We start from the raw sequence: 142920 nt of genomic DNA on the forward strand, positions 1-142920 counted from the left end.
ACCAAAAATAGACGTTCTTGAACTCGATCTTGCCGTACCATTTCAGCTGGAGACAGATCCTCTGAATCTGCTCTATAGTTGGGGACGTAACTCCCTTATTGTAGAAAAGCTCCTTGAGGATTCTTATCTGATCTGTAGTGGGATTCCACCTGTTCCGCCCCCGCAGCATGTTAGCGCTACTCCCGGCTGCTTTTTTGCTTCCTCCATCCTCGGTTGGTTGCTGGGTTTGTGGTTCCATTGGTGATGGATTGAGAGAATGCGAGAATTGAAGAGTGACGATGATGAGTAATTGCTGTTAGAAATATTCGAGTTGATGATATGATTTTGGGATTGGAAATTTGGGTTTATAATGTGGAGGAAGATATAGGCATGCAAATATCCACCCTTGGATGGACGGTCAAAGAGAAGAGTCAAACTAAGTGTCAGTAAAGCGTGATTAAAGTTGCCTTAAATCTCGGAAAAGAATGGATTATTGGCGCGTGGGGAAACCGAACGGTTTTCGAGGAGGTAACTGTTTTTTTCACGAGATTATTTTTCACGACTGTTGTTTTTCAACGAGTGATTAGTGCCTTAAATCTCGGAAAAGAAGGAATTATTGGCGCTAAGAGTTTTGAGTTGGGAGCCAGCAAGTGGATCCAAAAGATACATATTTTCTCAAAACCCTCGCCGCGAGGCTCTTTTTGATGCGGAGCATATTTTAAAAGTTCATATTATTTTCAATATACAACTATGGGGGCCTATATTTGGGGCCTTGCGAGACACAATTATTGGCTTCTCACGGATATTTGGATATCAGGATAAGAAAATATTATTGTATTCATAAAGTGGCTTTGCGGCCAAAAGCAGTACATTCATTACAAAGCCAAAAGTGGCTAGAATACAAAACAGTAATCTTCGGATTATCTTCTGAATCTTTTCTCAAGTGGAAGCAGCTATGGAATCCAACGTCGGGTTGAGCCGCGCCATTATCTCAAGGAGGGGCAGACTTCAGGGAAGCAAAAAGAGGAGTAACGGAGCCCCTGCGCCCCTTTTACATGGAAGCGGTAGAGGAATACAACATAGGCTTGGCCAACACCATTATTCATGAGAAGGGGAGACTCCAGTGAAAGAAAATGGAGCCTCCAAGCCCCCTCAATTGGAAGCAGCTATGGAATCCAACGCCGGGTTGAGCCGCGCCATTATCTCCTGGAGGGGCAGAGAGTGAAGGAACCAAATATCAGCTTGAGTCTCTGCACCCCCTCTAGCCTTGGTAACCACCATTAGCTGGACGTGAAGTACAGGAACAGCCATTCTGTAGCTTGAACCCATTCCTTCAAAGAGTCCATCCCTTCTCATCCCTCCAAGATTCTATCAAGAAGAGAAAGGGGGAGAAGGAGGTGAGAACCAAAGCCCCTTCCATCTGGAGGGCACAACACGGGCCAGGTCCAGAAGGAAGGAAACAGAGGAGGAAAGATGAACCTCAGAGTGGCCGTCCTCCCTCTCCCCGTTTCGCTCCGCGTATGGGATTTTCTCAAAAAATGATCTTACATGACCAGAGATCCCACACTTGGAGCCCCCTCGTGTTTCTAAACCAATCTGAAGCCTGGCATTTTTGTTGCAGAACTCCAGAAGGACGAAACAAGGGGTTGCCTAAGATTACGCCATGAGGCCTAACCCAGGCTTAAGATTACGCCATAAAGCCTAAAATTTAGAGGCTAAAGGTCATTTCATGAGGGGAAGATTTGTGAAGAAGGAGAAAAAGAAGCAAGGATTGAAAGGCCATTTCTCGAATATTTCAGAAAAGTTGTTGTGAGTATTCCCTTCCTGAAATACAACTATTTATAGGGACTTCAGGCAAATCCCCACCCTTGGATGAAGCTCTATTTCAAAACCGATGTCAGTAAATCGAGATTAGTGATTCCAAATCTCGGAAAAAAAAAGGACTAGCAGCATGTGAGGAGCGGTTTTTGAGGAGTTAGCTATTATTAGAGGATTAATAGCATGTGGGGAAACCGAACGGTTTTCGAGGAGGTAACTGTTCTATTCACGAGATTATTTTTTCACGACTGTTGTTTTTCAAACGAGTGATTAATGCCTTAAATCTCGGAAAAGAAGGGATTAACAGTATGTGAGGAGACCGAACGGTTTTCGAGGGGGCCTACAGAGATTGGCCCGCAAAGCTCAATTTCAAGCAAAGTTCCTCCACGCGGAGGTCCGCCACAATGGCACCAGCTTCGGCCTGAGTGGCCCATTCTCTGGCACGGGCCAGGTTGCGGCCCATTTCTACAGAAGCAGCCAAAGATTTATCAAGTTGGGCTTCTTCTGCAGCAATCGCATTCTCAACAGAGAGCCAGCGAACAAGGCAGATACTTGCTACTATACACATGGCGAAGCTACCACCAAGGAAGAGAAGGATCCTCATTCGCGATCAAAAGCAGTCTCCTTCGCATGGGGAGCACGCTAAAGTTCTGATCTCCTACAACCTGCCCAAGTTTCGCCAGATCCATGGGGGGCAATAAAGTTGGCAAAGGAAGCGTCAGTTCATGACAAAGGCAATTCAGTAGTGGCATTCAAGCTTTATGGCCTATTTAGAGGCCTATATGGAAACAGTCAAGCCAATACAAGTGGCTTTGGAACAACGACTTTGAAGCAACAACATTATAAGAGTAGTGTTGATTCAAGACCCCTTCAATCAAGACGAAGACCTTTGACTTCGAGGTCTGGGGGGCAATGTTTGGACCCAAAATGAGCATTTTGGCCTGACAAGGCACGTCTTGTAGAAATTGAGCCAATGTCAGTGGCTCAAGCTATATATTGTCGAGAAGTTCGAAATATATATTTAGAGGCTAAATAAAGCCTACTATGGAAGCATGGAAGCATGGAAACATGAAAAGTCAACTTTAGCACATTTTCCTACTTCGGCTAGGAGAAACCGAGCTAAACAAGGAAGGAGGGGCGGCAGACTGACCAAATAAACTTGAAATGAGCTGAAACTCTGCATATCCATTCTAGACAGCCCAAGGATCATTTCTTATGAAGAGTGCCAGAACAATTTTTGAGTGGAAGGCCTTCAAACAATCAGTCCAAATTTCTACAGAAGCAAAACTGGAAAACTGGACCTGTAAGAGGTCCAGCAGCATTTCCAGCCCAACCGCATGGAATAAAGCTCTGAAAATTTGTCAGGATGATCTACACTCATAGTGGAACATTTTTTATGAAGAAGTCGAAGGCTCAATCTGAAGTCTTGTTGGAGAAATAATTGAAGGAATAAAGGGGCAGAAACTGACCTAAAACCAGCTCAATATTCACATGTTCATGTTTCCTACCCACATGAAGAAAGCTAGATGCTTTTCTTTTTTTCCTTGGATATATTTTTCTACTACAATCTCTTTAATAGATCATCATCACTTCCATGTTTCTACACCTTCATGCTTTGCTTTCATTTCATCATTTCTCTATCTTTTCCATATTTTACAAATCACTTTCATACTCCACTTTCATTATTTTTCTTCCACTCATCATTTCACTCTTCTTTTTCTTCCCTATATAAACACCTTCTCTTCTCATTCTAACATACACATTCACATTCAACAACAACATCTCTAAGATGATCTAAGTTCTCTCTAGAGCAACCTCTCTAAGAGCAACTCCTCTCCTTCTCTTTCTCTTACCGGTGATCACACTCCTAGTCCTAGTCTTCTCAGAAGCCGACTTTCAGTGCCACCAAACCCTCTGTCAACGTACTTCGGTCCTAGTCTCCTCGGGAGCCGACGGTAGTGCCGCGACCACAACGGTTACAGAACCAGTCAAGCAAGGGTAACGCCCTAGCAACCCAGCCAAGCTAAAGTCACGCTTTAGCAAGATCTCAATACTTCCCGGTGATTTCGCTCTGCTCAATCTGCAATATTGAGTATCGACTTGTGAACAAGAAGAAACTTCAGCAAAGTCCTCACCACGAGGCACAAAGAATCCCACGACGAGGTTGGTGCTCTCCTCGTCTACAATCACTTGAAAGAAGTCAGGTCAAGGGACACCCCCGACGACCGCACCCTAACGGTGCTGGCACGCCCGCGCAAGAAAAGAGACTGTTGACCAGCTGCAGCAAAATTGGAGCCAAACACCTTTCTTGGAATGTAAAGAATTTCCCAATAATTGTTCTAATTCTCCAGTTTAACTATGAACCATTTTTGTCCTTCTAAGCATCACATTGTTGAACTTGAGAGTGTTGAAAACAATTCTCTTCTTATGTCAGATTCCACATAAACAAACTCTTAAAGAAACCTTCAGAAGGGATGACAATCACTGATACATCTTCATGAGTCCAAATATAAAAATATGGCACCTATACACCATTATAATTTCTCACCCAAGGGATGGCCTGCCAACAAAACATTTCCTTAGTCGCCATCCTAAAAGATTAGTATCGCCGTCCTAAAAGGTTAGTATCATTCATTATTCAGTGTGCGATTGGTACACTAGCTGATCGCCTGTCACCAGTGATGCAATTCCATGCTTCCCAAAATATGTTCCTCCACAAAAAAATTTTATTTGCAAAAGAAAAATTGCATGAGTTTATATAAATATGTACTTGCACCACTGATTATGCGACAGTTACATAATTGAAAAGAATCAACATTACGATAGGTTATTATTTTATTACGATGAACTCCTGTAACGTCCCGAACCTAAATTTATCGATTTACTAGTCTTTCGATCGATAAACGACATTCACATTTACTTTTGATTCCGTTTCGATCTTTTAGGGGCCCTAAAAGTTGAATTTTTGTTCGGGTCAAAATTTGAGAAAACTTTCTTCATGAAAGTCATAGGGGACGTTAAACCAAGCGTGTGCATATGTGATACATAAAAATCGGAGTTCGTATGCGAAAGTTATAAGCGATAAGGTAAAGTTACTGTTTATGGAAATTTCCTATATATATGGAAAGTTACTGTGGCAACTTCCATTTTCAGAAACTACCCCAGGTGACTTTCTCTCTCCTCTCCCTTCTCTCTCCCCGACTCGGCCACTGTTGCTGGCCGTTTCTTCTCCATACGGCGACGGATCTGGACGTCGTCGGTGGCTATGGAACCCTCTCTTCCTCCTTTCCACATCTATGGTTCTTTGGTGGCGCAATTTGGGCCGTAGGAGGTGCAGCAAGGCGGTGATCGCGGTGGCCATTTCGGGTCTCCGGTGATTTCTCATTTTTCGACCATTTTCAGTCGTCCCACCACCCATAACACGGAGTCCTTGTCTTCGTGGTTCGACCCATGCCCGTGGGTAACCTCAATTTTGCAGGATTACAGCGAATCGACGACGAGAAGCATACCGCAGATTTGAGGTAAACTCGGGTACTTAGACTTGTAATTGAGCTTTGTCACAGTTACAAAAGATGCATAGAATATCGAGATGATGCTACTGGTGAATTTTAGTGGCCATCGGAGGTGGTGGCTGGAAGCGCGTGGGGCCCACGCGCCGCCACTGTTGGTGGCAAGTGGAGGCGCGTAGGAAAGTTTTTGGTTTTCCGTTTTGGTTAGATAATTCAATTGTGAGTTAAAGAATATGTAGATATGATTTTTGGTGGAAATAGGAGAGGTTTGATATTGATTTTGAATTTCTGAAGTTCGATAGTTTGGTTATTGATTTACGAGAATCTGGCCATCAGATTTCTCTCGGTTCTGCCCTAGAACCTTTAAATTAAGGAATTGGTGTTAATGGTGAAGTTTTGGTTAAATCGGAGAAGAAATGGAAATGTTAAATTATGAGGATATGATGTGGGAATCGTATTTAATTTCCGGATTGTTATTCACGAATTATAATTGTGGACAGGACGACGTACCGACCTACTGCTCGACGAAGGAAACCGTTTGGTGGTTGCCTAAACAGTACTGTGAGTGGACATTTATTTTAAATTAACTGTGCATGCAGTATATTATTATTTTCCAATTGAAATTTAATTTATGATTTGAATTATTGAGTTTTATGATTTATTGATGTACCGAATTTTATGAGCTTTGATTTATAGAAATTTTGATGATTTACGAGGTTGATTAAGTTGAGATTGAGTTTCACTTTCCGAAAGCTTTTATTTAATTATTGAGTTACTTGAATTTCGAGCTATTATGATCTCTTTCGGAAAGTTGGTGAATTGGTGAGATCTTATGATGATTTCTGTTGAGCTTTGACTTATCGAGTATTTGTATGATTTCGATGATTTACTAATGATGATATTTGAGTATGGATTTATCACGAGCTATATTATGATTTAATGGTTTCGGATTATTTGAGGAGGTAAATAAGTCAGCGCATGCATGCATTACCTGGTCAGCAGTCCCCTCCAGGTAATAGTCTGGTCAGCAGTCCCCTCCAGACAATATTCTGGTCGGCAGTCCCCTCCAGAATATTCTGGTTGGCAGTTCCCTCCGAAGCGTCATCTGGTCAGCAGCCCCCTCCAGATGGCATGAGGTAGTTAGTCGGCAGTCCCCTCTAACCATCATCTCCTTGTCCGGTCGGCAGTCCCCTCCGATGCGTCACTGGTCGACAGTCCCCTCCAGGTGGCATGAGATGACTAGTCGGAAGTCCCCTCCAGTCATCGCGTATTTGAGATATGATCTTGAGATATGAATAATTTAACGAGATTTTTGAAATATCATTATATATTTAAAAGATCTCGAGATGTTCGACATTACGTGATTGAGATTTCAGTAAAGATGATGATCAAGAGTATCGTCAAGTTTTTTACTGCATGCGAGATTTTAGAGAATAACTTGGGAAAGCATTAAGTTTCACTTGTTCATTCGAAATTACTTATTTTTCGTCCACTCACTCTAATGGTTTTTAAATGTTTTTCCCCTGGGCCCTTCGGTTTCAAATGCCCAGTTTGCAAGGCAGATTAGCTTGAGGTCGAGCGTACATGGGGTTGATGCATAGCTGTCATAGCTTCCGCATTATAAAAAGTATCGATCCTTTATCTTGTATTCTATCCTCTTGTACACCCTGTGCATTAGATTGCTCTGATAACCTAGGAGATTAATATTCTTAAGTTCATAATTGTTTTGTGAAATGGGAGATGTTGTGATTTAGAGAGCAGGGTGGCTCCAGAAGAATAAAGTTGGATTGTTTGGAAGTGTATTGTCTTTCCACAGGTTTTTGGGTAGTCCGTTTTAGAGGAGGTTCCGCCAAATTTTTGGTAGAATTTCTTCTAAGATGGATCTCGCAGGGCCACTTTGAATTTTAGGGTGAAATCCGAGGCGAGTTCTGTCAACTCCAATCTCTTTCCATATTTGATCAAGGCATAAAGATGACAGACAAGTTTCAGAGCAACTCAAGAACTTGCATCCAGACCGTTTGGATGTTATCATGACAAGAAGAAATAGTTATGGCTAAAATTTTAACTATTTTCGTCGTCGTTTAAGTATCGATCTACATGGTCAACCCTAAAGAATAACTACACATAAAACTAATGTGCATAACCAGTCATTCCAAAATTTTTCTTTTTCGAGCTGTCAGCTCTCACAACCTCGTGGATATGTACTATATCAACTAATGTAAAAATTTTCGGAAGTTTATCTCCTCATGTTTTGGCTTTGGGGAATGAAGGGTTGACTCTTTATTCGATGTCAAAATGACGGCGGACTGGGTCATTTTTTTTATACAGTATTTGTTAATAAGCTATAAATACATGGGTAATCATAAATTTATCGATTTCTACGTTTGAGTATATGGATCGCACAAAATCCTTATATGCCTACTAATGTGGTTTAACTTATTTATTAGTTATATGAAAAAATATACCTTCGATAACCAACAAGGCGGAGGAAATAGAATTTATCAAATTCGACCGTTGGATGTTATCATGACGAGGAGAAATAGTTATGGTCAAAATTTCAACTATTTTCCTATAAATAGTTATGGTCATTTGGATCTTGATCTACGTGGCCAACCAGAAACCCTAAGTACACATAAAAAAATAATCATTCATTCAAAACTTATTTTTTCGATCTGTCAACTCTCACACTCTCGTGGGTATGAGCTATATCAACTAATATAAAAATTTAAGGAAGTTTATCTCCTCGTGATTCAGCTACCCTTAGGAAAGTATAAGCGTATAAAGGGTTGACCGCTTTGTTCGATGTCAAAATGACGGCGGATCGGGTTAATTTTTATACATAGCTACTCTATAAATACATAGCTAATCTCAAATTTATCGATTTTCAGTCTACATTATATGGATTGCACAAAATCCTCACATGCCTACAAATGTGGTATAACTTGTTTGTTAGTTATATTGAAAAGTATACATTCTATAACCAACAAGGTGGAGGAAATAGAATTCATCAAATTTGACCGTTGGATGTTATCACCATAAGAACAAATAATGATGGTCAAAATTTCAACTATTTTTGTCGTCGTTTGAGTCTCGATCTAAATGGTTAACCATAAACTCAAAATACACATAAAACTAATATATGCATAACCACACATATACAACTTATTTTTTCAATTTGTCAGCTCTCACACCCTCGTGGGTATGAGCCATATAAACTAATATAAAAATTTTAAAAAATTTATCTCCTCGTCATTTAGCTCCCCATAGGGATGTATAGGCCTATAGAGGGTTGACCGCTTTGTTCGATATCGAAATGATGGCGGATCGGGTTAATTTTTCTACACAATACCTACTAATATGTTGTAAATACATGGCTAGTCTCAAATTTATCAATTTTCAATTTAGATTACATGGATCCCACAAAATTCTTACATGCTTACTAATGTGGTATAACTTTGTTTATTAGTAATATGGAAACTTAACCAACAAGATGGAGGAAATAGAATTTATCAAACTTGACCAATGGATGTTATCACGACAAGAAGAAATAGCTATGGTCAAATTTCAACTATTTTCATTGTTGTTTGGATCTCGATCTACGTGGTCAACTATAAACCCTAAATACGCATAAAACTAATATGCGTGTAACCACTCATACACAACTTATTTTTTTGATATGTTTGCTCTCACACCCTCGTGGGTATGAGCTACATAAGCTAATGTAAAAATTTCAGAAAAATTTATCTCCTTGTCATTTAGCTCTCCTTAGGGATGTATAGGTATGTATATGGTTGACCGCTTTGTTCAGTGTCGAAATGACAGCGAATTAATCAAGTTAATTTTTTTACATAGTACCTAATAATACGCTATAAGTACATGAGAAGTCTCAAATTTATAGATTTCTAAGTTCGATTATATGAATCCCACAAAATCCTCATATGCCAATTAAGTTATCTAATGAGAAATAAAAAATTTTGAGTTTCAGAGCGGGAGATTTAAATTTTAATCCCTTATTTTATTTCAATTTTGCCGCTAAGCTTCGGTAGAAAGACTTGGAGCAGTACCTTATTTTTCATTTCTTCAAATTTTAACTTTCTTTCTGTCTTCTTCTTCCCGATGTAGACCTAGACGACCCCCCAATTGCAGACAATCTTAGTTTGGAAACATCATCCCCGTAATCCTACTCGGTTACCACATCTACTGCACCCTCCCATCTCTCAATCACATACTAGAGGCGAGACACTCCTTAGCCTCATGCCACCATCGATTCATTCACACACCAGAAACCTCTTTCCGTGCCCGATTCGATCCAAGTAAAAGTTGAAGGATTTCAGTTTGCTATCCGACTATCAGATTTTGTTGAATTCCAATGCAAGTACTATCAGGTAGGATTATAGGTTTGTGCTGGAAATTTTTTAACTGCTCATCATTCTTAGTCCGGATGGCATCAATGTTTAGTTTTACTGTTTAGATTTGTTCTGTTTGCTTTTGTTACTCTATAATTTGTTTTCATCTAAAAGTTCCAGTATGTATGAAAATGGTTTCTGGAATTGAGTCAACAGGCTACAACTCTATTTATTGCTTATATGCTTCCAGTTGCTTCAACCATCCGTTGAGGGTTTTTCTACTTGAGAATAAAACAAATTAACCTTCTTTGTTTTCTTAGAGCTTGCATTCATTAGGCTCACAATAAACGGGGTTTGTTTATTGAGTTTCTTTTGTTGCTGATTCACGAAGGTTTCTATTGAGGGTTATATGCCAGCTTGATTGGATATATAGCCCATTGACCTGGATTGCCTTTAGTTAATTATATATTGTTGCACATTACTACTGCTCATAAATAGGATTCTCGATAACATCCGCAGATTTGGTAATCATAATTAAGTCTTGATTCGTGTATCTTTTGTCAATTGAAGAGCTTGTTGTATGTTTCCAATAGTGCTATAAACTTTGCTACTTGAGGATGTGCTTGGTTCCTCCAGTTGTTACTGACTTCCCTAAGTCAATAAGGAATATGGGTTCCTGCTCTTTCTAGCAGGAGTATGTTGTACTTTGATCCAAGAGAGCTCTCAAAAGTCAGTGGGAATGGGACAAAGCGAGAAGCATTCATTTAATTTGGTGAACTTAGAAAAGACACTGTCAAGAATTGTCCCGAAACATTCTTTATTTATTTCAAGTTATGGGAGTAGGCGTATTATTTTCTTTAAATTTCTGGTGAGCATCTTCATGGTCAGGTTTTAATTTTAGTTGTTAAGCTATTGTCATTTAATCCATTTGCTCAGAAGCTTTAGGGAATTGTTCATGATTTTATATATTATGCTTATATTTCTTCTCAATATACCGCTTGGTAAGTTATAGAACAACTCTGTACTAAAGTTTCGTATGTTACAGAATTCAAACACTTTTTTGGCTCTGTTCTTATGCAATGAAATAGTACTTTTTGTTAGTCTATGCATTTCTCTTTATTCTCTATAGCACTTACACTTTTGCTCGAAACCTCTCTGTAGCTCTTCCAACCACTGTGGAAAAGATTTGCTCGAGAGGATTGAAGAAATTATAACAGAGATGGGATATAGTGTCTAGAAGAAAAATGGAAGGTTAAGTATTGTTTGTAACATGCTAGCTTCCCTTCACACAGAACCCAGAAATAGCTGTTTTTGAATGATATATACAAGTTGGTGTAAATTATGTTGTTTTCGCTGCAATATTAGATTTGCATGTGTCCCGATTGTTTTTTATGTTTTGATTTCAATGATTTCATTTTAAACAAAAGTCTGGATTTTTGGTTTCTTGCCTTTGTGATTTGGTAGAATTAATTTGATGCGTTGAATGTTGGAATTACCTGGTTATATGTCTCTCAAAATATTGAAGCTCATTATTACTCTGTTAAAAGCTTATAAATTCTGTTCAATTTGTGTGATCAAGTTTGGATAATATGAGTGGTGAGGAAGTACCCCTCTGCTTATGCATTGGATATACTTGAGCAGTTTACATAATTTCAGTTACATAAGCTTCCCCTTTTTCTTGGCAGTAATCTGGTTGGTATTAGTCATTAGTCATTACATTTAGAATTGGTGAATATAATATATTTTAACCAAGTAACAGAATAAAGTTGACACCTAGAATCTGTATCTTTTTATATACAGCTTACACAAATTCAATGTTTAAGCATGCAGCTTAGACAAGCTTTATGTTTAAGCATAGATTCAATGTTTAAGCACAAAAGTTCGTCCTCCTTTTCCCTCTGCCAATCTTGCCAGATTGATACAGACGCTGATGTGCATTTTACTGGCAGCTGAACCAAAGAAAAATTGGTGTGCTTTACTGTATTAGAGAGGGGTTTAAGCACTGATATGAACTTGATTACTGTGACAGAGGCCAGGATGCCTATTATCCATTTTTCTCTCTAGGTCCTTATCAGGTTGAGTCTGCATAAAGCTAATGATGGTTTAGAAGATGATAAGGAAACAGGATACTATCATGTTAACACCTTCATGATGATAAAGTGTCATTCATAGAATAAACAATTTAGATACCTTAGTGACAAGTTGCCACCTTGATTCAAACAAAATTTGCAGTCCAAGAGTTACCATTATTGATGCAAAAACAACAATTCCCTGCAATGCATTTGAGAGTTGATATATGCAGATACTAAAAACCGAACAATCAAAGAGGAAATTGTTGCGAGCACTAATGACTCAATGCTAAAAAATGTTACTACACTGATGTGTCCTTAAGTTTGTTTATGCCTACCATGTTCTGCATCCAAGGCTTGCCAATTGGGTAGCTATACTGGTTTGGTTTTCTCATTGCATAAGCTGTAAACCAAAGGATGAAGGATACAGATGTGATTTGCATCTAATGTATCTCATAAGAGTTCATTTACCAGTGAGGCATGTTATTGGCTCGCATTAGTTGTTGTTGCTTTTTTTTTTTTTTTTTTTTTTCAAATTGTGGTCCATATTTAACCATTCTTTCAATTTGACAGGCAATTGGTTCTTTCCCAAAGCAGTAGCCAAAGAAGAGGAAAATCAGACACTTTAAGGTAGTCTTTTGGTTTGTTTAAATAATTTTGGGCAGATCTCCATAAAAATGTTTGGTGGAGTTATATAGTTTTATAATTGTCCTGCATTTAGTAAGTGTCATCCAGTACTTAATATTTGGTTCCTTTAAGTAGCAGATTGAATTCTCTGCCTATTTATTAAAACAAAATAGAGCATGGTACTCTCCCACATTTATACTGTTCTGATGAAAAATATGAAATATGAAATCTGGCATATTAATCACTGGTGTTAGGTTGTTCCTGCTAATTTCTTTTAAGCTGTTATTAAATCAGTGCTATTCAAGCTTGCCCTTATTGTGTCTGTAGAAATTCAATGAAACTTAGTTTTTAAAATGTGTAGATGTACAACCTGTTCTTATTCTGAAAGTTTTCCATTCGTTTGCAGGAAACTTTAGAAGCTGAGATTAAGATGCTCAGGAAGAAGCTGACCTTTAAAGCAACTCCAATGCCTAACGCTGATCCTCTTTCTAATATCTCTAGGTAGTTGTTCAAGTCTGTAGCACCTGTTGAGTTTAAGGGTCTGTAGATTCTGCAGATTGCTGAGAGAAGCAGGGAGTGCTGTCACACTAACATTAGCAGAGAGGTCAAGGTACCTAAGATGGGTCAACTTGCCTAAGCTCATCAATTCTTAGGTTATGCAGATCTAACACACGCAAGCACCTCAAGTTTGAAATGATTGTATTGTGACGATACTTGATCCTAAAGTGGTAATGCTGATTTCAATTTCACATTGGTTAACTTTTTGTCAAATCAATTTTATGGACCATTTGATTGTTCTTTTTCTTCAAGCAGTGAACAACATTTCCCAAGAATAGAACCATTGTATGCATATACCCTTAGCTCTGTGCCATACATTAGTTTTCTGCATGCCTTTTGTTAGCATTATGGCCAGTCTCTTGATCTTGACAAGTTACTGCTATCAGATTCCCTTTTAGCCTCAAAGGTAGCCACCCAGAAAATTGTGGGTATCCTGGGTTTCTTGTATCCTGCAATGAAAAGTGGGAAACCATTCTTGAGCTGCCAATCCCAGTTAAATTCCCAATCAAAACCATAGACTACAAGAATCAGAAAATCCAGATATATGACCCAGAAAATTGCTTGTTGGTGAAGCTATTGAAAGTCCACTACATGTCAATCTCTCCCTTCCAGTACTCAGAAAACTAATTGACTGATATTACCTTATTCAATTGTTCTTCAGCTACTGAAACGGAATCGACGTACAATATAGATCCAGTCCCGTGCTTCAGTGGCCCTGCTACCTAATTTATTCATCTTATTCCGGGTATTCCATTGGGAACTTTCCCCTTGTGTCTTGTACAAAGATGTATAATAGTTCATCAGTTCCATACAGGTGGCATGATCCTCAAAATCTATATTTGAAATGGGGGGAACCATAGGACTACTATGGGAAGCATACGGCAACAAATGTGGATTGAAGAACAATGGCACCAAAAGTACCGAAATTGAATGTCTTCAATTCTTCATTGGAAAGGAGGTAAAAGAGTAACATATATTTTGCTATATTTGTTATACATTTCAGTCACACTGTACGTTCACATCCTGTTTATTAATGTATTGATGAAATGAGAGATGCAAATGTTAGCATATGCATATGACAGTTCATGCCATTGGCATATTTGCACAAGAAAATGGGATACAAACTTAAACAATTGGTATACGAAGGGATATCAAGATCAGTTAGTTGCATTTTACTTTTGTGAAAGCTATCACCTACAGTTCTTGGCTCCTTAGGATATGATAGCATTTATGTGTCATGTCTTAGTAATAGCTCATAAGTCTCATACATAATTGAGTTGACAAACATGGTAATTTGATTGTGCTATTATCTTCTACAGGTTCACAGAAAAAGTTAGTCGCAACAGGTGAGTTGTTTGACGTTTGATTAGCTTATTCCTCTGTTTCATGTCGATACTAGTGGCAATATTTACTGACTGCATAAATTTGCAGGTGCATCCCTGGGTTCATTTGTTCTCGTACTACTTGTCGCTGCAGTTTATCGTGTCTACAGTTCTGACAGGAAAGAAAAAGAGAATCAATTAAAGCTTGAAGTATTTTTAGAGGATTACAGAGCACTCAAACCAAGCAGATATTCTTATGCAGATATTAAGAGGATTACAAATCAATTCAAGGAAAAATTAGGACAAGGAGCCTATGGGACTGTTTTTAAGGGAAAACTTTCTGCTGAATGTTTTGTTGCGGTGAAAGTCCTCAATAATACCAAGGGGAATGGGGAAGAGTTTGTAAATGAAGTAGGAACAATGGGACATATCCACCATGTCAATGTGGTTCGATTGTTTGGATTCTGCGCGGATAGATTTAGACGAGCTCTTGTTTATGACTTCTTACCTAATGGTTCACTACAAGATTTCTTATCATCAGCAGACAATAATAATTCTTTCCTGGGTTGGGGTAAGTTGCAAGTTATTTCTCTTGGAATAGCAAAAGGAATTGAATATCTGCACCAAGGATGCAATCAACGGATCCTACATTTTGATATCAAACCCCATAATGTTTTGCTAGACCATAACTTCAACACAAAGATTTCTGATTTTGGTTTGGCCAAGTTATGTTCCAAGGATCAAAGTATAGTGTCAATGACTACTGCCAGGGGAACGATGGGGTACATTGCACCGGAAGTGTTCTCCAGGAACTTCGGAAATGTGTCCTATAAGTCAGATGTCTATAGCTATGGAATGGTACTGCTTGAGATTGTAGGAAGGAGAAAGAACATTGGTTCAACCACAGAGAACACCAATGAAGTTTACTACCCAGAATGGATCTATAATCTTTTAGAAGAAAAAGATGACCTACCTATCAATGTTGGGAAAGAAAGAGATGCTAAAATTTCAAAGAGACTTGCGATTGTAGGTCTCTGGTGCATTCAATGGCACCCTGCAGATCGTCCTTCTATGCAAGGGGTGATTCAGATGTTGGAAGAAGGAGAAAACTTAACCATGCCTCCAAATCCTTTTGCCTCTCAGGGTCCAGCAGGTATTTGTTACACCTTCAAGAAATGTAAATCTCCAACTAGAAGTAATTCCCGAGTCAGAATAGTAATATCTATGTTTGGAGACTATATACATACATATGTATGTTAAGTAGTCAATTGAGTTACCTGTGCATGAGTCCCATAGAAATGTATTCAGGTAGTTCTAAAATTTCACACCCATGGATCAAGTATTGCTAAACAATTTGATTTTCCTATTTAAAAGTCAATTCCCATCATCTAGTTTCCCTATGATATTTCAGGGTAACACGTCTTCATAAGAATCAGACACCTATCCAAATCACAAAGTTTTACGATCCAGAATTCTAATCATGTATTGTTCGACAGAAAACCAGTCACCGTCCACATCAGTTACACTGACTCTATTTACCCCCTCCCGTAAGTCTGGCAAATAGGTCATTAAAACTCCAGAAGGATCTTGTTGTAGCGCTATGCTGTACTCTCTAGCAACCAGACATCATTCATTCTTTTTTTTTTATTTTTTTTTTTAAACTTGCATCAGCCTCCAATTGCATCAGCCTTTTGTTAAACTTGCATCAGTATGTATTACTAGGGAATTGGAGGTTTGTACTGAATGCAGACCATGCATCATGAAGGCAAAAGAAAAAAACTTTCACACATAAGTTCAGCAAAGTGGAGTTGATTGAGATCACTTTCCAGTTTACTAATTTAATCAAATGTGAATTATTGATGCCTGAATCAAATGTGAATTTAATCACTTTCGGAAGGTAGTGCAAAATAATTGATGCCTGTTTTGTGGCTGTCATCCATTGAATTGTCGAAAACAATAATTGAGGGAAGACTTGGTTTGAGGGAAGACTTGGTTGACTAGACTTCATTCACTCGTTATATTCGAGTCTGGGTTGAGTTCCTACATACATTACCCAAGTTCAGATCCAGACATCCCGAGTTGCAAGTTGCATGAATCATTGCACTCGGAGAAGATAAGATCGAAAAAGATAGTTGGAAGTCATAACACGCTAAAAGACTTGAAGAAGTATTTGAACGAAATTTCCATGGCATAAATTAGTGAAGTTCAACATAAGTGTTGTGGTGACTGGCAGATGGAATGAAGTAAATTATAAAGGAAATTTGCATTGTGAATTTGACGTTTTGTTTTATCCATCCATCCTCCTAATCTTCTAAACGCGTCTCTTATGCGTTTCATGATTCTTCCAAATCGATCGTGGAAAAACTGCAACCACGGTCCCCAGCTCGATCTGTCACTGACCAAGACTTGATCGATGAGGGCATCAAGTATGGACCAATTAAATGTGAATAGTCAAACAAAACCAGAAAGAGAATGAAAGTTTCTGGGTCCGGCAACGACTAGGAAAGAGTCACCCACCTGAAGAAATTATGGAAACTTCAAACTGCAGCTAGCCCCAACCCCAACCCCGCTCCCCAGCTAGCCTCTAGTCCCAGCAACGAGACTTGGAGAAAAATATCCATGCTGTTATGTGATCGATGTTTCTGCACATGACTTTTTTGTACCCGAGAATTTAATTATGAAAAGTGATGACTCCTTTTTAATTACCCACATGTGATGCGACTTTTCATCAAAGATATACCAAACAAAGGATTATTATTTCTTAACTTGGAACAGCAAACAAGCATGTTTGCATCATAGATCAACATTGAAGCCCAGAGTCAGTCGGTCAGATCCCAATACTAACACCTTCATCTCAGTGGCGAACCTGTGTTAAAGGTTTTTTTTGTTGGGGTGGGGGGGGCACTAACAATTTTGAATAACTTCCTTAATTATCAATTATCAATCTATACTATATTTGAACTTCCTCTATATTTTTCTCAAAAAAAAAAAAAAACTCCCTCTTTATTTAATTTTTTTTTTTTTAATGTCAGTCCATTAATATAAAATATATATATATTGTGTGTATATATATATGTAACAACATATCATGACACACTTTTTACGGGTTACGTCAAATTTGCTAATTTTCCTGCTATCGTCAATTTGAGGCAATTTTTGTGTGATTTCGTCATAATTTCTCATCAAGCTCTATTCACATGCTAGATACGCCAATGCATTGTGGTATCTTTTTAATTCTAATAAGTTATTTGGACATGTTTCTAATTATTTTATCATGTTGTTTATGAAAATATATACCTTCACGTGATAGGTATATGAGTTGTGTTTATCATAAATTTTGATGAAATTACTGAAAAATTAGTGACAAATTGACGATAGGGGGTGAATCAACAGAAATTGAAAATATTATGGTATAATTTACCGAAATAAAAAAGTTAAGGGGTAAATACATATAAATTGCAACCTCAACTAGCCTCTAGCCCCTTATCGATCTGTCATTTTGTTTGGACCCAAAATGAGCATTTTGGCCTGACAAGGCACGTCTTGGAGAAATTGAGCCAATGTCAGTGGCTCAAGCTATATATTGTCGACAAGTTCGAAATATATATTTAGAGGCTAAATAAAGCCTACTATGGAAGCATGAAAAGTCAACTATAACACATTTTCCTACTTCGGCTAGGAGAAACCGAGCTAAACAGAAGGAGCGGCCGCCTGACCAAATGAACTCTAAATGAGCTGAAACTCTGCAGATCCATTCTAGACATCCCAAGGATCATTTCTTATGAAGAGTGCCAGAGCTAGTTTTGAGTGGAAGGCCTTCAAACAATCAATCCAATTTTCTGCAGAAGCAAAACTGGAAAACTGGACCTGTAAGAGGTCCAGCAGCATTTCCGGCCCAACCACATGGAAATAAATTCTGAAATTTTACCACAATAATCTATATTCATGGTGGATCATTTCATATGAAGAAATCGAAGGTTGAATCTGAGTTCTTAGTGGAGATAAAAATTGAAGGATAAGGGAGCAGAAAATGACTTAAACCTAACAAATTCCATTAAGTGTTTAAGTATTCAAACCTAACATTCCATTAATGTTTAAGTGCTAAAACCTAACCCATTATGAGTTGTTTAAGGCCAAATAGTGTTGCTTGGTAGCCTATATATAGAGGCTACAACAAGTATCAACAGAGAACAACACAATTCAACAAACATCCTACGAGCCAAATTTTTCCCAAGTTTTCGATGCGAAGTATCTTTGTTCCTTTCCTACAAGCTCTCACAAGAGGGGTTTTCATGCTATAACATTTGACACATCAGAGCTTGGAGAAAAGCATAGATGGCCACCCCCGTGACCTTCTGGAGGTTAGCCAAACGTGTCGCTGCTAGCTCCTTGCTTTGTTGTTAATTTCCTGTCAGTTTTCAGTTTTTTACCTTTATTTTCATTTAAAAAAAAAAGAAGTTGAATTTGGTAAGGGGTTGTGAATCATAACGGAATAGGTGAAGTCTCTTTTGTTAATATTGGCCTAAACTCCTTATTGGTGCCTAGTTCAGGTCCCTTAAGGTTAAGGGCGGCTTTTATTAACACTTGTTGAACTGTCTTCACACTTATGACCTTTCTCATCTTAGTAAGTATAGCCTATGTGAAATGGTGTCTAGAAATGGGACAACGTTCATGACAGGTTCTTGAATCCAGAAGTGCGTGCAAATGGGTCTAAATCACTATGTGGGAGTAGCTCATGCCAAAATGGATTCTGCCTCTCTTGTTCGCCCTCCCCCACCTGGCCATTTCAGTAAGGTTGCCCAAAGGATTTGAAAGAAAATTTGTGTCCAGGCGACTATACTTGGGCCGCATGTCTAAACCTTGATTCACATTGTCTTATTGAATTCAGCTACGTACTTATCAAAAAAATAATAATAATAATATAAAAAAAAAAATTAGTGCGATCCAAAAATTACTGAGGAGTCAAACCACTGAGGGATTAATTTATTAGCCAGTCTCTTCGCATAAGCCTTCGTGGGAAATTCTAGTGTTCCTACACTCGCCAAGCCCATTCATGAAGGCCTGTTTTTGAGGCCCATAATCGTTTCTTCGCTACGCCTAGCAACACTAGGGGGGCAACACTACACTATACTAAGCCGAGTCAGCGGCTCCAGAAATTTTTTTCCAGCTTTGCCCTCGCAGGAAAGGCTGAGCTCAAGAGAAGTGTGAGAGCCACCACCGTGACCGCCACCTCCATCGGAAGTAGTCTTCATGTTGCCAAAAATGTCTTCACCGTGCAACAGAGGAAGGGTTTCAATCTCCATGTTCATGGATCCATAACCACCATAGTTCCCCATTTGCCCGTTAAAAGCAATCACACCAGCTGAAGAAGCAGATGCAGAAGATCCGAAGTTAATATACTTATCCTCAGGTTTCCAATTGGTACCATTACCAACAAACCCTGATCTTTGCATGGGCACATGAACATCCGAAATGGATCTCTTCCTCTGCTTCTCCCGAGCCTTGTAGTTCGCAAACCAGTAAAAGAAGTTCTTGCCCTCGATCTTTCCATACCGTTTCAGCTGGAGACAGATCCTCTGAACTTGCTCTGCATTTGGGGACCTAACTCCCTTGTTGTAGTAAAGCTCCTTGAGGATTCTTATCTGATATGTAGTGGGAGTCCACCTGGTACTGCTCCGCCTACAAAACATGTTAGCACTACTCCCGGCTGCTTTGTTGCTTCCTCCATCCTCGGTTGGTTGCTGGGTTTGTGGTTCCATTGGTGATGGGTTGAGAGAATGAGAGAATTGAAGAGCGGTGATGATGAATAATTAAGAAGGGATTATTGGCGCGTGGGGGAACCGAACGGTTTTCGAGGAAGTAATTGTTCTATTCACGAGATTATTTTTCCACGACCGTTGTTTTTTTTCAACGAGTGATTAATGCCCTAAATCTCGGAAAAGAATGGATTATTGGCGCGTGGGGGAACCGAACGGTTTTCGAGGAGGTAACTGTTCCATTTTCAATATTATCTTCTCACGGCGGAGTTTTCAACAGCTAGTTAATGCGAAGTTAAAGACTCATTAAGAAGATAAAACCAAGAGTTTTAAGTTGGGGCCAGCAAGTGGATCCAAAAGATACATATGTCCTCAAAAACCTCGCCGCGAGTCTCTTTTTGACGCAGAGCATATTTTAAAAGTTTATATTATTTTCAATATACAACTATGGGGGCCTATATTCGGGGCCTTGCGAGACACAATTATTGGTTTCTCACGGATATTTGAATATCAGGATAAGAAAACATTATTGTATTCAAAAAGTGGCTTTGCGGCCAAAAGCAGTACATTCATTACAAAGCCAAAGGTAGCTAAAATAGAAAACATGAATCTTCGGATATCTTTTGAATCTTTCCTCAAGTGGAAGCAGCTATGGAATCCAACGTCGGGTTGAGCCGAGCCATTATCCCTAGGAGGGGTAGACTTCAGGGAAGGAAAAAGAAGAGGAACGGAGCCCTCGCGCCCCCTTTACAGGGAAGCTGCTAAGAAACCCAACGTCGGCTTGAGCCGCGCCATTATCTCAAGGAGGGGCAGAGAGTGAAGGAATCGAATATCGGCTTGAGTCTCTGCACCCCCTTTAACCTTGGTAACCACCATTAGTTGGACGTGAAGTATGGGAACAACCGTTCTGTAGCTTGAACCCATTCCTTCAAAGAGTCCATCCCTTCTCATCCCTCCAAGATTCTATCAAGAAGAGAGAGGGGGAGAAGGAGGTGAGAACCAAAGCCCCTTCCATCTAGAGAGCACAACACGGGCCGGGTCCAGAAGGAAGGAAACAGAGGAGGGAAGACAAACCACAAGTGGCCTTCCTCCCTTTCCCCGTTTAGCTCCACGTATGGGATTTTCTCAAAAAATGATCTCGCATGATCGTAGATCCTACAATCACAGCCCCCTCGCATTTCTAAACCAATCTGAAGCCTGGCATTTTCCATCCAGATTTCCAGAAGGCCGAAACAAGGGGTTGCCTAAGATTACGCCATAAGGCCTAACCCAGGCTTAAGATTACGCCATAAAGCCTAAAATTTAGAGGCTAAAGGTCATTTCATGAGGGGAAGATTTGTGAAGAAGGAGAAAGAGAAGCAAGGACTGAAAGGCCATTTCTTGAATATTTTCAGAAGATTTGTTGTGAGTATTCCCTGCCTAAAATACAACTATTTATAGGGACTTCAGGCAAATCCCCACCCTTGATCGATGGTTAAAAAGTCAAACCGATGTCAGTAAATTGAGATTAGTACTTCCAAATCTCGAGAAAAAAGGGATTAGTAGCATGTGAGGAGACCGAACGGTTTTCGAGGAGGCCTACAGAGATTGGCCCGTGAAGCTCAATTTCAAGCAAAATTCCTCCACGCGGACCTTCGCCGCAATGGCACTAGCTTCGGCCTGAGTGGCCCGTTCTTTGACACGGGCCAGGTTGCAGCCCATTTCTTCAGAAGCAGCCAAAGGTTCATCAAGTTGGGCTTCTTCTGCAGCAATCACATTCTCAACAAAGAGCCAGCGAACAAGGCAGATACTTGCTGCTATACACATGGCAAAGCTACCACCAAGGAAGAGAAGGATCCTCATTCACGATCAAAAGTAGTCTCCTTCACATGGGGGGCACGCTAAAGTTTTGATCTCCTACAACCTGCCCAAGTTTCGTCAATTCACTGCATACCAGACATCAGATACATCGGGGGTAATGGCCTATTTAGAGGCCTATATGGAATCAGTCAAGTAATTTCAATCAGGCCAATAAAAGTGGCTTTGGAGCAACGATGTTATAAGAGCAGTGCTGATTCAAGACCTCTTCAGTCAAGAGAAAGACCTTTGACTTCGAGGTCTGGGGGACAATGTTTGGACCCAAAATGAGCATTTTGGCCTGACAAGGCACGTCTTGGAGAAATTGAGCCAATGTCAGTGGCTCAAGCTATATATTGTCGACAAGTTCGAAATATATATTTAGAGGCTAAATAAAGCCTACTATGGAAGCATGAAAAGTCAACTATAGCACATTTTCCTACTTCGGCTAGGAGAAACCGAGCTAAACAGAAGGAGCGGCCGCCTGACCAAATGAACTCTAAATGAGCTAAAACTCTGCAGATCCATTCTAGACATCCCAAGGATCATTTATTATGAAGAGTGCCAGAGCTAGTTTTGAGTGGAAGGCCTTCAAACAATCAATCCAATCTTCTGCAGAAGCAAAACTGGAAAACTGGACCTGTAAGAGGTCCAGCAGCATTTCCGGCCCAACCACATGGAGATAAATTCTGAAATTTTACCACAATAATCTAAATTTATGGTGGATCATTTCATATGAATAAATCGAAGGTTGAATCTGAGTTCTTAGTGGAGATACAAATTGAAAGATAAGGGAGCAGAAAATGACTTAAACCTAACAAATTCCATTAAGTGTTTAAGTATTCAAACCTAACATTCCATTAATGTTTAAGTGCTAAAACCTAACCCATTATGAGTTGTTTAAGGCCAAATAGTGTTGCTTGGTAGTCTATATATAGAGGCTACAACAAGTATCAACAGAGAACAACACAATTCAACAAACATCTCTAAGATGATCTAAGTTCTCTCTAGAGCAACCTCTCTAAGAGCAACTCCTCTCCTTCTCTTTCTCTTACCGGTGATCACACTCCTAGTCCTAGTCTTCTCAGAAGCCGACTTTCAGTGCCACCAAACCCTCTGTCAACGTACTTCGGTCCTAGTCTCCTCGGGAGCCGATTGTAGTACCACGACCACAACGGTTACGGAACCAGCCAAGCAAGGGTAACGCCCTCGCAAACCAGCCAAGCTAAAGTCACGCTTTAGCAAGTTCTCTCTACTTCCCAGTGGTTCTCGCTCTGCTCGATCTACAACATCGAGTATTGATTGTGATTTTCAAGAAGCTCAGCAAAAGTCCTCACCACGAGGCATAAAGAATCCCACGACGAGGTTGGTGCTCTCCTCGTCTACAATCGCTTGAAAGAAGTCAGGTCAAGGGACACCCATGACGACCGCACCCGAACGGTGCTGGCACGCCCGCGCAGAAAAGAGACTGTTGACCAGTTGTAGCAAAATTGGAGCCAAACACATTTACCAGGACTTGATGAGTCATAATATCATATAGTCCATCAATTCGTCCCACGTAATATCCAATTAAGAAGCTGGAACTCCACGTACCAAATGATAAAATCTTTCGATCGCACCTCAAAGAACTAAATTACTTAGGGATAGTTTTTGCAGTCCAGGATGTGAAATTGTGAATGGAGAGTGTGTAGCTGCCTTGGCTCATCACCTCCCCTATGCACGGTCAGCGTTACAAAATGAAGTGGAGTCCCTCCGCGCAGGTTTGTTGGTGGTTGTACATCAAGCTTGTGATGAGATTGAAATTGAATCAGATTGAGCTACTCTAGTTAAAGCCTTTTGAGAGGGATGTAGATAACTTATCTAATTAGGTCGGATTTTTGAAGATTGTAAAAATGTATGCACGTTGCTTTATCATGGAAACGGATTCTATGCACCGACAGTGTAGTTGCACTGACGCTTATTTTAATACCAAAAGCAATCTCAGCCATTCATATGTGGGGTCAGTCATTTATGAAATCCACACCATCCATGTATATTAACTTTCCTTAACAGTCAACGTTTACTTCAAACAGATTGAATAAAAAAAAGAATAAACAAATCAACAAGTTAAATTTGTTTGAGTAAACCCAGAGTAGTTATGAAAGAAGGCACAGACCATCAACGGCGGCAAGACCCATTTCGCCTGTCTACTTCGCCGACGTCGCTTCTTCAAGGCCGTCGTCTCAAACCCACGCCGGCATCGTCAAACTAGCTCTTTTCTTTTTCGCTTTGAGTTTGTACCAGTTTCTTTTTCTCTTATTGAATATGGACGGAAGAACTTTCGATCTATTGTATGGTCCTCGATGCCTCTGGTTCATCTGTACAGATTTTTGATCGGTAATTTGTATTATTCAAGCAATGTATATGAGCACATGATTTCTTCCATCCAGGGGCGGATCCATTCATAGACTAGCCCGTCCGAGATTTTGAAGCCCAAAAAAAAAATTAGATATATGTTTTTTTTTTTTTTTTTTAATAGGGGTCCGTTTGTCCAGAGTCCAGACAAAGCCCAGTCTCGCTGCAGAAGTGCAAAACCTCGGTCTCATCGAGTCATCGAGACATCGCCACCGACGCAGCGACGCTACGAGCCTACGACGCTACTCAGTCACAGAGTCACTCACTCACTCTCTCCCGCGAGTCCGCGACGGACATCGCTACTCAGTCACTCTCTGTCTCTCTCCTGCGACGGACTCTCACTCATTGAGACTAGGTGACGGACTCCCACCCAGTCACTCTCTCCGGCTACGGACTCTCACTCATCAAGACTAGGCGAGTAGGCGACGGACTCTCTCGGTCTTCCTCGACGGACTCTCTCGGTCTTCCTCGACGGACTCTCTCGACGGATCTACGGCCTATTCAAAGTTTCACCACTAGACTTCGTCAGTTCGTCGTCTCCAACTCTCCATCTCCGACTACACCAGGTACTCTTTCAAGAGATGAGAGAAGAAGGTTGGGATGACTTGGTAAGAAATGTAGAATCTTTTTGTGAAAAGCATGATATTGATATGCCTGATATGAATGCTCGTTATAAGGATGGTACAGGTCGTGGTTGCCAACAAAGAGGTTTCATTACAGTTGAGCATCATTACCATATAGATGTCTTCAATGCTTTAGTTGATTTTCAGTTGAGTGAGTTGAATAGAAGATTCTCAGACCAAACATCTGAACTTCTTATACTTAGTTCAACCTTGGATCCTCGTGATAACTTCAGGAATTTTAAAACTGAAGATGCATGCAATCTTGCAAAGAAGTTTTATCCTGAAGATTTTGTTGATAATGAAATGTTTGCTCTAGAATTAGAGTGTGCATATTATGAGAAAGATATGCGTAGTGATCCAAAGTTCCAGAATTTGGAATCCATTTCTGATTTGTGCAGAATGTTGGTTCAAACAAGGAAGTCAGAATTTTTCCCTATGCTTTATAGATTGATTTGTCTAGTTTTGACTATTCCTGTTTCTACGGCGACCACTGAAAGAGCATTTTCAGCTATGAACATCATTAAGAATAAACTTAGAAACAAGATGGAAGATGAGTTTCTTGGTGATTGTATGGTCCTTCACATTGATAAGGAATATGCTGAATCTATTGACAATGAATCGGTGATAAAAGACTTTGAAGCTTCTGGAACTCGTAGAGTTAGAGTTAGATTTAGTTAGTTTAGGCTCTTGTATTGCATTGCACGTTTATTTGTTGTTGATTTTGTTTTTTAGTTTTGTATAGATATACATTTGAGGGGTAAGGCTCACTACGTCCCCCCCCTGACTAGGTGTACCTTTTTTTTAAAATTAATAGGATTAAATACTTGTTACTCCTCGTACTTTTCCCTGAAAAACAGTTTAGTCCCTCGCCTTTTAAATTAAACTGGATAGTCCTTATTCTTTGCAAATCTCATACAACAGGTCCAAAATAATCTGAAATGACTATTATGCCCCTCATGTCCTATTTTTATTATTATTTTAATTTTTTTCTCTATTTTTTTAATTTTTCTCCCCATTTTTTTTATATTTTCTCTCTCCCTCCTTCTCTCTCTCCCCTGACCTCTCGCTCCCTCTCTTTTCTTCCCTCTGCAACCACCGGAGAACACCTGCAACCTGATGGCCACCTCCCCATGATTCAACCCCTCCATCCCTAGCTCCAACGCCTTCATGGCCTCGCCGCGCAACTTGTCGTCGGTTTCTCTGACCCAGCCGAGCTCCTCCTCGACGACTTCGATGCCGGAGAGATCGTACTCGTTGTAGAGCGCCAAGATGGATCCGCCACCCCGACAACACCGCCACCCCGAACGCTAAGACCCAGGAAGCTATGTTGGCTTCGGAGCCCAGAAAAGCTCAAGAACATTATAAGTAGAGCGCTGATAGGAGGTTTGGGATTTGGGATTTCAGAAGATTGAATGAGGATTGAGGTTTGGGATTTGGGATTTCAGAAGATTGAATGAGGAGCGAGGTTTGGGATTTGCTGATTTCGTATTTGACATGAACTAGTTGGATGGTTTTCTGGGTTTTCGTCTTTTCGAATTGGGGAAGAAGTGAAGATAGAAGGTTTATGGTTTGCTGGGATTTCAGATGAATGAGATGATTGAATGAGGGTTTGCGGGGATTGGCCGATTTGGTATTTTAGATTAAATGAGGGTTCTCAATTTTTTTGGATTATTGAATGGGGGAAGAACGAAGAAGGGAAGAAGTCGAAGAACAGAAGAACTGAAGAAGAACAAGATGGAGAGGCTAGGGTTTCGATTTTGGGTTTGGTGAGGTTGAAGCAGGCGTTCAAGGAGTGGGAGTGGGAGCGGGTGGCGTCGTGGCCGACGATGAGAGGGACGACGAAGAACTGGTGGGGGGAGTTGGTGAGCTTGATTTTGCAGAAGCAGGGAGAGGAGGTTTTGAGTTTTTCAAATTTGGGGATTTGATGAGAGAGAGAGAGAGAGAGATCGCTGGCCACGAGGCTCGGGCCAGGGGAGGGCGATGGTGACGGTGGCGGGTCGATGGTGAGGAGGCCGTAGGTGGAGGAGGTGAGGGAGATAATGTGGGATCAGCCACTGCTAGCGCTGCTGGTGCTGAAGAGAGAGGGAGCGAGAGGTCAGGGGAGAGAGAGAAGGAGGGAGAGAGAAAATATAAAAATAAAAAAAAAGGAGAAAAATTTAAAAAAATAGAGAAAAAACTTAAAATAATAATAAAAATAGGAAATGAGGGGCATAATAGTCATTTTGGATTATTTTGGACCTGTTGTGTGAGATTTGCAAAGAATAAGGACTATCCAGTTTAATTTAAAAGGCGAGGGACTAAACTGTTTTTCAGGGAAAAGTACGAGGAGTAACAAGTATTTAATCCAAATTAATAAAATTCTCTCGCACCGTCGAGATTCTCCATAATATATATATATATATATATATATATATATATATATATAATTTTTTGTTTAAGAAATCCAGCCCGTCCAAGGTTCCAATCCTGGATCTGCCACTGCTTCCATCCATATAGGATTCATATTTGATCAGTATGGTTCATAACTCGATGCCTCTGATTCATTGAAATCTGATTATTCATTTGATGTAGCAAGAAGATTGAAAACCCAGGTTCTGGAAAAGGTCGAAGAAGATTCAACAAAATCTCAGATTCTGTTTTAATAGCTCGTTAAATAAAATTTAAAGAAAATAATGACCACTTGCAAATGCTGGAGCAGTGGCTAAGACAGAAGGTAATGAAGTAGGGAGCGTTGGTTCGAGTCTCCATTTTTTTTTTAATTATTTTACTTTATTTTTCTTTTGGTCTAATTTATAATAAGCTGCATTAGACAAAAATAAAATGTTCAAATAAAAAAGAACAAAAAAATGGAAAAAATTATACTTTACAAATAATTTTTTAAATTAAGTTTTTGAGTATGGAAAAAATTATACTTTACATTGACTTGGTAACCATTTTTTAAATTTAATACTTGAGTGTTTCTTTTTCTGAGAAACGAAGCGTCACATCCAACGGCCGGTTTCTCCAATTTCATTTATCACTACGGGTTTGCCCTTTAAGGAATCTAATATATAAATATAAGGTTATAAAGTTAATCATGGTTGACCAAGCGGATCGAAATCAAAACGAAGACGAAATAAACTAAATTTTTTACAACAACCATAAAACATTCCAATATTCTCGTGCAATGGTTCGTTTAGCCAAATTCATTTTTCACCACGTTGTGAATTTTGAAAGGTTAACATCACTTTAGATGCAATATACAAATATGTAGGCACATCGGTATTTATTATGACCCGTAAACTATAAATTATAATTTTTTTGTTTTTAACCTTTCACATGTATCCACCATGTAGTTATACACGCCATATGAAAAAATTGGCATGGTTCATGGTCGATATGAAATCGGCCAATTAATTGGTTATAAATGTTACTTCGGTTAACCAAGTGGATCGAAGTTGAAATTATGACGAAATTGGCTAAATTTTCTACGAAAGACATAGGATATTCCGATCATCTCATCTAACGGTCGATTTCTCAAGTTTCATATCCCTTGAAGGTGTTTCCCTTTGAAGAATCTAATAAATAAATTTAGGATTTTAAATGAAACATAGGATGACCAAGCGGATCAAAGTCGACAAGTAAATGAATTTTGCTAAATTTTTTACAATATTCCAATGGTCATATCCAACGGTCAATTTCTCAAATTTCTGTGTTGATGGGGTTGACTTTTGAAGAATCTAATTAATAAATGTAGAGTTATGTAGGTAACTTAAGTGGACGAAGTGGATCGATTTCGAAAGAAGAATGAAATTGGTTGAATTTTACACAACATGCATAACACATTCCAATCGTCTCATCCAACGATCGGTTTTCCCAAATTCGGATGCCTCAATGGAGTTGCCCTTTGAGGAACCTAATTAATAAATATAGAGTTATGAAAGAAACCTGGGTTGAATAAAATGCATCAAAGTCTAAAGAAGGACAAAATCGGCTCAATCTTTCACAATATGCATAAAATATTACAAGTTTTTCATTCAACAGTCGGTTTCCTAAATTTTGTATGTCTTGATAAGGTTGCCCAATGAGAAATCTAATATATAAATGTACATTTACAAAGGTAATTACAGTTGACCAAGAAGATCTAAGTCGAAACGAATACGAATTTAGCTAGATTTTTTTCAACACGCATAAAATATTCAATTCCTCTCATCTAACGGTCGGTTTTAGCAGTTTCTAATGTCTTGATGGGGTTGCCCTTTGAGGAATCTTATATATAAATAAAGGCGTATAAAGGTAATTATGGTTGATTAAGTGGATTGAAATCTATGTTTCATTTTGTACAACAAGCACAAAACATTCTAAATTAGAAATGTTAGATTTGACCCGAGCCATGTAATTATATTGTGACAATATGTACCATGTGAAGTAGCTTGCTCCTACACTTTGTATGACTAAGCTCTGTTTATCCATGTAAAAATATTAAACTTAATCGTCATTTAATTCTCTCTACTATATATAAAATGCAAGAGGTAAAGATGCCCAATGTACAGTACCATTAAAATTTAGAAAAATTTGAGATGGAACATCAATAGTTCAGACCTAAAACCTACGGTTGATTGACAATTACCGATTTAATAATCATTTATGTGATTATCATTATCTTACAAGGAAAAAAAAAAAAAAAAACACACACACACACACACAGGTGGTGGCTGGGGAGGAGATGGGCAGGAGCTTGAGGGAGAGGGATGATAGCCTTCGCCGGAAAGTTGGAGCCTGGTCCAGGCCAGAGCCCTGGGAGACCGGTAGGACCTCTTGGTTTATGGGCATTGTGGAGATTTGCTTCTGGAGATTCTCAATAATGAAGCTCATCATGATCAAGATGGAGGAGAAGAGAGCCTTCATTCATTCTGAAATGGGGTTTGATGGTGTTTATGTGTGATTGTGTGAGGTGGGTGAGAGGTTGTGAACTTGTGATTAGACTATCAGAGAGCTGATCTTATTCGTATTCGAGGGGGGGTGATTGGGTGAGAGGTCTTGGTAAAATTTATTTTTTACTGTTTTTTGTCTTATAACTTAAATCTTGACTTATGACTAACGGAAGCCTACTTTTTAACAGCCACGTGACTATCACATGGTCAGTGCAGTTGCACATAGGTGCATGAAATACACTCCCCTTTATCATGAGCAAATCCGGCAATGAATTTAACTTTTTCATTACGCAAGACATCTCTCAGAGTTGCTGACCGTAGAAAATTTCGGTATTGAAAATGGGTTCACAATCATTAAATCAAGCTGGGCCCATGTTATTTGATCCAAAAAAAAAAAAAAAAAGTGTTAAAGATAAACCTAAAGGACCACTCGGCACTTTTTTTTTTTTTTTTTTGACTTGTGAGTTGTGAGTGGAAGACTTTTCTCTTAATTATCTTCATATACCATCCAAATGATCCAAATTATTATTGGAAGCCATTTCAAATATATTAAATATCAGATACCATTTTACTCTGCCCACGAGAAACACTGGGCATTAGTACAGAAATGCAGCAAACTCTCATCTCTTTCTTTTGCTTCGTCTTCCTGGCTTTCTCATCCAAAGTCCTTTGTGAAAACCAGAACACCTGCAGAGTTTTGAAGTGTCGGAAACATGGCCCAGCTATCAGATTCCCTTTTAGCCTCAAAGGTAGCCGCCACCCAGAAAATTGTGGGTATCCTGGATTTCTTGTATCCTGCAATGAAAAGCGGGAAACCATTCTTGAGCTGCCAATCCCAGTCAAATTAGCAATCAAAACCATAGACTATAAGACTCAGAAAATCCAGCTATATGACCCAGAAAATTGCTTGCTGGTGAAGCTATTGAAAGTCCAGAACATGTCAATCTCTCCCTTCCACTACTCGGAAGGCCAAATGAATGATATTACCTTGTTCAATTGTTCCTCAGCTGAGAAAACGCCCGTAGCCGAAAGGCTACGGGCGTTTTCTCAAGTCCCCTGTTTTGAAGGCCTTGCTGGCTACCAAATTTATTGGTTTTATTCGGAGGATGACACCGACGGCATTGACCTTCTGTCTTGCACAAAGATGTATAATTATTCACTTCCATACAGCTGGTATTATTTTCAACATCTTGATGTGGAATGGTCGGAACCAAGTTGTCAACTATGCGAAGCACAGGGCAACAAATGTAGACTGAAGAATGGCACCGAAAGTACTGAAACTGAATGTCTTTATAGGAAAGGAGGTAAAAGAGCAACATATATTTTGCTATATTTGTTACACATTCCAATCACACATTCACATCATGATTATTCATGTATTCATGAAATGAGAGATATACATATTAGCATGTGCATATGACAGTTCACTCGCATATTTGCATAAGTAATGGGATAGAAACTTAAACAATCGGTACACGAAGGAATTATATGAAGCTCAGTTTGTTGCATTTTACATCTGTAAAAGCTATCACCTAGAGTCCTTGACTCCTTATAATGTGACAGCATTTATGTATTATGTCCTAGTAATAGTTCTTAACTCGCATACATAATTGATTTGTCAAACATGGTAGTCTGATTTTGCTATTATCTTCTACAGGTTCACAAAAAAAGTTAGTAGCAACAGGTGAGTTGTTTGACTAGCTTCTTCCTCTGTTTCATGTCGATATTTAGTGGCACTATTTACTGACAGCATAAATTTGCAGGTGCATCCCTGGGTTCATTTGTACTCGTACTACTTGTCGCTGCAGTTTATCGTGTCTACAGTTCTGACAGGAAAGAAAAAGAGAATCAATTAAAACTTGAAGTATTTTTAGAGGATTACAGAACACTCAAACCAAGCAGATATTCTTATGCCGATATTAAGAGGATTACAAATCAATTCAAGGAAAAATTAGGCCAAGGAGCCTATGGGACTGTTTATAAGGGAAAACTTTCTGCTGAATGTTTTGTTGCGGTGAAAGTCCTCAATAGTACTAAGGGCAATGGTTCCGAGTTTATAAATGAAGTAGGAACAATGGGACATATCCACCATGTCAATGTGGTTCGATTGGTTGGATTCTGCGCGGATGGATTTAGACGAGCTCTTGTTTATGACTTCTTATCTAATGGTTCACTACAGGATTTCATTTCATCAGCAGACAATAACAATTCTTTCCTTGGTTGGGGTAAGTTGCAAGATATTTCTCTTGGAATAGCAAAAGGAATTGAATATCTGCACCAAGGATGCAATCAACGGATCCTACATTTTGATATCAAACCCCATAATGTTTTGCTAGACCATAACTTCAACGCAAAGATTTCTGATTTTGGTTTGGCCAAGTTATGTTCCAAGGATCAAAGTATAGTGTCAATGACTACCGCCAGAGGAACGATGGGGTACATTGCACCTGAAGTGTTCTCCAGGAACTTCGGAAATGTGTCCTATAAGTCAGATGTCTATAGCTATGGAATGGTACTGCTTGAGATTGTAGGAGGGAGAAAGAACATTGGTTCAACCACAGAGAACACCAATGAAGTTTACTACCCAGAATGGATCTATAATCTTCTAGAAGAAAAAGACGACCTACCTATCAATGTAGGGGGAGAAGGAGATGCTAAAATTGCAAAGAGACTTGCGATTGTAGGTCTCTGGTGCATTCAATGGCACCCTGCAGATCGCCCTTCTATGCAAAGGGTGGTTCAGATGTTGGAAGGAGGAGAAAACTTAACCATGCCTCAAAATCCTTTTGCCTCTCAGGGTCCAGCAGGAACAAATACAAGTACACCTTCAAGAAATTTAAATCTCCAACTAGAAGCAATTCCTGAGTTAGAAGAGTAATATCTAGGTTTAGAGACTATAAACATACTTATGTACGTCAAGTAGTCAATTGAGTTACCTGTGCATGAGTCCCATAGAAATGTATTCAGGTAGTTCTAAAATTGTCTGTATAGTTCTCACATTTCAAGTTTGGATTCTGAGTAGACTATATAGGGTATCCAATGTACTACTTATTTGTGTTGTATAATCAAGTAAGCACACATGCTTCCCTTCAAGATCGAGTATTGATCTTGCCATACACCTGCAGGTGGTCAAGGCTTTCTATGCCGAGTTTGTTATGGCCAGGAGAGCTCCTATGCCACCAGCCAGGTTCTAATTAAAGATTCCACACCCATGGATCAAGGGAGAGTTCGATCAATCCTGTTATGCTCGGAAAAACACCTATCCAAGTTAATTTGCTAAACAATTTTATTTTCCTATTTAACAGTCAATTCCCATCATCTAGTTTCCTATGATATTTCAGGGTAACACGTCTTCATAAGAATCAGACACCTATCCAAATCACAAGGTTTACGATCCAGAATTCTAATCATGTCTTGTTCGACAGAAAATCAATCACCGTCCACATCAGTTATATTGACTCTATTTACCCCCTCCCATAAGTCTGGTAAATAGGTCATTAAAACTCCTTCTGAAGGATCTTGTTGTAGCGCTATGCTGTACTCTCTAGCAAGCAGACATCATTCATTCTTTTCTTTTCGTTTTTTGGTTCCACATATGAAATTGACCACAATTTTGCATGCGCATAGCCCACTTGTTTCTCGAGAAGAGATGGGAAACATGCTCAGTTTCATTTGATTGAATAGTTGACCCAGCTCCTTATTGTTTGAAGAAAACCTAGGAAGCAAACAGCATAGAAACACAGAAAGCGTTTGTAAATCCCAAAATTAAGGCAAGATTAAGGCAAAAACGTACCCTAATTTAGTCCCAAACCCTATTTGCTCAAAAAAATAAAAAAATAAAAAAATAAAAATAAATAAAGAAACCCTGGTGAGGGACAACACTCCAATTGCATCAGCCTTTTGTTAAACTTGCATCAGTATTACTAGGGAATTGGAGGTTTGTACTGAAGGCAAAAGAAAAAAGGTTTCACACCCCAAGTTGAGATCCAGACATCCGGTTGCAAGTTGCATGAATCATTGCACTCGGAGAAGATAAGATCGAAAAAGATAGTTGGAAGTCATAACATGCTAAAAGACTTGAAGAAGTCTTTGAACGAAATTTCCATGGCATAAATTAGTGAAGTTCAACATAAGTGTTCTGGTGACTGGCAGATGGAGTGGAGTAAATTAGAAAGGAAATTTGCATTGTGAATTTGACGTTCTGTTTTATCCATCCATCCTCCTAATCTTCATAAACGCGTCTCTCACTTTCCTCGATATTTCTCTCACTTTCATGCTTGAATCTTCATAATTGATATCATTTCCTTCATGATTCTTCACGATATCATTTCCGTAGCTCGATCTGTCCATCCATCCATCGTGTGATTTGACGTTTTGTTTTATACATCCATCGTCCTAATCTTCAAAAACGCGTCTCTTATGCCTTTCATGATTCTTCCAAATCGATCGTGGAAAAACTGCAACCACGGTCCCTAGCTCGATCTGTCACTGACCAAGACTTGATCGATGAGGGCATCAAGTATGGACCAAATGTGAATGTTTGACTAAAACCAGAAAGAGAATGAAAGTTTCTGGGTCCGGCAACGACTAGGAAAGAGTCAACCACCGGAAAAATTATGGAAACTTCAAACTGCAGCTAGCCCCAACCCCGCTCCCCAGCTAGCCTCTAGTCCCAGCAACGAGACTTGGAGAAAAATATCCATGCTGTTATGTGATCGATGTTTCTGCACATGACTTTTTTGTACCCGAGAATTTATGAAAAATGCTGACTCCTTTTTAATTACCCACATGTGATGCGACTTTTCATCAAAGATATACCAAACAAAGGATTATTATTTCTTGACTTGGAACAGCAAACAAGCATGTTTGCATCATAGATCAACATTGAAGCCCAGAGTCAGTCAGTCAGATCCCAATACGTGTTACTTCATCTCAGTGGCGAACCTGTGTTAAAAAAAAACCTTTTTTTTTTGGGGTGGGGCTGGGGGTTGTCCAGACCCCTAACAATTTTGAATAACTTCCTTAATTATCAATTATCAATCTATACTATATTTGAACTTCCTCTATATTTTTCTCAACAAAAAAAAAAATAAATAAAAAATTTATGTCAATCCATTAATTTAAGAGTGTTTCTATTCTTACCTCCATTATTTGTATTTGGACTGTTTGGCTCCAATTTTGTTGCAGCTGGTCAACAGTCTCTTTTCTGCGCGGGCGTGCCAGCACCGTTCGGGTGCGGTCGTTGGGGGTGTCCCTTGACCTGACTTCTTTTGAGCGACTGTAGACGAGGAGAGCACCAACCTCGTCGCAGGATTCTTTGTGCCTCGTGCTGGAGGACTTTGTCTTGTGTCACCAAGTCGATACTTAACGTTGTAGGTTAAGCAGAGCGAAATCACCGGGAAGTAGAGAGAAGTACTTGCTAAAGCGTGACTTTAGCTTGGCTGGGTTGCTAGGGCGTTACCCTTGCTTGGCTGGTTCCGTAACCGTTGTGGTCGCGGTACGACAGTCGGCTCCCGAGGAGACTAGGACCGAAGCACTTTGACAGAGGGTTTGGTGGCACTGATAGTCGGCTCCTGAGGAGACTAGGACTTAGAGTGTGATCACCTATAAGAGAAAGAGAAGGAAAGGAGTTGCTCTTAGAGAGGTTTGCTCTAGAGAGAACTTAGATCATCTTAGAGATGTTTTGATGTATGAATGAGTGAATTGTTCTATGTTGTAGCCTCTATTTATAGGCTACCAAGCAACACTATTTGGCCTTAAACAACTCATAATGGGTTAGGTTTTAGCACTTAAACATTAATGGAATGTTAGGTTTTGAATACTTAAACACTTAATGGAATTTGTTAGGTTTAAGTCATTTTCTGCTCCCTTATCCCTCAATTTTTATCTCCACTAAGAACTCAGATTCAACCTTCGATTTCTTCATATGAAATGATCCACCATGAATGTAGATTATTGTGGTAAAATTAGAGAATTTATTTCCATGTGGTTGGGCCGAAAATGCTGCTGGACCTCTTAGTGTGGAAACTTCCTTGACCTTGTTGTTATCGGTGAAGAAGTCCCTCTCCTCCATGACCTTGCGCTGGTTGTTGTCCGATTACAACGACGAGTTTTCATGGTGATCAGTGCAGTTGAGGCTGACTGAGAATTGCAGAGTCTAGGTGGCGATGGTGACCTCGCGTAGTGGTGGTGGTGATAATGATCCATTGAAAACCTAGAGAGGTGTTGTTTATGGGTAGTAGAATTAGGATATTAACCTTCAAACGAGTTGAGGACTATCGGTTTGTGGAGGGATGAGTAGCCAATTGGATCTGAATGGACGAGAGAGACAGAGAGAGAGAGGGGTAAGAAGAAATATTAAAAAAAATATATATATATAAAAAGAGAACAAAAGTTAAAAAAAAAAAAAAAAAAGAGGGGTATAATAGACATTTTAGACCTATTCAGAATAGTTTAGAATGTAAAGGACTGAGCTGTTTTAGAGAGCAAAGAACCTAGTATTTATTACTTAGCTGGATTCCAAACTCTTTTAATAAAATAATAATAATTTATTAAAAAAAAAAAAAAAGCTCAATTAATTATATTTTCTGTTAAAAATAAAAAAATAAAAGTATATAAACTTTGGTACTCTAGTTTCGAATGCGTAAATCTTTTCTGACCTCTGTCCATGGGAATAAGTGGGATAAGGAGCCTCTCCCTGTGTGGGTGGGTGTCAATTGTAGCCTTTTTCGTTCTTGGCTTATCTACCGCTTCTTCCTCCGGCAAGATCCACACAACAAGTGTTCTGGGCGATAACGGTACGTGTGTCCCTTCTTCCTGCGGCGACGTCCACAACATAAGCTACCCTTTTCGACTACAACAAGATCCAAAGCACTGTGGCGACCAAAGGTTCACTTTGGAATGTCACAACAACATCCCAGTGCTGCGCCTATTTCCTCTCGAGTACTACGTGAAGGCCATTGACTACGATAACAGCAGAATCAGAGTGGTAGATCCTGGCCTTGAGAAGAACAACTGCTCTTCCCTTCCTCGTTTTCCTTTGGCCTATTTAAATTTTTATTCAACAGGCAGCATATTCCAGCCATCTTATTCAGAATCTGTAACTTTCTTGAAGTGTGCAAATCCAGTGAATTCTTCTCTGTATGTGAACACTGCTCCCTGTATTAAATCGGAAGGGTATGGTTATGCCGTTCTAGAAATGAGACTGCAAGATGTGGCGATTGGGTGCCGTGTATATTCGATGGGTGCGATCCGACATTCAATGTACGGAAATGACCCAAACATTTCCTATCAAGATATACACAATGAACTGGTGTATGGCTTTGAGTTTTACTGGTATAATGCGACACTGTACAATTGCCACGGTCAATGGGGTTACACTTATCGGGACGGATTTGAAGAATGTTATCCGCGCAGCATCCGAGGTATATACAGTAGAGTACGCCAAGATTTCTCAACTCGGACAATTACAACTTGATTTTATGACTAACTGTGGTAATTTGTATTTTCTTTGTCATGCATTCTAGGTTTCTTTCAACTTGGGTTGACGGTGTTAATCGGTAAGGGCCATTTCTCCAAATGTCTTCTTTTGGTAAACTCACCAAACTTTTCTATCCACTAATTTGTTAGCCCAATTTTTCGTCAAAGAGATGGTTGTCTCTCATATTGCATATGGCCTTGCACTTTCAAAACTTAATATATAGTCGGGCTCCTAATGAAGAAAATATTGTAAAAAGAGAAAATATGTAGCTTTTGTGGTGCAATTGAACCTAACCCTTGTTACAAATTTTGCAGACCGTGGTCATCTTTACTTGGATCTTATCGTTGCTGCCGGTGTTGTAGGGGTAAAACTTATATTTGGAGGTCCATTTGTGATTGCACTTCTGATATACAAGTGGCGAAGAAGACATTGGTCAACCTACAACACTATAGAAGATTTTCTGCATGGTGACAATTTCATGCCTATAAGGTACTCTTACTCCAACATTAAGAAAATGTCTGATGGATTCAAAGAGAAGTTGGGGGAAGGGGGTTATGGGTCTGTATTTAAAGGCAAGTTACGGAGTGGCCACTTTGGAGCCATTAAGTTGTTAGACAAGTCTAATGCTAATGGGGAAGATTTCATGAGTGAAGTAGATACGATTGGAAGGATTCATCATGTTAATGTGGTGCAGCTTGTTGGTTACTGTGTCGAGGGTTCAAAGCGCGCTTTAGTATATGATTTCATGCCAAATGGGTCTCTTGATAAATACATTTACTCTAAAGAAGGATCCATCACTTTGAGTTATAAGAAAATGTATGAGATTGCAGTTGGAGTAGCTCAGGGTATTGAATATTTGCATCAAGGTTGTGAAATGCAAATTCTACATTTTGATATCAAGCCTCATAATATTCTACTTGATGAGAATTTCATCCCAAAGATTTCTGACTTTGGGCTAGCGAAACTATATCCAGCGAATAACAGCATCATCTCTTCAGTGGCAGCAAGAGGCACCATGGGATACATTGCTCCCGAGATGTTGTATAAAAACATTGGTGGTGTTTCATACAAAGCTGATGTCTATAGTTTTGGAATGTTGTTGATGGAAATGGCAAGCCGAAGGAAAAATCTAAATGCATCTGTAGATCACTTGAGCCAAATTTACTTCCCCTCATGGGTGCATGATCAATATAATGATGGCAAGGACTTGGAGATTGGCGATGCTACAGCAGAGGAAAAGATATTAATCAAAAAAATGATTATAACTGCGTTGTGGTGTATTCAAATGAAACCAAGTGATCGACCTTCAATGAAGAGAGTCACACAGATGCTTGTAGGAGATGTTGAATACCTAGAAATACCGCCAAAGCCTTCTGTATGCCCACAACAATGCCCGTAAGCAATTAGATTCCAGTATGTTCAAATGTGGAGCTAACATGTACTCTTTCAGCTAGGTGATGATCATCTAGCTACATTTCACTATACTTCATCTAGCTTATGAAATTTCAGATTTTCTTAGAATTGCAGATTACTGTAGTAATAAAAGATGAACTGTCAATGAAGTTCAAATAATGTATTTCTCCATTACTTTGCTACATCATGGTTTCTAAATGTGCCTTGTAACTTTGATATTTACTTCGTAACCTATCAATCAATTATTTGCAACTAAGCACTTGGTTCTTATATCTCGTGCATAGTTTATTTCGATCAAATACTAGTTACAGCTTTTTATGAGCAGGTACAGTATAGAATTCTTCAAGATGTGAACAACAAAATTGAACGCTAATTACAAACGTAATCAAACATATAGAACATTTTCCTCCTCGTTGGTAAACTTTAGTCAATCAAGTAAAATATGAATTTAAGGCAGTCATATTTTGAGTCGACTTGTTTACAACCATTTGAACTAGAATGGAAAATGACCAAGAGAGATTATGATATACCTGCAAGAAATTCGAACTTCAACCAGAAGCAATTGTTGAGTTAGAGCGCACACCTGTGCAAGTTAAGCTAGTAATAGTTAATGTTATGTAATCATGGAATGTGCAATAATTCTACCCTAACAAACATATGCTTAAATTCCACTAATTCCAGATTGAATATATGAATTGTCATATACAAGAATGTGTTTCTTAGCCAGAATTGTTGCACCGTATTAGTATAAAACCGAACAATAACTATTTTTCATTCTAGATTCAAAATTGTCTCTGTGCGCACATTTATATAGAAGTACACATCTACTAACTCAGTAATTGCTTCCAACTGAAGACTTGGATCTCTTGCTCGTAACCGTGCAGGATGTGTAGAAGCAAAATGATTGGGAGGCTTTGATATCATATAACCTACAAATTTTAGGAAACTGAAGATCTTCTGCATGAATATTAGATGGTAACTGCACAAAATCATTCTTCATTATTGCTAAAAAACACACTTAAAGTTCTTGTATTATGAACTACCAAATACAGGGAGATCCATATCAATATCTCCACAAGTACAACTCCAAGGTTGTTAAAATTTACTATCACTATTATAAATTTTTTTGAACATAAGAACACCTACGATAACGGAGACAAGAGCAGATGAAGCACCTTGGCGAGAAAACCAAAGTTCAGCCCATGACAAGGGCTTTCTGACCTCAAATAGCACACTTTTAAACTTGTCTTTTAAATCCTCTTGTGATCCAGTGTTATCAATCACTATGTCTGCCATGGTCCTCTTTAAATCTAGTGACACCTGAGCATTTATCCGGTTTCGAGCATCATCCTCACTTGTTCTGTCCCTCAACATGAGTCTCTGGAGCTGTGTTTCAGGATCGACCCATACAACAATAACAGGCTTGGTCCATCTGTCCATCTTGGCCTCGAACAATTGAGGGACATGAACAATAACCTTAAACCCCTTCAACCATAGCTTCAAAATTTCCCAAAAGATTCGAGATGATATGTAAGGACCCAGTAGTCTACAAAAAGATAAAACATAGACATTAAAGTCAATAAGGCATGTAATTTTCATTACAACGCACTCCAATGCATAATCTCTGATAAAGCAATTGGGAAATTCTAACAAAACCAAGGCAATTTTGACTAGAGGGAATTTGCTTATTTTCCCTTGCTACACAATTCAAAACTGGGGTGAGTATAACAAAACTTGACTCTTTATAATTTCACCACCATAAGGAACATTTCTTCCCTTGGCCTCCTAAAGCTTATTACATCAATTCTGGCATTTTCGAAAGTGCTCTGAAGATAATAATATCCTGATATAGTTATTAATCAAAATTAAAACAACCGACTTTCAGCAATCAATCAGTAGATCAAATGGTGACTGTAAATCTGTAAAACAGTGTGATTTGCCTGACCAAACCAGGTATAATTAAGAATAGTTATGGACAATGCCCTTGTTTACATCTAATAGTGTTACAACGAGATACTTTAAATGAGATCACATAATAAAATTAGGCAATTCGCGAGAAAGTACATACCTGTTCAAAAGTTGACGCTTTTCGGGATTAGAGAATACGATTTGCCCTAGTTTAGTCAACTTCTGCATCAAGTTGCAAAACACCCTGTCCAAATGCTGAAACAACCTTTTTCCATCCACCAGTTCCCTTCTTCAATATATCCTGAAACCAAAGATACTCGGTCCGTGAAAGAGCTAAAGAGAACTGATTCGCATATTTTCCATAATTGTCAAAATTAGTATGTATCAGCTTTTGCTCATCACTTACATGAGCCACAAGATCAGCGTCAACAACAGGAATGTCATGGGCCTTGAAGAGATTTGCAACAGTACTCTTCCCAGATGAAATCCCACCCGTCAGTCCCACTATCCTCATTCTTCTTATGGTCAATGAATAGAGATTAACAAATTTCCTGCCTTTGATTAATTCCAATGAGAAAATTACTAATCACTGAAGTATTTTTATTTGATATACTCAATAAGAGCACTTGCACGGGCAAGAGTAAAAGGAAAAAAAATTCATGACCGAAACAAAGAGGCAAAACTTTTGGACAAAGGCCTAATCCCCCTTCTTTTATTCTTTATATTTCTTCAGTGTGCAGATTTAGTTTGATCATCAAGCATCCACCACATTATCATCATCCTCCATCGACATGACCACAAGCATAAAAACTATCCCAGGAATATTACCAATCAGCTTATGGTCTCAAAATGAGTACATGACTTAGAATTAGTAAATATGATACATAACCTTGCATATGTTTAAGTTTCTGGCCAGAAACAGAAAAAATCATATAATGTATTCAAAATTCAGTCAAAAAAGATCATGGGAAACAATGATGAGCAACAAACCTAGGTTATCTAACATAACACCAGTCGGGTTCTACGCATCACACCTAGGTTATGTTGCATCACACAAACCTGGAGAGAAGCAAAAACTTTTAATTATAACAATCTTCAAATCTGAACTGCAAAGATCACAAGACCTCTATAAAAGAGGCTAAGAGAATTCAGAAAAACTAGAATAAAATAATCCTAATAGAATCCAAATAATATAGAACCTTCCTATCCTGCATTAAGAAGAAATCCTAAAAGTGCCGGCCATTATTAAACTTTCCCAAACCAAGCTAGAACCAGAACCCAACGTCCAAGCTACTTCCACTTTAGTAGATCGTGACAGGGAGGTCAAGCAGATGTGGCATAACTTTTTTAAGTAATCAGTTGTGAAAGTCAATGACAAACCCTTAAAGCTATTAAGACCATCTTAACAAAGTTTAGAAGCCCAGGTAACTAATACAGTAAGCAACCATACTTTGAAAAATAAGATAAATATAACCCTAACATCAATATTATTACAACAAAAATAAATTACTAGAAAAATAAAATTGAAAAACAAAGAGAAAAGAATATTCAAAGATAAAAGCAAGCTTTAAATTGTGCAATACTCAAATTCTATATCCCATAACAAACAGGAAAACAACTTTTATAGCAGGAAATTCCAGGCAGGAAACTACGTGAGCTGGAACAGATAATCAAAAGATAAATGAAATAAAGAGAAAGACAATTGACTTACCAAAGGGTTGTGTGATCCTCAGTATTGAATGATGAGAAACCGATGAAGATGCTAGGAGAAAAGGCTGAAAATACATTTAAAAGAAAAGTATATTATATAGCACAAATTATAGAATGAGAATTGAATGTACAAGGATAATGATAGTCAGAAACATTACTGCCATTGGTAATACTTCAACATCTGAATGATTTCTATCATGTGAAATACTTTTATATCCCTGACTGGAAACATTTCTTAATATCAAACCCCATCCAGAATAAGCATCCAAAATTATGGCAAAACAGCACTTTAGTGCCATAATAACATTGGATACCATAACATTTCAAATAACCAACATGCACAGAGTGTAAGTAACAAATAAAAACACCTTCTCTTTATTGGGTAGTACAGAAATTACATTGTATGGTTAACTAAATGGATGAAACAGTATAAGAGTTTGCCACTCATAAGGAGAATTGATTCCTTCTAGAACAAAAGTCTATGAAGGCGCAATGCATTAGCTAAGCATAGTTCAAGCCAAACTAACATCATACAGAAACACAATAAAATAACAAAACAAAAATGTCCAAATAGAAATAACTTCTTTAAAAGTTGTAGAAATATGATATTCTGATTGACACAAGAAACACTTATCCATCATTCCAGACTTGAGAGTTGTCACTGCTAGTATAGCTTTGAAAAGTTATTGTTCTCAATCATCATAGTACAAACATATTGAATACAAGAAAAAGTCAACTGCCTAAAATTCACTAGATCCAAAATTAAAGTATATATACTGTGTAGCAAAGGGTTTGAATTACAGTCTAGAGGAACTCAGAAGGCGAATTGGAATCCGGCTTCCCACTGTCACCCAGTCCGCCCGGATGCTGCAAATTCTGCAAAATTTGAGGTAGCAGAGTCCCTAAACCACCTCCAAGGCCATCAGTCATTGACCTAAAAAATTGACAAACAAATCTAGCCATGACCCCAAGAATCTGCATTTGGTTCTGGCATGCCTCAGCATGCATTTGCATCATTTGCTTCTCATGCTGAATTTGCAAACCTATCATCCTCTCCCGCCACTCCAACTCCTCCTCCTCCCTCCTCTCCTCCTCTCCTCCATCCTCATCCTCCTCTGACGCTCCTCATCAAACTCCCCCTGTAACCTCAACTGTTTCTCAAACTCCCTTCTTGTCCACATGACCCCTCTCTCTTGCAACTCCAATTCTCTATCTTCTAACAAGTCCTCCTGCTCATTCCTCCTCTTCTCTCTCCTAAACTCAACTTCTTTCCTCCTTTCCTCTCTCTCAGCCTCACATTTCTCTCTCCTACACTCCCTCTCTCTCCTCCCCTCTTCCCTCTTCACAGCCATATTCTGCAAGTCCAACACCTGAGCACTCATCAACCCCAACCTCCTATGCAATCCAAACCTTACTCAATTTCCTTTTTTGAGCCATTCCCATGTCCCCAATTTCCCTTTCACCCCTAAACTCACCGACTTCAGTTTTACCCAATTCCTCGCCACGATTATCGTCATCACCACCAGTACCATCTTCTTCTTCTTCTTCCAAATGTTCTTCTTCTTCATCTTCTTCTTCCTCTAAATCCTCACAATCAATACCAAACCCTAAGTCCCCACAATCACCAAAAACATCAAAGTTGTCATTTTCACACAACCTCTTGCCCCTACCATCAAGCTCAACATCACCAAACACTTCCTTGTACTTCAAGAAATTCTCCCAGTGATTTTCACCATCCTTCCAGTTGAACTCGTCCTTGGAGACCCGGATCTTCTGCTTGACTCCCAGATACTGGTGGCGCATGTTTTGGACCTTGATTGACACATCGCGCCAGGACCATTTGAAAGGGAAGGTTACAGGGTCCAAGACTGTGCACTGAGTTCACATGATCCGCTATGGGCTTGAATTTTTTCTCACGGGTTTTAAGCTTGGCTAGAGCTCCAGAGTTGAGAAGCTCAGAATACTTCATGAGAAGGGTCTGTTCTTCGAGCTCTGACCATTTCTTGCGCTTCATTTTTCAGGAAGTGTGAACATTGAGGACACGACTCAAAGACAAGGCCGTCTGAGACTTTAGGGCCCTGTCCAATAAATAATGATCCCAGTTTAACAAAGTCTCTCACAAGCAGATAGTAATAGAAAACCTATCATGTATTGAATTCACCGTGAAAATTATACTAATTTCCCTTGAAGCTTTCTATTCGGATTTTTTTTTTTCTTTTTGGGCGAAAAACTCTATCAAGTCTTGCCAATTCACCATGCAAGCAGTAAATTTGAATCAAACAGATGTGTTCCAACAAATAACATGTCATGGATACTCACTTTGTTTAATTTGAATATGGAATTGGAAAGGCCGCCAAACACAGCAAAGCAACCCAGTCTACTTATGAATTTAACTTTTCGGTACAATTTGATTCAATCAAAAACAACAGTTTCAGCCTTTAGAAATTCCAAATTAGACCGAAAGAAAAACAAAAGAAAACATTAACCCAGAGCTAGTAATCTGAAGAACAGAACTCAAAATCTTCATCTGATCAAACAGCAATTGTATACACAACTAAGATAAAATTTCACACACGAAAGACAATAGTAACCTCAATGTAATTTGGCATCTGCAACTAAACAAGTGGCATGAATCGATTTAGGGGTTTATAATAGCAGATAATGAAATAGGGCTCTCACCTTTTAGTATCCGATGGGTGATGAAGACGACCCTTTGAGATTTCTTTGAAGAGTGAAACAGGAAATGGAAATGGAAACAGGAATTGGAGAGTGCTCTAATCTAGACGGGAAGTAAATCTTTTATTAGTTCAATTTCTTTTCTTATAATTTTTTTTTTTTTAAATGAGGATGATGTCTGATTTTCGAATAAATTAACGTTATATGCCTTTCTTTTGAAGCTTTTTCTTTGTTTGATTTATAACGTAGCGTTACATTAATTAAATTAGTTCAATAGCAGCTCGTCTGACTTCATAAACTAGAAAATTAGTTTAGAATGACTCTACAGGTCAATTTGATGTATCGGTACCATTTGATCTAGTATAATACGTCTTCCTTTTGTTTGCGTGAGTCATAGCTTAACATTAGGAATAGAATATATTGTAATTATATCGTAGTTAGTACTTACATTTTCTATGTGTGGTTGAAAATAGAGACGTAAGTCAATTGTATTCCTGTAATCCTCTTTATATACATCCACTGTGAGATGAATAAAATATCAGAAAATTCATTCTCTCAACCTTGTTCTATTTGACTTGGTATCAGAGCAAAGATCCGCAAAAGACTTTGTCTTTTTTCCTTCTTCTTTAGTCTTCTCTCAATACGAGGAAGATAGTTGACTTGGAACCTTCTGTGGGTTAGACGACGTCGTTCTCCAACTGTTGGCAGACGTCATCCTTCTTCTCAGTCAACTTCATCATCTCACAGTTACGATTGGCTTCGTCTTCAGCCCAAGGCCGCCGTTGCTCCTCTAATCCAGTCGGCCTCGTCTTCAGCCCAAGACCGCCGTCGCTCCTCTTGCCCAGTCGGCTTCGTCTTCTGCTCGAGACCGCCGCTGCTCCTCTCATCAATCCAGATCTGCGTCATCCTCTCTTGATCCAGCCCGGCGTCGACTTTCTCTGTCCAGATCGGCGTCGGCGTCTTCTGCAGTCAAGGCGACCCGACCCGGACCAGTGCTACAAGGCGGGGCATACACAACGTGCGCCGCACCAGTTCGAGGTCCCATCCGATCGTCGTCATCTTTTCAGAACAAGGTTCGTCAGTTCCCGGCGACAGCGCAAAGCATCCAGATCGTCGGCTTCATCTGTGAAGATCGCCGTCCTCATCCTTCGGGTCGCGTCGCTCCATCTCTCGCGTTGTGCGCCGTCCAATCGGTCAACTTGGTCAGCCCAGTCAACACACCTTAACTCGGTCAACTGAGTCAGCCTAACTCGGTCAGCCTCACCCGGTCAACCCATCAGCCCAATCAAGTCCAACAGGTCTCAAAAAAAAAAAAAAAATCTGTTATTATTTTTGGAGCATTCTGTTCTTCTTATTTCCACTGCATACTTTGGGATTTGTGTGTTTTTTGCTATGGTATTGTTGCAATGGGTGGTGGTGACAGTGAAGGTCAGAGTTCCAAGATCCATGAGGTCCAGAAGGTTGAGGTTTTTGTCCCACAAGGCTTCACCAACCGCCCTCGTCCTCAATGCTCTTTTTGCAATGACCTTGGACATGTTCGAGAGACTTGTTGGAAACTGAACGGGTACCCTAAAAAGAAGGGTTATCATCCTAAAGCGAAGGCAGCTGCGGTTCAGCTAGTCCACGAACCAGACTTCTATGGTGTGGCCGGACAGGATCATCGTTCGACAGGTGGGGCTACTCCTACAGCCTCTATAGCTGGTCGTCGTAAGATTGGTATGGTTTTAAAGGTTTCTAACTTTGTAGGTTCTGATACATGGATTATTGATTCTGGTGCCTCCGATCATATGACTTATGATAAATCATATTTTACTGAATTGTCTTCCCCACCAGTGTCCTATGTAACCAATGCCAATGGTGAGGCTTTTCCTGTGTTAGGGTCAGGGTCAGTTCGTATTACTCCTACTTTAGAACTTCATAATGTGTTATATGTGCCTGACTTGTCTCATCATCTGATATCAGTTCTTCAGTTGAATACTGAGTCTAAATGCTATGTAACCTTTTATCCTATGTATGTGATTTTTCAGGATCTTCTCACCAGGGAGGTAATCGGTCGGGGGTATCTGAGGGGCAGGTTGTTCCATCTGGATCAGACATACGCAGGGGAGAAACCAGGAGCACAGTCCCGCGACGCTTTGACTTCGAGTTCTGATAAGCTAAGTGAAATTTGGTTATGGCATCGCCGTTTAGGGCATCCCTCTTTTAGTCTCATGAGAAAAACCATGCCTACTTTGTTTATTGGTGTGGATGAGTCTGTCTTACATTGTGAAACATGTGTTTTGGCCAAGAGTCATCGTGCTACTTATTCTCCTAGTATTTCTAATAAGAGTGTTATTCCTTTTGAGTTGATTCATTCTGATGTTTGGGGACCTTCTAGAGAGCCTACTATATCGGGTATGAGATACTTTGTGTTGTTTATTGATGATTGTACGAGATTGTCATGGGTTGCTCTTCTTAAAACCAAAGATGAAGTATTTCCAGCTTTTCAAACATTTCGCACTCTTGTTCAAACCCAATACTATAGCACCATTAAAGTTCTTCGTTCGGACAATGGGGGAGAATATGTTAATCATGTTTTCCAAGAGTTTTTTAAAACCCATGGGATTGTTCACCAAACTACATGTCCACAAACACCAGAACAAAATGGAGTGTCCGAAAGGAAAAACCGTCATTTACTTAATATGGCTCATGCCCTTCTTTTTAGTGCTCATATGCCTAAGTATCTTTGGGGTGATGCTGTATATGCTTCCTCCCATCTTATCAATCGTCTTCCATCTAGTGTCCTTCAGGGAAAAATTCCCTTTGAGGTTCTTGCATCTCATGTCTCCTTACCTTAATTTCATAATCTTCCAGCTCTTGTCTTTAGTTGTGTTGCTTTTGTCCATGTTCCTAAAAACCAGAGGTCTAAGTTCGATGCCCGGGCACTTAAGTGTGTGTTTGTTGGCTACGGAGGTTATCAGAAATGGTACAAGTGCTATCATCCACCTACTAGAAAGTACTATGTCACTATGGATGTTACTTTCTTTGAAAACATGAGTTATTTTTCCTCTTCAGATACAGCTCTTCAGGGGGAGAATTCATTTTTTGAAGAGCTATATCATGGAGAGGGGGAGGAATCAGAAGCAGGAGAAGAAGTCACACAGGCAGGAGGTATTTTGACGGATCCAGTTGAGACCATCAGCTCGTCACCTCCAGAAGCAGAAGTTGCAGACATCCAGACACCAGATTCAATCACTGAAACTACTGAAAATGAAGTTGAAGATGCAACTGCCCCTCCTGCCATCACTTCTACCCCTGACCCACAACTTCCTGGTACTGAAGATCACCCATTTGAGGTATGTCCACCCACTGGTACTAGCAGTAGTGAGTCTAATGTTGAGCAATATGTGTTACCAAATAGGACCACTCAAGGTCAATCAACCAAAAAATATGAACCTACTATTACTGCCAAATCAAAATACCCAGTAGCCAATTATATGTCCACTAGGAGGTTGTCTAAGTCATATGAATCATTTGTGAATCAAATATCTGCTGTATCAGTACTTAACAGAGTGCAGGATGCATTGGGGGATCCAAAGTGGAGGAAGGCAATGGAGGAAGAGATGGAGGCGTTGCAGAAGAACAATACTTGGCAACTTGTGCCTCCACCACCAGGCAAGAGGGCTGTAGGTTGTCGTTGGGTGTTTACCGTGAAACATAATGCAGATGGATCAGTGAATCGGTTCAAAGCACGCCTTGTAGCAAAGGGGTTTACTCAGACGTAGAGTATAGACTACGATGAAACGTTTTCTCCTGTTGCCAAGATGAACACTATTTGGGTTCTGCTCTCGTTTGCTGCTAGTTTAAACTGGCCACTCCGACAGTTTGATGTCAAGAATGCATTTCTTCATGGAGAGTTAGCCGAGGAAGTTTACATGAGCCTTCCACCTGGGTATGTAGTTGCTTCTCCTGGTGATTTTATATGCAAATTGAGAAAGTCTCTGTATGGTCTCAAACAGTCGCCTCGTGCTTGGTTTGGGAGATTTTCACAGTTCATGCGGAAGGTTGGTTACAAACAGAGCAACTCAGATCATACCTTGTTCCTCAAGCATCAACAAGGGAAGGTAACAGCTCTAATTATTTATGTGGATGATATGGTAATCACCTGCAATGATACTGTTGAGATGAATAGACTACAGAGACAGCTAGCCTCTGAATTTGAGATGAAGGACTTGGGTACTTCTTAGGAATTGAGGTAGCCAGGGGGAGAGAAGGGATCTACTTGTGCCAGAGGAAGTACGTTCTTGACTTGCTAACAGAGACAGGTTTGTTGGATTGCAGACCTATTGATACTCCTATTGAGCAGAATCATTGTTTAGCTGAGTATCCAGATCAGGTACCTACTGATCGAGCTCGCTATCAGAGGTTAGTTGGGTGCTTGATTTATTTGGCTCATACTAGACCAGATGTTGCATATGCAGTGAGTGTGGTGAGTCAGTTCATGCGTAACCCGAGTGAGAGTCACATGGACGCTATTATGAGAATTTTAAAGTATCTGAAGTCAGCTCCAGGAAGGGAAGTATTGTTTTCTAAACACAACACATCCTTGGGGTTTGTGGCTTTACAGATGCAGATTGGGCTGGAAATATTACAGACAGAAGGTCGACATCAGGTTACTTTACCTTTGTGGGAGGTAATTTGGTTACATGGAAGAGTAAGAAACAGAAAGTTGTGGCACGATCTAGTGCTGAGGCTGAGTATAGAGGTATGGCTCACGGAGTGTGTAAATTGTTGTGGCTGAGGAATCTGTTACGTGATCTGGGTTTCAAACTCAAAAGTACTATGCAGTTGTATTGTGACAACAAGGAAACAAGGCAGCCATTGACATATCACATAATCTAGTACAACATGATCGTACTAAGCATGTGGAGGTCGATCGTCACTTTATAAAGGAGAAGCTAGATGCCAAAATTATTAGCTTTCCTTTTGTTCCAACTGAAGAGCAACTTGCAGATATACTTACCAAAGGAGTTTCCAGGAAGGTGTTTTATGACTCACTAAGCAAGTTGGGCATGGTTGATGTGTATGCGCCAACTTGAGGGGGAGTGTTAGCGTGAGTCATAGCTTAACATTAGGAATAGAATATATTGTAATTATATCGTAGTTAGTACTTACCTTTTCTATGTGTGGTAGAAAATAGAGACGTAAGTCAATTGTATTCCTGTAATCCTCTTTATATACCTCCATTGTGAGATGAATAAAATATCAGAAAATTCATTCTCTCAACCTTGTTCTATTTGACTCCCTTTATAAGTGGGAGGGTCGTGAATTCACTAGTTGTTGAATATGAGTTGTTAATTTGATCAATTTGATGTATCGGTACCTTGATGAACATCGAACTTCCCTCTTTTCTTCTATCTTCTCTCACTGTTGGAGTATTTCCTCTCTCCAATTTCTTTGATATGTATCTCGAATCCCTCTTTCCATATAATAACGACATTTGATTAGCTGTCTTTGAACTTTTGCTAGGTACTCTCAATGTTGAAGGCCCTACCCTTACCCTAATTTAGAGCAATCCCTCTTCCATATTTTTTTTTGGTTCGTTTCTCGTTATTGATTTTCAAAATGCTAAATTTTTGAAATTGGTTCACGATGTATTTATATCATGTATTGATACATTAAGTAAATTTAGTTCGATATAATGGTAGATTAATCGATACAGAATCAGAGTAGCTACAAACTAGCCTACTCATGCATAGATCCAATCTATCTCTACATCAAGCTAATCTACTTGATGTATCGATTCAGTGATGTACTATAATAAACCATCTACTTAAGGTATGGAGTGGCGAGAAAATGCAAATTAGTTTATGAAAGGTCTTCGTTTTGGTAGGAGCTAGTTCTGCTAGAGTTTCTTCAAGAAGCATGTCGGCAAAATTCGTTCTCTCAAGCTTGTGGCTGAGCATCAATAACTTGCACAAATCTCTTGTATCTGGTAAGCTCTAGCATGGTTCTTGTTACCAACAGATCTTGATTAGATCCATATCGATGACTCATCCCCGGCAGTACGATTTTTCACTGAGATTATTTATCTTTCAAACACTTGCCTTGGTATGCATGAGGCCAAACAAATTGATTCGGTTTCTTGTACCGGCGAAGCCCAAGTAAGTCCAAGTGGAGGAGTTGCACTAGATGAGAGAGACTGACACACCCTTGTTCCGGCCTGTTCTCCGGTGACTAGTTGTTGTGCTATTTACATCAATCCTTTCACAGGTAAGTACCAGTCTGGTTTTTAGCAGCAAACAGTTGATTCATAGGGTCGAGCCCTCCTTGTTTACCAAGAAGGGAAGCTATCTACTCTGCGCTTTGGTTCTGCTCCTTAGTGAGATAAGAGCCTACAAAAGAGAATGATTCTTGACCCTGAGCTATGATACTGTTATCTATTAAAAACTAGAATCACTTTCTGGCACTGTTTTCTTTCACTGTGTGAAAAGGTGATCTCTTTCAATATAATTATTGCTCACCTACTCGCTTTGAGTTAGGAACTTTCCACTTTATGTGGCTTTAAGAGCTTTGTCTCTACAGTTTATTTTATAGAGCATACCTCGGTGCATTTTCTCTACTGACCAGATGGCTTCTTCATCTCACCTCCAAGATGAAATCCCTCACGAGGACGAAGGTATCATTGAGGCCATGTCAATCAACTTTCAGTCCAGTGTTGACTTCCTAGATATTGAGGAAGGTATCAATCTGCTTGGTATCTTAGTAGCTGATGAAGAGCCAGGATTGGGGGGTGTCAAGGCTAATCTCATGGGAATTTGGAAATCTCTTGGCCAGATCAGAATCATCCGGGTTAGGAGTAACATCTACTGCCTAACCGTTGGATCAGAGAAACTTGCCAGCAAGTTGCTGGAGGATAGCCCCTGGATAGTCAAGGGTTATTGCTTTTCTATTCGGCACTGGCCTAGATATCAGTCCATTGACGACATTGAACCCCATCGAGCCACTTACTGGATCCAGGCTCATGGGATTCCTCTGGACCAGATTACTGTCAACAACGGAAGGAAATTAGGTGGTCTGCTTGGGTCAGTTGTCGAAGTGGAAGACCCCCTCGTTGCTGGAAATCGAGGGTACTTGAGGATGAGGATTGATTTTGATACAAGGAAGCCATTGGCTACGTTTGTGCAATTACCCAGACCTAATGCATCTGTTTCTAAAGTCCGACTACAGTATGAAAAGCTTCGGAACTTCTGTTTTCACTGTGGGAGGCTTGGACATATGATCACAGCTTGCAGGCATCAGGTAAATCCTATACTTATCAAATTAGGGGTAAAGTATGATAACTCCTTAATTGCATATCCTCCCCAAAGAGCTGTATTCACACAAAAAACCTATCCACCGGAGTTCCCCTATGCTCCGACCACCGGAATATTCAGCAGGAAATCAATGGGAGGAGGAACTGGTCAAATTTTGAATTTGGACTCGAAGGGTGTGACTGAAAGTGACAACACAAGGATGGCTCAAGGTACTAGGGATGAAAGTGACTACTCCTCTGTGCAAGATGACGACGCAATGTCCCCCATGGTGATACAGAGACCAAGGTTGACTAAGCAAGCACTCAATCTGGGTCCCAACTTGTTTGATCCTGATGCACATGGGGCTATGTTTAGAAATGGGAGTATTACACGGGCTATGGATGGGCTCAGGCTTCATCATGGGTCTTGGGCTGACCCGGAATGCATTCCTCCTTGGGCTTTTAAGAAAAAGGAAGAGTACTTTAATGCTAACCCTTTTTTCCCAGTTCCTCTGGCTACTGACTCTTTCAAACCAGTGAGTCAGCAATCAACAGTTAAGATTATGGAGCTCGACCCTTCTTCAGCAAGCCAACAAAATTCTGCCTTGCTCATGGATCAATCCTCGAATAAGAGGAAGAAAAAGAAGAATGAGGATCTGACCATACCCAAAAGTGCTGTGAAGAAGACTAAGATTGCTCATAGTCCAGGGCTTCGTCTCTCTAATGGGACTGGTAGAGGAAGGGGAAGAGGAAGAAGAGGAAGAGGGAAAGAGAGATCTGGAGCTGGATGTGAGGATGCAAGAGACCCCAATGCTACTGATCGTAATCTTGGGACCCAATCTGATGATCTTAGTGGTAATAGTGCAAGTTTGTTGGTTTGCAAAAATGTAGGCAATTCTACTGTCCCTACCTTTGAATCGAATGTTATGGAGGATTTGACCCACCTCCGGGGCTGTGGCGGCTGGCCGAAATCAGCTGCAAGGACTCAATGAATTGCATTGCATGGAACTGTCAGGGCTTAGGGAGGCCCTTGACAGTAAAGACACTAAGGGAGATCACCCACTCCCACAGTACTGGTTTTGTTTTTCTCTCTGAAACGCACCAAAGTAACTCCTATGTTGACAAAATAAGAAAACAGATGGGCTACAGTATGGGATTCACAGTGGACCCGATTAACTCTGCGGGTGGTTTAAGTTTATGGTGGAAATCAGATTTCTTGGTAGATGTTACAGATTTTTCAAAGTTTTTTATCGACACTGATATTACTATCCCAGGATACTCTGAATCTATTAGGGTGACTTGGATGTATGGTTCCCCTTATGGAGTGGATAAGGCCCAATTATGGGAATCATGGTGTCGACAGGGTCGATCTGATGGGAAACCTTGGCTGGTAATTGGTGACCTGAATGAGGTTGCATTTCACTTTGAAAGGGAAGGTGGCGCTCCCTGGAACACAAACCGCAGACAATACCTTAATAACTTCATCTCGGTCAATCTGTTATTGGATATTGGCTTTAAGGGTCAGTCATTTACTTGGGCTAGAAAAGAAAATGAGGTGGTGGTGTTACAAGAAAGGCTTGATCGGTGTTTGGTCTCGGAGAATTGGTTACTAAGGTGGCCCAATACTAGTCTAACCCATCTTGCTAGGATTGGGTCAGATCACAATCCTATTTTTCTGGACACCAACCCTACTCTAGCAAAACCAAAACCTTCTTTCAAATTTGAAGCTACTTGGGTAGATGAGGCTGATTCCTATTCAATTATTAAAGAGTGCTGGCACAAGACTCCTTCATTAGTAAATATTTCCCAGTGGACTTCAAATCTTGATCGGTGTCGATCAAAACTCAAGGTTTGGAGTAAGAACCGGTTTCCTAGATGCAACAAAGTGGAAATCAAGGTATGCTTGGAGGAACTGGAGGAGCTTCAAGCGTTATCTCCCTTTACAAGCACGGAACAGCAAAAGGCCCTAACGAATAAACTGGGGACTTTATGGGTTAAAGAAGAGAAGTATTGACACCAACGCTCTCGAGTGAACTGGCTGAAAACGGGTGATTCAAACTCTAGATTCTTCCATCTTTCTACCCTTCATCGAAGGCAAAGGAATCGAATCCTAAAAATCCAAAATGAGGCTGGTATTTGGGTAGTGGGGGAAACCCATATTCGAAGGGAGTTTGAAACTCAATTCCAGCAGATTTTCAAGAGTGCTGGGCCAAGACAATGGGGAGACGTGTTTAGAGGGGTTAACCCTGTTGTGACAAGGGAAATGAACAGTAGTCTTGTAACTCCTTTCTCTCTTGATGAAGTGAAAGAAGCAGCCTTTCAGCTGGGGGCGCTGAAATCACCTGGACCCGATGGATTTCCGGGTTTGTTTTATCACAAGTATTGGAAAATTGTGAATGAGGTGGTGGCGGGTACTTCCAGTGACTTTTTGGCAGGCCAACTAAATCTCAAGAGCATTAACCAAACACATATTGTGCTAATCCCAAAGATCCCGAACCCGGAAAGAACTACCCATTTTCGACCTATTAGCCTGTGCAACAACTCCTACAAGATTTTATCAAAGCTGCTAGCTAATCGCTTGAAGCCCCTACTCACAGATCTAATCTCTCTAAACCAAAATGCCTTTGTTCCTGAGAGACTCATACAAGACAACATTATGTTGGCCTATGAATCTTTCCACTACTTGCGGTTGAAGAGAGAGGGTGGCAATCATGAATTGGGGCTTAAGCTAGATATGAATAAAGCTTATGATCGAGTCGAATGGGATTTCCTAGAAGCGGCTTTAATCCGGTTTGGTTTCTCTCAAAGTTGGATCAATCTTGTCATGGCCTGTGTACAACGGTCTCTTTCTCTATTGTTTTGAATAGGAATCCAGGAAAGGCCTTCCTCCCTAGTAGGGGTTTGAGGCAAGGGGACCCATTATCCCCCTATCTCTTCCTCATTGTTAGTGAAGTACTATCACTTAGGCTAACTAAAGCTGTGAGCGAAGGCAGTCTTATTGGGATTAAACTAACCAGGTCTTGTCCTACCCTCTCCCACCTCTTCTTTGCCGATGATGCACTCTTTTTCTCGAAAGCAACCCTTATGAATTACACTCAACTTTCTCGTTTATTCGCTGAGTATTGCTTAGCTTCAGGGCAGCAAATAAACCATGAGAAATCTAGCATTTTCTTCTCTCCAAACACTCCGGATCAGATGAAGAGGTTAATGTGCATGTTACTAAAGATTGTTGTTGTCGAGAACCCTGGCAACTATCTTGGGTTGCCAACTATTTGGGGCAGATCAAAAAAAGAAGCTCATGTTTTTATCAAGGAAAGGATCTCTAGGAGATTGGAGGGATGGAAGCAAAATTCCCTCTCTCTTGCCGGGAAAGAAATTCTGCTCAAATCTGTGGCTTTGGCTATCCCTTCGTACCCAATGTCCTGTTTTAAATTTCCTACAGGAATTTGTGATGAAATAAACTCATCCTTGAGCAATTTTTGGTGGGGTTCTATGGAGTCAGGTCCAAAGATTCATTGGAAGAACTGGAACTACATGGGCAGGCCGAAGGTTGAGGGTGGACTCGGGTTCAGGGACCTTCACAATTTCAATCTTGCTTTACTCTCTAAACAGTGCTGGCGTTTATTGCAGATTCCAGACACATTATGGGCTAAAGTGATGAAGGCTAGATATTTTCCTGACTGTGTTTTTTCAAAGGCGGTGAAAGGGTACCGGGCATCATGGGGTTAGTTTAGCCTAATTGATGCTAGAGATGCCTTCCTAAATGGTTCTTGCTGGCAAGTCATCAATGGCTCTTCTATCAATATCTGGTCGGATCGCTGGATCCCCCTCCAAATTTTGGGCAGGTACAAACTATGGGGGCAGTTCCAAACGATGCTCCTACTTTGGTCAGTGAAATTATCGATTGGGAGACTAGAAACTGGGATTTGGACCAGACTCTTCATTTACTCCAACCGGAAGCTATCAACCACATGTTAGCAATTCCTATTGGCAGTGGGGAAGGACCTGATCGTCTTCTCTGGCCATGGAATAAATCGGGAAGCTATACTGTCAAATCGGGGTATCACTGGATTCATTCACATGAATCAATCTCCTCTTGTCCTAGCACTGGATCCTCCCATGTAGTGGACCCGAAATGCTGGAAACTAATTTGGAAACTCCCTACTCTACGAAAGATTAAGTAGTTTTTCTGGAGGGTTTTGAATGTTGTTATCCCTACTTTCCAGAACCTAGTTAGGAGGAGGCTAACAACTAATCCTACCTGCCCTATATGTGGAGAATTCAAAGAATCTATGGAGCATATCCTTCTGCTATGTCCTTGGGTTGATTCCATCTGGTTTGGTTCCCCCTTAGGACTAAAAATTGACAAACAGAAGATTACTTCCATTGACAATTGGTTACTACGAATTGTTGGGGTATTCACAAAAACCAATGAGAAAAGATGGGTTCTTACCTTAATTTGTTTCTTGAGCTAGGCAATCTGGAAGGCGCAATGTCAGTTTGTTTACCAGCATCGGACTCCCTCTCCTGCCATTGTTCTTAATGCTGGATTGTCCCTTGCTACTGAATTTATGAATGCAACTACTCCCCCTCCGGCTTCAGCTTCTGAGTGCATTACAAGATGGAAACTCCCTCCTCCGGATTGGATGACAATCAATTGCGCTGCGTCTTGGATCAATTCTTCAAATGGGGGTCTGGGCTTTGTGATTCGTGATCATAATTGCTCAGTGGTGGCGGGTGGAGCACAACGATGCTATGAGGGATCGGTTAAGGCAGCTGAAGCTAAGGCAATCCTTTCGGGGATTGAAATGGCTACCGACCAAAACCTGAGGAATGTTTGAGTTGAATCTGATTCGTTAGAGATAATATCAGCCATGAAATCCAATGTAACGAATAGAAACTGGAAAATTACCTCTATTATTAAAGAGATTAGATGGAGGAGTCGCTTCTTCAATCAGATCTCGTGGGAATGGATTCCCTGTGAAGCAAACATGGCAGCCCATACGGCAGCCTCGCTTGGAAAGCTGGCGGTGGGTCTAATCAGATGGGCCAACGGGCCACCACCGTCTATGACTCTTGTACTCCGGAATGATGGACTTCCCTGTCCTCCAGTTCCAATTAGCTAAATGCTGTGTTTTTCCATTTTGAGTCGTTTCCCTCCTTTGTTGTATCAGTCTGGTGTCAGTAGGAGAATTCGACTTTCTATTTCCTCATGTTGATGGGCTGCAGACGTTTGTCTGGCTCTTGTTTGGGCTATTGCCTTTACTTAATGAAAGTCTCACTTTCTTCCAAAAAAAAAAAAAGTCCAAGTGGAGATTTTGGCGGAGTTTTGGTGTTATAAAGAAGAGTAAAACTCACCACTAGGATCAAAACTTTCTTGCACCGGACAAAATGATACTCAACTTTCAAAAGTGATCAAAATGATACCTAAATTTTTAAAAACAAATCAACTTGACACCTAACTTTCAAAAGTGATCAAAATGATACCTAAAGTTTTAAAACAAATCAATTTGATACCTCGGTTTAATTTTTTGTAACTTTTTGTTAAAATTGATCACGTGTAGTGCAGTATTTTGTGGGGTTATAATAATATTTTACACAAAAAACTATTTTTCAATTATTTTTTATTTTACTTTGTTAATTGACTTAATTCTCTTCTTCTTCTTCTTCTTCTTCTTCTTCTATCTCTACCTCTCTCTCTCTTCCCATTTTTCTTTGTTTCTTTAGAAGTTGGGAAACATCCGAACTTTATTTGTTTCTACGATCGATGGTAGAATTGAAATTGAATGGAAGATTTTTTTAATTCTATAGAGGAAGAAGATTGAGTTATAGATGATTGATGGCCCTCTGACCACAAATCACTTCAATTTTTTAGCTTTATTTTGCATTTGATTTAACAAAGAAGTTTAAAAAAATAAATTGAAGTATCAAATTGATTTATTTTTAAAATAAATTCATTTTGATCACTTTTGAAAGTTGAGTATCATTTTGTCCGATGCAAGAAAGTTTTGATCCTAGTGGTGGGTTTTACTCTATAAAGAATGTACATGTTTTGCAGTCTTGGTGTAGAGTTTTGCAACTATGTACTGGAAAGGGCCCAATGCGCAGAACCTAGTTCCACAAGTTAAAGGAAAAAACAGATACTTAAGATGTATATAATTAAGCCCATCACATAAGGATGTGAAGCAAAAGATGATTGACAGGCCTTAAATGAAAAAAGGATTCAAAACATATGGATCAAAACAACCCTTAATGATTCACTAACTATGAATTGTACAATTGGAATTACTCCTATCTTTCAGCAAATGAACAGGAAAATTATTTATTAAGTAAAATGGACCGCGAGACATACCCCGAACAGAAACTAAGCTAAATTGCCAGACCTAGCAGTCAACACAAATCCACCACCACGTCTGGAAAACAGAACCAAACTTCTCAAGAACTACAAAAGATAGCACAGCAACAATTGTCTTTTGCTAACTTCCGCAGCCAGAACCTGCAACGCCACATGGGTGAAGGTAAGAAAATACTTTACTATCATTAGTCAAAAGGTAAGCTCATTGGAAAATCCTTAAAATAAAATCATCAACTCCCAAGTACATAAAACCCCTAGGAACACAGTAACACTAAAGGGGAAAAAGGCATGGACCGCATGTGTTGATATCACTTATATTACATACCGCCAAGCATAATCAACGACCTCATAGGTGGGCCCCGCGGCATGGCTAGCCCCGCCTATGGCATGCATCCGGTAGGCCGACACCCGAGCTACGTTGCCATGGTGGAGGTCAGCCGGTATCTAGTCGGGAGGCCACCCTCCCATGCTCTCCAAGAGGCTTCAAGAGAAGCAATATATGTATTATTGTCCCACATCGAGGATATGTAAATAGAGTGGGACTTCCCTTAGCTATAAAGGGAAGTCCTCCCCTTCTTAGAAGGGATGGATCCATGATCCCTATACTTGTATCATTACAAAGGCTACTTGGCCTCACTACTAGTAGAATCTCTAAGTGGACGTAGCTTTGCCTCAAGGGCAAGGTGAACCACTATACATGCTTGTCTCTCTCTCTCTCTCCCCATCATGATCCACACTTAGTTCCCGTTCCGTATTCTTCAACAGAAACAGCATGGTTACTGAATAGTGAGCCAACAGAAAAATCTTGTTTAAAGATTTTAGTTATGATGAATAAGAACTACTGTGCTTGTCACACCTCACCCGAGAATTTAATAAATAAACTCCAATAACCAATTTAACACATCCATGAAATATACTCAACAGAAACTTAGTCGAATTCCTCATCGCAACTAATTTACTTTTTCATCTCATTTCATTCTAAAATTAGTTTTGTAGTGTCAAATCTATGAATTTTACCTGGAATCACAAAAAAGATTTCCTTAGAAAACAAAAGATCCTGGTTATCAAAACTTTACCTCCCTAAAAAACTCAAAATTTCACGACAGTGAGCATTGGTGGCCCAATTACTTATTGTCTCACATATTGTGTTGCATACCACAACCTTGACAATTACATACCGTATCACTTCAAGTCCTATTTGTAGTCCTATTTATTGTAAAGTATTATTCTCTCATCACGAACGTATGCAAATGCTCTGATCTTGATTATGCATCAGTAAACAAATCTCTACTAATTAAGCATTACCAAAACAACTACCTATAAATAGGACTTGATTAATAAACCTCAAAACTCAACGAATTACTGAGGCATCATATTCAAGTTTGTCCTTGTTCTAACACAACCTACAGCTACTACGATGTCATTTCAACATATGAATCCACACACACAAGCGTGCGCGCACACACACACACGGAGACAACCACACACGCGCGCAAACACAAAAAACAGATTATTTGTTTTTTTTATTTTTTTTCAGAGAGCATACATAGCAGGCCAAACTATTACAATATCTGCACAAATGTATGAAAGCAGCACAATGAATAAATTGGTTAGCCAACTGCATAACATAAAATATTTTGACATCCTTTTCAAAATCCAATTAATCCACGACCCCAAAGTTCCAAGTTAAGCTTGTGCTTTTGTTGGTTTCTAAAGTCTCCATCATCCAAAACCGATTCATATGTAACCATCTTATTAAGCCAAGTAGAATGATATGGCAATTCATGTACAAAAACAGGAAGGCATGATATCAAATAACAATTGCAAAATCACACCATTTATTCCTCTTCGATCTCCAACAATTGAAAACATCACATGCAACAGTGGCAACATTGCAACAACAATTTGCAATTTTTTTTTCCATGTGAGAATTCTTGCAAAAACAAGAACAGTCACTGCTCAAAAATATTTGCAAATCCTACTAAAACAATGATATAAGAGTAACTTGGGAATTAGCCATTGATTAGACTTTTAGTTCTCTAGGATATTCAGGGCTCGAACCTCAGATAAGTCCTTACTCCTTACACTTTCCTTAGATTCAAACCTGAGTTTCATTGTTCGAGTACAACTGATATATCAATCAGTTTTTCAACACTTACACCTCTTTACGGAATCCCATATTGTGCCATCAACCTCAACTTTTTTATTTTAACTTACAGTAAAACGTTACTGTTTCTATTAACTGTGCCAAACCAATCATATCAACCTGTCCATGACATATATCCCAACTAGCAAAACTTCACATAATAGAAATTATTACTAAAGACCTCCAAAAATACTAATATACTGTATTGCTCTGTTCCCTAAATCATGCTTCACCTTAACAATTTCAATCACTGATATTAATAGTTTTTTGGTTCTTATAAAACTGATGGCTATTTAAACACTATATTCTTCAGAAATAATACAAGTTCAAGCGTGTTGAAAGCCGTTCACTAGCCAAGGCTAGTCATGTAGCTAGATCAATCAAAAATGATAACATCAGAAACCAAAAGATAATTGATACTCATATCAGTATACCATCGACATGTATCTCTATACAAGCAAGTCAAACCATTCCAAGTGAATGCCAACTTAAACCAAAGCCACAGAAAAAATTATGTCAACTCCTACCCCAATTTAGACTATTGTTGAACTTGGCCAAAACCCCTCTATGAAACAGAATAAAGAAGAGTGACAAGAAATGCCACAAGCCCAAGCCAGAAAGAGAATCTAAGAACCTGTTGCACAAGCAGAGAAATAAAGCCTAAACACTGGAACGACCTGAAGACAGAGAGAAAAAATTAATAGAAAAGGCAGGTCCATGAACCTCTTCTCTTTTTTTTTTTTCTTTTTTTTTTTGTCTGGAGAAGTTTACAAGGCCTGAATACTATAGGAACACTGAAGTGTATGAGTAGTTAACACCATAAACCTCCAAGGCACTGATGCAAAAAGAATGCACTTCCACTACATCATCCCTCAGTGATTTAAATGCAAACAGACATCAGTCTACACAGAGAGAATTCCATATGCATTACACACAGTTGAGGAGCAGATCCTTGTCTGTGCGATTCTCAGAACCTAACTTTCAAGAAAACTTAAAGGAGACAAGATATGAATCCTGATCACACAGCGATCATCTTCACACAGTTTTGGGACAGGCCAGGGTTCTCTATGATTGAACAAACATGCTTATCTAATTACTATAATACAATGCGACATATTCTTCGAAACAAAACAAAATAGCCAGCTTAAACTATAGCCGAATCGACCTAGCAATTAGAAGAAAATTTAATTTTCACCATTAGCAATAGCTCCTTAACTCCTCTCACTAAAAAAGTACCACTGTAATTACTCATTCAATTTCTACACTCGAATTACTCATTCAATTTCTACACTCGAAGAAGGTAAAATCCACTAGTGAATCAAACTTGTACAACTCTCTACAACACCAATCCTTATCATGTCAACACAGATGAAGGTTTTCATTTCCTGATAATCAAAGAATCGCAAAACCAGCAGACGATACGCACCGTTTTGGGAGGACGGACTACCATGACGCTTTCTTGACGCCGTTGAGCATGCCCTTGGAGGCGAGAGCGCGGAAGACGATACGAGACATACGGAAGGTCTCGTAGACGGCGCGGCCTCGGCCGGAGAAGATGCAGCGGTTCCTGATTCGGGTGAAGGAGCTGTTTCGCGGAAGCTTGGAGAGCTTGTACCGGTTCTCCTCGCGCAACTCGTCGGGGAGGCTCGTCTCTTTGCACAGCGCCTTGTACAGGTTCCGCCGGAGCTCGAATTTCTCGGCCAGCAACCGCCGGTGGTTGTCTCGGATATTGGCGTTTTCTCGGCAAACTGACATTTTTGGGTTTTACTGGATTCCCTCACTCTCACACTTTTGCGGTGTACAATTTTGAGTTTTACGGGCACCAAACCCAGCATTACAATACTCAAAAGTAGGGTGCACCAAACCTAAAAGGCAAAACAGATACTAAGCCCATAGAGGTTAAAACGGAGACAAACACTCGGGCCCAAAACTAAGAACCATATGAAACCACCAAGCCCAACATTTCCAATTACCGCAGCCACTGATCCCATCGCCACCAGTAGATTTGAAGTGATCTCCTCAGCCGATCGCCTCTGGATGGTACACGACAAATGGGCCATTTTGAAATTTTGTATATTTATTTTCTAAAATTTCAAAATGGAACATGATTTTCAAAATCCAACACACTTTCAATACATAACGTCAATAATACTGTTATTCCTATACAATTATTCATTTTTCAAAGAGTAATTTGAGCTCTCTCTCTCATATCCATGAAGACCCACATGAAGAACCTCACTCTTCTTTGTCACAGAACTTGGAAGTTCTCTCATGGAAAAAGTACGAGTTCCAAAAATGTAACCAAAGTATCCCATTCTGCAAACGAGCCCACAAGCCCACTCATGCTCCCTCACTGCCCAAGATGTCGCCATCTTCGACGGTGAGCTCACCGCCAACCTCGTCCCCAAGAGAATCGAAAAGGAAACAACCCCTTGCTTCTCACTCTCTGCTTACCAAGACGGGATCTTACACCTCAGGATTGACGAGGACCCCAAGCTTGATCCACCCCCGAAGCGTTTTGAGGTCCCCAACATCGTTTTGTCAGAATTTGAGAGCAAGAAGCTTGGGTGCAGAGTCTTCCACGAAGACGATCAAACCTGACGTGGCTACGTCATCGATCGTGTTCTTATCCGATGGCTACGAGGCAGTATTGAGGTTTGGAGTTTTGGGTTTTCTGGTCACGCTTCTCTTTTTTGGGTTTGTCTGAGTTTGCAAAGTGGCTGTCGTTTTTGCTGGTTTCAGAGAAGAAAGAAGGAAGAAGGAAGAAAAAGCAGGAGGAGAGAGGGAAAATTTTTCTGTTTGTTTGTTTGTTTTTTTTTTTTTTATCAATCCTTGAAGAGACAAATTTGATGGAAAACACAAACTAATAGAGCATGCAACAACATGTACCAAATTTGGGTAGTGTTTTGAAAGCCATTTACCATTTTGAAATTTCGGAAACTAAATGTACAAAAATTCGAAGAGACACATTTGTTGTGTACTGTTCTTAAAATTTTCTCTATAAATAATAATAAAATAAAGAAAAATTTTTAAGAACAGTAAATGAGGTATAGACTATAGACCACTGATAGTTAAAGTTTTTATACTTTACAAAACTGTAGAACGGTGTCTGGGATTAAAAACCCAACACACTTTTGGTACATGCCGTCAATAACACCGTTAATTTTATGTCATTTTTCATTTTTCAAAATGTAATTTAGTATTTTCACTCTCTCTCTCCCTGTCTTTCTCTCCCTCTCCCCCCGTTTTCCAGAAACTCCATAGCTATCTTCACCAATTCAATCAAGGGTTCTTATACAAAACAAAAACCCAATTCTCAACATCATCATGGTGGTGGGTTTCTAGCTCCCATTGCCTTATTTGCAGTGCGCTAAGACAGTTATCATAATTAAGGTCTCTTTTTTATGATATTTCCATATTAAGATCGTGTCTTTGTTCATATATGCAAGGTATTCAATGTTGGGGATTGTGTGTTGTTTTTTTGGGTGATCTGATTTGATGGGTCTTAATGTACATAGAAATCAAATTTGCGGTTGGCAATATTTCTTGGCCCTGCAAGATTTGAAGTTCAACTGTCATCAGATCTCTCTCTCAGAGACGATGAGTGTGCTTCTGGGCTTGAGAGGAACTTCTGGGTTTTTCAGTTTTTCAGTTATATGAGTAATTTTACTCAATTACTAAGTAGTTGTTATCTATAAGTGATGGTATAAAAATCCTCATCATCTTCTTCTGGAAAAAGCAATGGTGCTGCAAATCCCGCTCCCACTTCATCGATGAGTGATGGCCCCTCACTCCCAGTTTTCGGCCTTCCCCTTCATCCTCTCTGACAAATTCGTCTTCTCCGACCTGCAACACCAACTCAAACTCCGGCGACGGACCGCTCAATACCACCGTCTCCGCTCGTTTTCATTTCCAGTTTTGTTTCTGGATTCTCTTATGTTGGATTTCCACACGATCATGTTCCTTCCATGAAAGAGCTCTTGGAGAACATGAGGTTCTTCAGTTTCTATTCTAATCAGTTTTGTTTTAATTGTTCATCATGGCTTCGGAAATTTCATTTCTTTTTTGCCTGAATTTTGAGTGCATCTAAAAGGTACAGACTGACTCCAATTACGCTAATTCATGTGTATATGAGTATATCTCTCTGTTTGCTTATGTGGGTTTTCAATTTTTTTCATTGCATGTGCAGTTTTGTCTTCAAAGACTTGATCTTTCTGGGATTTGATGGTGGTTGGCGGTTTAACTGGGTTTTGTGCTACTGGTAGCAATGGTGGTGGTCATGCTGGCAACGGTGGTGGCAATAGTGGTGGTAATGGAGGCAACTGTGGAGAAGGTGATGATGAGGTGTTGCATATTGGGTGTAGAGAGAAATTTTTGGGTGTTCATAACAATAGCATCCCAGTTATTTTTTTAGCAAACTACATATACCCCCTTGATAGGATTTCAAAACACAAAAAACTCTACAACATTTGGTTTTGAACATTTAAGGACAAAAGTTTACACTTAAGGACAATATGTTCTCCACTTGCCACATGTCATGAGTTAATTTACTTTTTTACCCTTAACTACTTATTTTGACTTGTAATCCCTATAAAGATTAATCTTACAAATAAGGACAATCTGCTCTCCACTTGCCACATGTCATGAGTTAATTTACTTTTTTACCCTTAACTACTCATTTTGACTTCTAATCATTTTATATTACTTTTTTTTTTCCGAGAATAATCCCTTTATGTTACTTTTTTTTTCCCCCTTAACTACTCATTTTGACTTATAATCCCTTTATATTACCTTTTTTTCTTTTTCTGAGAATAATCCCTTTATGTTACTTTTTTTTTCCCCCTTAACTACTCATTTTGACTTATAATCCCTTTATATTACCTTTTTTTCTTTTTCTGAGAATAATCCCTTTATGTTACTTTTTTTTTTTTAGAATAATCTGTTTATATTACTTTTTTTTTTCTGAGAATAATCTATTTATGTTACTTCTCAAAAGGAAAAAAAAAATATATATATATATATATATTTCTACACATTGCTAAGAGAAAGAATCTCAGACTTCACTCTTCTACTACTCTCATCTCATCGCCTAATCCTACTATTGCACTCGTCCAATCCTGCTACTGCACTCGCTGCACTCATACTCGTTAAGTTCTGCTATTGCACTTGTACTCGTGTCCAGTTCTGCTACTGCACTCATCATTACCTAATCCTGCTACTGCACTCGTCCAATCCTGCTACTGCACTCGCTGCACTCATACTCGTCCAGTTCTGCTACTGCACTCGTCATCGCCTAATCCTGCTACTGCACCCGTCCAATCTGCTACTGCACTCATACTCGTCCAGTTCTGCTACTGCACTTGTACTCGTGTTCTGCTACTGCACTCGTCATCACCTAATCCTGCTACTGGACTCGTCCAATCTCGCTACTGCACTCGCTGCACTCATACTCGTCCAGTTCTGCTACTGCACTTGTCATCGCTTAATCCTGCTACTGCACTCGTCCAATCTTGCTACTGCACTCATACTCGTCTAGTTTTGCTACTGCACTTGTACTCTTGTCCTGCTACTGCACTCGTCATCGCTTAATCCTGCTACTACACTCGTCCAATCCTGCTACTGCACTCGCTGCACTCATACTTGTCCAGTTCTGCTACTGCACTTTTTCCTACGTGCCGGAGCTTTTCTTCTCACTGGTTTTGTTCGATTATTTCTTGTGTCATCACCCTTTTGCACCTCCACACAGTAGCCAATTTGAACCATAAACAATGAATATCATATCATTAACATAAACCATAAACTATAAAGTAGCAGATCAATTCAATTTGAACATTAGCATATCATATAATTGACAGTAGCCGATCATATCATTGACAGTAGCCGATCATATCAAAGTAAACCACAGAACCTTAGTGATACTAAATTCTTGAATCTGCTCCTCATGTATATCAAAGTAAACTACAGAACCTTTGTTACGCCCCGAATCAAATTTTTCATGTCTACTTTCAATAAAGCTTTGTGGTTTTTACTCAAAAAAAAAAAAAAAAAAAAAAACAATGAGGAATGACGACTTTCTATACAATTTATTTAAGTTTCGATATTTTAGGGGGCCCTAAAAGTTGACTTTTTGACCGGGTCAAAATTTGAAAATTTTTTCTTCATGAAAGTCGTAGAGGACGTTAAACCGAGCGCGTACATATTTGGTTCGTAAAAATTGGACTTCATATGCAAAAGTTATAAGCGAAATACGAAAGTTACTGTTTATGGTAATTAGGAAAATTACTGTGGGTAGGTCAGAAACCTACCCAGCCACTTTTCTCTCTCTTCTTCCCCGATCTTCTCTCTCTTCGTCTCTCTCCCCCACGTCGGCCCTCTCCCGTTTTTCCTTGATTTCTCCGGCATCCGGCAACCAAACGGCGCGCCACCACCCATAAAAGAACCGCCTCTTTCTCCTCTACACGTTGGTACCCGTGGGTCACGGCAATTTGGCCAGAAAACCATCAATTTTTGCCAAAATCGTCACTGTAGCAGTTGTGTTCTCTGGCAAAATTCTTCATTTTCCGGCCACTTCCGGAAGTGAAATCGATCCTATTAAGAGCGCCTCAAGTCACTGATCATCTTCCCTCAAAGCTTCTAGCTGAAATTCTCACTGTGGAAGGAGAATTTGAAGGATTTCCAAATCGGTAAGTTTGGAAATTGATGAAACTCGGTTTAGGACAGTGGCAGTGTCGTAAATTATGATGAAACTCGAGTATTTTAGTCATTTGCCATTAAAATTGGGAATCAGGCTTAATTCATTTGGCTTTTGGGCCTGGGCTCATGTCCTTATTTGTATAAATCTTTTTACAAGTAGGTTTTTTGTGTTTATATCTTTGGTCATGTGCTACTATGTAATTTTCTATTTTTTTTTTTCTCCACATTCTTGAAGAGATGAATTTGCCCTTAGAAATATGACGGAAACCAAGCTGACTAACAGTCAAACTGACGGCATGCATGTATTTATGTTGGATCGGGTTTTGAAGCCCAAACACCGTTCTTCAGTTTTGTAAGTATAAAAATCTTAATTCTCAGTAGTCCATATCTCATGTACTGTTTTTAAAAATTTTCCTAAAATAAAAAGAAGAGATTTAGTTGCAAATAATTGATTTACAGGGTATGAAAGTAATATCAAAGTTACATGGCACATACAGAAACTATGAGGGAGCAAAGTAAAAGAGAAATACATTATTTGAACTGCATTGGCAGTTCATCTTTCATTACTACAGTAATCTGCAAAGCTAGACAAAGTATAGTGAATGGTAGCTAGCTGATCATCACCTAGCTGAAAGAGTGCATGTTAGCTCCACATTTGAACATATTGGAATCAAATTGCTTACAGGCATTGGTTGTGGGCATAGAGAAGGCTTCGGCGGGATTTCTGGGTGTTCAACATCTGCTACAAGCATCTGTGTGACTCTCTTCATTGAAGGTCGGTCACTTGGTTTCACTTGAATACACCACAAGGCAGTTACAATCATTTTTTTAATTAATTTCCTTTCCTCTGCTGTTGCATCTCCAATCTCCAAGTCCTTCCCATCAGTATATTGATCATGCACCCAGGAGGGGAAGTAAATTTGGCTTGAGTGATCAACAACGGCATTTACATTTTTCCTTCTGCTTGCCATTTCCATCAACAACATTCCAAAACTATAGACATCAGCTTTGTATGAAACACCACCAATGTTTTTATAAAACAACTCGGGAGCAATGTATCCCATGGTGCCTCTTGCTGCAATTGAAGGGATGATGCTATGATTCGCTGGATATAGTTTCGCTAGCCCAAAGTCAGAAATCTTTGGCATAAAATTCTCATCGAGTAGAATATTATGAGGCTTGATATCAAAATGCAGAATTTGCATTTCACAACCTTGATGCAAATATTCAATACCCTCAGCAACTCCAATTGCAATCTCGTACATTTTCTTGTAACTTAAAGTGATGGATCCTTGTTTAGAGTAAATGTATTTATCAAGAGACCCATTTGGCATGAAATCATATACTAAAGCGCGCTTTGAACCCTCGACACAATAACCAACAAGCTGCACCACATTAACATGATGAATCCTTCCAATAGTAGTTATTTCACTCATGAAATCTTCCCCATTAGCATTAGACTTACCTAACAACTTAATGGCTCCAAAGTGGCCGCTCTGTAATTTTCCTTTAAATACGGACCCATAACCCCCTTCCCCTAACTTATCCTTGAATCCGTTAGACATTTTCTTAATGTTGGAGTAAGAGTACCTTATAGGCATGAAATTATCTCTATGCAAAAAATCTTCTATGGTGTTGTAGGTCGACCGATGTCTTCTTCGCCACTTATGGATCAAAAGTGCAATCACGAATGGACCTCCAAATATTAATTTTACCATTACAACACTTGCAATGATAGCAATGCAGAATTGATAATCATATTCTGCAAAGATGTAAATAACAAAAGTGAACAAAATGATAGTTGACTATATTTTGTAAAAGTCAATAAACTGACAGAAAATAGAAAAAAAAAAAAAAAAACAAGAAAGAGGTACTGTATTACCATACTTGAATATTGGAAGCTAATTTGATAATAAATTTGGCTCACAAATTAGTGGATGAGAAATGGTAGGAGTCAGATCAGAGTCAGGGTAATTACCAAAAGAACAAACTGGGAGAAAGAAAAGATACAAAATCAGCTCCCCTAGAATTTGAAATAAACCTGTAGTGACAAAGAACAAATAAAATCATGAGCACATATAGCTGTAAAGTATGAGTTTATGATTCCTTAATTGAGTCTAGAAATCATGGCGCATATATGTACCTTCGATGCTGCGTGTGAAACATGTATCCTCATCGAGGCACCACTGCGCTCTTGAAGAAACAATATCAACATGATACTGAAGCTCAAAGCCATAGACAAGTTGGTTGAGTATGTCTTGATAGGAAACGTTTTGCTTCTTTCCCTTTTCCCAGAACGGATTCGAACCACCGGTCATAGTCATCCAAACTATGCTGCACCCGGGCTCCAAATCCGCCAACATGGTACGGCCTAGCATCACATAACTGTACGCTTCTGATTTAACACATGGTGGAGCGTCCACATACAGAGAAGAATTCATGGGCTTTGCACAGTTCAAGAAAGTAACTGGTGTGACTGAAAAAAATGCTGGCCAGTATACATCCCCATCCCTGTAACTGAAATTATATCTGGCCAAAGGAAAACGAGGAAGGGAAGTGCAATTGTTCTTCTCAAGGCCAGGATCTACCAGTCGGATTGTTGTGTTTTCGTAGTCAATGGCCTTCACGTAGTACTTTCCAGAATATAGGAGCAACATCGTGACGTTGTTGTCGCAGTTCAAGGTGAAACTCGAGTTGCCACAATAGCTTGGATCATGTTCTAGTCGAAAAGGGTAGCTTATGTTATGGAGATCGCCGCAAGAAGAAGGGACACACTTTTCGTTATCTCCCGGAATAAGACTTCTATGGATGAGGCTGGAGGAAGAAACAGCATTACAAGTAGTAGTATTACCAGATAATCCAAGAACAATAAAGGATACAATTGAAACCCGAGCACACAATAAGGAGAAGCTCCTTTTCCCCATGGAGAGGGATCAGGAATTTTGGATTCGCACACAAAGAGCAGTACGTATACTTAGGTTGTCTTTCAATGATCATTTGGGCTCTTAATTTGATATAGGTCTAATTTCACCAAGGAAATTTCGTTGCAGGTACTTTTTCTATTGCAGTTCAAATGAACTCGTCTCTACTAGTCTTGCCACGTTTGTATTGAAGAAGTCGCGGTCTCGTACCATTTACGCAACAGGGAAATCCCTTTCCAAGTGTAATTTAGATGCAACTAGGCAGAAGGCCCGCGCGGTGCTGCGGGTATACTATTGATATGGTTGAATTTTACATTAAAACTACGTTGCAAATATGTTGGATATAGTAAAACTATATTACACATTGTTTTACGTTATAGATATATTACATTGAAACACATTGTTTTACGTTATAGATATATTACATTGAAACTACATTACAGGGAGATGTTAAAGGCTATAGATGCTAACCAAAAATCTGGTGCCTTTTGCAGATTGCAAATGTGGTATTTAGCCAGATTTCCAAAAATATGCATGCTAACCAAGTAGTTGTTTATGTACATTGTGCCAAAAATGGTTAGGCTTGGCCGAAACATGTGAAGACAGGTAGCATTTACATGAAGTCTTCCAATGAGTCTCCAAATGAGTCTTCAAGTGAATTTGTAAGGATGTCAGCCCTGCAGTAGATGAAAGTGACATAAGAGTTGTATATGGTAAATTTTGTGATTAGTGTAAACATTATAGGTGAAAGTAACTGTGCTCACATTTTGAGATTTTTGGTTGGATTGCTTGTTGGACGATTGAATGTTCCTTTTTTTTGTTGTTGAAACTTTGTCAGCTTGAGGGCTGGATGTTGTCGGCTGTTGAGCTCGAGGGCTGAATTCTCTGTGTTGGATTCAGTCCACGAATATCTTCATGGATTCCCTTGACAATCACGTTTTGTGTAGTGCCTATTTCAAGTTGCAGGAGTTTGATTTGGCCCTCTATTCGGAGAATTTCTGGTGGTAGTATATTTGGATTGTCAAGATTTTTGTTGAGGATGAGGTCCTCACATGTCGTACCAAATAGTTCTTCCGCCTGTTTCCCCTTTATGATGGTTGATGCCTCATCAGTCTCATCATTTATCAATGCAGTTACTATGAATCTGGAGAAAGAGAAAAAAGAAAACAAAATTTGCATTAGGGTCAGTAACTGAAGCTAGTATTACGGAGAAAAATTTATAGTGGTGTTTAAAATTTTACTTAATACAGCAAAGTACACAGACATTGACAAAAGCTGCAACGCTATATCTTCATCAAAATTCGCAGAATGATATATGGAAAATAATGACGTGACTGATATCTATGCCAGTATTCACAAAAGATGCAAAATAGTTTAATTGAGAAGTTCATGACAATTGGAAACCAAAATCAAATATAGAAGGGAGTTTCAGATGTGATGGGAAGTGATGAGGCATAGGACACATGAATTGGCTCAATTGTTGTTGAACTTCTTCATTTGTACAACTGCAAAGCGAAAAAATAAAAAATTGAGAATGTCAAACTTTAGTCTACAGTATAAACTTTCTTTTCATTCCTCATTACATATTTGTGTTTAGCAGTCATAAGTATTCCATGAAAGATGAAATCTGCACCCTTATTAACTTGGAATTTCTATTCTGAAAGTTTAGTGGAGTAATGAATTAATTATGTTGATAGTTAAGCAACATGAAAGTTAGTACGTTACCTGTAAAGAGGTTGCTGCATATCATGTTCTGCACAGATTAGTAATTGGCTTTGTGGCTTTTTCCTCATTTCCTTGAAGCATTTTGGGCAAGCCAAATAGAACCACCTTTCTTCTGGCACAAATTTGCCTATTTTCGCTGTGCAATATACCGTTTTATTCTGTAATGTAAAGCAGAAACAAAACATTAGAATGACATCGTATTTGTATATAGGTGAAGTGAGAATAATTGTTTTATTGGTTATTAATTAGGAGTGTAAATTGTTTACCTTATAGTTGTTTGGATCACAGATGTTTAAATCTGAGACAGACATCTGTTTGACAGCCTGTAACTCTGCCGGAGTCCTTGGTTGTTTGGGTCGGGTTGATAAGATGTGTGCAGCATGATGAGGTTCGCCAAAGCTGTGTTTACATACTAAACTAATTAATTCTCTAGAGACGTCAGGGAAAGAAATTTCATTTGAAGTGATAGATTACAGATGAAACAAAAAATGACATGGAACAGGTTTCAAACTTGCAAAGATAATAAATTTTGTGGAAAGATGAGAAATTGTATGCTTACTATTGTTTGTAGTCCTCAGCCTCCTTCATATCCGGATTCAGGAAAAAGAAAGTGTTCCCTGTGTTTGATAGTGCAATTTTGTCTGCAATATGAAAGTAGTTGAAGTGAAGATACTGTTTGTTTTCAAATTAAATTCTTATTGTATGTTTGAAGTTAGGATTACATACCATGATATTTGTTAACTTTAAGGCTTGTAAAAACCGCAAGTACAGGTGCAGGCGTTGTCCTGATAGCATTAATATCAATTGTGCGTGCAACGTCTCCCCACAAAGTGACTTGTACATCTTCTTTTCTGTAATTGTAATTTCAATTAGATAGGTTTAATATAATTTAATTAGATGTTTTGGGTATGAAGTGGCATGGAAAAATATGCATGTATTTTTTTTTTGGTTGGAAGTTGCTGTGTTACCGTATATTCTGCATGTAGATATCACATCGCAACGTGACTCGGTTGTCAGATGTCAGTCTCTTCAGGAGGTTGAATAATTTTGATTCTACCGAAAATGTCTGTTTTTTTTTTATTTTTTATTTTTTAAATGAATTCGCTTAGTTAGCATGCTGAATGTGGCCGTTTCAGAAGTATTCTAATACCGGAAAAGTTTAATGGTCAGTAGTTACCTGAGAGGATTTCGTTCTTTGAACGGCTAGCAAGAAGACTGTAGTCGATCAAGTAGAAGCGATGTAGTGGAATAGAGGCTGGTAATTCTTGAATGTGTTTAATAATGGTCTTGCCAGTGATATGGATCTGTGCTTAATAACCTTTCCGTGCAGGGTGTGGTACTATTTTGTAGCCTGGCTGGCTGTAGCTTGTAAAGAAGCGGCTGATTTCATATATATTTCCTTGGACAATGTTGGATGCCAGTAGTTCGCAGTTCTCTTGTCTTATGAATCCGTGGATTGCATCATTCTAATTGTAAAATATAAAAATTTAATGTTCTTGTTGCCTAATTTAGTAATCAGAAATGAAATAGGGTATTAAGTATCTTACCATTTCATCCACCAATATAAATTGGAGGCCTTCATTTTTTTCCACAGGTTTGTATTTTTTTGATTCCCAACGCCTGCATACACTGACTCTGATTTGGATGTTGTTTTGGCATGGTTCAATGTCACGAATTCGAACAGTGCGTATTGCCATGAGTTCCTACACACATTTGGTTTAAATGTTAGTATTTGGTATCAATGTTTATATGAGTGTTGTTAGCCTCATGGAAAATTTAATGACAATACAGATTGCTTTTCATGGTCATAATAGAGACAAAAATATAAGTATGTTGCTGAATTATAGGTAGCAATTAAATGAAATATATGAAGTCCCAATATGTATTATTATAAAAAAACTCATAGCAGTATGATTGCTTCAATATTATTTAACTTTACAGGAAGTAAATAGATATCTACTTGGTGGTTGGCTAACGAACTGAGCAAGATGATTATATAAAGAGCCTTAGTAATTTTCTGTTCAGAAAATCAGAAAATTGAAAATAAGAAAGAAAGAAGAGATTCTAGACAGAACACAGATCGAAGTGATTACTATGAGAGATTTTAAAATATGAGAAGATATTATTTTAATTGAATTGTCTTTCAAAAAAAGCAAGATATTATTTTAAAAAAAGCATAGGAAATATCACATTAGGTGATGTAGAAGCAAAATGCAAAAGCAAAAGCGCACCTTGGATCTGCAAAAGCACTGAAGTTGCTCTTTACCCAAAAACTACACCACATTGTTGATAAAAACAAAGATGAACACAACAGAATCCATAGAGTTCGTTTGATGAAAACAAAGCTCTCCCAATAAGCTCAAAACAACTCCATGGTCTCCACCTCCGTAAAATTGGTTAGTTTTTACTTTTTAGTTGTGTTCATGAAAAACACAAAACCCCCAAGCACCCAAAACAGATAAAACCCAGATGGCCAGATGATATTCGAGGCTTTAGAGTCCAAATTAGCTCTGAAATTAAGATCAAAGCCACCCACACCTTGAACACAGACATTAATATCACACAATCAATGATCCCAAAAAACCCAATTGGCTAAACATCTCTTATTTCATACCAATTATGCAAGATTGAAGACACACTGCGCACCAAACAAAAATAATATTAAGCTCTACATATTGACTGTCGTAGAGACAGCTATATGGAAATTCAACCACTTGAACAATGAGTTATCAAAGACTTAACTGAAGAAGTAATAGAGTTGAAGTGAAACTCATTGTCCAAGTGATTGAATTCGCATATACCTGTGATAAATCATTGAAAGATTCTGTTGAAGCTAAATTGCAGGTAAAAACCTAAACCTTTAGCCTAAATTAATGGATACAAATTGACATAGAAAGCAAATAGAAAGGAATATATAGATGAATTGTATAAGAAGTGGAAATGGTAGCAATCAAACAGCAGGCTAGATGGCTCTATGCATGCGAGTAGCTGCTTAGAATAAGAGTACAGGAAGAAGAAGTGTGATTACCTTTCTTGGTATGAGCTCCGTCACGTCTCTATTTCCAGGTGAGAGCTGAATTGAGCGATTTAGTATGGAAGCGTTTGTTAAAGATCATATGTATAAGAGCTCAATTGAGTGATTGAATTATACGTGTAAGAGCTGGTGAAGGTGTTGCAGATACGTGTAAGCACTGGTGAACGTTGTGGTGATACGTGTAAGGAATCCTTTTTTTGCTGGATACGTGTGGTGAACGTTGTGGTGATACAGATCATGCAGACAACCCAAAGTTCCCAAACAAACACCTTTCTATCTCTCTCAGAGCATCTGTTTCTGCTGAAATGAAGGCACGCGATACATGAAGGAGTGGTGGTATCTCAGCAAAGCAACAGGTGGCCTATGCAATTCCTATAAACAAAGAAGGGCAAAAAGGTGCTGCCACTGTTCATTTCGTTTCTCGTCACTCCGTTTGCGCTTTAGTATAGTTATAATTACTTCCCTTTCAACCAGTCACCAGTAGTCCCAGTACGTTTATATTCAACAATTGACTTACAAATTGGAATTAGGGTCCTAGAACTCAAAACACCAAGACAAGTAAAAATTATCTCACTACTCTAAGAACAGATTTTTATTTCCACTAACCAAATTTAAAATAAAATGACTATTCTGCCCTCAATCTAATTAAAAAACTACTACCATGCCACACACTCTCTCTCATCCCCTGATTCTCCGATCTTCTCTCTCTCTGCATGGCAGCTCCGGAACCGGAGGACGAATCCGATCACCCCGCCCGACCCGGCCCTTCGCCTCCCCGTATGCCAGCTCGTACCAGATTGAGCTACTCTCTCTCTGTCACGCCCCGAATTTTGAATAATAAATTCAAATCCGAAACATGAATTAAACCACTTAATCAAATAAACGTTCTGAATTTTTTTCTCAATATAATCTCACCACAAGGTACACAAACTCCAAATCTCGAAACCTCGAGTTCATTATTACAATTCACTCTCACAAGCAATATTGTAAAGCTCTAAATGAGCATAACACACCTCACAACTTACAATTGCTGTAAAACTCTAACAATTGCTCTAACCGCACGGTCACCGTCCTGGTTCTCCTGTCCTGTAGGATTACCCGCTACACAATTTGAATAGTGTACCGGGAGTTGCAACAACACAAAACCCGGTAAGCTTTTGACAGCTAGTATGAGTAAACAAGAAAGAACTGTTGATTTATTAAATTACAAGACCACCACAAACCCACGTTACTTTCTCACTCTCATATATATATATAGACACTTATGAGTTACTCTCAATTTAGCTCATAAGATCACTCACTCTCATATATATATATATACACTTATGAGTTACTCTCAATTTAGCTCATAAGATCACTCACTCTCATATATATATATATATAGACACTTATGAGTTACTCTCAAATTCGCTCATAAGATCACTCACTCTCATATATATATATATACACTTATGAGTTACTCTCAATTTAGCTCATAAGATCACTCACTCTCATATATATATATATATAGACACTTATGAGTTACTCTCAAATTCGCTCATAAGATTTCCCAACATTTGGTAGACAGACTCATATATATATATAGACCCTTATGAGTTACTCTCAATTTCCCTCATAAGGTTACCATATATATATTGACACTTATGAGTTACTCTCAATTTCACTCATAAGGTCACTCCACATTTGGCAGACAGACTAGAGCTCTAACTGAACATAACCACTCGTCCGGCCACAGACGTGATTACGATTTAATACTATTAATAACCACCAGCCCGGTACGAGAGCGTGATTCACTAATAGATGCCATGGTCACCTCGTGACCTAGTGATCTCCACAGATCACAACAATTTATTGTTCCTCAACAATAAAACTCAACACCTCTCACAATATATTGTTTCTCAACAATAAACTCAATACCTCTCACAATATATTGTTTCTCAACAATAAACTCAATACCTCTCACAATATATTGTTTCTCAACAATAAACTCAATACCTCTCACAATATGTTGTTTCTCAACAATAACTCAACACAACTCCAACAATACATATTATTTCACGTAATAATATATATACAGACATTCACACAGGAATGTCTAGTAACACCAACAATAGTTCATATGATTGCAACAAAATAAAGCAATTAATTGTATTGGGTTCGTAATATGAACCACGTGAGGTTTACTCACCTCGATAATCCCGCTGCGTCTTCAATTCAGCTCAAAATACGATCCACAATCGTCCACCAACTCAAACCGTCAATCACCTAGTCAGATACGATCTTAACTTAGCAATCATTCATAAACAACACATATACGGAAATCCAACGGTCGGATTCTAATTTAATGATGATCCAACGGTCAGATCGAATTTATACGATGATCCAACGGTCGGATCCTAATTATACGATGATCCAACGGTCGGATCCTCACGGATCGCCCTTAGGATCATCCTCCAAAATTATCACAAAGATCCAATGGTCAGATCTTCTTGAATCACTCTAACAAACATCTCCATAAAATTATACGAAAATCTGACGGTCGGATTCTCACGAATCGCCTTCCGAATCATTGTTTTACATTTATACGAAGATCCAACGGTCGGATCTTCGCCCATGACCACACAAAGCCACTGGGACAGTCATAAGATCATCATATCCAAATTTGAAGTAAAACCGATGGTCAGATCCTCACAGATCGTAAACCGAAGATAAAACGTAAAAACGTTAAATAGTAACGTCAAAACATAAATTCACTATTTATCAACGTTTTCTAAAATGACCTTGTAATATATCAAAACGCTCGTAAGGATGCGTAGATCATCACCTAGATAATAAAAACTCAAAATATGGTCGAATACGCCGCCACAAGCGGCGGTCAGTGGGCGGTCAACGGCGGTCAACGCGGCGGTCAACCACCTCCTCTGGCCACCAAATTTCATCCACAGCATCATCTCAACATTTCCAATCACTTTCTCAACTGTGACAAAGTCAGAAAATACCTTGAAGTAGCCGAACAATTAAGCACTCCGATGTACAGTGAAATTTTCCAATTATGCTTTCTTCCTCCATGCTTCGATCTGGGTTATGAGACTTGGCGAGCATGAAGAGCGGCTTAAGGCGCTTCTAATGGACCTGGGTTTATGACTGGAGGTGGCCGGAAATCGGCGTTGACTAATTTGCTACAGTAAAAATGTTGGCTTCGATCTCCACATTTCCGGCCAAATCGTCGTAAACAACTCCCACATGCGTGATAAGGAGGAAGAGACGAGTCTATCGATGCTCGCAGCTCGCCATTTGGTGGTCTAGAGGTGGTGAAAGAGGAGGTTGCAGAAGAGAGAAAGAGAGAGTTGCAGAAGAGAGAGACTGAGAGAGCACGGGGGAAGGAGAGAGAAAAGAAAGAAAAGTTACCTGGCTACAGTAACATTTCAAATTTATACCAATCTACCATAAACAGTAACTTTCATATTTTGCTTATAACTTTCGCATACGAACTCCGATTTTTACGTACCACATATGCACGCACTCGGTTTAATGTCCTCTACAACTTTCATGAAGGAAGTTTTCCCAAATTCCCAATGTATAAAAAGTCACTTTTTGAGACCCCCTAAATAACGTTCGTTTTTCGAAAATTAATCGTTCGAACTAATTCCACAATTCCTCCGAGCCTCGTACTCGCTCCCACTATCGTGAAATCATTTCTAAAAATCCACATAATTTAATTTGGATTTTTCGGGGTATTACACTCTCTCTCTCTCTCTCCGCCATGGCAGCTCCGGAACCGAAGGACGAATCCGATCTCCCCGGCCCTTCGCCTCCCCATATGCTAGCTCATACCAGATCGAGCTACTCTCTCTCTCTGTCACTGCAGCTTCGGATCCAGCTTCTTGCAAAATATTCTTTTCAGCGACAATCTCCTTCTGAAACCTCCAGTTTTAACAGTGTCTGCCCCATTATCTTCCCTTTATCCTGCCTTTAAGGCGCGTCTCCGAATACATCATCTAGCTTAGCTTGCAGTCAAAACACCACCCTTCTGCAAATGCTCTATGTGTTGTGTCAAACCATGGTGTTGAAAAGTATAATAGCATTTTCAGACGAGCTTATGAGAAGGGAAAGGATTACAGCTGCCTTTGGGCCAAAGAGAAAGCGGCTCCCGAATTGTAGGCTTAACAGAACATTGATGTTGTGGTAGGTGATTTCCAGCCATAGAGTATTACTATAGTAGGTTCTTTCCCTCATCCAATTTCAACGATAGAAGTTAATCTTTCTATGGAGTTGTTGATTTAAATTTTTTTCTTTTAAAAAAAAAAAAAAAATTTGAGATGGAGCTTCTTCGTTGCAAATCAAAATGGTGCTAATTCTGTTTTGCAACAGAATGCCCAGAAGGAAAGAAAAAAGAGAAAAAATGTTTTATTGTCTCCTAATAAAACATTTAGGGGGGGGGGGGGGGGGGGCGCTTTCCAACATTTATTGTCTCCCAGTAAAAGTTTTGAATTAATGTAATCTTCTCATCTTTTTTGTAATCAAAGTTTTATTTGTATAATTTTATAGAGATTAATTCTCATTCTAGCGACCTAAAGGTTTATGGGGGGACAATAAAGGTATATTGGGGGGCAATAAACTTCTCCGGCGACCTCTTTGAGGACCTCCGGCGAGGTTTCATAAACTTGTATTGTTCCTAGTAAATATTTATTGGGGGCAGTAAATGTTTATTGGGGGAGTAATAAACCTTTTTGGTAACCTATGAGATCTCCAACGATCTTTTTGGGGACCTCCGGTGGCTAGCGATCAGTGACGGGACTCTGATGAAGTCACCTATGGCTTCTCTCTTCCATTTTCTCTCTCTATATGACAAAGGGGTGAAGGCAAAATAGCCTCCAAAAAAAAAAAACGTATTAGAGTCTTTATGGGTAAATGGGGAAAAAAATGAGTGATGTAAGGGGAGAAAAAGTCCCTAAGATTAGGGTAAATGATCAAAACCCCTTATAATTACTCTCATCATACTCTGTCTCTGTCTCTCATTCACGATGGAAATTTCGTACAATTTTTTCAAAAAAGAAAAAAAAGGCGAAGAAGTTTCTTTCAAAGCTTCTAAATCTTTTTCCACGTTACTTTTTCTTTCTACGATATCTTCTCATCTTATCTTCTTATCTGATTTTTTTTTCGTCTCTTTTTTCTTAATAGAAATTGATATCATTAGAAAGCAGTTGTCAACAAGCTAGAGTTTACATTAGGGTTGGCCATTTTAACCCAAAAACCTGAAAAATCGAACCGGCCAATTCAAGACGGGTTTTTAACAAAAAAAAAACACACGAAAATATTTATTTGTGTGTGACTCTGTGTATATAGGTACCTATCTCAAAATCTTGACCCGTATCAGACTTGGTAACAGGTTCGAGATGAGAATTACAATACTATCTCCATCAAAACCTTGGCTCCATCACACCCCAATTTCCATTAATAATCTAATGCACCGAACAATACTTTTTTCTTATTTTTCTTTTTCCTAAACTGTAATATGGTCAACAAGTACCATAGCTAATGATGAATGGTTTCCTAATGCTCTGACGCGTGTTCTAGATGGCCAAGCAGCCTATTACCAAGTCTGATACTTGGACCATAGAAAGCCTTGACCGCCTGCAGCTGTACGACAAGTCCTATTCTTCCTCTGGAATGCAAGCGCGTGTTACATAAGGTGGGGTGCAACAATTGCACCTTCGGGGTTCTTTCTTCTTCTTTGTTTTTTTATTTTATTTTTTTTTTATTTTTTGAAAAAAAAAATTTGACCAAGCAACTAAGCGAGTGAAATTTATTTAATGAAAAGAAGGTTACAAAGAGGAAGGAAGTAGAACAGGCATAAAAAACGCAGCTAACTTTCAATCAAAAGAACACAAATTAACGAAATTAAAAATTAGGAATACCTAAACAATCCCTATTAGGAAGACCTTCGGGGTTCATAATTACATATGCAGTATCACTCTAACTCAGCAATTACTTCTAGTTGAAGGTTTCTAATTCTTGCAGGCATACTTGCACTTGTTCCTGTAGGACCTGTAGACGGAAAAGGATTTGGCGGCATGGTTAAGTTCTCTTCTCCTTCCAACATATGAACCACCCCTTTCATGGAAGGACGATCTACTGGATGCCATTGGATGCACCAGAGCCCTACAATCGCAAGTCTCCTTGCAATTACAGTATCTCCTTCTTCCTCAACATGGATTCGTAGGTCTTCACCTTCTTCTAAAAGATTATAGATCCATTCTGGGTAGTAAACTTCAGTTATGTTCTCTGTTGTTGAACTGATGTTCTTTCTTCCTCCTACCAACTCCAGCAAAACCATTCCATAACTATACACATCTGACTTATAGGATACATTTCCAAAGTTTCTTGAGAACACTTCAGGTGCAATGTACCCCATGGTTCCTCTAGCTGTAGTCATTGACACTATACTTTGGTCCTTGGAACATAACTTGGCCAAACCAAAATCAGAAATCTTTGGGATGAAGTTATGGTCTAGCAAAACATTTTGAGGTTTAATATCAAAATGCAGGATTCTTTGATCGCAGCCTTGGTGCAGATATTCAATTCCTTTAGCTATACCTAAAGCAATATCTTGCAACTTTTCCCAACCAAGGAAAGAATTGTTATTGTCTGCTGATGAAATGAAATCTTGTAGCGAACCATTAGGTAAGAAATCATAAACAAGAGCTCGTCTACATCCATCCGCGCAGAATCCAACCAAGCGAACCACATTGACATGGTGGATATGACCCATTGTTCCTACCTCATTGACAAACTCATCCCCATTCCCCTTGGTACTAGTATTGAGGACTTTCACAGCAACAAAACATTCAGAAGAAAGCTTTCCCTTATAAACAGTTCCATAGGCTCCTTGGCCTAAATTATCATTGAACTGATTTGTAATCCGCTTAATATCTGCATAAGAATATCTGCTTGGTTTGAGAGCTCTGTAATCGTCTAAAAATCTTTCAATTTTTAATTGATTCTCCTTTTCTTTTCTGTCAGAACGATAGACACAATAAGTTGCAGCAGCAAGTAGGACGAGTACAAATGAGCCCAGAGATGCACCTGCAAATTAGTATTTAAGTAAATATCACCAATGCGTTTGAGATATGAAACCAAGCAAGTAACCTTTTAGGAAACTCACCAGTAGCTACTGACTTCGTTTGTCCACCTGCAAAAGATAATAGCAAAATTAGACCACTGTCATCTTTCTCAACTCTGTTCGAGTTGTGAGCTATTGCAAGGACATAATTAATATTGGAGTTACATTTCAAGGACCGTAGGGGTCATATCTTTCACAAAAGTAATATGCAACTACTTAACCTCTTCCTGCAATACTCTGTACCAATTGTTCAATTTTGTATCAAAGTCTCATCTCGTGCAAATATGCTTTGCCTGGAAATTAACCATCATGCCCTCATGTTTATATGCTTTGTTCAGTTTCCATCTATTTTCATGAATGCAGGAATTAATAACCAACATATCAATAATAAATAATTAAATGAAACACTTTACCTCCTTTCCTCATGTTAAGGCATTCAATATCAGTACTTTGGGTTCCTTTGTTCTTCAATCCACATTTGTTGCCCTGCGCTTCACATAGTCCACAATCTGGTTCAGACCATTTCAAATAACGGTTTCTAGGCGCGAACGAGTTGTACGGAATTGATGAAAGATTATACATCTTTGTACAAGACAGGAGGGGTAAGTCGTCAATGTAATGATAAGAAGAAAACAAATAAATTTGGTAGCCAGGGCCCCTAAAGCAGGGGATTGGGTATCCCAATTCCCTTTCACCTAGAGAACAATTGAATAAGGTAATATCATCTAATAGGTCTTCTGGGTACCGGAAGGGAGAGAGTGACATGTCGTGGGATTTCAATAGCTTCACCAGCAAGCAATTTTCCGGGTCATATAGCTGGATTGTCTGATTCTTATAGTCTATGCTTTCGATTGGGAATTTGAACGGAGTATATGGCAGCTCAAGAATGGTTTCATGCTTTTCATTACAGGATACAAGAAACCCAGGATACCCACAATGATCTGGGTGGTGGCTACCTTTGAGGCTAAAAGGGAATTTGATAGCTGGGCCATGATCCACACACTTCAATTCTGGGCAACTATTCTGGGTTTCAGTTTCACCAAGGACTTCGGAGGAGAAAGCTAGTAAGATGAAGCAAAAGGAAGAGAGGAGAGTTTGCAGCATTTCTGAGGTAATAATAGCAATGCCCATTGTTTCTTCAGGACACGAAATAAAATGGAATCTAGTATTCTGATATATTTGGATGGATCTTCAAATGGTTAGAATAAAATTTGAAACCAAAGTCCAGTAGATCCTATTCAACTAACCAATTGAAGCAAAAAAATTGTTCAAAAAGAAACAGAGAAAAACAAAAGAAGCAATTAGTATGGGGGAGGAAAAAGTCATATGAAGGTAAAAAAGTCCAAAGTTGACTGAAAAGGATTGGTCATTTTTGCTCAACCTACTCAATAACAATTAACAATAAAAAAAAATAAAAATAAAAAAACAGAGCCAGTAACACAGAGCAGAAATATGATCAAGTCTTTGTGTGATGAAGCAAGTGTTTGGCAAACTGAACCGGGAAAAATAAAAAAGCTGCTAGCTGATTATTTGAAGACCATTTTCACTACTGAAGGAATTGATCTTGATGCTATTTTGGAAATCCTGAATGCAACTCCGGTTAGGGTTACTAAAAATATGAAAGATGATTTGATCAAGCGTTACAGTACTGATGATAAGATTAAGGCTGCACCGTTTCAAATGTATCTCTCAAAAAGTCTAGAACCTGATGATATGTCGCCTTTCTTTTTTCAAAAGTATTGGCAGGTGGTAAGCTTGGATGTCTGTACTGCTATCAGAGATGTTTTAGAAAAGTGGAGAAGTTTGGGAGGAATCAAATTTTACACACCTATGCCTTATTCCAAAAATAAAAGACCCCTACTTAATTTAGGCCTATAGCTCTTTGTAAAGTGATTTATAGAATCAGCTCAAAGGTTGCAGCAAATAGATTGAAAAAATAGTTGCCTGAAATTATATCTCCACTACAGAGTGCCTATGTTCCAAGGCGTGTGATCTCAAACAATACTCTAGTTGCAACTGAAACAACACACTTCATGCATCAGTTGAGAAATCAAGAAGCAGCTTTTTTTCTTTCTAAAGCTTGATATTAGTAAAGCCTATGATAGGCTTGAATGGAGTTTCTTGCATGCAATGTTGACAAAATTGGGATTCATTCCTTAATAGATTAATATGATTATGAACCACTTAGTATTTCTCAGGTATGCAATTCTTGTTAGTGGAGAACCAACTGCTAAAATAATCCGTTCATGAGGAATTAGACATAGGGATCCACTGTCACCGTATTTGCTCATACTTTGTGTTGAAGGGCTATATGCTTTAATCTTAGAGCTGCCTAAAATAATGTTATTAATGGCCTCAAGATGTGTGCTCCTACTTTGCAGCACTTTGCATTGGGAAGAGGGTTTTGGGTTCCATGGGAATTAGGGCTGGGCATTTAGCCCGAAAAACCGAAACCCGACCTGCACCGGCCCGGGACAGAACCGGATGGTTCGGGCTTTTAAAAAAAAATTTGAAAGTTATTGAAAGCCCGGCCCGATACCATTATTAAACGGTCCAGGCCCAGGCCTGAGAATGTGAGAAAAAAAAAAGCCCGAAAGCCCGATATCATTGGTACTTCGACATATGTTCGCATATTACTCGTCCAGAATCAAGCTTACCATAGAGTTGCAGCAGGGGATTATGAACCCAAGTAAAACCTAAACGCACCGTCTATCCCAATTCGATTAAACCCTAGCCTCTCTCACGACTCAGTCGCAGCCTCTCTCTCTCTCTCTGTCTCTCTCATTCTCACTCCCAAGTCCCGATCCGATCAAACCCAAGCAAAAAGATTCCCGATTCCAGAAATGCTATGAAGTATGAACAACTCTCTCATCGCAGCATCTCAATCCCTCATTCTTTCTAAATCTCATTGCAGCCTCGTTTTCAGTTCTCAACCTTCTTTTCTTCTTCTTCTTCTTCTTCTCGCTTAGAGGGTCCGTAGCTTCAAAATCTCATCTTTATTCTCACTTTGTTTGCTTACTTGCAGAAGAAACGGTTTCATGATCATCTTCGTTGACTCCTCTTTTGACATCTACTTCTACAAAAGCTGAAGAGCACAACCAGAATTCCAGAAATCACTTACTAAGCCTTCTTCAGTTCAAGCTATTCTAAAGGGCATCAAACAAGTATTCCAAAAAGGGCATCAAACAGGTATTCCATATTGCATGCTCCTTGTACTGCTGCTTCTTGTTCTCTGATAGATTTGAAGCTTCCGTTTGGAGTTTTCACCGAAATATCTGGGAATTTCAAGCTTTTGTTTATGGTTTATATGCATATTTGTGAATTGTGATTATTAACTACCGATTTCTCCAAATCTCTGTCAGCAGCTGACCATGGCCACTGATGATTCGAGGATGGGGAAAGAAATTGTGCCAGCATCTAGAGAGAAAGAAGAACAGGCTGAACAGCAGCCTCCAACCGAAATGAAAAAGAGAAAGAGGGCAAAGAGGAAAGTCAAGAAACCAGTGCAGCCATTGAAACCAACCTCAAGGAGTTGGGTCTGGAAGCACTTCGAGAAGTATGAGAATCCCATGTACGAGAAAGTTGATGGAAAGCAGAAGCAGGTTGGCCATGAATTACGAGCTAAGTGTAATTATTGCTTGAGTGGTTTTGCTGCTGATTCTGGTTTTAATGGCACTAGTACACTTAGTAGGCACATTGAGAAAGTATGCAAAAAGTATCCTGGTAGGTTAGACTTAGAACAAACTGTTTTAGGTAGTGATCAAACAAAAGATGCATCTTTAGCTATGAGGAAATGGTCCCCTGATGCTTGTGACACTGCTTGTTGTAAGATGATTGTCATGGATGAGCTTTCATTTTCTCACGTCGAGAAAGATGGATTTAAGCACTTCTGTGAAGTGGCTGTGCCTATGTGGAAGGTTCCTTCTAGGCGGGTAATTGTTAAGAGGTTTTTTGCATTGTAAGATGAAAAAAAAGAGAAACTATGGTTAGAATTAGCCAAGCACAGAGTCTCACTTACAACCGATACATGGACATCGGTTCAAAATGTAAATTACATGGTTTTGACAGCACACTTTATTGATCATGGCTGGAGAATGCACAAAAGAATCCTAAACTTTTATGTCATTCCCAACCACTAAGGCACAAGCATGGGAAAACTTTTAGAGTCATGTTTGGTTCAGTGGAAGATTGATAAGGTTTTAATAGTGAGTGTAGACAATGCATCGGCTAATAAGGTAGCGATAGATTACTTGAGGAGGAAGATGGGCGATTGGGCTATTCCCCCTGTTTTGGGAGCCAGTCATTTGCATGTTAGGTGCCTTGCTCATGTTCTAAACTTGATTGTGAGATCAGGTTTGACCATTTTAGATAGGTCAGTGGCTCCAATAAGAAATGCTGTGAAGTATGTGAGGAGTTCTCCGGCAAGGTTGGATGCTTTTAGGATGTGTGTAGAAAAAGAAAAGCTGGAAAGCAATAAAATATATGTGCTTGATGTTCCAACCAGATGAAACAGCACGTATTTGATGTTAAATACAGTCTTGGCGTTAAGAAAGGCTTTTGAGAGGATGGCAGAAGAAGAGGAGTAAAAGTTCAGTAGTTATATCGATGAGGATGATGAGTTTGATGAGGACAATGAATTAGTACAAGGTGAGGTAAAGAACAAGAAGCATAGGAAGAGGATTGGCCCACCTGATGGAAGTGATTGGGAGAGGGCAGTAGTCTTTGTGCAATTTATGAGGGTATTTTATGATGTAACCCTCAGAATTAGTGCATCGACAAAGCCAACTGCCCATAGGGCATTTCATGACATCGTGGCTATAGAGGGAGAGATAGATGCTCTATTTGTGAAGCCTGAAATGGCCGAGGGCAGCGAGGCAGAGAAGATTTTGGTTAGTATGGCTGTGAAAATGAAATCCAAGTTCAAGAAGTACTTCGGTGCCATTGAAGATCTAAATCAACTCCTTCTAGTGCCATTAGTTCTGGATCCCCGATACAAGCTTAAGAACTTTGAGTATACATTGGTGAAGCAGCTGAATTTTGATGTAAGTGTTATGAAGGAGAAGAGCGGGCATCTCAAAGAGCTTTTGATAAGCTTGATGGATTTGTATGCAGCCTCATCTAATGCTTCCCAAAAAAAAAACAACAAAGAAGCTGCTCCAAGTGATTGGTGCAGCTCCTCGGCATCGAAATCAGTGAGTGGAAAGATAGCTGAAATGCTTGAGGATTGGGAGAGGGAGCTCCAAGATAGTTGTGAAGTGGTTGTCGAGAGTGATGTGGATAGGTACCTGTTAGATCCTATTGAGATGCCTCCAAAGAATGTTGAGTTCAATATCTTGGTGTGGTGGAAGCTCAATGGTGCCAAATATCCAAACCTACAAGCTGTTGCAAGGGATGTTCTTGCCATTCAAGTATCTACAGTGGCATCAGAAAGCTATTTTAGCACGGGGAATAGGGTTATTGATCCCTACCGGAGTTCCTTGACTCCAAAATCTGTTGAAGCATTGATATGCTTGCAGAATTGGATCAAATCAGAAGATGCCTCTTCCATTGAATACTATCCGACAATAGACGAGATGGAATTCTATGAGTCAGCTGAAATAGATACTATCATTTGAAGTTTGTGTCTTTTTTTCTTTTGTTTAAGCTGCTGTGTAATGTCATTTAAATATGCATGTATTAACTGTTTTGCTATTATCCACAAAATATGCAAAGGAAAAAAATGCAGCGAAGTCCCCAAAGGGTACCAAAAAACAGAAGAAAGCTGCTGTTTCAGAGCAAGGTTATTGATCTGTCTATCTTTTATATTTTATTGCTGATCATATTTGAAAGTTGAGTTGTTGGATGTTGCTGAGAATATTAGATAAGTTTGTGACTTTGTGGTCATATTTGATAGTACAGTTACTACTTGATGTATTATTTTTTATTTTTCTGCTCAGTTTTGATGTTTGGTATTGAATTTTTTTTCTATCAGGGAAGCAGCCCATCGAAGCTAATTGAAGGTAGCTGTCTAGGCGTCTAGCTGATATTTGGAATGAGTTGAATCAAGTTGCTACTTCAGTGCTTCTTGAAGTTAGAACTTAGAAGCATGGATAATTTGGAAGTTTGGAACATTGATATTTATGTTAACTTGGTTAAATTCTGTCATTCTGTGTTTGAACTTTGAACTTTGAACTGTGAACTGCTGTGTTAATTTAATTTGAGACCTGGAACTTATTCATTGTTGATTGTTGAATATTGAATTTGATACAAGTCTTCTGCGTGCATAGAATGATAAAATAAGATTTGGATATGGAAGAAGTTAAAAAAAATTCCAGAAAGAATGAAAGAAAGGCAGGTCGATCTCCTGCTGTCTTTAGGCTTAAAATCGGGCCTGAAAAGAACCGAGGGACCGGCCCGTTTTAATTCGGTCCGAGCCCAACTCGGTCCTAAAGTTTGTTACATGCCTTTTTGGGCTCGACCCGATTACTTCGGGCCCGGGCCGGTTTTCGCAAATTTTTTTTGGGCCCGGCCCGTGCCCAACCCTAATGGGAATTAGAGGTCTTTGCGAGGCTGAGGAAAAATATACTCGGCTACGATGACTATTAAGACAACCAGATAAGAACAAAAATGGTAAAAAGAGCTTGGATTCCATTCTATTTCCCGAAGACCATGTACTGTTCATGAAGGTAAAAAAAGAGAAATTTTTTTTCCTCTTTTGTGTCTTTATTAGTAATATGACATGAGTTGACAAAGTCAACTATCATTTGGAAAGAAAAAAAAAATGAGGTCCAAATGCCAATTTTAGAGGTGAAGCTCCCTTAGTTCAATCACAAAGTTAATTACAAAATAAATTTTTATTCAGAAAAATGAACGAAAAAGGATTTCACAACTCATTTTTTCCTCCCTCTATGTTCTATTTACAATAACCGTTTTCTTCCATTATATTTTTTTATTTTCTCAAACAAAAACAATTACTCTACGTGAAGGAAAGCTAGTAATAATAGGGTTTTTGTCAATTTACCCCAATTCTAGAGATTTTCTTCCCACTTACCCCATTAAGTTTTTTTTAATTCTTCTTTACCCAAAACACTCTAAGGAGGTCTTCTGATACGCTCAAAGCAAGCGCATAATTTAACCCTAAAATATCATCAATAGTATAAGCAAGTAGGGATCGATCTAATCCGGGGATTGAGGGTACACCTGTTATTTTAAAACAATTAATTAAGACACAAAATAAATTATTTACATAAAGAAAACAACATATAGACATATTTACGAATTCAAAGGGGGGTGTTTTGGTTTAGGGTTCCGAAAATTAACTAAGTGAAGAAAATAAATAAAACACAAAAACATAATTACAAGAATGAAATGAGAGAAACAAAGATCAAAACCAAAGCTATAATCAAATTCGATTCAACCCTAATATTGTTCATCTAAGTCATGAGAAAGAGTCGATCATGTGAAATATTCTAAGCAAATAATTTCCCATATTTTACTTTCCAATGCTAATTAACCTAAGTGAAAGCACAAAGATTAATCCTATCAAACATGCATTCAAGTTCTAGAAAGCTAGACAATCATAACATGTTAGACGCATGAAGAACACAAGAAAGGATATCAACTCAAGTGTACAACTTAGTATGAAAAAGTCCATCTAATTGCAATCCTTTTCAATTAAATTCGGTTTTTGTCCAAAACCTTTACTACTTTTGATTAAAGTTCACAAAACAATAAGTTGAATCATGTTCTTAAATCTAGCACCAATCATATAAAAACCCTAAGTGTTTCGAACCACATAAGATTAACATACGAGAGATATCAATTAAGCAAATTTAATTAAACAATCTCACAAAAGCAACTGAGAATCACAATATAGGAATGGAAAATCTCATTCAATTATATAAATTTCAGAATTGACAACTTCGTTCAAACACCAATGTCAACTAGAACATAACCAACGAAAATCAAAACAAGGTTACAAAGAAGAGGTCGAATTACACCGTGGATGGAAGATGAGGATGGATGATTGACGTTGTTGGCTTCTTGAATCTCGAAAGCAAGCTCTAAGGGTGGTGATGGATGGTGAATGCTCACGGCTCCTTCTTCTCTTCTTTGGCCTTGCTTGAAATCCGTGGGTGCACTAGAGGATGGAGAGATGGAGAGAGAAGTTCACGGCAACAATGTGTATTTTCTGAATTATGGGAGTATGGAACCTCCTTGACGTCAAGAATAGGGTGGTATATATAGGGGACGGCAAGAGTGTTGCCCTAGCTTCTTGATTCTTCTATTGTTTTCCACGAAATTATAATAAAATTCCACATAGCTTCCACCAATGATAACTCGCCAAGTAAGCCTTGTGATGTGGTCCAACCAATCAAAATTCTCTAAAATACCTCCCTAATATTTAGTTGCCGAAATTCCATGAAGATATTCTTATTTTTCTCTTTTATTTCGGCCAAAATTCCTTTAGGGAATATAGGGATGAACCTAGACGCAGTTTGAGTCTCTTTCTTGTTGTCCACACTTCTTCTTTCCTTAAAACTCTCCCTATTTCTTCTCTTGGCGTCATCTTCTTGATTTCCTCTTGATTTTCACGTTGCTTCCCCTTTATCTCTCTCCCTTTTCACGGCAAACAAAGCAATTATCTCCTCCAAGAATATCTCCTTCCTTAAAAATCTCCCTTGAATTATTCCAATTGAAATCCTTAATCAATCACCTTAATTTTCACGTTGGTTCCTTGTTTTCCTCTAGGTAATTCACGGCAAATTAAATCCCCAAGGAAAATATATTTTCCTTTAAAATTCTCCATTGAATCTCTCCCTAGATTTCCTCTTGATTTTCACGTTGACTCCTTCTTTCTCTCTTTGCTTTGGACGGCAAAACACATAAGGCATCCCAAAAATATCTCTTGACATCACAAAACCCTAGTTCATTTGGGCTTTTATCCATGTTTGCCGAAAATCCAATTTGCATGAAGGTTCTTGGACCTTCGTGCGTCACCTTTTATCCATATGGTCTCCTAGTGCCTCCAGGAATCTTCCTCCAACGCCATGACACTTCATTTTTCTGATTTCCTTTCTTGGTTGATGCAAAAGTCTCTTTTTGGCAGGGTTTCCTCTTCTGGACAGGATTTCCTGGTTGGACCAAGAAAATTTCATTTCTTCGTTTCAGCTCATTTATGCAGTCCTTGACCTCCCTCCAAAGTTCTCCAGCTTTTCTTTCCCTTTTGAGCTTATTTCAGCTTGTTTGCTCCAAGGACCTGAAAATAGAAACTATTACTAAAAATGGAAACTTTCTAAAAATAGTAACTTTCCTAAACAAGAAAGATTCATTTAAGGAAATAACTAAGCAAATATGAGGAAATAACAATTAAAACGTTGTATTAAAATGCTCCTATCATCTTCCCTAATACCCCATTAAGTTTTTTTTTTTTAGACTATATGTGTGTGTGTGTGTGTGTGTGGATATATATATATATATATATATATATAGAGAGAGAGAGAGAGAGAATGGAAGAGAGAGAAATCATAGGAGACTTCACCGGAGTCCGGTCACTGGTCGCGGGACTCCGGTCACCGACAATCGGATTCTAATCATCGGCAGCCGGATTCCGGTCACCGGCAGCTACCTACCGGACTTCTCTAAAAACCTCACCGGAGATCCCTAAAGAAGTCGTCAGAGATCTCATAGGTCGCCGGAAAGGTTTATTGCCTGCAAATAGACCTGTATTGCCCCAATAGAGGGGCAATAAACCTCTATTGCCCCTCAATAGACCCTTATTGGGGGCAATAGAGGGTTATAAAACCTCCCCAGAAGTCCCCAAAGAGGCTGTCTGAGATCTCATATGGGGCCGGAGAGGTTTATTGCCCCCCTAATAGACCTGTATTGCTCCCTAATAGACATTTCGATCGCCGGAATGAGAACTAATCTTCTTAAAATTAAACAAATAAAACTATGATTAAGGAAAAAACGAGGAGATTACACCAATTCAAAACATTTATTGCCCTCCAATACACATCTATTCCTCTCGATAAAACATTTTTTTTCCTTTTTCTTTCATTATAGGCCTTCTGCCCCCATTTACCCAAAAAAAAAAAAAAAAAAGAAGAAGAAGGACCGCGTCCAACATAACGACGCCGTCCGAGACCTAACAGCAAAGCCTGGACCCGAACTTGGCTCGTGGAAGGTCTGCATCTCGAACCCAGATCGGCTCTGGCCATGAAATCGGAGCTTCCTTTGAGCTGAGATTGACTCCGGCATCTCGAACTCATATCGACACCAAAGGGAGGCTGCAATTGCGACGATCATAGGGTCTCAACGAAGGTGAGGTTCCGACCGAGGGAGAAGGTCGCCTCAGAGATGGTCTGGTACGACAATCCCTCCGGTGCACCGGTGGATCCAGTAAGTAGGAGAATTTGGGCGCTGTGGTAAGCGAGCAGAAAAAGAAGAAGATAGAAGTTGGCGGCGGAGAACTAGAAGAAGCCATTTTGGCGCCGCCTTTCTGAGCTCAGAGAGAGAGAGAGGACAGTGGCAATAGTTGTAATTCTTTAATTGAGTTAAGGGCAAAATGTTCATTTTTGTTAAATTGTGTAGGTGAGAACAAAAATCTATTATTGGGTAACTGAGATAATTTTTGTTCATTTTTTGGCTTTGAATCAAGGACCCATAATAATAATAATAATAATAATAATAACTGATAAGTGGAATAGTGGACAAGTATTTGAGACCAAAACATGTTATAAAAATATGAAACAATTATTGCTAGGATGCCGGTCGTGGAATGCAACCCTATTCAATTCAACTGCCAATACTCAAATATTCAACTGCCAGAGTCTTTTTCTTTTTTCAATTGTAATATTTTATAATTTAGTTGATAAGTATTTCAAACAAGTACCACTGTTGGCTACCTCCATTTAGTCATAAAAAGTTAGGTCTTAACTTTGGGTTAGTAATGGAGTTTTAGACCGCCTCCCATAAAGTAATAATTGTTTTTTTTTTTTTTTTAAAGAACAATTTGCAATATAACTTAATATAAAAACAAGACGTCACCTAACGAGTTGGTAGAAAAAGTCGAAACCTTAGTCTAGGGTTTCGTGTAGCAACGACGGAATTGGGTCTGACACCGGTCTTGTTTCAATTGCTGGTTTAGGCCACGCAAAGTTGGTCTGGCTGTCATTCTCAATTTGTCAATCTCCGATTGGGGTATTGTTGATTGGAGTGCGTTGAGTATCAAAAGTGTTTTCTCTACCAGAAGAGATTTTTTTTTTTTTTTTTTTCTGGTGGCACCTTGGACTCAGTGGCCAAAAATAGAGAATCCCTCACTAGAAGGACCTTATATATATATACACACACACACTCCATAACTTAAATAAAATCAACGGTCGCGATTTAATGATGATTAAAATTAGAGGTAATTACCACTAACTACAATTTGCTACATTTCCTTCCCATGCGCAGGGGCCAAAGATACGGTCTCCTTGCGGTCATTTATAGCTAGCTACAGTAATTGTCCATTTGTACTAAAGACATAAAGGATAGTTATGATAGGAGCATTTTAATGCGACGTTTTAACTGCATTTCCCTACATTTTTTGCGTTATTTCCTTAATAAAACTCTGTTTAGGAAAGTTTCCATTCTTTGATTGGGAAAGTTCCTATTTGTAGAAAGTTTCTATTTTTCTTAATAGTTTCTATTTTCAGGACCTCGGATCTAAAAAGTGGAAATGAACTCATAAATGGAAAGAAGAGCTTGCAAACGTTAAGGGGAGCAAAAATGAGAAACAATGGACCACAGAAATGAGCAGAAATGAAGAAAAGAAGTTTTCCTGCTTCAACCAGGAAACCCTGCGAAAGGGAGGAGAGCTTACCAAGCAAGTTTCCAGCGCAACCATGAAAAAGAAATGGAAAAATGAAGTGTTATGACGTTGGAAGGTGACAAGGCTTGAAGTTGAAGCAACAAGGCCCAAGAACTCTCAAGACTTATTGGATTTTCGGCAAAATGGATCAAAAGCCCATAAAGCCCATGCAATTAGGGTTTGTGACGCAATGAAGAAACCCTAGAGATGTTTGCCGTCCAAAGCCAAGAGATAAACAAGGGAGATGGCGTGAAAAATCAGAAAATACAAAGAAGATTTCGGTGGAGATTTTCTTGGAATGAAATATTCTTGGAGAATTATCTTGTGTATTTGCCGTGAGGAATTAAGAGAGAAAAGATGAAGCAACGTGAAAGCTAAGCAAAGATGACGCCAAAAGAAGAGAGTTTTAAGGAAGGAAAAAGTGTGGACAACAAGAAAAGCTCAAAACAAGTCTAGATACATTCCTAAAATCCCTAAAGGTAGTTTGGCCGAAATAAAAGAGAAAATCAGAATATTATCAAGGGAATTTAGGCAAGATTATTTAGGGAGATATTTTAGAGAATTTTGTGATTGGTTGGACCACCTCATAGGGCTTATGTGGCAAGCTAGCATTGGAGGAAGTCATGTGGAATTATCACATTAATTCCGTGGAAAATAAAGAGGAGTGCACGGCTTGGAGAGAAAGGAGGCCGTGCTCCTATATATATACTCTCTCAATGAAGACGTTTGGTTCCTCTCTTTTTACGTTTACACTTTAGAAAAATTCAGAAAAGTTCCTTTGTTGCCGTGAGCATCTCCATCCTCTAGAGCAAGCCACGAAGTCAAGCAAGGCCAAGGAAGAGAAGAAGGAGCCGTGATCTATTCCTCCACCATCCACCTTTGAAGCTTGCTTTCGAGATTCAAGGATTCCATCGTTATTCACCCCTCATCATCCTCCATCCACGGTGTAATTCGACCTCTACCTTGTAACCTTTGCTTTGTATTTAGTTGGTTTTGCCTTAGTTGACATTCATGATTGAACAAATATTAATTTCTGGAATTTTATATGATTGAATGAAATTTTCAGATTCTATTATTGTGATTCGAGAGTTGCTTATGTGAGTTTGTTTAATTAAATTTGCGTTATAGATATCTTTTGTATTTTAATCTTATGTGGTTCGAAACACTTAGGGTTTTGATATGAATGTTGCTAGGTTTAAGAACATGAATCAACTTTTTGTTTTGTGTAAACTTGAATCAAAGTAGTAAAGGTTTTGGACAAAGATCGAATTTAATTAAAGAGGATTGCAATTAGGTGGACTTTTCCATACTAAGTTGTACACTTGAGTTGATAGCCTTTCTATGTGTTTCATGCGTTAAACATGTCATTATTGACTAGCTTTCTAAGGCTTGATTACATGTTTGATAGGATTAATCTAGGTGCTTTCACTTAGGTTAATTAGCATTGAAAAGTAAAAAATGGGAAATTATTTGCTTTCGAATATTTCACATGATCAACTCATTTCTCATGACTTAGATGAACAATATTAGGGTTTAAATCGATTTTAATCATAGTTTCGATTTTGATCTTTGTTCTTTCATTCCATTCGTGTTTTTATGTTTTACTTAGTTTATTTTCGAAACCTAAATCCAAAAACCCCCCTAATTTCGTAAATAATGTTTATACTTGTGAATATCTTTGTGAATATTATACTTTGTTTAATTTTAATTGTTTAATTGTTTGACAATGACAGGTGTACCCTCAATCCCCGGAATAGAACGATCCCTATTTGCTTATACTACTAATGATATTTTCAGGGTTAAATTATGCGCTTGCTTTTAGCGTGTCAAGTTAAATTTCATGGAATTACGAATATTGCCACTCACCAGAATCAAAACCTCTATTTCTCCCCTAAATCAAAAGCTCCATTTCAGCGGCGAAGCAACAAAGGGAGGTTCCGACGATGAAGCAACGAATGAGGCTCCAGCGGCAAAGCAACGAATCGAGGATCTGGCAGCGAAGCAACAGATCTAGGATCCGGTGGAGCCGATCAACAACGAAAAGGACGAGGAAGAGCTTGAGGCCGTCACTCGCTCCGCCGACGAAGACACCGTTGAGGACAACTCCCGCCGATCCGATGACGAGGCCGTGCCGACCGAGAACAACAACGACTTTGAAGAAGAGGTATATTTTCGATTAGGAGAGAATCTGGTTTGTTTTGGTTGGATCTGAGCTTTAGGTGTTGGCATTTGTGTGCCCTAGAATTGTTTTCTTTTGTAATTTGTGGAGTTTGTTGCGTTGGGGAGTCATGGCTTAGGGATTGATTAGGTTTGCATGTTGTGATAGCGAGGGAGATAGAACAATGCCAAGACTTGGGGGTTCTTTGACTAATTTTTTCTGCATGTTCCGTTTTCGGAAGCTAGAACTAAGCAGAGGAGAAGAAAAGCTTGTTATGGACTTTTGCTATCTTTTTTATTGCTTTTAATTCAAGAAAGTCTCTTAGTGTAATTGTTGTTTTTGTCTCTTGTTTTTTGCTCCTTTTTTGAGGCCCAGCTTTCTTGCAGCATTATTTTTCTCAATAATATTTTTTTCCTATAGAAAAGGCTAGGGCTGTATTTTTGGGTTTGTTTTAATAGTTCTACAAGGAATTCATCTTAACATTTGGTATTGTTAAATTTATTTGTGTTGTTTAATTGTTTGAGGTTTCTTGTTGTAATTGCCAAAGCAATTGGGGCACACTTTGTCATCCCTTATCCTCTGTGTTGTCGGTTAACTTGCAGGATGGAGCTAATGAAAGCAATGCTGAAGTGAGCAAACGCGAGAAGGCCAGACTAGTATACTGCTGGGGATCAGTACACTACTGAGGGTCAGTATACTACTGGGGCTAGTATACTACTGAGGGTCAGTATACTACTAAGGGTCAGTACTCTTATTTGCATTTATCATATACACAGATTAATCTTAATGGCAAAGAGGAAGCATGTTAATTTGCTACTATATGTAATATGCTTGCAGCATTGTATCTGTAAGATTTCTTTTACTTACCTTACTGAATGTCAGTAGCTTTAACTAAATGAATACGTTCACTTAAATTTCTCTTCTATCATTTTGTAGTTTGACTGTGGAGCACATATATCCTAAACTATATACAACAAGTTGCAAATAACCAAGCAGTCAGGGACAGAAGTGTTTACGCAAACAATGTGCTACAAATTGAAAAGGAAATCAAAGAGAGCTTCAAGCACATGAGGAAATCCTGCTGGAGAAACTTCATCATGAGAAGAGGTGAAATTCAAGTAACTTGTATGTGAAAGCAGCAAAGTCAGAGAATATCAGTGTTAAAGTTTCATATTGTAATATGTATAAATAGTTTTTGGAATTATTAAATAAATGAGTTAAACAAAAACAAAGATGAAATATTATTTTTTCATAATGCTACTGATATTCATTAGAATCCAAACCACAAGGGCAATTTTGTAATTTACTTGTCAATATAAATAATTCAAAAAGGGAAAGAATCTGACCGCAAGGTATTATACCTTGCGCATTGGCCTTGCACACTAGTGCATGGGAATTCAAAAAAACAGGTCTGCTGATGGTAATTTATGAGATAAAAGTGTAGGTAGTAGTAATTTGCTATTAAAATTACGGTGGACTCAGGTAAACACTCTCGATACTCAACGCATTCCAATCAACAATCACCCATCAGAGATCGACAAATCGAGAACTGCCAAACCAACCTTGCGTAGCCTAAACCAGCGATTGAAACAAGACCGATGTCGACCACAACGCCGTCGTTTCTACACGAAACCCTAGACTAAGGTTTCTGAATTTTTCTACCAACTCGTTAGGTGACGTCTTGTTTTTATATTAAGTTATATTGCATATTGTTCTTTCAAAAAATAAAAATAAAAATTATAATGCATGATGTTGGTCTTATTGACAATTATTACTTTATGGGAGGCAGTCTGGAGTTTATTACTAACCCAAAGTTAAGACCTAACTTTTTATGACTAAATGGAGGTAACCAACAGCAGTACTTGTTTGAAATACTTATCAACTAAATTTTGGCAGTTGAATATTTGAGTATTGAATGCTGAAGACTATGATATCAGACTGGGTATATGTTAGTTTACTGAGTAGGGCTGCATTCCACGACCGGCATCCTACCAATAATTGTTTCATATTTTTATAACTTGTTTTGTTATCAAATTCTTATCCACTTATCAAATATTAATATTATTACTAGCTTTCCACTTCAGGTTATTCCCAACTCATGAGCCATTGTAACAACATTCTCCGGTGTCAAGAAAGATTGCGGTTCCTCCGAATCCACCAAACTGTAAAGCTAAAACTCAATCTGTAGTTCTGAAACTGATACAGTAAGGCCAGCATGATGGAGAAATCGGCTTCTTTCTACAATTTGTAAACGCTATTAAGAATTGAAAAGATCATTTTCTTACCTTCTGAACTGAAGGAACACTTATAATTGTTGCATAAATTACAATATTTTGGACTTGACTTTTGATTCTTGAATATATCATGCATCTGTAGAAATTTTTTTATTTATTATTTATTTATTTATTTATATTTTTTTTTATGTAACGCTTATGCTGAAAATGGTTTTGTTTGTTAGACGCGTATAGTTTTCTTCTAAAGATTTCGAGTGTAAACATAGATTACTTTTATCATATAACCAAACCCAGAGATGATTAGCCCATATGTGAATGCTCAATGACTACAAGTACTCCACGTCACTCACAGGACAATACTCAGCAGCTCAGGTAATTGCCCTTTCCATACAGAAAATGGAACTTGACAACTTGTTACTTCTTAACTACAGTCACTTTGCACAATATCTGATATGGCAGTACAACAGATTCCTATACATCAGAATAATTCTACATATTAACCCAAAGAGCAGCTTGAATGGGATCTCTGGCTCAAAAACTCTTCTGCATAACAGTCTTTGAAAATCTGCCAAATTGAATAAGAAGTTAAAAACCAACTATCACAAATACTTTTGAGATCTTCTCAAATTTTAACATATATGTCAAGGATCACTTTCTTCATGACATGGATAAGCAGTAACATGTTACATTTTCCAGAAAGAAAATTGCTCTACATTCATGTGCAATAAGCAAAAAAGAAAGGAGAATGAAATTCACACTGTTTAATTTGCAATCCACGCTCGTTTCCTTTTTTTGGTTGAAATTCTTACAAAAACATAAAAATTAAGTTACTAAAATATGAAACATGGAGTGTGATTTGAAAATTAAGGAGTGCGAATTTAACTTCCCAAAAGAAAACGTGCACTTAAAGATGCTTCAATAACTCTCACCACAAATTATTGAAGCGGGCACTCCCATGGAAAGACAACATGAGAATAAAGGTACCATACCTCTTCTTGACTCAAAAACTCTCATTTCCCATTGACGAAAGTGTCCATTGAATAGAGTTTAGCATAATTCCAATGTGATTTGGTTCCCCGCTACTGTAGTTGATATTTTCAAAGCAACAGAACTGCAAATGAGCATATTTAGTCTTTTGTCAAGCATTACATGCTAATCAAGTAGCAAGAATGCAAAAGATCATTAGATCATATAGCTTTAAAACATTAAAGTACCTTCAGCTACACAGGGAAAGCTTTTGGGAGGGAAGAACACCTCTGGGTCAGTTCTACTCTGGCGAGAAGCAACCAGAGCCAGGCAATTTTTGCTGCAGAAAACAAAAGGCACCTAATAAAATAACGCGAAGTCGCAGATTCAAAGGGTGCACAATCTATGCATTTCACCAAGATACAGCAACAAGTTGAAAATCATACCTTGCCCACGAAGGAATAAATTTATTATTTGGTATACTGTCGTCATCTTCGTCGTTTTCATCATCTGATTCTTTGTATGGAGAGATATCATAAGACTGTTCTCGACTCATCTTCACAACCAATTTCTCATTTTCTGTGGCTTTGTCTAAATTACTCTGTACCTTGAGAATCAAATTATCAGCATGAGGCTGTGCAGACAAAGAATATGCACACAAAATATGTAGCTGTTTGTGTAAGAAAGTTTTCTAAGGGTAGCTCAGTTTTGAATTTACATGAGCATCCTTCTTTTTTATGGATTTTACTTACAGAAAAAACAAACCCTGCAATAAGACAAGTATCCTTGTCTTCTATTACGTAAAGATCGTAGGAGTGATGGTCTCAGAGTAGCAAAAGACCAACAATTTTAAAGGCCCAATGCACATATAATAACACAGAATTAGAAATCATACTAGCCTGCAGCAAAGCTTATAATTTTTCTTAAACATATACCTCCCTAGTTCTAACAAGTGATGGTGAAAATTGAAAATTGGTCATTAAAAGCCATTAGCATTTACCTCTTCCTTATGCTCAAAATTACTGAAGCCCTTCTCTTCATGGACAGCTGTTCCACTTCTGGCATTATTTGCTGAAACACAGGAACTCCTAGGATCAGTCTCTGAAATGCTCCTAAGAGTGTCATGTTCCCTTTCTTTGTCCATTTTCTTATGCACGGTATTGCATTTTGAGTCCTTACTCTCGCATCTTCTTCCATCCTAGATAAGACAGCCCAAGATTCAATGTTTCTGATAAATAACTAGGTGTTAGATGATAAAAATCCTAAAACAAGTCAGAACATAAAAGCATCATACACTGGCTTGGCATTTTATTTCTTTCTTTACTTTTTCTGCACGTAACTTGTCCTCATGTTCTCTCTGCTCCCTCCGCCCTTCTTCAACACGCATCCTTTTTCTTTGCTTCTCCTTTTTGTCTTCCCCTTCCCTTTCTCTCTTCTTTGCTGCCATATCAGCCTCAATTTTTTTCCTCTCCTCTTCTTTCCTTTTCCTCTGCAGCTCCAACTTCCTCAGATTCTCTTGCTCCACTCTTGCTCGCTCAACCTTCATAGCTTCTTTCTTCATCTTACGTTCATTGTCTTTCCTTTCTGCAAGACGCTTTGCAGCTTCAGCAGCCTCCAGGGCCTTCACTTTAATGTCCCTCTTCACTATAAAAAAGCACAAGAAGCTCAAACTACTGTATCAAATTATTGAAGGAAGAACAGAAAAAGGCACCAGAATGTTTAGCAGATACCCGCCATCAGACAAGAAGTTCCTCATTATCAACATGTTGGATTAACCTATTTAAACCTCTACATGATATAATGGGACAATTCATCTATCATGGGACTGTCATATGCAAGTCCAGCTCCAAACCTATAATTCCAGGATTCAGTAAAAACAAACCATTGCTTATACTGTAGTGCAGTTCTATATACCATTATGACCCACACTAAATATACTTGATATCTACTAGTGGAGCAATAGGCATATAAATTCTATAAATCAACGCATGGGAGAATATTTGATTTTTCTGTTTTACCACAAGATATAACTGCCATTTTCATCATCAGATAAATCCTTATGGTCAATAAATTACTAACAAGACATTACCTGGTAAGGCTGCGGCTGCTTGTTTCTGTTGCACAAGTGGAATAAAGGAAGTAATATTGGAAACAATATTGTTACGCTTGGGCTCCACCTCTGACAAACTAGGGCCTCCTTTTCTCAAACTGGTTCTTCCAGAAAACTTTGGCTTGCTGAACCTATTCTGAAGTGATCCGGTGGCTCTCTTTCGTGATACACTCTGGTTCTCCTTATTGTTATATCTTCTCTTACTGCTGTTTTGGATTCCAGGCTTCTTTTTGACGCTCTTATGAGTCCCCGTTAAACTGAATTCGGTGGTTACTGAATCTAGACTAAATCTATCAGTGTAGGCTGCAGCTTTAGAAACTGAAGCAGGAAGGTTAGGGATTTCTGTAATGTCTGCAAGTGGTGGCCTTTTTGGAGAACAATCTAACACTTCTGAAACAATGCCATCTTGAAAAGTATCAGCTACCTCATCTGTATTCTCATTTTCTTCACTAATACAGGCAAGCTCTGGAATTGAGCTCACTCGCTTCCCCGAACTACTAGAGCTTGAAGCAATTCTATCCCAAAGATTACCAACAGGAGAGGAATAAGGTTTCTTAATATCCCAACTAGATTGACCACTAAAATTTGGTAGGCAATCAGAATAGGATCTTCCATAAAAGGCCGGGCCAACTTCCTCACTCCAAGAACTATTACCATCCTTTAATTGCTTAACATTATCATTTATAGGAAAGGTGGTCCTCAGATCTACATGCTCCAAAACCCCAGTCGGAACAGATTGCTGTATATTTTGAACTTTATGCAACTTATAGGAAGCTAAAGAATAGGCTACAGGAGTTTGCATGCAAGCAGATTTGCAAAGCTGCTCCAGAATACCGGCACGCTCTAATGCAGTGTTTGGAAGGTTCCACTCATCAAAGCTAATTCCCTCTTCAGCAATGCTACATGGCTCATCATCTGTCTTTATAACAAACCTCTCAAGTACAGGCATTGCGTCATCCGCACTAGTCAAATCCAAGGATTCAACATGTGGAGCACCACCTGACAATTCTTTGAAGTTGCTGGTCCCTCCAGAATCAGATCTCTTTGCAAGCATGGTTCTTCCAGCACAAGGCCAATCTTCAACATTTTCTACTCTTAAATCATCCTGAAGATGAACACAAATTGGGTCCTCTTTTAAGCATTGGCTTCCTCTATCAATGTTAATGCTAGTTGGAAGTGCTACTCCTGTATCCTCAAGCAAAGAATCTAGAGGATGTCCAGCAGCCTGCTTGATCAATCTTGAGAAAACTGATGCTTCTTTTTCTTCATGCAAAAAAGTGAATGGAGCATTTGGACTACTATCCACCCCTTCCAAACCCATTCCACCCTGTAAACATCATTATGCATAAGAAAAAATCATACAACAACAAATTAGCAACTGTTAAATGCATGAGTAAGGAAACAGAAAACACTAAAATAAAACAAGAATATATAGAATAACAACAGCTTATAGGCAAAAGCTAAGCTAAAATGAACAAAAAAAGAGTACCTCTTTCTTCTGTGCCTCGGGTAAAGATTCAGACCTCTCTACCATGTGATTCTCATTTAGATGTGTTTCTTCGACAGGACTCTTACTGACAATTAATTTCCCATCATCCTCCTGAGAAATTGAACGCCCTTGGAATTGTTGTAAAGCCTTTGGACTGTGTTCTTCTCTTTCCAAGTTTGCACACATAGAATCTTTTTTGACAGCGTGAAGAACCTCTTCTCTCAAGGCTACTGAAGCAGACAGGTCATGAACTCTTTTATCGTCAATCTTTCTTCGTTTAAGCGTAGGTGATGTACCCTCCATTGAATACCAAAAACTTCTTCCTTTGGAGTTCTCTGCAATCTGGCATTCAGTTGATTCTGAACAACCTACCTCTCTGTCATCACTGGCACTCCTTTGTACATATTCTGGAGAAATGTGTGCATTTACAGTCGACTGAGCCAAGTTACTCCTCAGCTCATCCCTAAAAGCAGCATAAGGGTTCTCAACTTCAAGAATCTCTGCATCTAGGATTCTATGACAACCAGGCCCAGAAACCATAGCAAAATCAACATCTGTTGATTTATGAGGATTACAAAGGGCATTAGAATCCACTGCACAGTCTTCTGACACCAACTCCGTTGGTATTGCAGCATTAGCAGTAGACAAATTAGACCCCTTTACTTCTTTTACCGGGCTATGAACCAATCCATCCCAGTCTACTCGCAAGGGAGTTTGATCATCTATCATAGAACATTTCTGTTTCGGAGTTTTCCCACTTTCTAGCAAAGTTTTAGGAACTGCATCCGTATAAGCATCAAATGATTCTTTTACTGATGAGATCACATTGTCATGTGACGCTCTTCTAGATTTACTGAACTCCTCTTCAAGGGATTCAACTAAACCGCTCTGGACCTCCATTTCTTTGGCTGAAACTTCACAATTGCCCAGAAAATCCATTTCCAGGGATGAGTTACAGTTTTCACGGGTAGTGATGGTCATTCCTTCTTCTAGTTTCTTTTCCCCGTGCATGAAGGGAAGAGGCATTTTTACTGATGAAGTGCCCTGCATCCCCTTCTTACTAGCAGGAGTAGAAAGTCCTTTTAAACAGGACTCCTCCACAGTATCAATATCAACTGCTATACCACTACTTGTCCTGCCAATGCAGGGCGAGCCACTGACATTTAAAGAGTTCTCCTGATGGCCAGAGCTTCTAGATCTAGTAATTCTACCAGAGTAGATGTCAGTGCCTTCTTCCTTGATTTGAAATTCTCCTATCTTTTGTTTTTCCACTTCAGAATGATTATCATTCAATTCACCAACATTTTCAGACTGTGAGCATTCAACATGTGGGGCACCACATGACGATTCTAAAAATTTGCTGGGCCCTCCAAAATCAAATCTCTGTGCCTGCATGGTTTTTCCAGCACAAGATAAATCTTCAGCATTTTCTAGTCTTAAATTGTCCTGAAGAAGAGAAACTGGGTTCTCTTTTAAGCATTGGCTTCCTTCATCAATGTTAGTGCTTGTTGGATGTGCTACTCCTGTTTCCTCCAGCAAAGAATCTTGAGGATGACCAGCAGCCTGCTTGATCAAAATTGGGAAAACTGATGCTTCTTTTTCTTCATGCAAAAAAGTAAACGGAGCATTTGGACTACTGTCCACCCCTTCTAAACCCATTCCGCCCTATAAAACATTATTATGCATAAGAAAATATCATTTAAGAACAAACTAGTAGCTGTTTAATGTAAGAGAGAAAGGAAACAGAAAATACTAAAATGAAACAAGTAAACTAAATAGATAACAAAGGCATATGGGCAAAGCTTAGCTAAAATGAACAAAAAAGTGAGTACCTCTTTCTTCTGTGCCTCAGGTGAAGATTTGGACGTGTTTGCCATGTGATGATCCTCATTTAGATGTGTTTCTTCAACAGGACTCCTACAGACAATTGAGTTCCCAGCAACATCCTTAGAAATTGAAGGACCTTTGAACTCTTGTAAAGCCTTTGGAGTGTGTTCTTCTCTTTCCAAGTTTGCACACATAGAATCTTTCTCGATGGTTCGCTTCTCCTTGCTTGAGTAGTCTCCCAGCTTTAATTCCCCCTCTCGACAACTGTCATTAGTTATATGAGAGTAGCTAACCAATTCCAGTGGGTGAATTACTTGGTTAGACAGATGTGTCAATTTACCAATAGAATCAACAGCTATACCATCACTTGACTTGTAAATACATGGAGAGCCACTGACATCAAAAGAGTTCTCCTGATGGCCAGAGCTTCTAGATCTAGTAATTCTACCAGAGTAGATGTCAGAACCTTTTTCCTTGCTTTGAAATTCTCCTATTTTTGGTTTTTCCACTTCAGAATGATTCTCATTCAATTCATCGACATTTTCAGACTGTGGGGTAGATATCAGACACTTGATAGTTTCACCAGCATAACCATCAACATTGCCCTTATCGTGTGATAAGCTTTTTTGTGTACTGTTTCGAATTGCCAGAGCCTTTTGTCTTGACTTAGATCTTTGAACTCTAGCCAGTGAAAGAGCTGGGTCGAGGTAAATGTCTAACATTCTTGCATCCCCCTGATCTTCAGGAGACGTACCACCAGGATTTTCTTCTTTGTGATCTTGTAGAACACCATCAAAGGCACACCCAGCATCACTAATGTGGCCCTGTGGTAAAATTGATACCCCTTCTCCTGTACCTCTAGCCGGTGTTAAAGCTGAGTCATGGTAAACGTCTGGGACTCTTTCATCCCTCTCATCTTCAGGAGACGTAACACTAGGATCCTCTTCTCTATGATCTTGAGTAACACCATTGGAGGCACATCCACCATTACTGATCTTCGGGATACATACCATTTTTGCATTCCTCTGATCTTCAGGAGATGTACCACCAGAATTCTCTTCTTTCTGGTCTTGTAGAACACCAATAGAAGCACACCCAGCATTACTAATGTGGCACTGTGGCAAAGCTGATACCTCCTCTCCTGCACCTCTAGCCAATTGTAAAGCTGAATCATGGTAAGCATCTGAGACTCTTGCATCCCTCTCATCTTCAGGAGACGTAACACTAGGATCCTCTTCTTGATGATCTTGAGGAACACCATTGGAGGCGCATCCACCATTACTGATTGGGCACTGTGGCAAATCCAATACATTGACTCCTACATCAAAACCTTTCTTTACCCCACAATGTTCCGTGCACAAATCATTTGTTAGCTGCCCGTAGTGGGCTGTAGCAACTGGCTTGTTGAACACACAGCAACGACTACCAGTAAAAGGGATCACATGGTGTGTGCAAGGGAGTGGAACTTCTGAAATCAGCTCATGATGGTTCAACACTGTGATGTATAAATCAAAAGACTCCTAGTTAAGCCATGGAAATAAGTCCCACCACCAATGAAAGTGACAAGGACATTGTACATATATACATATACACAGACACATGCAGCATGGTCAGCTTATATGTGGTTTCTGGGTTCCTTCTTTTAATTGCATAGACCTATTTCTAAGGTGATAAAGAGCGACGAAGGTCAATGACCTTTTTATTTTCGCTATCAGTAGCACAAATCACCTGTTGAGCAATAGCATCTTCAAGTTTAAAAGCCGAAATTTGAGACTTTATTAGCTCTTAATACTATGTTTCATGTTTGCAGAAACTCATGGCAAAGCCACCTAATGCAGTAAGTCCCCAGCACACAGTTGCTAATTCTTCTAATTAGTTGCTTATCGGTTAAATTACAGGCTTATATAACCTAACTGTGACAGATTATTGAGAATCCTCCAAATTACATAAACACCCATTGCAAGATTGAAAACCTAGGGTTCAGTTCATCATCTGAAAAAGGCAATTTCTACTAAAAGCAAGAACAAAAGAGCAACTAGCAGTCGAGAGAAGCAAAATCGACGACGAAGAATTCTAAAAAGCACTGGACCATGAAGCGAAAGTCAAACAAAATTCAAAGGATGAAGATGAAAGAGATTACCGTCGGGGTGAGAGGAGAAAAGAGAAGGAGGAGGGGCAATTCCGGCAATGATGAGTTTGGAGGCGAGGTCTTGGTCGAAGAGGAAGGCCTGCTGCTTGGCTTTGTTGATAATCCATTGCTTTCCCTCGAAGATCTGCAACCAGTGCTTCTCAGTCGTCGACATTTTCACACTTGGCCCATAAGATTGGATCCCACTGCGTCTCTGTGAGAGAGAGAGAGAGAGAGAGAGAGAGAGAGAGAGAGAGAGAATTTGGAAGACGATTACCGCCGATTGGATTTTCAAATTTTGGGGAAAAGAGTTTTTGGATCCGAAACTTTTAACAGAGCGGGTCATGGGTAGGTGGGCCTCACAAATGGCCGGGTTTTGACCCGTTAAGTTAACAAGTCGTAGTTGTTTGACAACACCGCCAAGGTCTCTGGCGCACCCAAACACTTACGAAAGGTCTTTCAATTCCAGCCATTGGATCTCCAATATGCGGCTGGAATTCAAAGACAGCGGGTAACTTATATTTTTCTTTTTATACCCAATATTAATTAAGAAAATTGAAAGAAAGAAAAAAAATCACAATTTTTATTTCTTAAAATTCTATAATTACTTGTTCCCTCACTTTCATTTCTCACACCAAAATTTTTTTGAAATTTTACCTCTCTTTCTTCTTCCTCCATCAATTTGCTTCCAACAAGGCGAGATCCGGGTTCTAATTGACAAATTGATGAGAAGAATTAATTGTGTGAGTAGTGGACGCGTATCACCATATGCCCGATCACCAACAAATTTCAATCTCTCACAAAGTTAGAGCAAGTTCACCAATTGAGACAACGTCCGAGTTAAACACTGGTCACTCACTTTTTGACAATTTTGTTTACCTATTGGGTCAGGATCATGGTCACAATTTATGGATTTTGCATTATTTATTTATATATTTTATTTATCTATTTATTGTAAAAGTTGAATAGACCATGCAAATAAGGAAAATATGTTTTTTTCCCTTATAATTGAGGATGTAAATAGATATTGGAAATTTGGGTGGAAAACAATTATAAATTGAATAAAAGTAGTGTTATTGACAACATAGCTATTTACTCCAATTGGTTTTCGTGTAATTCTTTCTCACAACTTCCTACTATTTCAGAGGAATGGGAAGAGTTTGATTCTCCTCACCTGCGAAAATGTTGAGTTTTTGTATAATTCTCTTTCTCTCTCTCTCTCTCTCTCTCTTCCTGCATGTGTTCCAGGTGATGTCAACCATGTTCTCCATTTACTCGGCTAGCGCCGAGGTCTCGAGCTTGGGCTCTTTGTGCCCCAGCCTCTACTCCGAGTTACTTTAGGCCATCTCCAACCGAAAGGGCTAAAAATAGCCCTCGGGCTAAATTTTAGCCCTGAATTTGGTACTATTCATCGATGTAACATCAACCATCTCCAACCCATCAAGGCTAAATTATAGCCCTAAAACATATTTTAACATTTTGGATATCTTATATATATATAGAACTTTGCTCAGGTGCGGATATCCGCACCTAAGAAAAAAGGTACGGATTTCCAGTTTTGACCCACTTTTCGATCATATTTTCACATCGTAACCGTTCAGTTTTTAGGTCCTAATGTATAGATCACCTCTGCAAACTTTCAGCCAAATTGGTGATCTTTAAGGCATCAAAAACTGCAATTTACACGAACGAACCGAATCTGCCGAACCGGAACCGTTCGTGTACATTGTTGTAAATTGCAGTTTTTGATGCCTTAACGATCACCAATTTGGCTGAAATTTTGCAGAGGTGATCTATACATTAGGACCTAAAAACTGAACGGTTAAGATGTGAAAATATGATCGAAAAGTGGGTCAAAACTGGAAATCCGTACATAAGAAAAATTGCGGACGTCCGCAGTGGAGAAGCGTTGTATATATATATATATGTTCTTATTTTTTATCAGATTTTTACTTATAGTAAGCTAAATCATTTTTATGATAAAAAAATATTTTTTCGGTTGTATTTTTTTTTTTTTAAGATAATCAAAAATATCTTTAGATGAATTCGAAAAAAACAAACAAACAAACCAACGGCTATATAAAAAAAACAAAAAAATTCAAAACCAAAGGCTATTTGTTAATAAAAATAAATAAATAAATAAATAACCCAACGGCTAGCTGACGTCAGCAACTAGCCGTTGCTAACGTCATGCTTAGGTCACAGTCCACTACAACCCGTGGCCTCCCCTTTCTGATCCATTTTGTTTAAAAGACTAAAAGGCTAAGTTTGGGGCTAAATTTAACCCTTTGGGTTGCCCTTTAGCCCTAACTTTTGGCACTTTAACCCTTAGTTTGGTGGGTTGGAGACCATTTGGGCTAAAAAATGGTCCTTTAGCCTTTTGGTTTGGTGGGTTGGAGAATGCCTTAGGATAGTTAATTTTGACAGTTTTGGGGTCAGATCTACATGGCAACCAGGTCTCGAGCTTGGACTTATTGTGCCCCAGCCTCCACCCCTAAACCCTAGGTTGCTTTCAGCTTTGTTAGGTCCATTGAAATTTACTTTTGACAATTTTTTGGGCCAGATTCATGTGACAATTAGGCTAGAAAAAATCAGTGGACTTACTCTAATGGGGAAAGGTTAATGCTCGGAGAACTATGCAGGTAATCCAACAAAACTCGAACTCCAAAAGATATCTCAAAGATTGGCACAATGGATAAATGATCTCTCGTAGTCGTAGACTAAACTTGTAATCGTTTATATGCATCAATCACGTCGGTAGGTTGAGGAGCCACATGAAATGTTTGATCAGATGCCTATAATGCTCCAAATTAGAACTTGGAGCATTATAGGGAGATGTATGATAGACCCAATGATTTTTTGATAGGGAGATGTATACCAGATTAAACACATAATGAGAAATGTACAACCCGAAGGCATGTACAGAGTTCTTAGAGGAAGCTATAGAGAGAGACAGTCAAAATACGTGTGATAGAATTAGACTCAGATAATACTTCTACAAATATCTCCATTGACAGGACCCGCCCTGAATTCCACCCTAGAATTCGAGTTGGCCCTACGGGGCCCACCTTAAGAATAACTCTACCGAAAATTCTGCAAAGTCACCCATAAAAATAGACTACCCAAAACCTAAAAAAACATATTTACACTTCTAGACAACCACCCTTAATCTCCTGGAGCCACCCTGCTCCCCAAATCACAACAACTCCATATCCAAGTGAAAATGCCAAACCAACACTTCCACAGTTCATTAAAAATCTGAAACTTAACATAATCCCAAGTACATAAACATAACTCCCAAATTGTAACAATTATCCCAATGGTAATCAGAGCAATCTAGGAAATCGAACCGAATTACATTACAAGTAGGTAAGCTAGTAACCGACACAAAATGGTAGCAGCGGAAGGATGTTATGCCTCAACTCCTACTATGTCGACTCAACAAGTCTGCAAACTGGGCATTTGAAACTGAAAGACTCAGGGGAAAGTATAGGAAAACGTTAGAGTGCGTGGACGAAAATAAATAATCAAATTAACTTAAACAAAAAACTTTAATACTCTCTCACTTTTGTAACATTCTTAAAACCAAGCATGTGATTCACCTTAGCATAAGAAAAAGCTTTAAATCAACGAATAAGAAACACATTTATAAAAAAAAGAAGTCGACAAACCAATGCCAACAAGTGTCCTCATCTAAGTGTACAACGATAATCCTAGGGGCTAGGGGTCAAGAAGAATAGACCCGCATACATCCTCACACAAATCTCAAACATGCTAATCCAACCTAGGCCTCCAGTACATCCCCTCTCTCCTGGAGCCACAACTACTTCTACAGCCACCAGTATATCCCTTCTCTTCTGGTTTCTCCACTCATCTCCAACCACCAGTACATCCCCTCTCTTCTGGTGTCTCCACTTGGAGACCACTAGTCCATCCCCTCTCTCCTAGTGGCTCGAACAACATGAATCGTAATTCATTACACAATCAATATAACAAGTTAGACAACAGCTCACATCATCACTATATCACCAAGAACATAGTTCTCATAGTCAAACCAATTCTAGAATTCAACATGCCATCGAAAACATAAATCATACTTGATTTCAAAATGCTCCTCGGAAAAACATTTCCTATATAAATGCAAGTCATGACCAAAATCGAAATAACAAATCCGAGCACAAATAACTCACCAATGAAATTCCTTTTTGAAAATCAATTCAACAAACTCTCAAGGTCCTTCCAAAAATAGAGTGAAACCATATTCGAGAATCATGGCGGGAAAATCAAATCAATAATCAAAATATAATCCAAAGCCAACTCACAATCTGAAACTAAAATTATAATATAAAAATCCAATTTCACTTTCTAGAATGTCAAATAAATCATTTCTTAAATATTTAATTCCGAATAATTAGAATCGCATGCATTTTAATTCAAAATAAATGTCCACTCACAGTTTATTGCTTAAACTGCCAGGTGTGGGGATCCTCATCAAGGGATGGGTTGGTACCTCGTCCTGTACAAAAATTATAAATAACTGTTTCTCGATAATCAGAAATAAATTAACGATAATAAAATCAAAACCCTAAAACCGATAAATCCTTCGAAGCTCGAAATCATAACGGAACGAGCCCAAACTTCATTCGTTATATCGACTCAATAATTATAGCAACATATCAGAAAATGGGATTGATCCAACTGTCAGATCTTCTCGAATCCAAACCCGAATTTCTGAAACTTTAGAAAATTCTGATCATTTTCAAAACGTGCACCGATTGATACAAAATACATATCTACACGCTCGTAATGATATGCTCGACCCAACAAACAAAATAGGATGCCGGGAACGGCCAGACGCACCCCCATGCGCCGCCGGTTCGAACCCCGAATTGGGTCACCAAATTTCATCAACAAGATCATCTCATCATTTCCAACAACTTTCTCAACTATGACAAAGCTCAATTTCAAGTCTATTTATCGAAAATTACCTCAAAAACCCTAGATTTCTTCTCGCCGTCGATTCACCTTACTCCGACAAAATTGGACCTAGGGGTTGGGTTCGAACCACGAAGAAGAGAGCTTCAAGATGTGGGTGGTGGTGCGGCCTGAGGTGGCCGGAATAATGAGATTTCGTGGGAAAACCGCAGATGACGTCGCCAAAATTCTTGCTTAATTGCTGCACCTTCTACCGCCACAATCGTCATACGCTACCACCACAGGGAGGAAGAGGAAGTTGATGCGGTCCAGATGGGACCGGTTTCACTGCTGGAATCGACGCCGGCGAGGCCGGGAAGCTTGGCGCCGATTTCTCTTTCTTCGGGCTCTCTCTCTCTCTCTCTCTCTCTCTCTTCGACGTCCCAAAATGGAAACCCCCTAAATTAGTAAGTTTCCCCTTCAGGAAACATCCAATTATACTTAAATGAGTGTCCCAAAATTACAAAATTGCCACTGCATTTAAACTCTTATAACTTCTTCGTTACAACTTCGATTTAATCGTGCCACAGGTCCACGAACTCGGTTTGACATCCTTTGCAACTTCCATGAATAAAGTTTTCTCAAATGACAAACAAAATAAAAAGTCAACTTTTTGGTCCACTAAAAGTACCGAAACAAAGTAAAATGTGAAAGTAATTGTCGTTTACTGTCCAAATGACTAGTAAACCGGTGAATTGAGATACGGGACGTAACATCTCTTACACCCTACATTCTTGACTCAATTATTCTCAATTTTTTTTTTTTTTTTAAGAGACTCTGAAATATAGAAAGTTCTTGAAAGAAAATGAAGGGTCAAAGTCCCTGAAAGAAGAAGTGAAGGGTAAAAGTCTTTAAATGAAGCATGGCAAACAAAGGTGACAAGAGTAAAATACTCCTTGAAACTGATAGAAGTCCCAAGATGAAGAGTGACATAAAAGTGTCAAGTTGACAGGGTTCCTAAAGTATCTTCAATTATATTCTCAAAAAAAAAAAAAAAAAGTATCTCCAATTATATCTATGTTGAATTGCTTTTACTTTTGGTGGTTGTGACACATATTTTCCCGGATTGTGACAATTTAACTGGAGTAACTCTGTCCCTCCTATTCCGCCAAAAGAAGAAAGATGTTGTCGAGTCTCATTTAAAATATAATTTTTTTTCTTTAATCGAATGACTCATGAATTGAAGCTCTAGCTTTTGAGTTAATGTTTTTTAATTGTTGATCTTAAGGGTCTACAGTTTCTGAACTGTACTACGTTAGATAATTAGTGAAGTTAATATAAGTGATATCTCTTTTATAGTATCTACAAAAAAAATTGAAACATATATAATATATAATCTTTATCTTTAAAATAAGAAAAATTTAATTGTCAATTGTCATAGAATATTTATAAAAAAAAAAAAACGAAAACAAATATTTGATAAATAAAAAAAACAAATAGGAAAAGAGGCGTAACATTTTGTTCTGCCGACCTAAAAGCCTAGTTTTGGATTTTGAAAAGGAAGCTTCCTTTGGGTTGCTCTCCGTTTTGTAGAGAGAGAAGAGAGGAGAGAAGGGAGACAGAGACCCATTTCAAATTTTGTGCTCCCACTCCCAGAGATGGATTTAGGTAAATTCTCAAAGTTTTCCCTTTTCTTTTTTTCTTCTTAGATTGGTAATTAAACGCCCAAAAGCTAGGGTTTCTATCAAGAACTGAATCTTGAAGAAAAAGCTCTGGAGCCGCAAGCTTAGGCTTGGCATCATTGAGTTTGGAAATGAAAAACAGAGGTCAGGTGAAGAATAGGGTTTTGGGTTATTTAGTTAAAGATTAAAGATTTCTGGTGGTGGACACTGTAGATACCTCTACTAGTTTGCTATCTCACCAACCATAAGTAACACCCTCCTAGGGGGCCCATAACTCATGGTGGGGCCCACCCACGACATGCATTCCGTAGCCCGACATATAACCTACCCCGTGGTAGTTAGAAGCGGCCAAGACCTTGCCGGGAAGCCACCTTCCCGGCCTTGCCAATATGCCTTCACAACATGTTTTCTACACTATAATAAGGACTTTTAGTCCCACATAGAAGAAAATGTAAAGGAGAGGGGCTCCTTTACCTATAAAAGGGACCCCTCCTCCCACTTAGAGACCATCCCATTACATCTCTTGTAATCTTGTTGGGCCGTAAGACCCAAACACTAGTTAAAGCTTTCAAGTGGACGTTGTCTCTCCCTAAGGTGGGAGGCGAACCACTATACATCTTGTGTCTCTCTCTCTCACTCTTTCTTTTTCTCTAACGTTAACATTGCCGCTGTCTGTGGGAAGCCGATACAATGGCTTCGTCACTTACCTTGCGTTAAGTCAGCTTAACAAAACTCAAAGAATTCTTTGTTCTCTTCTTTGAGTTATCAAAATTGCTCACTAGGCATCTTCTTTGAATTATTATAAAAACCGCTAGCGAGCATTGCACCCAGCCCTATTCTTGGCGGTAACAAAAAAAAAATTTCAACATAAATTTGTTCCCAATGCTTGCAAGCTTTCAAGTCAAAATGAGGTCAGCACCAACTTAAGGGATGGTCAACGCCAACACCAAAAAAAAAAAAAATTCAGCTCGACTTTTAGCGAGGTTAGCGACTAGCCCAGCGCTAGCAAGCACTGGCCTCCGCTAGCGCTTACCGCTAGTAAGGCTAGTGCCTACCGCTAGCAAGGCTAACACCTACCGCTAGCACCCACCTCCGCTAGCCCCCAGCGAGCCCAGCAACAGCTTCCACCAGACCCCATCAAGCGCCTGCAGCTTCGCCACAATCGCTAGCGGATTGCAACATCGCCAACTTGCAACAACGCTGATAGGAGCATAAAGTGTGACGTTTTTAATATGTATTTTCCCTCATTTGGCTAAGTTATTCTCTTAAAATTACTAACTCTAACATAGTTTCTATTTTTAGGTACTTCAAGGTCAGAAATGGAGAAAATGGGTGAAAAAGAGCAGAAATGAGCGTAAATGAAGGATAAGTCATTTTAGAAACTTTCCTCTTTCATTTTAGGAAATATTTCCTATTTTTGTTTTAGGGAACTTTCTTCCTTTGAACTTTCCTATTTCTGATTTTCCTGTTTTAAAGAGAGAATTTAGGAGTCCATTCCATTGAGGACTCTTGAGTGATGAAATCAAGGAAACTTGAAGGAGAAGAAGACTTACATAAATAAGGAGGAATTCAAGGAGTTTTATTCACATAAATTCTTCTTATTTCGTGGAGATAAAAGGGGAGTGTTTATAGTCAATATTTATTCCTAATTATCTTATTTCCTATTGGTTATAGACTCTAATTAATTTCTGATTTTCCTTGATTATAGGAGTTCGTTGTGTGCATAACTCTTGGAAGAATAAATTAATGCAATTCAAAGGAGGAAAAGGTGGAGTTTGCCGTGCAAAATTCTAGGGAATTTAAGAGGATATGTCATGTACTCCTTATGGAATAAAATCAGAAATTACTAGAGAGGAATAAGGGATGTATCCGATCACTATTCAAGGGAAAGAGAAGGAGCATTGCAAGATTGACTCAAGAGATATCCAAGGAATATATTGTGAGTTTTTTAGGGGAAAAGAGATCAGAAAATTCAAGACTCTATCATGAGAAAATCAAGGAAACTTGGAGGAGAATTCACCTTTAGATGAATGGCCATGATTGCATCACAAGAGAGGAGGATTCCTCTATAAATAGCAGTCATTCTTGACACCAGGACCATCACTTCTTAACGGAAAATTCAGTTCATTAGCCGAGCTCTGTTCTCTCCAAAACCCTCTCCAAAATTCAGAAAAAGCCTATTGCCGTGAAGAGCTTTAGGACTTCTCTTGTAAGACCCCGGAAATTCATTATTAATTTCTAATGTTTTCCGGAATTTAATTAGTGGTTATTGGACGATTTCGTGGCTCGTGAATGGAGCGGAAGTGTTTCGGACGAATTATTAGTCGAAGAATATGGTTTTAGGGGGGTGGCAATGGTTGACTTTTTATACGTTGGGTTTCTCCGAAAACGTCCTTCATGAAAGTCGTAGAGCGTATCGATACGAGTTCGTGGACATGTGGAACGTGGAAATCGGAGTTCGTATGAGAAAGTTATGAGCGATTGAAATTTGGGAAAATTTCTATAAATATGAGAAAAATCCGGATTATTTCATAAATTCCAAATTTTTCCCTTTTTATATTTTCCTCCCCCATTCTCTCCGTTCTCTCTCTTCAGAACCCTCGGGTCCCGATCGACCCGACCCGACAAGTTCTCTCTCCTCCGGCATCCTCTGGCCACGACCCGACCCTCGCTGTGCTCGTCGCTCCACGCCCAGCCGCCTTCTGCCGTCGCTTTGCCGAGCCACTGCCCCCAGGTCTGGATCGAAGCGACCCAGGCGAAGTAACCGACCCGATCGGATCTCGCCGTGCCGGCGTTGCACGGGCCGATCCTCTCGGTTTTGGGTTGTCCTCCTCCTCCTGATCATCCTCATATCTTCCTTGTACCACGATTTTGAGTGTAGAGTGGTAGATCAAGGTTTGAAGTTTTCGACGTCCCTGATTCGATCTAGGATCTGATCAGATGCACGAGAGTGATCCAACTTCCAAGCTTGATCTAGGACGATCTAGACCGAATCTCACTTAACTCCAGGTATGAAGGTGGCCCATCTCTTCATTTTGAACAAGTTTGTAGTTGGTCACTTTGCCATTGGAGGTGGTTGACCCGGCGTTGACCGCCTGCTGACCTGTCGCTTGTGGTGGCGCGTGGCGGCGCGTCAGACCATATTTTTGGGTTCTGTTTTCAATTTATGCATCTACGCATCGTTACGATCGTTTTGATATATTATAAGGTTATTTTGGAAAAAAGGTTGATGCATGCTAGATTTACGGTTTTATGCGTTATCTTCGGTTTGCGATCCGAGAGGATCCGATCGTCAGATTTACTTCAAATTGTGATATGTTGATCGTAGAGCTGTTCCGATGACTTTGTGTGGTCATGGATGAGGATTCGACCGTGGGATCGTCGTTTAAGTGCGTTTTATGAATTGTGCGCTAAGTTAATTATCGTATTTGGTTAGGTGATTGATGGTTTGAGTTGGCGGACGATTGTGAATCGTATCTTGGCTGTTAGAGAAGACGCAGCAGGATTTGGAGGTGAGTAAATCTCACGTGGTTCATTTACGAATGGCTTTATTTATTACTCGGAATTACTTGTTTAATTGTTAAATCATTTTCGAAACAAATTATTTGTTTTAAAATATATGAACTTGATCGACAACGGTTCATGGGTAAGTTAAAACAATTTTTTGATATAAAATGATTTTCGAGAGGAATAATTTATAAAACTATAGTTGGTATTAGTGGTCATTCCTGCGTGAATGACTACGTATATATATATTTACGTGGAATATATATATGGATGGTGTGACATTGTGATGTGCGTATGAACTGTGAATTATTCAGAATGTGGTTTTGTGCGTTTACTCTTTGTGGAAAATTCGTTATATCAGGGGCTTGTTGATTTGTCGTGTTGAAAGAGTAATTGAGTTGGGGTAACATTTTGAGTCATGTGGGATTATTTGTAACTGTTTTCTGATCTTCGGATCTGGAGTCACTGTGGGTGACCGTTTTCTGATCTTCGGATCTGGTGTTTATTGGGAGTTGATGGGTGATCATCTACTCTAGTTGAAGTCGATGGGTGAACATCGACTATCGACTTTAGTTTGGAGTTGATGGGTGATCATTGACTTTAGTGTCAGTTGTGGCAATTGTTATCGTAAGGCTGAACCTCGGACGAGATGACAGGTTACAACGTAAGGCTGAACCCCGACGGGGGTGACAGGTTACGATTCAGTTGGAGCTCTAGTCTGTTGTATGCGTGCGGTCATGGTGGTAACTGGGTTACGGCATCATGAGTACGTAGTCTGTGGTATGCGTGCGGTCATGGTGATAACTGGGTTACGGCATCATGAGTACGTAGTCTGTTGTATGCGTGCAGTCAAGGTGGTAACTGTGTTACTGCATCATGAGTACGTAGTTTTCGAGGAATGTTGTTGATGTTCTTTCTTTAGTGTTTACGTGAGATTTGGATTTCTATGAATTCAATTGTTTGTTTTAATGTAATCTCCTGAACTAAGTTATATGCAGGGATTACTGCCTTTTGTATTGTTTGTTTTTAATGTAATCTCCTGAACTAATTTATATGCAGGGATTACTGCCTTTTGTATTGTTTGTTTTTAATGTAATCTCCTGAACTAAGTAATATGCAAGGATTACTGTCTTTTGAATTGTTTGTTTTAATGTGATCTCCTGAACTAAATTATATGCAGGGATTACTGATTTTACTTAATTCAATTGTAAGTGCTGTTGTGGTTGAGATTTGTAGTGAGTTGTGAAATGAGTCGTGAGGTCATCGTTTTGAGAAATGTTTTATGTTGAGGGGAAGTGAGTGGGATTTTCGTAGATTTGTCGTTGAGATGGAAAATGATTTGAAACGTCACTAAGGTGACAACTACTTTTGTTGAGACAAATGAAGGTTGATTTTGTAGTTCGTTGTGTTTTAAAATGTTTAAAACATAATTGAGTTAATTGTTTAGTTGAAGTATTGTGAAATTAGATGCATGAGTCGAGAGTCAGAACATGTTGATTTTGATATGAGCTAATTTACGTGAGCATGATATGATATGATATGAACTTGATGGTTGGTTGTGTTTTGTGGAGTTAAATGTTGTTGCTTTAATTATCTCACGAGCTGAGAAATTATAAGCATGAGTGACGTGAGTCATTTTAATTGAGTTTACTCATACAGGCTGAAAGGCTTACCGGGTTTGTTTTGTTCAATCCCGGTGCACTATTCTATGGTGTAGGGTTTATTGTGCAGGTTTGAATATCGAGTGATCATTATCAAAGCTGAGGTGTACGTTCGATGGCGTGGACGTGGAAGGGTGCTCTTAGTTTTAAGTCTTCCGCTGGGTAGTGAGTTGTGGTGGGTGTGTTTACTTATTGAATTGTCATTCAGTTTGATTTGTAAACTATCTGTAATGTAATATGTGACTCTAAAGAACGAGTCGGTATGGACATTGTGAGCTCAGTTTGTTTGTTGCTTAGTTTAAATGAAAAATTTTCTATGTGTGTTTTCTTGTGTTTGTTCTCGCGTTTCGGATTTGAATTTTCTTTATTCAAAATTCGGGGCGTGACATCTCTAAGGGTGTTCGAGTTCTTGAAGGCGTAGCTGTGTGTTCTCTTGACGTTCTCCAAGCTTCCTTGAAGATAAAAAAGTGTAACCCTTGGCCCTTCTTTTTGTTTTCGTACTCTTTAGTATTGAATTTCAGATTTCGATTATGAACTTTAATATTGGAGTTGGATTTTTGTTAAGAACGAGTTTATGTTAGTAATTTTCAGATTCATTTCTTTATGTTCTTAAGTTGTTTATGATATCTTTACAATTTGATTTCGTGCCATATCTTTTTATATCTTTAAGCATATGATTTTCGTTGAAAAATGATATTAATCTGCAGGTTAATAAAGCCAAATTTGTGTTCTAATTCACCTAATTATTTTAGGGCAGAAATTAAAGTGGTAAAGACTATGAACAATGGTCAAGATTATAAGCTACATGTTTCGTGTGTTTGTAACTTTTTATGGATGCATACATGTTTGAATTCAGAATTCTAATTGCAATTAATGATTCATATTTAACGTTGACGGATGCTCTTCTGTATTAGCGTAATGTTTTATATGGAATACTTTAAGTTATGGACTTTTCCTAATAACTTAGGAGATTAAAAAGAAGAATTAAAGTAGTACTCGATCTCTTTAGACTTGTACTTCGAATTCATTTCTAATGTTTAGTGTTGGCACGATTTGAGGTTGTATAGATTGAAACAACTCGTTGCATGCTGATATGGTTTGAAATTTTGATTTGAGTGTGAAGAAGTCGATCATATGTATATAATTATCTCTTTGTTTTATTTCGTAGGAACTTAGAAACCAAATGTTGAATTCCCCCCTTTAATAGCGTGTTTCTTGTGTAAATTTGTAGATAAATACTTGTTTTAATAATTACTAATTTAAATTGACCCATCTTTGCAGGAGTACCCTCAATCCCCTGTTAGAACGATCCCTACTTGCTTATATACTAACGAATGACAACAGAGTTTTAAATTGAGTGCCTATTTTGGTGCATCAACCGCCAATCTTTGGCGTCCCGCCAACCGCTGCTGAGCAAATCCCCGCCAACCGCTAGGCAAAGCTCCGCCCATCTTTCTTCGATCATCATCTCTTCGTTCATCGTCAGCATCTCTTTCCAATCTTTGCGTCAAGGCCGCCAATCATCTTCAATCGGCGATAGACACCAGCGTCTGATTATACGCATTTATATGCGTGTAATTATATCTAAAACACTATAAATAAGCAAATCTCCATGTTAATTAATATGTAATTAATCCATTTTTATTTACTTTGTAAAAAATAAGCGGAATTGCGAAAATGAAAGAAAATTGTGCGAATTTGGAGCAAATTGGAGTTTCCGACAAAAGGACGAAATAGTCAATGCGGGTCAACTGTGGTCAACACCATCAAGGAAGCGGAATCCAATTACCTCCGATAATATGTGTGGAAGTACATTGAGAAGAGAGAAGAAAGAAAGAAAGAAAAAAAAAAGAGAAGAAAGAAAAAATGGGGAAAAGAAAGAAAGAAGAAAGGTGAAGAAAAGAAGAAAGGAGAAAGAAAAGGGAAAAGAAAAAAAAAATCTGCTGTGCTGACGTCAGCATTGACATCATACCTCCATCTCTTTTCTTCTTCCCACGTGCTACCTCTTCTTCTTTCTTTGTTTTTTTCTTTTTCTTTTCTTTTTCCTCTCTCCTATCCAATGCTGCCACATGTCCCTCTCTCTTCTTCCTTCCTCTCACGCCAGCCACTCACTCAATTAAACCCAATCATCCACTCACCCATATATATACATATATATACGAGCAGCTTCCCCCCCCCCCCCCCACAATCATGAACACCCTTTTTTTTTTTTCTACAGTGCCGCAACCTTGGAGGAGGGCTGCTGCCCTCTCTCTTCTCCCTCCTCCATTTCTTTTTCTTTTCATCTTTGTCTTAATTTTATATTGGGATTTCAAGGAGATCTCACCCAAAACTTTAAGGAGACATCAAGAGCTACAAGATTCAAGCTTTAGGTATTTGTGGGAGTTGTATTGTTGTAATTCAAGGCTAGTCATGCTAGCTTTTTAGCTATTTGTGACTACTTTTGTTTTCTCCTACACTTCTCTACTCTTTTATCTTCGAATTTTGTAATTTTGATGTCTATGATTATGGGTTGTGAGTAATTTCCTTGTTGGGGGTTAGGGTTGTGTGCCCTAATCCAAATTTGATGTAATGGATGCTTAATTTAATTTATATATGTAATTTGTTAATTAGTGGATGCTTGTGTTTTGTGATAATTGATTAGAATGCATGCTTAGGAATTGTCAACTCTTGGATATGTGTTTTAATAAATCTAGATTAAAATTTAGGGGATGACATCCTTAGATTTTAGAGCTAGAACCCCGATTTAATATTCGTGGGAAGTACAAGCATGGTTCACTACATGATTAGCTTGACCGCAATTATGGTGAGCTTGGTTGCCTAATTCCTCGAACTCTAGGCCTCTTGATGTGAATTAGTGACCCTTGAACCGGCTCTAATTCATGTCAAGTGAGTTCCTACGGCCCTTGAACCGGAGTAGGAATACCATGAAAAGGAATTTCGGCCCTTGGGCCTTGAAAAGCCTTAAGTACGGCTTCTACTATCTTTAATAAATTGCATGTATTAGCATCTAGCATTGAATTAGGGTTAGAATTCATCCCTAACTACCAATCTCATATCTATATCATTTCTTACTTTTCTTTGCTTTATTTAATTTAGTTGTTAATTAAAGTCTCCATTTAAATTCTTGCACTTTAGTTGTTAGAAATGCAAATTACATTTTCGGTGACATTTCCTACTTCATTGTAAATAACCACCACTAGGCTCTTAGTTTTGATTAGGCTTTGGTGAGAACCAAAGCCGAGCATTTCTAAGGCTTGGTACTTTAGAGTAGCATTTTTATTTATTTTCTTTTTCTTTGTGTGCTAAGTGTCTTTATTTCCGATTACTCAAGAATTGTGGGTTAGCCACTAATCCCCGTGGTACGATAACTTTGGGGATAATATTTCCCTATCTTGACAATGATACGTACGCTTGCGTAAATGTGTATCAAGTCAGCGTCATACACAAACAACTTTTGGGTGCCCATTTACTCTGGACTCCCATGTGAATAGAGGCTTGCAGCCCGCCAACGACAATCACTACTATGAGATCCCGAATTTTGAAGTTAGTCAAATTTTGATTTTGAGCTTGGAAATGGAAAGTAGAGGTCACCACGAGTTCGTATCATTTTTCGGTTAATTTTTTGGGTTCCCGAGCTATTTTTAAAGAATTTTTGAAGTTTAATTGGAAATCAAATTAACTGGTGACGTGGCATGTCATTATTGGTCGGTAGACTTGACTTGGAGACCAAGTAGCAGCAGCCAAACGTGTCTTGCATGTGCAAGATCAGATTGACATGTGTAAAATGGTGGCATCATGTCTTTGTGTGCTTGACAAGTGGCATATAAGCTTGTTGGTGTTTGATTTAGAAGTTGACAAGTGGCACCAAACCAACCATTCATGTCTTGACACGTGGCAGTTCTCTCCCTATAAATAGGAACTCAGCCACCCCATTCTTCCGTACCAATTTCGAAGAGATTTCTCTCTCTCTGCTTTTTCTCTCTAATTTCTCTCTCTAGCTTTCTCTCTCTAAAACTTTGGCGGATCATAACTTTTGATCCGTAACTCCGATTCAGGATCCGCGAAGGGCTATGGATTCGTCTTGATGTCCTCTTTCTATCCATAGATGTTTGAGTTAGATCCAACCGTAATTTCTAGATGGCTCGTTTTAGGAGGCTAGGTTAACGATCGGTATTCTAGGAGGCGATTCGTATTATCGAGGTGAGTGGGTTTGTGTAATATGTTTCAAATATTCTTATTTTCTACAAAAATGGTGGAAAATCATGATTTTATCTATTTACGAAATATCTCTCTATTTTCAAGTGAAGCATGTCTATTTGCGAAATATGCGGAGTTTATATATATTATGTGTTGGATCCATTGTTTGACTAATCATGGAACATGAGAACTTCTTGATTGATTATGCCGAGGTAAGGATGTGTCACACGGTGATATAGGGCTAGAGAAGGCCATTAGGGTGCCCGTGGTGGTCACTAAATTGAAGGATAATCAATAAGAAGGGATGATGCAATGTGATAAATTGCTGTGAATTGATATGTATAAGATATACTACTTTCTAGTGTGTGTAAAATGACATAGCTTTACTGGCATATTACATGATCTACTCACTGAGCGCGTGGTTTTGCTCAGCCATCCATCTCTAATACCTTTTGCAGAGAAGTACTTAGATTTTGATGAGCCAAAGTGGGTTGGACGAGCCTAGAATGAAGAGTCTAGAAGGAAGAGCTTATTTACATTCTGCTTTATAACACTCACACCTCAAATTCGGGGTCAGGTGCTTAAAATCCACCGACGTTGGGTCCGGCGTGTGACAACTAGCGACTTATTCTTCTTGACAGAGCTTCTTGATGGAGTCAACTCACTCCTTTTGATGAAGCATCAGCTCCTCCTCTTGACGGGGCGCCGCCGCCAGCGGAGCATAAGCGTGCCTATCAATCTCCATCAGCCAACTGTCACTCTTGACGGAGCATCAGCGTCAGTCTTATTGACGGAGCTTCAATCCTTTGGACAGAGCATCAATTTTCTTAGCGGAGGTTCAATCTCCCGGTTACCCAGAAAAATACTATGGACACCCGTGTTTAATTCCTTATTTGAGAACTGAGTTAAGCATTCATCTCTAAGAACTGCAGTTTCTTCCTTATCTGCAAATAAATCATGCTCCTCTCGGGTACTCACCAAAAATAGAAGACGGATCTTGACCCAGCTGCAACTAGCCTTGGCACCCATCCAGGTATTCGTACTTGAAATATTGGAGAGCTTTTCAAAGCTTTTCAGCTAAGCTGACAACGAGGGAAAATTCTATAATACATACCCATATGTTATACACACATTTATGAATGTGACAACAAATTTGTGTCAAAGTGGTAACATTGAGTCCTATTTTGTGTAATCTTAGTTCTATTAATGGTAATTACATCACCTACGACCTTATTATAAGTTTTTGAACAAATTCATTGTCAATGTTGCAATTTTTGTTTAATTATATGTAGATGAGGGAGAGATGATAGAGAAATTTACCCACTGCAATTGCTAGAGGATTGGCTTTTGCTTCAACAGCAACTGGTGTTTTTGGCCATGTGGGTAAGGATGAAGAGGGAGATTTCGCGAGGCGGCGAGCTGCGAGGGTTGGGCGTTTGAAAGAAGAGAGAGGTTTTGCTTTCAATGTTTCCTTTCCAAAAAAAAAAAAAGTTTGAAGTTTGAGTTTTGGCAAAAAAAAATTGAGCGGGCAACACAATTTGAGGTGTAAATAGCTCATCCCCATTTACGACGCGCAACTAATGCATGCAGTAAATACCTCATCCTCATTGACGGCACACAATAAAAGAATGCCGTAAATAGCTCTACATAATACTACATTTACGGCATGCTATCAACGCAAGTCATAAATAACTCAAGACAAGATCTCATTTACGGCGCACTTTTAAAGCACGCCATAAATAGCTCTATGTAATACTACATTTACGGCATGCTTTAAATGCACGCCGTAAATGACCAATTTTTATGGCACACATGTTTGCATGCCGTAAAGTTTAGGCGGTAAAAGCCTAGATTTCTTGTAGTGATATGCTATTTCGATTACAAAGGGATTATGGCTTCATGTAGCTAGGTGAGCTGCAGCGGTGCAGCCTACAATTTAAACTGGGGACGGTACTTGGAGCCAGCTCACAAGACTCTAACAATCTTACTTTTATAGAAATTCCATAATACATTAACTTAATAGTGAAACGAGAATTTGAGTTGATTATTTAAATTTCTAAGAATTCATTTTTTCGTATAATACTACAACATAAATTCTTTTTAGCGACTAAGTTTTTTGCAATGAATTTATTTTCTTCAATAAATGTCACCTTCTACGAGGAATATTTCAGTTTCTCGCTAAATGTCATTAAGTTTTCTACCAGAAACATATTTTCCTCACTATATATCATTTTCTACGATGAATATTTTAGTTCATCATTAAAGTTGACCATAAATTGGTCTCCAAAGCGTCATGTTATTAACGAGAAAATATGAGACTTGGAATTTTTCATTGCGAAAATGACATTCAACTAGAAAATAACAATTTCATCGTTATTTTTTTGGTGAAAAATTGTGTAAGACCAGCAAAATTCAATAGCGACAAAATTATGATTTTCTCGCTAAAAGTCTATTTTCTACAAGGAATTATTTCCTCGTCAAAAGAAGCAATTAGTAAGGAACTAACACTATCCATGTTATTAGTTTGGCGGAGAATTGTGAGACCCGCCAAATTCAACAGCGACAAAATTATGATTTCCTTGCTAAAAGTTCGTGTTCTACAAGGAACCATTTCCTCAATAAAAGAAACGATTAGCGAGGAAATAACACTATCCTCGTTATTAATTTGGCGGAAAAATGTATAAGACCCGCCAAATTTAACGGTGACAAAACTATAATTTTCTCGCTAAAAGTATGTGTTCTATGACCCGCCAAATTAAATGGTGACCTACATTCTAATAACATAGACGCATGACATCCAATATGGCATATGTATATGTTGTTTTAGTTAATTAGCTTAAGATCGCTAGATCTATATCTTTCTAGCTTTTATTTTGTAATATACATGCAACTTTTATGGTAATATCTTTTGCATTATACTAGTATTGGATTTTATGCATATTTTGTCTCTTTGGTGTGGTTTTCAATAGCATTTTGTTTGTTAGTTCTTGCCTTATAAATGTTGTATATGATTCTTCTCGTCTGTGGAACAGCATACATCTATTGGCTTTTGCCTTGACATTTGTTCTTAGTTATATAATTGAAGAACGTGTCTGTTACTTGACAATTTGTGACCAAGCCTATTCAAAGAAACTTGCCTTTCAGTATCTTGAAGATCTCAAGAACGAATTTGAGCATGTTAATGGAGCCCAGATTGAAACTGCTGCAAGATCGTATGCTTTCATTAAATTCGGTAGGTTTACTGCTATAACTTAAAGTCTTTCATATGTTATGTGCAATTCTGTACTTTGCCTTATGTTTTGGTGCATCTTTTTCAGAGTTTGATTTCCTTTTACTTTTTATGTTAAAAAGAACATTCAAATAGAAAATCAAGAAACTATATCAGGACACTCGTACTCAGCGGATATTTCTAAGTGCAAGACTAGAAGAGATGCAAGATTTGGGGTAGTGATCAGGAGGATGCCACAGAAAAAAAATTGAGGTGTTCACCAATAACCAAATGATTTTAATTAGTTACTTCTATATTGAATTTATTAAGAAGGATCCCTAAACTCTTTTGAATAAGTATATTGTATTGATATAAGTACTTTAAATTAGTACTTATTGTAAAGGAATACTTTGAGTTATTACTTTAGTTTTAATATATATTTCTTTTGTCTACTCATCTTTATTATCTACATTATTATTCCTTGCCATAACTAAACAACTGCAACAAAAATGAATTTTCTCGTTATGGACAAGAGAATCTACAATGACAAAAGTAAAGTTGCTCGTGATTGAGTACGTTTAGGGAGAAATTGTTTTCTTGCTAAAAGGATACATAGTACAAGGAAAAGAAAATTTCCTCGTTGAAGATAGCTTATAGTGAGGAAAAACTTCCTCACCCAAAGCTATCTACAACGACAAAATTATTTTCGTCTCAAAAAATGTATTTTAAAATTTTTATTATTTATAATTACTTGTCATTAGCGAGGAAATAATAGTTTAGCGATGAAATATATTTTATCAGAAAATATATTTAACGACTATTTTCTAGCCTTTAGTATTTTTCAGTGAGGAAAAAATATAAGTTTAGGCGAGGAAAAAAGTAGTAGCTAAAGAATAACGGTGAGAAAAAAATATTTTCATCGCGAAAAAGGTTTGGTGAGGAAATAGTATTCTCCTCGCATAAACTTTTCTTGACTCCTGAGAGGAACTGACAACCAAAATGTTTTCCTTGTGAAAACAATATGGTGAGGAAATTTTGATTTTCAGCGACAAACTTGTTCTCGCAAATTAATTTTTCTGTTGTAGTAGGCCTAGCTAAGTGCTAAATGAACCAATATTTTCATGAGAGCATTACATAAATAATCAAATCTACTCCATATTAACAAATTTTTAATACAAATTTGACTAATAATTGATTCAATTCAATATCAAACTGCGATGGAGATCATATTGAAGATAGATCCATAACGTACATAAATTAAGATGATGGAATGTCGACTACAGAGGCTTTCATTATCAAGTGCGTTGAAATTGCATAAGACTTTAATTATAGTGATTTGTTTGGATCTTCCAAATCACGAACTGTAATATATATATTTGATAAAGAGATAATCCAATTCAATATATACGACTTAATTAAAAGTGATGATTTAATTCTGAACGACTTCAATTAATTTGTAGATCGACCAATTTGACTCGATCTGGTTTTACATGCATGTAACCTAATCTTCGGGTAAATTACTCATGTCTTGCTTATAACACAACTAACACTCACCTAACCAACTGTCAACTGTCACATATTACAATCTAGAAATCTAACAATTTCTCTTGCCTTTTGTTTGGCTGGAATGAAACTGTCTTGTACTCAAACCAGAGGCATCGTTATTGTATCATATTATACGTACCATACAGTATCCTAGTTAACGTGTAGTCGCTCATCAGGATTTGAACCTTGGAGAAGAAGCAAATTAAGCGTTTGAACGTACCGGAAGCGATTTGTTCAAGTCAACATAGCCATTAACAATTCAAAAAAGATAATGGACGTCGATGGCAATGTGTTTGATAATTTGGTCGTTCTGCTGAAAAATTCTTCTTGGTAACTAAGACAGCTCGCTGTAGCTCATTTTGTCCACTAGTTTCCTTCACCAACTCAAATGCTGTGGATTGTTGAGAGCAACATGCAACCGTCTGTACTAGTTTAAATCTATCTATGATCAGAGAGAGCGGATAGATGTCAGCTCTAAATTAATGATTAGGTATCTGTCCAAGTTAAACGAAAGGGTCTTCATACTAGGTGGTTAGATTTTAAAGGCAACCTTTTATCGTTCTGGCAATTAATGAATTCATGAAGCTTTCTGGCATCAATGGTACGTGTGTCACTAGTTTGAATCTATCTATCTATATAAAAATAGAAGTTCAGAGATAATTGATACATGTCAGCTCTAAATTAATGAATTACGTATCTGTCCAAGTTAAACGAAAGGGCCTTCATACCAGGTGGTCAGATTTTAAAGCAGGCAACCTTTTATCGTTCTGGCAATGAATTAATGAAGCTTTTTGGCATCAATGGTGTGTTACTAGTTTGAATCTATCTATCTATATAAAAATAGAAGTTCAGAGATAACTGATAGATGTCAGCTCTAACTGATAGTTGTCAGCCCTAATACCAATTAATTTTTGTTTTTGTTATTTTATTTTATTTTTTAGACTATTTTACCCTCACCTCTTTGTTACATAAAGAGAGAGAGAGAGAATTCATAGGAGACTTCGCCGGAGTCCGGCCATCGGCCGCTGGATTCACTTCACTGGTTGCCGGATTTCGGTCACCGGCCGCCACCCATTGGACTTCTCTGAAAATCTCGCCGGAGGTCACTAAAGAGGTCGTCGGAGATCTCATAGGCCGCCGGAAAGGTTTATTGCCCCCAAATAGACCTGTATTGCCCCCCAATAAAGGGGCAATAAACCTCTATTGCCCTCCAATAGACCTTTATTAGGGAGCAATAGAGGTTTATAAAACCTCGCCGAAAGTCCCCAAAGAGTTGTCGGAGATCTTATATAGGGCTGGAGAGGTTTATTGCCCCCTCCAATAAACCTATATATATTGCCCCCAATAGACCTTTCGGTTGCTGGAATAAGAACTAATCTCCTTAAAATTAGACAAATAAAACTTTGATTAAGAAAACAAACGAGGAGATTACATCAATTTAAAACATTTATTGCCCTCCAATAGACCTTTAACAGACCTCTATTGTCCCCCAATAGACCTTTATTGCCCCCCAATAAACCTTTGAAGTCTACGAAAACAAATTCACAAAAGAGTAGAAAAAGCTAGTAGCAATTAAATCACTAATGCTCCAAAATAAGAAACGTTCAGAATACTATAGGAATAGAATTATGCATTTTCCAACTTCTAGTTTACACATGTACATGTCAACGTGATGGCCTTCTTTTCTATGTTATATATCAACGAGAGCACAAGGGTTTATCTCACTAAATAGTAAACTCACATTGGCCAGGCTACTGGCTTGCTTAATTCGCCTCTATTTCCATGGATGCTTTGTTCAGCTAATTAACTTCTACATAGTACAGAGCATAGCTAATCTTTGATTTAATTTTGTATGAGGGCTTCGTTATGAAGAGACAAGAACCAAGTGAACCTCCAATTCAAGACCCACAACCAAGGTAACGAAAACCCACAACCAATTGAACCTCCATGACGACGATGCAGAAGAGAACCAAGTGAACTAACCCGTGCCGGTTGTCGGAATTGAACGCTTTGACCCTGACGTCCTCAATTATGATTCTTGGATACCACTCCGACTCGCCGAACCGTCTTCTACCTCTGGTACGACGACATCCAACACCGAACTCGTTCACCAGCTACAAAACCAGCTCCAATGTGGCCAGGTCGAACTTTACCGGGTACAGCGAATCCGGTAAAGGAGCAAACGACTCCCAATTGCCGGGCCCAATCCTTCACCGAGGGGAGATATATATATATATCCTATCCAGAGCGGAGCTCCGCTTTGAAATTAACGTGTGAAGTTTGAGTTTTGGGTCACTTTTCGGTAGCACATCCACATCTCGACCATTCAGTTTTTAGGTACTAGTGTATAGATCATCTCTGCAAATTTTCAGCCAAAATGATGATCATTAAGGCATTGATAACTCCCTTAAAGCTAGTACGGTTCAGGTTGACAAATTCAGTCCGTCGATTGGTTTAAGCGAGTTAGATATCTTAACGATCATCAATTTGGCTGAAAATTTGCAGAGATGATCTATACAATAGTACCTAAAAACTGAACAGTCGAGATGTGGATAAGCGACCGAAAAGTGACCAAAAACTCGAACTTCACACGTTAATTTCAAAGCGGAGCTCCGCTCTAGATAGGATATATATATACACGGAGTCGTTCCAAAGAGGACGTCCGCACTTTCGCTAAAGTGCGGACGTCGACGCTGCAGCCCCTCTCAGGCCGCGACGAGGCGGCGCTGCTTGCCGGACGGAGGTTAGGGGTCGGAAGGACCAGTCTGCAGTCGGGTGGAGTCGCCGACAACGTGGTTGCAGCGCTGCCCAGAACCTGCAGTTGCAGGTGAGGTCGCTGCCCAGAAACCTGCAACCTTGATCTCCTCCGACCTCGATCGCTGCCTAGAAGAGGTCTGGGATGCCTTCGGGCTCCGTCCGACCTGATTCGCGCCACCGTCACTGCCTGAAACGCTACAAAAGATCGACGCCCGCATTTTAGCGATAGTGCGAACGTCCACTTTGGAACGGGCCTGTATAGGCACATGTAATTCATTAATTAGGTTGAGGGCAAAATTGTTATTTTACTTTAAATTGGGTTAGTGGGAACAAAATTCTCTTGGTGGTGCAAGTGGGTTAATTTTAGTCCATTTTTGTACTAAGGGTGAACGACCCTTAAATCAACGCCAATTAACCCATCTTATTTTTGGATCCCTAACTCTCTTAAACTACACTAGTTTATGGTTAATGCCTAAGCCTCTTTTAAGAGGTAATATTTGGCCTCCACTTCAAAGAATAAGAGCAAAACAGTACGGTACGTGATGCAAGCAATTGAAAACGTACTTATTGTCCATGCCAATCACATACCAGTCACCCACCAAGTAATATTCTACTTGACTTGTGAGGTATAAATTATCCCCTGAATTATATAAACTTGTAAAATGCCTATGAACAATTCGATAATAGTACTGATCAGTCAAACAACAGTTGAATTGCTCACTAATACCGGGATTTCTTATGTAGGAATTTGGTATGTACCTACCAAACCCATCAATTTTGGTAGTCAAATTCAATTTTATTAGTAATTGCTTCATTTGTTAATTAACAAGCTACCAATGAACCGCTTCAAACTCCGTTTAATTAGTACTTCAAATTTCTCTTGCCTCTTGGTCATGATCAAGACACATTTTAATTGAAATTCAACCATTATAAGTTATCAACATGGATCTTATCGTAAACTTCATTCTCTATTGGACGAGTCCACATTCATGAGTGTTTGATGCCCTAAATTAATTGAACACACAAATTAATATCATTAAGGGCAATGATATGGGGCCTCAATGAGGCCTAAAATTTGTGGCCTCAAATCCTAGGTGTCATGCTATGTAAACAAATACAAATTTTATTTTCAATTCCACATAATATATCTTGCCACATCATACTATTGCAATACCAACTTTACCCTTTTACATTTCCTTTTAGATGTTAGGGGGTGAATCTGTAATACCCCGGAAAATCCAAATTAAATTCCGTTGATTTTTAGAAATGATTTCACGATAGTAGGAGCGAGTACGAAGCTTGGAGAAGTGTGGAATTAGTTCGAACGATTTTATTTTCGAAAACGAACGTTTTTTAGGGGGTCAACAAAGTTGACTTTTTATACGTTCAAAAATTGGGAAAACTTCCTTCATGAAAGTTGTAGAGCTCGTCGATACGAGTTCGTGGACATGTGGAACGCATTATTTGGAGTTCGTATGATTAAGTTATGAATATTTGAAAATTGGGAATTTTCTATAAATAGGAAAAATATCTGATTTTTCATTAAGGACGAAAAATTATTTTTTTTTTGCAAAATGACCCCCAGCCCCGATTCTCTCTCTCTGTTTTCCCCTCAGACCCGGCGGGTCGAGCTCGACCCGACCCGGCTTTTTCACCACCCTCCGGCCTCCTCCGTCCCCGGACCCGGGCTTCCCTGAGATCGCCGCCCCACGTTGAGCCTCCCTCCGGTGTCGCCTCGCCCCGTCGCTGCTCCCAGACCTGGATCGAAGCCACCCAACCTCCAATCGGTGACCCGGACGGAACTCCAGTTTGCCGGCGTCTCCGAGGCCGATCCTCCCCATTTTTGTGATCTCCTCCTTCCCCTAATCATCCTCATATCCTCCTTGCTTGACGATTTGGAGTGTGGAGTGAAAGATCACGAGTTGAAGATTTCGACGTCCCTGATTCAATCTGGAATCTGATCAGACGCACGAGATTAATCCAACTTCAACGCTTGATCTAGGACGATCTAGGCCAAACCAGACTTAGCTCCAGGTATGGAAGTCGACCACCCTTTCATTTTGAACCAGTTTGTAGTTGGTCACTTTGCCATCTGAGGTGGTTGACCGGCGTTGACCGCCGCGTTGACCGCCCACTGACCACCGCTTGTGGCGGCGCATCAGACCATATTTCGAGTTTTCATTATCTAAGCGATGATCTATGCATCCATACGAGCGTTTTGTTATATAACATGGTCATGTTAGAAAAAGTTGATAAATAGTGGATTTACGTTTTGACGTTACTATTTAACGTTTTTACGTTTATCTTCGGTTTACGATCTGTGAAGATCTGACCATCGGTTTTGCTTCAATTTTGGATATGTTGATCGTATGACTGTCCCGGTGACCTTGTGAGGTCACGGGCGAAGATCCGACCGTTGGATCTTCGTATAATTGAGAAATAGTGATTCGGAAGGCGATTCGTGAGAATCTGACCGTCGGATTTTCATATAATTTTATGGAGATGTTTGTTAGAGTGATTCAAGAAGATCTGAGTCTTTATGATAATTTTGGAGGATGATCCTAAGGGCGATCCGTGAGGATCCGACCGTTGGATCATCGTATAATTTCGATCTGACCGTTGGATCATCATTAAATTAGAATCCAACCGTGGATTTCCGTATATGTGTGCTTTTGAGTTGTTGGCTAAGTTAAGATCATTATTGGATTAGGTGATCGATGGATTTATTTGGCGGACGATTCGTGAGATTGTTAATGGAGCTGTGAAGAAGACGCAGCTGGATTAGAGGTGAGTAAACCTCACGTGGTTCATATTACGAACCCAATACAATTAATTGCTTATTTTGTTGCAATCATATGAACTATTGTTGGTGTTACTAGACATTCCTGTGTGAATGTCTATATATATATTATTTACGTGAAATAATATGTATTGTTGGAGTTGTGTTGAGTTATTGTTGAGAAACAATACAGTGTGAGAGGTATTGAGTTTATTGTTGAGAAACAATATATTGTGAGAGGTGTTGAGTTTTATTGTTGAGGAACAATAAATTGTTGTGATCTGTGGAGATCACTAGGTCACGAGGTGACCATGGCATCTATTAGTGAATCACGCTCTCGTACCGGGCTGGTGGTTATTAATAGTATTAAATCGTAATCACGTCTGTGGCCGGACGAGTGGTTACGTTCAGTTAGAGCTCTAGTCTGTCTGCCAAATGTGGAGTGACCTTATGAGTGAAATTGAGAGTAACTCATAAGTGTCAATATATATATGGTAACCTTATGAGGGAAATTGAGAGTAACTCATAAGGGTCTATATATATATATGAGTCTGTCTACCAAATGTTGGGAAATCTTATGAGCGAATTTGAGAGTAACTCATAAGTGTCTATATGTATATATGAGAGTGAGTGATCTTATGAGCTAAATTGAGAGTAACTCATAAGTGTCTACATATATATATGAGGGTGAGTGATCTTATGAGCTAAATTGAGAGTAACTCATAAGTGTCTATATATATATATGAGAGTGAGAAAGTAACGTGGGTTTGTGGTAGTCTTGAAATCTAATAAATCAACAGTTCTTTCTTGTTTACTCATACTGGCTGTAAAAAGCTTACCGGGTTTTGTGTTGTTGCAACTCCCGGTACACTATTCAAATTGTGTAGCGGGTAATCCTACAGGACAGGAGAACCAGGACGGTGATCGTGCGGTTAGAGCAATTGTTAGAGTTTTACAACAATTGTAAGTTGTGAGGTGTGTTATGCTCATTTGAGCTTTATAATATATTGTGAGAGTGAATTGTAATAATGAACTCGAAGTTTCGAGATTTGGTTTTTTTGTAATTGTAATTATTCAGGTTTCGGATTTGAATTTATCATTCAAAATCCGGGGCGTGACAGTTTGGTATCAGAGCGTAAGGTACATATTTGGTGATAATCAGTACCTCCCGAGTGATGGCCCGTCTGCAGCGGATCCCCATCATATACTCTTCGGTACTGGTAAAATCATTGGGTATGTCTTAGTATGGGGTCTAGACAACGTGTAAGTCCGTAGGACGGTAGAGTTGTCTACTAAGTTCGTATTAGAATAAGTTTAGTTTCCGCGAGTTGTGATCTTCGAGGAATAGGAACCTCTGGATTTAACTCTGATGAGTCGGTGAGGTAGAGGTCGAGTCTGATGTAGGGACAGGACCTTTCTATGGAGACAGTTGAGGATGAGGTGGAGGCATTAGAGGTTGAGTTGCCTAGTCTACCTGTAGTTGATGTGATGGATGTTATTCTTGGGTTGAAATGGTGAAAGAGATTGAGACCCTAGGAATAGTTGAAAAGAGAATTGATCTCACCAACTCAAGATGATAGGAGTGTGAGAGATTATGAGACAGAATTCTCAAGACTATATTGGTGTTCGAGTGTAGTGATGTAATTTGGGAGATACTTATGTTACCTTTAATAAGGGTAGTATGTCAAGTGATCATGGCATAGGTTGACTTTGTAAGTGAAGTGGTGGAGCTTGTGTAGCTTCTTTGAGTTATCACCTTTGAGGAATGGGAACCTTTGGATTAAACTCTGGTGGAGTTATTGAGGATGGTTTTCACGAAAAACAGTATCCTTATGTGCATTGTAGTCGTTGGTTGTTGGGGTCATGGTGTTTGACCAATGCTTGTATCTAAAGTCGTTACGAGTATTTGACTAGTAGTTGTGATACTTTCCATTAGTTGGATATGCAGATGTTTTGAGTTGAAGAATACTTAGCAGTTATTGGTTGCTTAGTGATGGAATTGTGTTATAATGGAGCATTCATTCATGCACAGTTGTTTGGTGTTTAGGATAGCTACTATATATTAGCTAAATGTCGGGGTGTGGTTTGAGATCTGCGGATGGTATTGGAAATTATTGTGGAGTGCTGGTTCACTGACTATTGTTGAGTAGTAATGCATAATTCGTTGTTACTATGATGGATTTTGTGTATGGTTGACTTATGGAAAGATTGATATGACCTCGTGATAGGATTGACTGTGAAGAGACATTGTGTTGATGTATGAGCTTAGGTAATAACGTTGTTTTCAACTCTAGGAGTGCTAGGGTTGTATAACTAATTTATGAGGCCAGATACTGTTGTGAGGACAGATTATGGATTATGACGTGGTTAGTGTGAAGTGCTATAATCACAGAATTTTGACCCACTAGATGTTGACTTACCACCAAATGAGCAGTGAGGTGATTCGTGGGTGAGATACTGAGTGTGGTACCAGTATCGATTAGTGGATGCTAAGATGGTACATATTGCTTGTTGAAGCAATTGATAGATGGAGTGATCGAGATTTTTTTTAGAGTTGTAAGTGTGACTCTAAAGATGTGGGTTTTTCCTAGCTAACTCAGGAAGTGTTTAGCTTTATTAATCCCTAATTCTAGCGACGAAATTATTGTGTTTGGTTTGACTCAGAGGATACTAGCTTGACCTCTGTGTGACTTAATTGATTGCTAGGTTTTGAATGATTGTTTGTGATAAATCATTTTGAAAGATGTGTGCAGCAGAGTCTCGATGGTTTTGAAAAGAGTATTAAGTGACCAAGGTTCGATCCTTGGTGTTGTTGTGGTTAAAAAAAAAAAAGAAAAAGAAAACATGCACACAATCTTATTGATTTTATATTACAAAAAGGGAAACGAGGACTATGCTATACTAAGCCTAGTCAGCAGCTCCGGATGGGTTGAGGCTGAGCTCAAGAGAAACGTTTGAGCCACTGTGGTAACCGCCTGAGCCACCAGAATAGTAACCAAAAGCGCTACCTTCCTCGGAAGTAGCCTTCAGGTTACCAAAGACGTCCTCGCCGTGCACGGGGAACAGAGGAAGAGTTTGAACCTCCTGGTGATCTCCTCCTCGTTGTTGCAGGGATGTTTGTCCTCCTGTTGTGCCAAAAGAGTTGTACTAGTATTAGTGTTGAAGTGTGAGGAAGAATATGAAACAGAATTTAAATCAAGAAATCCTTCATTACCAGTAGAATAGGTGGAACCAAAGTTGAGATCAATGGATCTACCATCATCAGTAGAACTAGTGGACCCAAAATTGATGTCAATGGATCCACCAGCTGGCCCAAAATTGATGTCGATGGATCCACCAGCACCAGTAGAACCAGTGGACCCAAAATTGAGATCAATGGATCTACCAGTACCAAGAGAACTAGTTCTCATGGGCACTGGAGCAGCCTGATTACACCTATTCATCTGCTTCTCTCGAGCCCTGACGTTCTGGAACCAAAAGTAAATGTTCTTACCCTCAACATGCCCATACTGGTTCAGCTGGAGACAGATCTCGTGAATCTGCTCTGTAGTTGGGCACTTAAATCCCTTGACATAGTAAAGATCCTTGAGGATTCTTATTTGTTCTGGAGTAGGAATCCACCTGGTACGGCTTCGCCAGAAATCCATGTTGGCACTACTTCCAGCTGCTTGGGTGTTTCCTCCCTCCTCTGTTGGTTGCTGTTGTTGTGGTTCCATTTGTTGCGGAGTTTGGAGCTCCATTAGTTGCAGAGTTCGTGGCTCTTGGGTCATGGGGTGAGAGGATGTGGAAATCGAGGAATACATGGTTTAGTGTTTGAGGGAGATTTTGTTAGAAGGATTGGAGTTGTTGAACTGGTGATTGGAGATCTGAGATTCTCAGAGGAAAGATGAGATCGAATCTTCAAATGGAAGAAAAGATCTGAGAAAGAAGGATTGAAGATTTGGAGGAAAAGATTGAAGATCTGAAAGTTCAGAGGAAAGATGGGATTGAATCAACTAGATGGGAGAGAAGATCAGAAGAGAAGGATTGAAATTGATGAAGAAAGGATTTGAGAAGAGAAAGGCTGAAGAGTTGAGAGAGAAAGGCTTGAGCTCGGAAGAAAATTTCTTTTCTTTTGGAGTGAACAGTTTTTCCCCAGAATGCACCTATTTATAGAACAAGGTGAGCAGATCTCCACCGTTGGATGAACGATCTCAGAATTTGAATCCACGCGTTGGATTAAAGTCATCCGAAAACCCGGAAAAGTTGTTGGCGCGTGGAGAGCGTGTAAGGGGACAGGCCGAACCTCGAGATGCTGTGGCAGACAGCTTTAGCCGAAAGTGATTTGCTTTCCGTAAATCACGGAAGAGACGTGTCGTGGCACGTGGAGTGTACCGACAGTTTGTTGTTATTCTATCGCTTATGATAGAATAAATAAAAGAAGTTGCATGGATAGTAACGAGAGCAGCTGGTGCTCTAGTGGTTGAAGAGCAAGGCTCATGTACAAGAGGTCAGAGGTTCGAACCTTGCCTCTCGTTTATTTTTATTATGTTCGCTTATGACATAATAAGTAAAACATTTGTACACATTATATTAAGCACAGCTTGTGCTCCAGTGGTTGGTGGGCAAAGCCCTTGTGCAGCAGGTTAAGGTTTCGAACCTTGCCTCCCCCGTTATTTTATTTATGTCGCTTATGACATAATAAATATAACACGTGAGCATATATTAATGAAGGCAGCTCTTGCTTCAGTGGTTGGGAGCAAAACCTTCGTGTTTGAGGTCGGGAGTTCGAACCTTACCTCTTACAAATATTTTTGGATCTCGTATATGCTTGATATACGGACGTATATACGGTATGTACGGTATACATACGTATATACGGTCTGTACGGTATGTATACTTATATACAGTTGTACAGTATGCATACGTATATACGGTCTGTACGGTATGCATACGAATATACAGTTGTACGGTATGCATACGTATATACGATCTGTACGGTATGCATACGTATATACGGTATGTACAATTTCATACCGTAGCCGAGCTGGAAGTTGGTGGGCCGATTGGTAGGCCCAAATAGTAAGCCCAAATAGTAAGCCCGAATGGTAGGCCCAAATGGTAGGCCCAAATGGTAAGCCCAATTGTTCGGCCCGAATAGTAGGCCCAAATGTTAAACCCAAAGTGGTTTGGGCCGGTTCGAAATGTGGATGGTCCGATTTCTTCAGGCCCAATTGGCCAGCCCTAGTGCTTAGCCCAAGGATTGAGCAAGCCCAAGTCATCATCATTGGATGACATAATTTATTGGCGTGCTTTTGGGGATGATTTGTTTTGAGTGATGCATCTCTATGGTTGTGAAGAGTGGTGCATGCTTAAGTTTTACTATGGAGATTTACCGTGATGCTAATTGAGTAGCGAAACACTTTGTGGGAGTGTTTACTGTGCTTGTATGCCAGTACAGAGTGATGATCTATGTGATGATCTATGTGAAGATCTATGTGAGGATCTATGAGATGATCCATGTGACGATCTTGTGTATGTGATGTGGAGTGTTGTTGAGCAGTTGTTGTGTGCGTTTACGTTTGTGATGAAAGGATTTAGTGGCCATAGGAATGTATTTTTATACAAGGGTTGAGGCTTTGTAGATTACTACAGCTTTGGGAAAGATGGATATTCGATGGTTAGGTCAACCTTAATCGAGAGGAATTGACTTACGCTCAAATTTCGGGACGAAATTTCTTTAAGGAGGGTAGACTGTAATACCCCGGAAAATCCAAATTAAATTCCGTTGATTTTTAGAAATGATTTCACGATAGTAGGAGCGAGTACGAAGCTTGGAGAAGTGTGGAATTAGTTCGAACGATTTTATTTTCGAAAACGAACGTTTTTTAGGGGGTCAACAAAGTTGACTTTTTATACGTTCAAAAATTGGGAAAACTTCCTTCATGAAAGTTGTAGAGCTCGTCGATACGAGTTCGTGGACATGTGGAACGCATTATTTGGAGTTCGTATGATTAAGTTATGAATATTTGAAAATTGGGAATTTTCTATAAATAGGAAAAATATCTGATTTTTCATTAAGGACGAAAAATTATTTTTTTTTTTGCAAAATGACCCCCAGCCCCGATTCTCTCTCTCTGTTTTCCCCTCAGACCCGGCGGGTCGAGCTCGACCCGACCCGGCTTTTTCACCACCCTCCGGCCTCCTCCGTCCCCGGACCCGGGCTTCCCTGAGATCGCCGCCCCACGTTGAGCCTCCCTCCGGTGTCGCCTCGCCCCGTCGCTGCTCCCAGACCTGGATCGAAGCCACCCAACCTCCAATCGGTGACCCGGACGGAACTCCAGTTTGCCGGCGTCTCCGAGGCCGATCCTCCCCATTTTTGTGATCTCCTCCTTCCCCTAATCATCCTCATATCCTCCTTGCTTGACGATTTGGAGTGTGGAGTGAAAGATCACGAGTTGAAGATTTCGACGTCCCTGATTCAATCTGGAATCTGATCAGACGCACGAGATTAATCCAACTTCAACGCTTGATCTAGGACGATCTAGGCCAAACCAGACTTAGCTCCAGGTATGGAAGTCGACCACCCTTTCATTTTGAACCAGTTTGTAGTTGGTCACTTTGCCATCTGAGGTGGTTGACCGGCGTTGACCGCCGCGTTGACCGCCCACTGACCACCGCTTGTGGCGGCGCATCAGACCATATTTCGAGTTTTCATTATCTAAGCGATGATCTATGCATCCATACGAGCGTTTTGTTATATAACATGGTCATGTTAGAAAAAGTTGATAAATAGTGGATTTACGTTTTGACGTTACTATTTAACGTTTTTACGTTTATCTTCGGTTTACGATCTGTGAAGATCTGACCATCGGTTTTGCTTCAATTTTGGATATGTTGATCGTATGACTGTCCCGGTGACCTTGTGAGGTCACGGGCGAAGATCCGACCGTTGGATCTTCGTATAATTGAGAAATAGTGATTCGGAAGGCGATTCGTGAGAATCTGACCGTCGGATTTTCATATAATTTTATGGAGATGTTTGTTAGAGTGATTCAAGAAGATCTGAGTCTTTATGATAATTTTGGAGGATGATCCTAAGGGCGATCCGTGAGGATCCGACCGTTGGATCATCGTATAATTTCGATCTGACCGTTGGATCATCATTAAATTAGAATCCAACCGTGGATTTCCGTATATGTGTGCTTTTGAGTTGTTGGCTAAGTTAAGATCATTATTGGATTAGGTGATCGATGGATTTATTTGGCGGACGATTCGTGAGATTGTTAATGGAGCTGTGAAGAAGACGCAGCTGGATTAGAGGTGAGTAAACCTCACGTGGTTCATATTACGAACCCAATACAATTAATTGCTTATTTTGTTGCAATCATATGAACTATTGTTGGTGTTACTAGACATTCCTGTGTGAATGTCTATATATATATTATTTACGTGAAATAATATGTATTGTTGGAGTTGTGTTGAGTTATTGTTGAGAAACAATACAGTGTGAGAGGTATTGAGTTTATTGTTGAGAAACAATATATTGTGAGAGGTGTTGAGTTTTATTGTTGAGGAACAATAAATTGTTGTGATCTGTGGAGATCACTAGGTCACGAGGTGACCATGGCATCTATTAGTGAATCACGCTCTCGTACCGGGCTGGTGGTTATTAATAGTATTAAATCGTAATCACGTCTGTGGCCGGACGAGTGGTTACGTTCAGTTAGAGCTCTAGTCTGTCTGCCAAATGTGGAGTGACCTTATGAGTGAAATTGAGAGTAACTCATAAGTGTCAATATATATATGGTAACCTTATGAGGGAAATTGAGAGTAACTCATAAGGGTCTATATATATATATGAGTCTGTCTACCAAATGTTGGGAAATCTTATGAGCGAATTTGAGAGTAACTCATAAGTGTCTATATGTATATATGAGAGTGAGTGATCTTATGAGCTAAATTGAGAGTAACTCATAAGTGTCTACATATATATATGAGGGTGAGTGATCTTATGAGCTAAATTGAGAGTAACTCATAAGTGTCTATATATATATATGAGAGTGAGAAAGTAACGTGGGTTTGTGGTAGTCTTGAAATCTAATAAATCAACAGTTCTTTCTTGTTTACTCATACTGGCTGTAAAAAGCTTACCGGGTTTTGTGTTGTTGCAACTCCCGGTACACTATTCAAATTGTGTAGCGGGTAATCCTACAGGACAGGAGAACCAGGACGGTGATCGTGCGGTTAGAGCAATTGTTAGAGTTTTACAACAATTGTAAGTTGTGAGGTGTGTTATGCTCATTTGAGCTTTATAATATATTGTGAGAGTGAATTGTAATAATGAACTCGAAGTTTCGAGATTTGGTTTTTTTGTAATTGTAATTATTCAGGTTTCGGATTTGAATTTATCATTCAAAATCCGGGGCGTGACAGAGATGCTCTCAATTCTTTTCACTCATGATTTTCTGACTCAGCGCACACAATCCTAAGTATTTCTACGTGAGAGAATTGATAATATAATGACAACAAAAAGCTCACGTAGATAACAGGACAAAGAAGGTTCTTTCTGAATATATTATTTTTTTTTTTTTAGATTTCACGAACGATACTAGCATAAGACCAAATGAACCCATGCCATAGGCTCATCTCCATGCACAAATCTCCACAGACCAACTGCCGTCCCCAATGATCAAATAGGTCTTTGATTCAGGGTTATAATGGGGCCAATGGTAAAGGTTAAAAGAAAGAAAGGATAGGGAATAACAAAGATCCTAAAGAACTTAGTGGAGCACTAGAAGAACATAAGAGATAACAACTTGTGAAACTCCTCTAGGTAATCAATCTTCGAACACATGAAGCAAGAAATTTTTTTTTTTTTTCAAGGTCAGATGTCATTTGCTTGGGCCTTTGCTTCATTCTAAACCTTTCTTCTAACACTTGTGAAATAGGACAAAGGTCAAATTTTCTTGAACAGGCCTTCAACTCAAAATAAACTCCTTATTCACAAAGGGGGACTAAAATCCATACACAAATTTTTATTTTTATTTTTATTTTTTTTTATGGACAAGTCACACCCCCACACTTGCTTGCAAAAGTACCTCGAACATAAGTATCTCTCTAAAGATTGCTCCACTAATTCATTAGGATAGGGTAAGGATACATCTATACTAAGCTTAGGGTTACGGAATTTGTGGTGATGAAACAAAAGGTTCAATGTAGGCTCAACGGGGTTAACTAGGGGATTGCACAACTTGTGTGCCTAAGGGGACACAGGTTTAATTTGGCTATGGTGGTAAATCCTAGTGCCTATATCCCTTCAAAGGTTCAAACATTAGATTGGCAAAAAGTTTCGACAGGCATGAAAGATGAGTTCTAGCATTCTCTAGTTACATTAAAAGCTGCGGTCAATATGCATAATCAAGATGAAACGACATGTGAAATCAACAAACCCTCATCAAGAAAATAGGATGATCTAATAAAGTCACTCAGAAAAGAAAAGCACATATACAGGATCAAACGCTCACAAGGGTAGAAATTAAGTTCAACTTGTCCTAGCATGCATCAATCAATTCTCAAGTATCACATTAGCCTAACCATCAATGCATTTTTGTCAAGCACAATAATCATAAAAAAATTCATTAGCAATTACTTGAAATCAAGAATCTGACATATGCTTGTAATCATCTTGTGACCATAATAAATTTCTGAAAAGTTCAGACTCATGATACTGTTT

The 142920-nt window shown here is 39.0% G+C and overlaps 10 protein-coding genes, 3 long non-coding RNA genes and 1 pseudogene across 23 annotated transcripts; 6 read left to right on the forward strand and 8 right to left on the reverse strand.

Annotated features, from left to right (window-relative positions):
* Positions 1–9391: 9391 nt before the first annotated feature.
* Positions 9392–15527, forward strand: LOC133715772 (rust resistance kinase Lr10-like). 8 transcript variants are annotated; one of them, XM_062142408.1, is made up of 7 exons: positions 9392–9691; positions 10814–10903; positions 12295–12351; positions 12755–13076; positions 13568–13861; positions 14224–14252; positions 14338–15527. In XM_062142408.1, the coding sequence occupies exons 5-7, from the start codon at positions 13812–13814 to the stop codon at positions 15486–15488; spliced, it is 1230 nt and encodes a 409-aa protein (XP_061998392.1). In that variant the 5' UTR covers positions 9392–9691; positions 10814–10903; positions 12295–12351; positions 12755–13076; positions 13568–13811; the 3' UTR covers positions 15489–15527. The 8 variants fall into 8 exon arrangements, with proteins under 8 accessions (XP_061998392.1, XP_061998398.1, XP_061998399.1 ...); XM_062142414.1 differs by having other exon boundaries at positions 12755–12958; XM_062142415.1 differs by having other exon boundaries at positions 12755–13864; positions 14226–14252.
* A 3935-nt stretch (positions 15528–19462) lies between these two features.
* LOC133714383 (protein WUSCHEL-like) lies at positions 19463–20125 on the reverse strand (the record flags this gene model as incomplete). Its single annotated transcript, XM_062140489.1, has 1 exon — positions 19463–20125. A coding segment is annotated over exon 1 (525 nt), but the record flags the coding sequence as incomplete, so codon positions are not given.
* Positions 20126–24795: 4670 nt separating this feature from the next.
* Positions 24796–25515, forward strand: LOC133716335 (uncharacterized). The gene has a single exon (XM_062143044.1). It carries the CDS (start codon positions 24796–24798, stop codon positions 25513–25515), a length of 720 nt encoding a protein of 239 aa, XP_061999028.1.
* Positions 25516–30243: 4728 nt separating this feature from the next.
* On the forward strand, positions 30244–32857 carry LOC133715865 (rust resistance kinase Lr10-like). Its single transcript, XM_062142554.1, has 3 exons — positions 30244–31054; positions 31408–31434; positions 31514–32857. Exons 1-3 carry the CDS (start codon positions 30358–30360, stop codon positions 32626–32628), a joined length of 1839 nt encoding a protein of 612 aa, XP_061998538.1. The 5' UTR covers positions 30244–30357; the 3' UTR covers positions 32629–32857.
* A 109-nt stretch (positions 32858–32966) lies between these two features.
* On the reverse strand, positions 32967–35660 carry LOC133715867 (uncharacterized). Its single transcript, XR_009849247.1, has 2 exons — positions 34893–35660; positions 32967–33465 (listed from the first exon to the last, which is right to left on the reverse strand). It is a non-coding gene; the product is annotated as an uncharacterized LOC133715867 (long non-coding RNA).
* A 729-nt stretch (positions 35661–36389) lies between these two features.
* Positions 36390–38942, forward strand: LOC133715864 (LEAF RUST 10 DISEASE-RESISTANCE LOCUS RECEPTOR-LIKE PROTEIN KINASE-like 2.5). The gene is made up of 3 exons (XM_062142553.1): positions 36390–37174; positions 37277–37309; positions 37545–38942. The coding sequence occupies exons 1-3, from the start codon at positions 36418–36420 to the stop codon at positions 38627–38629; spliced, it is 1875 nt and encodes a 624-aa protein (XP_061998537.1). The 5' UTR covers positions 36390–36417; the 3' UTR covers positions 38630–38942.
* Positions 38943–39300: 358 nt separating this feature from the next.
* LOC133715866 (dephospho-CoA kinase-like) lies at positions 39301–45099 on the reverse strand (annotated as a pseudogene).
* Positions 45100–58334: 13235 nt separating this feature from the next.
* LOC133717719 (small ribosomal subunit protein uS14m-like) lies at positions 58335–62533 on the reverse strand. Its single transcript, XM_062144436.1, has 2 exons — positions 62138–62533; positions 58335–58706 (listed from the first exon to the last, which is right to left on the reverse strand). Exon 1 carries the CDS (start codon positions 62464–62466, stop codon positions 62155–62157), a length of 312 nt encoding a protein of 103 aa, XP_062000420.1. The 5' UTR covers positions 62467–62533; the 3' UTR covers positions 58335–58706; positions 62138–62154.
* A 5381-nt stretch (positions 62534–67914) lies between these two features.
* On the reverse strand, positions 67915–70436 carry LOC133717715 (rust resistance kinase Lr10-like). The gene is made up of 3 exons (XM_062144431.1): positions 69548–70436; positions 69383–69445; positions 67915–69166 (listed from the first exon to the last, which is right to left on the reverse strand). The coding sequence occupies exons 1-3, from the start codon at positions 70326–70328 to the stop codon at positions 68025–68027; spliced, it is 1986 nt and encodes a 661-aa protein (XP_062000415.1). The 5' UTR covers positions 70329–70436; the 3' UTR covers positions 67915–68024.
* Positions 70437–70586: 150 nt separating this feature from the next.
* LOC133717717 (replication protein A 70 kDa DNA-binding subunit C-like) lies at positions 70587–78451 on the reverse strand. Of its 3 annotated transcripts, XM_062144433.1 has the most exons (12): positions 78084–78451; positions 77273–77349; positions 75079–76185; positions 73598–73753; positions 73228–73516; positions 73019–73116; positions 72777–72901; positions 72610–72691; positions 72317–72449; positions 72051–72208; positions 71090–71469; positions 70587–71002 (listed from the first exon to the last, which is right to left on the reverse strand). In XM_062144433.1, the coding sequence occupies exons 6-11, from the start codon at positions 73030–73032 to the stop codon at positions 71160–71162; spliced, it is 822 nt and encodes a 273-aa protein (XP_062000417.1). In that variant the 5' UTR covers positions 73033–73116; positions 73228–73516; positions 73598–73753; positions 75079–76185; positions 77273–77349; positions 78084–78451; the 3' UTR covers positions 70587–71002; positions 71090–71159. The 3 variants fall into 3 exon arrangements, with proteins under 3 accessions (XP_062000417.1, XP_062000418.1, XP_062000419.1); XM_062144434.1 differs by lacking the exon at positions 75079–76185; XM_062144435.1 differs by lacking the exons at positions 70587–71002; positions 71090–71469 and adding an exon at positions 71479–71830 and having other exon boundaries at positions 78084–78450.
* Positions 78452–80934: 2483 nt separating this feature from the next.
* On the reverse strand, positions 80935–83437 carry LOC133717716 (rust resistance kinase Lr10-like). Its single transcript, XM_062144432.1, has 3 exons — positions 82621–83437; positions 82250–82276; positions 80935–82170 (listed from the first exon to the last, which is right to left on the reverse strand). Exons 1-3 carry the CDS (start codon positions 83336–83338, stop codon positions 81056–81058), a joined length of 1860 nt encoding a protein of 619 aa, XP_062000416.1. The 5' UTR covers positions 83339–83437; the 3' UTR covers positions 80935–81055.
* An 11368-nt stretch (positions 83438–94805) lies between these two features.
* LOC133713896 (uncharacterized) lies at positions 94806–97357 on the forward strand. The gene is made up of 3 exons (XR_009848305.1): positions 94806–96204; positions 96801–96939; positions 97135–97357. It is a non-coding gene; the product is annotated as an uncharacterized LOC133713896 (long non-coding RNA).
* Positions 97358–98729: 1372 nt separating this feature from the next.
* Positions 98730–107218, reverse strand: LOC133717102 (uncharacterized). Of its 2 annotated transcripts, none has more exons than XM_062143755.1 (10): positions 106965–107218; positions 104830–106319; positions 102998–104662; positions 101488–102835; positions 100693–101042; positions 100399–100596; positions 99845–99999; positions 99647–99738; positions 99422–99543; positions 98730–98997 (listed from the first exon to the last, which is right to left on the reverse strand). In XM_062143755.1, the coding sequence occupies exons 1-9, from the start codon at positions 107125–107127 to the stop codon at positions 99530–99532; spliced, it is 5475 nt and encodes a 1824-aa protein (XP_061999739.1). In that variant the 5' UTR covers positions 107128–107218; the 3' UTR covers positions 98730–98997; positions 99422–99529. The 2 variants fall into 2 exon arrangements, with proteins under 2 accessions (XP_061999739.1, XP_061999738.1); XM_062143754.1 differs by having other exon boundaries at positions 99845–100005.
* Positions 107219–122672: 15454 nt separating this feature from the next.
* LOC133717397 (uncharacterized) lies at positions 122673–124079 on the forward strand. Its single transcript, XR_009849596.1, has 2 exons — positions 122673–122919; positions 123375–124079. It is a non-coding gene; the product is annotated as an uncharacterized LOC133717397 (long non-coding RNA).
* Positions 124080–142920: the final 18841 nt, after the last annotated feature.

This window comes from Rosa rugosa, chromosome 6 (genome assembly GCF_958449725.1).
Source record: "Rosa rugosa chromosome 6, drRosRugo1.1, whole genome shotgun sequence".
Classification (NCBI taxonomy): domain Eukaryota; kingdom Viridiplantae; phylum Streptophyta; class Magnoliopsida; order Rosales; family Rosaceae; genus Rosa; species Rosa rugosa.

Coding starts and splice junctions, on each gene's coding strand:
- LOC133716335 (XM_062143044.1), top strand. CDS start 24,796: ATGAGAGAAGAAGGTTGGGATGACTTGGTAAGAAATGTAGAATCTTTT.
- LOC133717719 (XM_062144436.1), bottom strand. CDS start 62,466: ATGTCAGTTTGCCGAGAAAACGCCAATATCCGAGACAACCACCGGCGG.
- LOC133717716 (XM_062144432.1), bottom strand. CDS start 83,338: ATGGGCATTGCTATTATTACCTCAGAAATGCTGCAAACTCTCCTCTCT. Junction 82,277..82,620: donor CCTTAACATGAGGAAAGGAG/GTAAAGTGTTTC, acceptor TATCTTTTGCAG/GTGGACAAACGAAGTCAGTA. Junction 82,171..82,249: donor AACGAAGTCAGTAGCTACTG/GTGAGTTTCCTA, acceptor ACTAATTTGCAG/GTGCATCTCTGGGCTCATTT.
- LOC133715772 (XM_062142407.1), top strand. CDS start 13,812: ATGGCACCAAAAGTACCGAAATTGAATGTCTTCAATTCTTCATTGGAA. Junction 13,862..14,223: donor TTCAATTCTTCATTGGAAAG/GAGGTAAAAGAG, acceptor ATTATCTTCTAC/AGGTTCACAGAAAAAGTTAG. Junction 14,253..14,337: donor GAAAAAGTTAGTCGCAACAG/GTGAGTTGTTTG, acceptor ATAAATTTGCAG/GTGCATCCCTGGGTTCATTT.
- LOC133717717 (XM_062144434.1), bottom strand. Junction 72,692..72,776: donor TAAAGTTAACAAATATCATG/GTATGTAATCCT, acceptor TTCATATTGCAG/ACAAAATTGCACTATCAAAC. Junction 72,209..72,316: donor GTGATCCAAACAACTATAAG/GTAAACAATTTA, acceptor TTTACATTACAG/AATAAAACGGTATATTGCAC.
- LOC133717102 (XM_062143754.1), bottom strand. CDS start 107,127: ATGTCGACGACTGAGAAGCACTGGTTGCAGATCTTCGAGGGAAAGCAA. Junction 104,663..104,829: donor CTGAGGCACAGAAGAAAGAG/GTACTCACTTTT, acceptor AATGTTTTATAG/GGCGGAATGGGTTTAGAAGG. Junction 102,836..102,997: donor CCGAGGCACAGAAGAAAGAG/GTACTCTTTTTT, acceptor TGATGTTTACAG/GGTGGAATGGGTTTGGAAGG.
- LOC133717715 (XM_062144431.1), bottom strand. CDS start 70,328: ATGGGGAAAAGGAGCTTCTCCTTATTGTGTGCTCGGGTTTCAATTGTA. Junction 69,446..69,547: donor TTTCACACGCAGCATCGAAG/GTACATATATGC, acceptor TTGTCACTACAG/GTTTATTTCAAATTCTAGGG. Junction 69,167..69,382: donor TCTCCCAGTTTGTTCTTTTG/GTAATTACCCTG, acceptor ACATCTTTGCAG/AATATGATTATCAATTCTGC.
- LOC133715864 (XM_062142553.1), top strand. CDS start 36,418: ATGGGAATAAGTGGGATAAGGAGCCTCTCCCTGTGTGGGTGGGTGTCA. Junction 37,175..37,276: donor TTATCCGCGCAGCATCCGAG/GTATATACAGTA, acceptor CATGCATTCTAG/GTTTCTTTCAACTTGGGTTG. Junction 37,310..37,544: donor TGGGTTGACGGTGTTAATCG/GTAAGGGCCATT, acceptor CAAATTTTGCAG/ACCGTGGTCATCTTTACTTG.
- LOC133715865 (XM_062142554.1), top strand. CDS start 30,358: ATGCAGCAAACTCTCATCTCTTTCTTTTGCTTCGTCTTCCTGGCTTTC. Junction 31,055..31,407: donor ATGTCTTTATAGGAAAGGAG/GTAAAAGAGCAA, acceptor TATCTTCTACAG/GTTCACAAAAAAAGTTAGTA. Junction 31,435..31,513: donor AAAAAAGTTAGTAGCAACAG/GTGAGTTGTTTG, acceptor ATAAATTTGCAG/GTGCATCCCTGGGTTCATTT.